We start from the raw sequence: 126,727 nt of genomic DNA on the forward strand, positions 1-126,727 counted from the left end.
GCTTACATCCTATATAAGATTTATTAGTAACACAAGTATTATAGTAAATCCCCAACTCATCAGCAATATTATATAAAAAATGATGCCGTCTCAGTCAAACAAGTATTTAAAGTATTTCTTCTTTAGACTAGGCTTGTGAAGTAATGAGCCTAAGCTGAGTAAGCTCAGGTAGCTGCAAGATATACCGTTTCGGTCCGAGCTCTCTTATTGAGAATGCTCATTCAATGAGCATTCTCAATATTATGTCTTGAAGAGGACTCAAACCTCCATGCTATTAGCATGAGATTTTGAGTCTCGCGTGTCTAATATTTCACCGCCAAGGCATCTTAAAAGTGAATCATATTTCATGAATATGATATCTATCTAGTGTGGTGTGTGGAATATATGACAAAGGTGGATCTATTGATCAATCATGTCATACATGCCGGAGTTGACATCCAATTGCTTCAATTTGAGTTGTCTGGATAATGCAATGCCTGATGTATCTCAAAAAGATGCACAATTTCTGGCTTGTCTTCTTAACGTCCTTAGAATGGAACTTTTGGACAAGCCTGTTGATATTCTGCACATACAAAACTGACAAAGCTCAATAGCTAAAATTAGTGTCATAAATTGATCCAATGAAGCTGACACGGACTTTTCGAATGCCGCGATTTGTGGAAGTGTGTGGGCATGTCATCTAAAAGCTTAAGCTATTAGAGATAACACATTTTTATTCATTTAGTTATATCTTCAACACACTCCTCTCATGGTAGCCTGTCTTTTTCATGGGCCAAACATGTGGATATTCTTTTTAATTATGGGTGGCGGTGATATTTGAACCCAGGATTTGTGTCTGCTCTGACACCATGTAGAAATGTGTGACAGTTATTCTTTTAGTTATATTTTCAACACAGTCAAAATCAAAACTACGGACTCGTTCGCATTAATTTAAATATGTGCTTTTAAAAGTAAGACAATTTTATTAACAACAATTATTTACCTTATAAAAAATATACAAAAGTCAGCACCAAAGAGGTAGTGAAAGTACAAAATTACACAAAAAGCTGGGAATTACTTCACGTAGTGCTGAGACTATCTATGAATTCCAGCATTGACTCTTTATCATTTAAAATGTATCTTTTCGCCAACACTTTAAATTATATAAGCATCTATACTTTACAAGAGAAAATCTTTTCTATTTTCCTTTCAGAATGTCTATGATTAATGCAAGGCACACTGGCACACTGTCCAAAAATGTGTAACGAATAGCATTCCATAGCTTTCTGATTTCTTCTCTCATCTTGCAGCCCTGCTGAGAAGCTAACGCTCGTTTCACAGTCCCTGGCATCACCCAATTGATGCCATATATGTTCAAAAACCTACTCCTGATGTCTGTCCTGTGAATCTGCAATGTAAAAAAGGATGTCTTACAGTTTCTATGTCCTTTTCACATAAAAGGTCTTGTGTGAGAACATGCCTCATGTGAAGCAATCCACCCACAGATATCCAGCTTTTGTTTCCATAGCTTCTTCCAAGGCTCCTCCTCCAGTTCCCCTTCTTTAGCAAAAATTAGTATAATTTGGTTCTGAACTTGTAATAACTGTGCAACCCTTTCTATTTCCCAGTCCTTAAAATATCTTCTAATTTATAACTTTTAACCATCACTGGTCCAGCTTTGCGCAATACTGATTTCCTTATCAATCAGCAGATTGAAAGCATGCCTTTTGACTCGAACCATTCTCTTTATTTTACTTTGTGACCTGTTAATTGCTTGTTGCCTTTATAATTTTCTGCTTTAAAGTTTTTTTTATAAGGAAAACCGCAGGCTAATGCTGTTTTTAAGTTCGCAATAAGGAAAACTAGCTAGTAGCAAATGCTATAAGGTGAGACTTATATTGAAGGTGAGGAATCAAATCCTCGTCGCTTGTTGCTCGTCATTGTGGCATTGGGACAGTCTTAAATTCTGTCTTATATTTCACCCTTCTTTTTTCTTAAGATGTAATTCTAATTTCTAAGTCATCACAATTATTGATGACATATTCTTTTACCTATCAAAATATTTAAAAAAATGATGACATCTTTTTTGCAGGTCCTGGAATTGGTGGGGAATATGGACCGTACAGGCAGTCTGAGAGGAATGCCCTTTACAAGCAATTTTCTGAAAAGCTTTTACAATCCGGTCATGTTTATCGATGTTTTTGCTCAAATGAGGTGATTGTATTGAATTTTCATTTCTTTCCTTGGGTATGCTGGCTGGTTTACAGTGTGAATTTTGAGAGTTAGAAATCTGTACATCTAGAATGTAAGTTCACAGAAGCAGATATTTGTGCTACAGAATCCTTTTGGATTCCATCTATTAGACTAGTTTCAGGAGCATGATGCTCACAAGTTTGATGCCTCTTAAACTGCTCCATTGTTTATCTGCTTGATGGGTCAATACGTTGTCCAATTTTGTGGTCTTAGTATATCGTATTGAATGACAGTGTAATAATAAAGCATTTTCTGTTGTGCAGGAATTAGAAAAGATGAAAGAGATTGCAAAGTTGAAGCAGTTGCCTCCAGTATACACTGGGAGGTGGGCAAGTGCTACAGAGGAGGAAGTGGTAGAAGAGCTGGCAAAAGGGACCCCATACACATACCGATTTCGAGTACCAAAAGAAGGGAGCTTAAAAATTGATGACCTCATTCGTGGTGAAGTTAGTGATATTTCTCAACTAATTTGTACCAGTAAAATTTATTCCCATCTAAGCTGGTGCTTCTTTCTTTTTTTATTGTCATAATTCGGGTCCAAACTTATTATGTTGAACCGCCAACTGGTGAATAAATTGAAATTTTTTTTTAGATATCGTCCAAGCTAACAATGGCAATTTTATTGCTAAAACGTTGTGTTATGATATTCTCCTCGTATCTTCTAGAAGATTAGAAACAAAAGAAGAAAGGGGGTACTTTTTCAAGGGGAAAAAGGGAAGAAAGGGGGTGGTTCTGACTTGTTTTTTTCGTAGGGAATAATTAAGTTGGGGGTGACTCTTGCTTAAAGTAAGAGCTATGGCTAGATGAGTCCAATGCCTTATTTGGATAGATGGGCTAATTTCTCTAGGGCATCAATTGGTGGTTTCAAACTCTGTAATTGTTGTGTGGTGATCTGGTGATTATGGGCTTGGGGTTCTAGGGTATTAGAACTTGGAGATTGTAGAAACTAGATAAAAGAGAACTATAGAATACCAATAGTCTAGATTGGGAAATAGGGAGTGGAACTTAGTGATATTAGAAACTAGATAAAAAAGGTACTGCAGGAAGCTAATACCATAATACATAAGTATCATTGCATATTTATTTCTTGTGAATTTTTCTTTCTTCTTTCTTTTTTGTTTCCCCCCTTTTTTCTCAATGATGCACGATAGGCGGAAGTGGTAATGATAAGAAGTTTTTTAAATTGAAATTTGCTATCTATATCAGCTGGCGCTGACAGTGCACAAAGAAGCTGAAGAAATTATGGAGAAATGTCCCTTTGTATATTTTCTGGACAGCATGAAAAGGAACCATAGATGTTTTAAGAATAATTTTTTGTCGTTACCTTTTGTAAAGTTTAAATGCTTACAGAATCTATATTTTTGGGTTAGGAAGAACTCAGTAGGACTAGAATATCTGTTGGAATCCATGTATTCCTTTAATTGAGAAGTCCTATAAATTCTGCAAACTTTTGTGTAATAATACCTGCTTGGTACTTGACAATGGAATAAAAGTTTATTTTCCCTATCAGAAAAAGAAGAGGAAATGGTTGAAATAACATAACTGTGAATTTCTTATCTTTGACAAGAAAGTAAAAAATGCTGGAAATTTTTCATGCAAGGCACGGGCAAAATGCTAGTGCATCTCAGTTATTATGGTGGACTAAGTTTGTTGCAATTTCATGAAGGTCAGTTGGAACTTGGACACACTTGGAGATTTTGTGATCATGAGAAGTAATGGACAACCTGTTTACAACTTTTGTGTCACAGTTGATGATGCTACTATGGCAATCTCCCATGTCATAAGGTATTAGAGAAATCTAATTTCAATACTGTATGACAGAACTGATGCTATACTCTATAGGACAAAGGCATTGTAAAATTTCCATTGAAAAGTTGAGTAACGACAAAGAGAGTAATATGATTGTAGTGATCTTTAGTTGTTAAAATGAAACATCAGTCATGATGTAAATATGTGTTTAAATTAGTTCTCAATATTATGGCGTTATGAAGTGATGATTAACAAAATTTATTCCACTTGAAGGTGGATTAAGATTGGTGGTAGTGAGGCCCATTGGCAGAGCCAGGATTTTCATTAAGAGGAGTCAAAGTATAAAGAAGTAACTATACGAAGAAGTAAATATATATATATATATATATCTGTGTGTCTGTGTGAAATTTATACATGGACTGATGAGGCCCTGAAATGTCAGGAACTGACTATTATACATGAACTTTCTTTTTATATAGAAACATATGCAAGAACAATTTTGTTTCCTTTTCAGTTGTGTGCTATCACTATACAAACTCATTCGTTTTCCTTGATACGCCATTGTCAAATGAGTATGACATGGTTACCTTGAGATTGTACAAAAACCTTGCTAAAAACCGAGCTTACCCATGCCATAATTTGTACCTGAGGCTATGACTCGCTGTAACATAGGTTGTACTATTTTGTTTTCTGCACAGGATACAGCCACTTTTCAATATGTAGCATGTATTTTTGAATTGTTTATTTGGCACTCGAGCACTAATGAAATCTTGATGCTTCAGAGCGGAGGAACATTTGCCGAATACTCTAAGGCAAGCATTAATATACAAGGTACTGCTTTTCTCGGTCTCCTCCCCTTTCTTCCCCCCCCCCCCCCCAAAAAAAAAAAAAAAAAGAAGAGAAGAAATAAAATGAAAAAAAAGCTAAAGGGAAAAAGAGAGTGAAGAAAATGGAAAAAGAAGAGAAGAATCCTTAGGCAGTTCTGGGTATATGATTTCACTTCTAGAAGCTCATGGAGAAATTTCCTTGTTACCTTGTTGTAGGCACTAGGTTTTCCGATGCCTCACTTTGCGCATGTTTCTTTAATTCTTGCACCTGATAGAAGCAAGCTCTCTAAACGGCATGGTGCAACTTCAGTTGGTCAGGTAAATGGCTGACATGTTATTGCATGCTTCCCTTTTGAAACAATTTTAGGGGTTTACATGTCGGGCAAAATATGTTCTTCCTTTGCTTTGGATTTTCTCTACCCTTTCCTTTTGAACTGGAAAAGGGAGAAATCTCAGTGTTTTCCTTTTCCCTGACAGTTCAGGGACATGGGCTATTTGCCTCAGGCAATGGTGAATTATCTAGCTCTTTTGGGATGGGGTGATGGTACAGAAAATGAGTTCTTCACTCTTGAACAACTTGGTCAGTTGGTTGCCTCTATGCTGATGTTCACATAGCTAATTTTAGCTTGCATTCATTTCTATTTATTTGCCTTTCAAGTGTGATAGCTTCTCATCTCATTTGCAGTTGAAAAGTTCACAATTGAACGTGTAAACAAAAGTGGTGCCATTTTTGATTCGACCAAGTTAAGGTATTATATTTTCTTCTGCTATATAGATAGGATTTCTTGGTTTTACATTTCTTGATTCTTGTTTAAAATCTGAATATGAACTTCAGGTGGATGAATGGTCAGCATTTGAGATCTCTACCATCTGAAGAGCTGAACCGAATTATTGGTGAAAGGTGGAAGGATGCAGGCATCACTACAGAATCACAAGGAATCTTTATACAGGTAGAACTTTTTCTCTTTTTTTCTCTTCTCCACCACATCTTCTAGCCTGTTCGATGAAGAGTTTAACTCTCATTCTTCCTATCCCTTCTAAGTTTTACCAATCCAAGAAGAATAAACTATGTTTGTGCAATGTGATGTGATCTGACAGTTCCGTGTTAATGGTTGGGAGCACCTTCTTATGTATTGTGACTGATAGCTTCTGATGGAGCTTATTCTTAATGCACTGTTGGTGCAAGTTGGGATAAAGTGGTTGCAGACCCTTGTATGAAATGCAACAAGCAGCAGTACCAATATAGGTAGTTGTTTTACCATGTGGTGGTCTGCTACGACTTGGCTGGCTGATTCTGGATAGACCTAGTGCAACACAGCCAGTTGAATTAAATCAGGGATTCTTTTTGCATGACTGAATGAATCAGGGATGTTTGGTGCCGGATATGACACTAAGTCATTAAACTCAAGATCCTACTTAGGATAACTTAAGATTCTCTGGGGTCGGATCTTCAAGTTATAAATTGTTGCAGATAGTGTCTCTATGCAAAGTTACCGGAAAAAGAAAAAAAGATACCCCAGTACCTTATAAAACATTATAAATTTATGACCTAAATGTCTCATAAAAGAGTTGGAACGAAAATTGTAATATGATATCAAAATGTACTATCCTTAGAGGCTATCAGGAAAGTCAAAACATCTTGGAACTTGACTTACAATTTAGGAGTGTGAAACACATTCTTTGTGCTGTTAACTAGCAAGCTAATTAAGAAATTTATTGTCACATAATGTAAAAGTGACTTGATGTTGGAAAGGTTGGTATATTTCTCTAAGTATATCACATTAAGGTGTTTTCATGGCAGGGTTGCTTCAGTATATTTCGATCCATAAAACTGTGGGGTTGTAGGAGTTGGATGGCAATTTTAACAACCTTCTATCAAAACTTGAAAATCTTAATTTGATGTTTGTTGATGTAAAAGAATCCTAAATTTCTAATTTTTTGATTTAAAACTCTGGTATCTGGGGGATATAAGGCTAGTGATGTTCCTGAAACTTAGTTGTAGCTATAACATTGCAAAACATTAATTTCACTTGTTTCAATGCTAGGCTGAGGACAATTAACAAATAGGGCTAAACTCTTGTCACGCCCCAATCCTCGGGGAGCGCGACCGGCGTGCAACCGAGTGAACCTGGTCGAGCAAGCCTATCCAGCCTTTCCTACCCGACTCATTCATAATCCGAAGAAGTAATGCATCACCAATTGTTAAACAAGGGAGAGATTAGTTATATAAATATATAAACGTTGCTAGTTCATTTTTACTTAAACACAATATGCCATAGTTAAGTTTCCAAAATTACATACAGTTGACAATCTAGTAGCGAAGAGTTTCAAAATACAACGTGATCCAATGACCACCTCGACACCCATACATGACCCGCATAACTGTCTACAGAGCCTCTAAGGATACAAAAGACCAATATGACAATGCCGGCAACAAGGCCCCGGCTATACCTTAAAATATGAAAATTTACATAAAAGGAGGATTGCATAACCCCTACGAGGAATGTGGGCTCACCAAGACTGCTGTGAGGAGAGAAAGAGAGCACCACTATCTGCAATCAGCGCTATTTGCGATAGACCCACCTACATCCTATCAAAGATGTAGCGCCCCGGGCAAAAGGGACGTTAGTACTGTCGAATAGTACTAGTATGTAAGGCAAACACAAATCTTAATAGGATGAACAAAGAACAAATAGAAGGCAACTATGAGATCAACAAGTACTTCACGGAATTACAAGGGAACACCAAATAAGATTTACATAGTTCCGGTTAAATCTTTCCATCTCTTTAGGTTAATGATCTTTAGTGTCAAGTACCACAACCCATAATGCCACCGTGTTTTTACACGGAGTCCGGTCTCGGCCCGACCGACTAAGCCATCCCAAGTGAGACATATCCAAATTCACAATGATAATCAGAAATCCAACGTAAATGCCACCATGCGTACAACATGGCGTCTGATCTCGGTCCGATTGGCTAAGCCATCTCACTTGGGACATAACCTCTTTCAATTATTCCTTAATTCACATTTCTTTCCATTTTTCCATTACATGGCACAAACACCCCCATTTATTAAGTAATTCTTGGCACTTGGACACATTTTTATAATTCAAGTCTTCCCCTTTTATTGTTCGTTCAAATAACTTCATAATCCATGACGACAAGTGCTATCATATAAGGCATGCGCACATAAGGAAAGAAAAAGAACACTTGGGGAACATAATCACATTTTCAACCGTCATCATTTCAGGGTAGACACTCGGAACAAATTTGGAACAAAATCTTTCAACCCAACACATTAAGGCAATCCATCTAGTATGGTCAACTCGGAACTCAAGCCAATTATTGGACACCAAGAGTTCAACACTAAGAAGAAAAGGGTTAGCCATACATACCTTAATTGAGTCTTTTCCTAATTCCTACGTCAAGTTCCGGAACCTTTAGCACCTTCAATCTATTTAACAATGTAGCACAATTGAACTCATTATTAGGAAATTGATCATAGCCCTAGCTCATTTCAGCATTATATCAAACATTATGAGTTAGGGTCTCATGGCCCCTTTTTAGTGGAAGATTCCCCCAACCCACTCCCCATTCTTTCCTATCTTTGTTTTAGCACTCCCCCACATACCTTATGATCACATGCATGCAAGGTAACCACCCTAATCCCATGAATTACCTCACTAATGGTCCCTTTTAGCTACAATATAGAATTGAGAGCTTGGGTGATAGAAGCTTACCTCTTGGGAGGGAGACCTAGGTGCCTTGATTGTTAATCTTCAAGATGTTTAGGCCAAGATTTGATGAACCATTGATGGAGACCCCTTCCCCTCTCTTTTACCCCTCCCTCTTACTCTAATTATCAGAGAAATGTGTTGAAAATGGCCCGGGGGGGGGGGGGTGGGGTTAATGGAATGAGGGTCGGGTTTTAAATTAAGAAAATGGGTCCCCCGACACAGATGCGACCGCATAATGGTTATGCGGCCCGCAAAGTCACCGCAGAAAGGGCCTTAGGAAGTTGAGTTTTCTGACTGTGTATGTGACCGGTATGCGGTCCGCACACCTGTTCTGCGGTCGCATAATGCACCGCAGAACTTCCCTTCGCAAAAGTTCAGGGCAGATATGCGATCAATATGCGGCCCGCATAGCGATTATGCGATCGCATAATTGGGCCGCATAACTGGCCTCAAAATTGGCCAACTTTCTGTTGCACTCTGCGGCCATTATGCGGTCCGCAGAGTGATTATGCGGCCGCATAATGGACCGCAGAAACGCGTCCTTTTGAGCAACATTTTCCTCCAAGTCTGAAGGGTACGGTTCAATCCAAAAGGTCCGAACCGCTAATAACGCCGAAATCCAACTCGGCACCACGAAAACCCGAGTTTTGGTTAAGAATTTTACGGGTCTTTACAACTCTAGCATGGAAAGTACAAAGAAAATTATCGATTAGCCACTTGGAGCATCCTTATGCAATGTGGAGTCCAAGTCACCATTTTTTTAAAAATATTTTATTTTTTACATTTATTAAATTAGAAAAATTAAAAAGAAATTGTCCCAAAAAAGAGAAACCCTTGGAAAAAATTCTCTACAATTTAACATATTTTTCTTCTACAAATTTCATCCTCAAAGCAAAGTACTATCAGAACCTTACAAAGAGCCATGTCAGGTGGCACAGTCGAAGAAGTTGAGGTCGAGAATAAGCTTTAGATAATTTCATTATCTTTGAATCGATCACATAGGATCACCTAAAATCGAGGTCTTCATTGATTGTTAAAAAGAAAAGGACTCAAGATCTGAAAGTTCTTGCTTGTTTTCTTGGCCAAGGTTAATTAGCAGTGTAGTATTATTCAAATCAATTATATCCAATTAAGAAATAAACCAGCAAAATAGTGGCAAAGAAAATGTCAGACACTGCTACTAACGGCGACAAATGCCGAAGCAACTTCCGGCAAGATACTGGTGGTGGAGCTGCTTTTCTTATTTTTGGACAGATCTATGTTTGTATTTCCCCGACTTGCCGTTTTTTAGGCCAGTGCTGTTCACTGTCGTTTCATTTTTTTCGACTAGGATCTGAATTTGGGTAAGCAAGAAAGGTAAATTGTGGTCGAAGAGTTTTTGGGTCTGGTGGCTTCCGGTGGTGTTCGGACAGATTTGGTTTCTGGTGCTGGTGGGTGTTTTCGTGTAGGTTGCAGGCGGATACAGTATATGAGAGAGAGAGAGAGATGAGGGTGGAAAAAAAGGGAGAGAGTTAAGTACAGAGAGATCTGATTTGCTGGTTAACTGGCCTGTTGATCTCGCCGTCGCCGATAACTGCTAAAGGAGAGAGGGAGTGAGTTATTAAACAAAACTAGGTTAAATGTGGGACAATTTCTCTTTAAATTTTCTAATTTGATAAATGTAAAAAATAAGATATTAGTAAAAAATGGTGACATGGACTCTACCTTAGCATTTTATTTACTGCGTCAGATGGCCACTGTGGATATCCGTTAGGTATAAGGGCAAATTTGTTTACTGTACTAACGGTAGGTGTAAATTTAGACGACAATTATAACGGAGGATATATGTAAACTATTTTCAATAGTACAGGGATAAATTCGGACCTTTTCCCTTAAATCAAACCAAACATGAAAAAAACGAAACCGTACGGAATTTATTACGGTTCCGTTTCAGTTATCAAAATTCACTAACTGAAAATCAGACCGAACTTTTGCAAAAGTTGAATTAGTCAAGGTAGAATACACAGCTGGCGGTTTTGTTTGCTGGTATGATTCTGGATGCATCAGGTACAGAATTAGCTAAATGTCAAACATGATCGAAACTTTTGAAATGCTGAAAATATTCCCCCCTTTCCCCAATGGCTGTTGCATAAGTGCTATTCGTTAAACATCAATTCAAAAGTTGATGTTTAGTGTACATTGGAGTTATGGTTCTTATACCTGTTAACTTTTCTATATGTACAGGATGCTGTTTTGCTCCTGAAGGATGGGATTGACTTGATAACAGATTCAGAGAAAGCGCTTTCAAGTTTGCTATCTTATCCTTTATATGAAACTTTGGCGAGGTGATTTATGAAATCCTCTTGAGAAACTGTACTATGTGATGCTTATAGATGAAAAGTCCTCTAGTTAAAGAGAATGAATAGTCTAGATAGAAAATGTCTTCAACACGCGCCCCTCACATGCGAACTTGATTCTTTTTGATGAGCCAAGCACGTGAAAATTCTTTTTGATATTGGGTGCGATGAGACTCGACCCCAAGACCTCAGTCTGCTCTGGTACATTGTTGAAGTGTGTAACCATCTCATCTAAAAGCTTAAGCTGTTAGAGAGAACACACTTTTATTTACTTAATTATGTCTTCAACAATTTCAACTTGGTCTATTCATTAAGGCGTTAATGAAAATATTTGTTGATTAATGAGCTTAATTTGTTCGAATAAGTAAAGGTATTAATTATAGCAAAAAGGATGGTTATCCCCATTTACAAGACGAACAGAAAAGATAATTTCCACAAAAATGATTCCCCATTTAGTCCTTTACAAATTGAATACAAAAGACAATTCAACAAAACATTGATTCTTTGTAAAGGGCAACCAATTATCTATTAGAAGGCCTGAAATGATGTTAAAGGAGAAAAGCTTATAGTATGTGACTGACTTATTATGATATACGCTATGCCATTTGCAGCGCTGAAGGAAAACCAATCTTAGAAGATGGGGTTTCTGAAGTTGCTAAGAGCTTGTTAGCTGCCTACGACAGTGGCGAGCTCTCTGGTGCACTTGCAGAAGGCCAACCTGGATGGCAAAAGTGGGTGAAGAATTTTGGTAAATTGCTGAAGCGCAAGGTTAGATCTGAGTATTTTCTTTTTCCCTTAAGATTCTTTTTCAGTATTTAATAAGGTTGCTTTATGTACCAGGGAAAATCTCTCTTCATGCCCCTTCGGGTGTTACTAACAGGAAAGCTTCATGGACCTGATATTGGGGCCACCACAGTTTTGCTCTATAAAGCTGGAACATCTGGCTCTGTAGTACCTCAAGCTGGGTTTGTGACATTTGATGAAAGATTTAAAATATTAAGAGAAGTTCAATGGGAGTCGTTCAGCACAGATGTGCCTCTGTCTGCTGGTGCTGTAACTCATTGATATTGAGGCAATTTTTGGTTTGATTTTCGATCTTATGCCTTCTGTCTCTCCCCTCCCTTGTAGAAACAAAGAGGGCTGCTAACGAGTGGGGTTCTTTTGTATTTGCACCTCCTCTCTTCCGAATACGAAGAGGGCTGCCGTAGCTAGTGGTATTCCTTTTTGTATCTTCCCCCCTCCCCCTCCACGGGGTAAGGGCGTGTTGAGTGCGTAAGTACTTTTAATTTTTGAATGGTGTGACCGTGACCGGCTTGATATCTTACTGCCACTTGCTGGTTGGGGCAAGTCATAGAACAATGGTAGAAGAGATAGCAGGGCATATTTGCAGCTCCAAACTGGGTTTCGTTGAATACTCACAATGGCTATGTATTTAATTTATTGTTCTACATGTATAACTTTCTGTGACTGACAAGGATATCTTTTTTGGGTTAAGTGCTAAACCGTGCATTCACTTTCTTGGTAGAGTTAAACAGTGGAATTAGGTGTGATACTGTCGGTTGCAGTTCCATCATTTGATGAGTTAGTTTCTCTAGATACTTAAGTTTCTTTTCTTGCGTTCTCATTATTACACTATCATGCGTAAATGTGTCGGAAAGGCCGTCATGAGATAATTGGAATAAAATATAAGAGAATATTCGATATAGGACGATCCAATATGATATATAAAGTTATGCATGTGATATACAGGTCTATAAGGCCGACAGAGACGGATCCAGAAGTTTATGAGTTCCTACAGAAATCTCAAGTTAATAAACAATAATAACTGGATTAATGAATTAGTTTTCAAGTTAAATATGCTTATATATTTAATGAAATTTTCAATACAAATATCGGATCTAGGCAAAAGTTATCGGATTTAGTTTTCAATACAAATGTCATAAACCCTCTACGCGTTTTCTTTGTTAATCAAATCCATTCTTGAGTTGCTGCTGCTACTATTCTTGAGTTGAAAAATGAAAACCCCAAAAAAGGATAAAAGAAAAAGTTGGCAAATTAGCCACAAAAGTCGTAGTTACGACCTATGAAATTTACAGAAAGGAGCAGTATATATATTTGGTCTGCTATTAGTAAACCAAATGTAAAAGTGTTTTACTAAAAAATATGAGGGGTGCGTAAACAAATAAATGAAAGGAAAAGAAAAAGAAAAAAAAGGGGAAAATAATGAATGAAGTGTAAAGAAAGAAATGAAAGGAAAAGAGAGGGAAGTTATGGAAGAAGAGGAAGAAGAAAGCAGAGTACGTTGTAACAATAATGGAGAAAAGAATGGAGAAGAAGGTTGCTGCAGCAAGAATGGAGAAAAAAAAAAGTTAGTATGGCTGTCAAAACAATACTTGGTCAAAAAAAAAAATGACTTTTAAGCCAATTTCGAAAAGTTGGGTTTTCCAACTTATTGGTTTTGACTTTTTTTAAATTAGATTTTAACTTTTTTAAGCCTTTTTTATGGCTGTCAAACACTTTCACAAGTTAAAAAGTAAATAGCACGGTATAACCAGTTTTCGGATTGGTCATTCAAAAATAGTCAGCGTTTACGAAGTCAATGAAAAATAGCCACTATTTTGCTGTAGTAGGGATCGGTCCAGCATAATATATTGGAGTTCGGTGCACTTGTGTATGAACTCCAGCATATTATGCTGGACCAGTATACTTTGCTGGCTCCAGTATAATATACTGGAGACTGGAGCACCGGTGCTCCAAACTCCAGTATATTATGCTGGACCGGTATACTTACTGGAACTCCAGTATATTATGCTGGAATTCTAGTGTACTTATGTTGGAACTCCATCATATTATGCTGGAGTTTCAACATACTTATCTTGGAACTCCAGTATAATATGTTGGAGTTCAAGTATACTTATGCTGGAACTCCAGCATAATATACTGGCGTATTTTCCGGGTTTGAACAGTGTTTTCGCTCAGATTTATCTTTACATGAAAATTGGCTAAATTTCGATTACTTTTGAAACTGAGCTATTTTTGAACGACCAGTTGTAAATCTGGCTATTTTTGAATTTCACCAGCTGGTCAAACCATCTTTTAAGCCCATCCAAACAGGCTCCTACTTCTCTATTTACTCTCTCTCCCCCTATATTTTCTTCTATTGCTTCTCTCTCACATGGTCTAGGGAATATTATTGCAAATCATGCAAATATTAGTGAGATCTGATTACACATCCGCGAAAATTTGAATTGTCGATTGCAGGTTAAGCCATGTTGATTGGACCTAAACAAACATATATAGGACCAAACTACCATCAGTAAAAAATAGCACGATATAGCCAGTTTTCGGATTGGTCATTCAAAAATAGCCAGCGTTTACGAAGTCAATGAAAAATAGCCACTATTTTGCTGCAACAAAGACCGGTCCAGCATAATATACTGGAGTTCGGTGCACCTGTGTATGAACTCCAGTATATTATGTTGGACCGGTATACTTTGCTGACTCCAGTATAATATACTATAGACTGGAGCACCGGTGCTCCAAACTCTAATATATTATACTGGACAACTATACTTGCTGGAACAATATCATATTATGCTGGAGTTCCAACATACTTATCCTGGAACTCCAGTATAATATGCTGGAGTTCAAGCATACTTATGCTGGAACTCCAGTATAATATACTGGTGTATTTTCCGGGTTTTGAACAGTATTTTCGCTCAAATTTATCTTTACATGAAAAATGACTAAATTTCGATTACTTTTGAAACTAGACTATTTGAACTACCAGTTATAAATCTGGCTATTTTTGAATTTCTCCCCCATAAACGCCGGCTGCACTTGGCATATGGCAGAGCCTATAGAGAAGCCTAGCCCATTTATGTCGGAACAAGTTCATTGAAAAAGAAAAAGAAAACTACAGTGTGTCTACTTGATGCGTTATGCAGTATGAACATGATAACTGTATTCGTTTTTCTTCTCTCTTAATAAATCAAATTCCCATCTTGTATATCAATGTGTGTGTCTATATATTTATTTATACTATATTAAAAGCAAGAACCTCTTAATTAAAAAGTTAAAATACCTTTTTACCCTTATTATTTTAATAACCTATTAAACTAAAAAAATACAAAGAGACACCTACAATACATAAAGACGCCTACAAAAAGAAAACAACGAGGAAAAGAACCGATGCTTGGAAAGAGGGAAAAAACGTTTGCAAAGAGACACCAAGTTTTGGGTTACTTTAATTCTCTCATTATCATTTTAAGAATTTACTTCGAGATGAAAGCAGGACAATTGCAAAAACGAGATACATTCAAGCACTTGGGCTTTAAAGTTGCAAAGACTCCAATTGACGTGAATCTTGCACTAGCAAAGAACAAAGGCCAAAGCATATCACAATTGGATTATGCTCGTGTGTTGGGATGCTTAATGTACATCATGAATTGTACACGACCAGATATAGCTTGTGCTATAAGTAAACTAAGTCGATACACGAGCAATCCAGGTCAATCTCACTGGATGGCAATGAAACGAGTTTTGGGATACTTAGAACATACCCAAAACTTTGATTTGCACTACAGTAAATATCCTGCGGTGATTGAAGGATATTGTGATGCAAATTGGATCACCGGTTCAACTGATTCGAAGTCCACAAGTGGATATGTATTCACTATTGGTGGAGGAGCGGTATCTTGGAAGTCGTCCAAACAAACATGTATTGCCCGCTCTACAATGGAGGCTGAGTTCATAGCCTTAGATAAAGCCGGTGAAGAAGCTGAATGGCTCTGGAATTTCTTGGAAGACATTCCATTTTGGCCCAAACCGTTGGCACCAATATGCATACACTGTGATAGCCAAGCGACAATTGGAAGGGCTGGGAGCGTTATGTATAACGGTAAATCTCGTCATATACGACGAAGACATAAAACCGTTAGGCAACTTCTCTCTAGAGGAATTATCACGATTGACTATGTAAAGTCAAGTGATAATGTGTCGGATCCACTTACAAAAGGCCTAACTAGAGAGGTAGTTGAGAAATCATCAAGGGGAATGGGACTATGGCCGAGAATAAGTCATTGTGGCGGTAACTCTACCTAGAAGACTAGAGATCCCAAGATCTAGGTTCAAGGAGATCAAACAAAGTCATTAATGACGGTTCAACATTGTCAACAAATTTTTTTAGTCCATTCTCGTGATGAGACAATGTTCAGTACCAAGGATAAAGCATTAAGGCTTTTTAATGATTTCTAAATTTGATACAGGGTATATCAAATAGTGTATCTACGGGATGACACGTTTAGGAATCACCTATGTAAGTGTGAAGTGTTAGCCGCTTCAAGGAGAATTTTGCAAGGCCAATTCTCTACGCACTTATGAAACCAGGCAGTGTTCATGGCTGAAACGAACACAACAATGAGAACCAAAGACGGTTAAGGGATTGATTGTGTGACTTATGGTTGTCTAGGTATACACTAAAGTTCGACGGTTCAAAGATATCAAATCTACCGATTGACCGAGTATATCCGACATAAGTTCACTACGGAAAGTTCAAAGGGAAACCTACTTATCCAGATGCAATTAATTCTTGTTTGCAAATCACACAAGTTTTTCATGCATACTTCCATGATATAGCCATTCCCCATTCATGTGGGGGATTGTTGAGTTTTTGTTTAAGATGAAATAGTCTTAAAATTAGAGTGAATGGGAAATGGGATTTGGATTCGGATTTGGTCAAATGATCGATCGATTGATTAATTTTTTGGACCAAATTTATTTGTTAATAGTGAATATTAACGTGATATAATCCGTGTTTGTAACGGATGTTTTCCAATCCGTGTATTGTGTTGCAACACTAAGCAACAATGCAGCCTAGTGCACCTCCCACAATGGTGCAAGTGTTCCTCCCACCAAGCAAGTGTATATACCACCATGTAAGTGCTTTCTCCATGATCTAGTGGTTAATAGTGAATATTAACGTAATATTATCCGTGTTTGTAACGGATGTTTTCCAATCCGTGAATATTAATGAGCAAGTGCCAAGTGCTCATTCCACCATGAGTAGTGCTCCAGCCACCATTGCCATATTGATTGCTCCATTAGTTAGCAGCCGGGTGCTCCATCCACCATGGCCAAGTGCTCCACTAAATGAGTGGCAGCAGGTCCGTATTTAGCAGCTAACTGCACTATAAATAGATGATACAAGCAGCTTGTTGAAGACACACCGAAACAGAATTGAGAGCTATTGATCTTCTCTTCACTGAAAACTCAACGTTGGCTATAATTTGCATTTCTTCCTCTCAGAATTTCCATTCGACTTCTGAGTTTTCCTCCCTTGTTCTGCATTGTTTTAAACTACTAAGAAAGCATCCGTAAGTGTGATTTGCTGCCGAACTTTGTATTCGCTGAAACATTGGGGTTTGAAGTACCGCTACACCAGTGTGTAATTCGTTCTATCCTGGGAGGAAATAATCCATAACCTTGGGTACTAGGAGGGGATTAAATTCCTTAAGGAAACACTGTGAATTCAGTGGGCTCGAATTAATTTCTGTTTTATTTATATTTACGTTTATAAGCTAACGTTCTAATTTCCATAATCATTATTTACAAGTACAGAAGGAACAACAATATTAAGGAATTTATAATTTTAATTTCTATATTTGTGTTACTTTTATTATTCTGGAAACTATAACCTTTGTGGTTTTTGTGTACTCCCGTTTGGAGAGTAAAGCCTTCGTGGCGGTTTGTTGGAGATTAAAATCTACGTGATTTTTACTCTAGTTTTAAAGCCTTCGTGGCGTTTTGTTGGAGATTAAAATCTACGTGATTTTTCACTCCAATTTTAAACATTTGTTTGTGTCATTTTTACAGTAAAAATGGCGAATGATGGAAATCAAGCTGTTCCGATGATGACTGCCAACGCATCGACAAGTCGAACTCCGGCGTTGGCACCGACAGAGAAACCCGAAAAATTTTCCGGGATGAATTTCAAGTGCTGACAGCAAAAGATGTTCTTCTACTTGACTACGTTATGTCTACAGAAGTTCATCAAGGAAGATGTTCCTGATCTTCCAGATGAAACTCTAGAGAATGATAGCTTTCTCGTGATTGAGGCGAGGAAGGATTCTGACTTCTTGTGCAGGAATTATATTCTTAGCGGACTGGAGGATAATCTGTATAATGTATACAGTAGCGTGGAAACGTCAAAAGAATTGTGGAATGTACTTGAAAAGAAATACAAAACTGAAGATGCCGGGATGAAGAAATTTGTCGCTGCAAAATTTTTGGACTACAAAATGGTAGATAGCAAGTCTGTTATTACCCAAGTCCAGGAGTTACAAGTGATTATTCATGATCTACTTGCTGAAGGTATATTTAAAATAAATGCTAATGTTGAAAGTAAAATTTTTAGTAATTTTACTAACGGAATTTTCATTGAAGGTCTTGTCATCAATGAGGCATTCCAAGTAGCAACAATAATTGAGAAGTTGCCTCCATTGTGGAAGGACTTTAAAAATTATTTGAAACACAAACGAAAGGAGATGTCCCTTGAAGATCTCATTGTTCGATTGAGAATCGAAGAGGACAATAAAGCTGCTGAAAGGAGAGGCCGTGGAAATTCAACAATAATGGGAGCAAATATTGTTGAAGATAACAAAAAGAGAAAGAAGGCTTCTGGTCCGAAATACAACCCAAGCAAGAAGCGGTTCAGTGGAAACTGCTACAACTGTGGGAAAACCGGACACAAATCTACGGAGTGTCGTGCTCGGAAGAAAGACAAGCAAAGGGGTCAAGCAAACATGGTAGAAAAGCATGATGATGTTGATGACTTGTGCGCCATGCTTTCTGAATGCAACCTGGTAGGAAACCCAAAGGAGTGGTGGATTGATTCTGGAGCCACTCGCCATGTTTGTGCTGTGAGGGAAGCATTTCTACATATGCTTCTGCTGGACCCGAAGAGACACTCTCTATGGGAAATGCTGCTACAACAAAAATTGAAGGATACGGTAAGATATTTCTCAAGATGACTTCTGGCAAGGTCATGACTTTGAACAACGTCCTTCATGTTCCCGAGATTAGGAAGAACTTAGTCTCTACTGGACTTCTTGTAAAGCACGGTTTCAAGTGCGTTTTTGTATCTGACAAGGTAGTGATTAGTAAGAATGAAATGTTTGTAGGAAAAGGTTACCTTACTGAGGGCCTTTTCAAGCTGAATGTAATAGTTGTTGAAACTAATAATAAAACTTCAGCTTCTTCTTACTTACTTGAGTCAAATGATTTATGGCATGTACGTTTGGGTCATGTCAATTATAAAACCTTGCGAAAAATGATTAACTTGGAAGTATTGCCTAAGTTTGAATGCGAAAAATCAAAATGTCAAATATGTGTGGAATCTAAGTATGTTAAACATCCTTATAAGTCGGTTGAAAGGAATTCAAATCTTTTAGACTTAATTCACACATATATTTGTGACATGAAGTCAATACCATCTCGCGGTCGAAAGAAATATTTCATAACTTTTATTGACGATATTACTCGATATTGCTATGTTTACTTACTTAATAGTAAAGATGAAGTAATAGACACATTCAAGCAATACAAAAATGAAGTTGAAACGCAACTTAACAAGAAAATCAAAATGATAAGAAGTGATAGGGGTGGTTAATATGAATATCCTTTTGAACAAATATGTTTAGAATATGGAATTATTCATCAAACAACAGCCCCTTACACGCCCTAATCCAATGGGATTGCGGAAAGAAAAAATCGTTTGTTAAAGGAGATGATGAACGCATTGTTGATAAGTTCTGGTTTGCCACATAACTTGTGGGGGGAAGCCGTTCTTACGGCTAACCGAATACTAAATCGAGTACCCCATAGCAAAACACAATCCATTCCATATGAAAAATGGAAAGGAAGGAAGCCCAACTTAAATTATTTTAAAGTGTGGGGGTGTTTAGCAAAAGTGCAAGTTCCTAAACCCAAAAGGGTAAAAATAGGACCGAAAATAGTTGATTGTGTTTTCATAGGATATGCGACTAATAGTAAAGCATATTGATTTCTAGTTCATAAATCAGAAAATCCCGACATTCGTAATAATACGGTTATAGAATCAGATAATGCTGAGTTCTTTAAAATTATATATCCGTATAAAAAGGAATGTGAGTCGATTGGTGAAGGATCTAAACGACCTCAGGAAGAAACAAAAGAAAGTACATTTAATCAGGGGGATCCAAGACGTAGTAAACGTCAAAGAACGTCTACTTCGTTTGGACCAGATTTTGTGACTTTCTTATTGGAAAATGAGCCTCGAACATTTAAAGAAGCTATGTCTTCTTCGGAATCATTGTTCTGGAAAGAGGCAGTCAATAGTGAAATAGAATCCATATTGAACAACCATACATGGGAATTGGTTGATCTTCCTCCTGGAAATAAACCTTTGGGTTCTAAATGGATTTTTAAGAGAAAAATGAAAGATGATGGCACTATTGATAAATTCAAGGCAAGACTTGTTGTCAAAGGGTATAGACAACGAGAAGGTCTTGACTACTTTGATACATACTCCCCAGTTACAAGGATTACGTCCATACGGATGTTAGTAGCATTAGCTGCAGTGTATGGTCTTGAAATTCATCAAATGGATGTTAAAACGGCCTTCTTAAATGGAGAGTTGGAGGAAGAAATTTACATGGAACAACCTGAAGGGTTTGTGGTTCCAGGTAAAGAAAATAAGGTATGTAGACTTGTTAAGTCCCTTTACGGACTAAAACAAGCACCCAAACAATGGCATGCGAAATTTGACCAAACAATGTTGTCAAATGGTTTTAAGATAAATGAATGTGATAAATGTGTGTACATTAAAAATGTTCCAAATCACATAGTCATTGTTTGCCTATATGTGGATGATATGCTGATAATGAGTAATAACATTGCCAACATAAATGCTACTAAGCGTATGCTAACTAGCAAGTTTGATATGAAGGACTTGGGAATTGCGGATTTAATTCTGGGGATTAAGATCCAAAAGACTCCTCAAGGTCTGGCATTGTCACAATCTCATTATATTAAGACAGTACTTGAAAAATTCAAGCACTTGGGCTTTAAAGTTGCAAAGACTCCAATTGACGTGAATCTTGCACTAGCAAAGAACAAAGGCCAAAGCATATCACAATTGGATTATGCTCGTGTGTTGGGATGCTTAATGTACATCATGAATTGTACACGACCAGATATAGCTTGTGCTATAAGTAAACTAAGTCGATACACGAGCAATCCAGGTCAATCTCACTGGATGGCAATGAAACGAGTTTTGGGATACTTAGAACATACCCAAAACTTTGATTTGCACTACAGTAAATATCCTGCGGTGATTGAAGGATATTGTGATGCAAATTGGATCACCGGTTCAACTGATTCGAAGTCCACAAGTGGATATGTATTCACTATTGGTGGAGGAGCGGTATCTTGGAAGTCGTCCAAACAAACATGTATTGCCCGCTCTACAATGGAGGCTGAGTTCATAGCCTTAGATAAAGCCGGTGAAGAAGCTGAATGGCTCCGGAATTTCTTGGAAGATATTCCATTTTGGCCCAAACCGTTGGCACCAATATGCATACACTGTGATAGCCAAGCGACAATTGGAAGGGCTGGGAGCGTTATGTATAACGGTAAATCTCGTCATATACGACGAAGACATAAAACCATTAGGCAACTTCTCTCTAGAGGAATTATCACGATTGACTATGTAAAGTCAAGTGATAATGTGTCGAATCCACTTACAAAAGGCCTAACTAGAGAGGTAGTTGAGAAATCATCAAGGGGAACGAGACTATGGCCGAGAACAAGTCATTGTGGCGGTAACTCTACCTAGAAGACTGGAGATCCCAAGATCTAGGTTCAAGGAGATCAAACAAAGTCATTAATGACGGTTCAACATTGTCAACAAAATTTTATTAGTCCAATCTCGTGATGAGACAATGTTCAGTACCAAGGATAAAGCATTAAGGCTTTTTAATGATTTCTAAATTTTATACAGGGTATATCAAATAGTGTATCTACAGGATGACACATTTAGGAATCACCTATGTAAGTGTGAAGTGTTAGCCGCTTCAAGGAGAATTTTGCAAGGCCAATTCTCTACGCACTTATGAAACCAGGCAGTGTTCATGGCTGAAACGAACACAACAATGAGAACCAAAGACGGTTAAGGGATTGATTGTGTGACTTATGGTTGTCTAGGTATACACTAAAGTTCGACGGTTCAAAGATATCAAATCTACCGATTGACCGAGTATATCCGACATAAGTTCACTACGGAAAGTTCAAAGGGAAACCTACTTATCCAGATGCAATTAATTCTTGTTTGCAAATCACACAAGTTTTTCATGCATACTTCCGTGATATAGCCATTCCCCATTCATGTGGGGGATTGTTGAGTTTCTTTTTAATATAGAAAGGTATTAAAAAGAGGGTGAATGGGAAATGGAGGGAAACGAAAATTTTGAGTAAAATTTTAAGTTCCCCTCTCCTTTTAATGAGACATTGTCCCTCATTGGTAGAGGAAAAAGAGTTTGGTGGGTTTGTATACAAATGCACTTCATGTAACTCTTAAAGAGTTAAGAAGAAGGCAAACCTCGCGCCGTCGTCGTCGCTCGCTCGGCTCGGCTTAGGCTACGGCTACGGTTTTGGCTTCGGCTTCGGATTTGGATTTGGATTTGGATTTGGATTTGGATTTGGATTTGGATTTGGATTTGGTCAAATGATCGATTGATTGATTAATTTTTTGGAACAAATTTATTTGTTAATAGTGAATATTAACGTAATATTATCCGTGTTTGTAACAGATGTTTTCCAATCCGTGAATATTAATGAGCAAGTGCCAAGTGCTCATTCCACAATGAGTAGTGCTCCAGCCACCATTGCCATATTGATTGCTCCATTAGTTAGCAGCCGGGTGCTCCATCCACCATGGCCAAGTGCTCCACTAAATGAGTGGCAGCAGGTCCGTATTTAGCAGCTAACTGCACTATAAATAGATGGTGCAAGCAGCTTGTTGAAGACACACCGAAACAGAATTGAGAGCTATTGATCTTCTCTTCACCGAAAACTCAACGTTGGCTATAATTTGCATTCCTTCCTCTCAGAATTTCCATTCGACTTCTGAGTTTTCCTCCCTTGTTCTGCATTGTTTTAAACTACAAACAAAGCATCCGTAAGTGTGATTTGCTGCCGAACTTTGTATTCGCTGAAACACTGGGGTTTGAAGTACCGCTACACCAGTGTGTAATTCGTTCTATCCTGGGAGGAAATAATCCATAACCTTGGGTACTAGGAGGGGATTAAATTCCTTAAGGAAACACTGTGAATTCAGTGGGCTCGAATTAATTTCTGTTTTATTTATATTTACGTTTATAAGCTAACGTTCTAATTTCAAGAATCATTATTTACAAGTACAGAAGGAACAACAATACTTTGTGTAACGAATGTTTAGAATTCAAAGATGCACCTGAAGTCATGAGGGGTTCAAGTAACTTTGCGAGGAGACTGGTTTCGGAATAGATTAAAAAAATCCATTAATCTTTGCACATAAACTCTTTGGTATTATCTTATCTCTGTGAAAATTATCTTCTAATCATAAGGATACCAATTTCAGCCTATCTATAGAAGAAGCGGAGCAATATTGATTAATTATATGTTCACATTCTTATACCTGCATGTTCTGAGCGTCGAAATTGAAAAAGTTCTTTATTCTTAGCAAGTTCAGAATTCCATTGGCGAACCAATAAGACTAAGGAAACAATCGCTAACCATGAGCTTAAATCATTTTTCATAGAGAAGCTTGGAATAATGGTCTTTGGGTTTGACGTTGGTGCATGGAGAGACATATGGGAACAAAAAGAGTACAGGGATAATTAAGCCACATATAAAGTTACGGAAAAAAGTGGTTATTGTTATTCCCTTTAAAGAAAGAAGGGTTACAGAACATTGATTCTTGAAATATTCTTTGATGTTCCTTTTAGAGATGGAGGTGTTATCAAACCCTGGATCTTGAAGTAATACTTAAGTATACTATTTAGTTTTCTTATTTACTTCACGATTTTCCACGATTAACTATTGAAAATAGACGAATACCATGATCGGTTAATATTGACTTAAAAATGTCTTCATAGATGTATGGGTCAAAATCGCATCAAGGAGACCTCGTCTGAAAGAGGGCAATCAAGAATCAATTAGGCTGCGGTCATGCTTAAGAAGTAACATTGGCGAGCCGAGCAGCTAAGGTCGAGGTCGAGCATTTAGATCGGCCAAAATGGCTAGTTTAGCAATAAGATATTTTAAAGAATTATTCTGCAGAATATTATCTGCATTTGTACTTTTAGGTAAGGGATATGTCCCATATAAGTAGGACGAGAGAGAAAAAGAAAGGTTTATGTAATATTCTATATGATAAGCTCTCTCTAGAAAAGTTAACTCTCAAGTAACTACAAACATTATCTTTACCCAAGATTCGATTTGTTGTTTGTCCCAAGCCTTCTCACATCAGATCCGATAAAGTTCTTTATATTCTCATGTTTGGTCACCTTACATCACTGTCAGAGGGAGAATCGTCCACCTCATTTAATATTTGGGTGATTCATTCTCTCTATTTACATTTATTGCCATTTATCTTATTTATTGCTTGTCACTATCCCCTCATTCATTCATTCATTCATTCATTCATTCATTCATTCATTCATTCATAACAATATCATTAAACACCCCTTGATATTTAATAGCCTTGAATGCGATTTTTATGTTATTGATATCCATCAAACTTGGATCTATGACTTATTATATTTAACTAGAATTTTTCCATTATCATTTATATAATTAGTTTAGCTAAAAGGCTTAACACTTTTTGGTCAAACAATTTGGCATCATCTGTTGGGATTTTCTAGTTAAAATTTTAGTTTCTTCTAGATCTAAAAAAAAAAGAATGCACAAAACTTTGCAAAATCTCGTATTTCCTTGTTTGCACAAATCTGACATGGCAGGCAATGGAGAGTAAAAGAGAAAAGCGGTAGCCGATCTCACCGCCAATCTCCTCAGGACCATTAACGAAGTAGACAAAATGGTGGGTGAAGACGTAACACCAAACACCTCTCCCAGGCAAAACAGCTCATCTCCATCTCCCGACAATGTCACGACCTCGCATGGAAAGGGTGCGTCTACGTCCACGATAGAAGAAGCACCACCAACAGTAAAATATTTACTTGAGGCATGGTTGGAAAATACGCTAACCAGCTTCCTCGACAAGCCCACTCGGAGGTCGAATAGGGAATAAACAAGAGCTGGTGCCGCAACAACAGCTGACGAACAACACGCTCCCCCTCACATTAGGTATTACTCACAATATTAGTGATGTAGGTAATGACACCCTCACAGCCATTTTGAGGAAAATAGAGGAAATGGATAACAAGAAAAAAATGCTCCGTAGCCAAATGAAGGAGCACCAAGAAAGGGTAGACAAAATACCAGGTGTCCCAAAACTTCTGCCAAAAAGAGACGCCGGTCGTTTTGTCGAGCAACCATATAGTGACGAGGATGCACCACACACCATACCAAAAATCTTCAAAATGCCACCGTACTTGAAAATATATAACGTCACGACAGACCCAGAGGATCATGTGACCCACTATGTTACTGCGATGAAAGGCAACGACCTTGCAAAGGAACAAGTATCATCCATATTGCTAAAGAAGTTTGAAGAGACCCTAACTAGTGGAGCCCTAACTTGGTACTCATAGCTACCTGCATGCTCCATAGAAACGTTAGAGGAAATGGCAGACAATTTCGTCACTTCCCATGTCGGAGCCAAAAAGGCAGAGGCGAGGGTAAATGACATATTCGCCATTAAGCAATCGCCTGGCGAAGGGCTCAGGGACTTCCTCGCTTGATTCAACCTTGTAAGAATGACCCTTCCGAATGTATCTGAAGGAATGGCAGTAGCCGCTTTTCAGAATGGGCTGAGCAGAAATGGGTCGCGGGCGACCAAAAAGTTGCTGAGCCGCCTTATGAAATACCCTCCAACCACTTGGGATGAGATACATAACGCCTACTGTGCCAAGGTAAGAGCCGATAAGGATGATCTCAACGGACCTACCCAACGTCTGACCTCATTCCAAATGGTGTCTAGGAAAGACCGAAGAAACGACAGCAGGAGAGAACTAGCAGGATCCTGACCTAATTGAGAAAGACATCAACCTTATGTTAGGGGCACCCTCATGCCGCTTCCATGCCACGATGAAGGCCCTTCTAGGTCGTGAACGGGAATCCACTGAAACGAAAGAGGTATGCCCCCTTATTATCAGCTCACAATTTTTGTGTTTTCCCCTCAGAAATAGTCTACGCACTAGAAAAACTCAGCTCAAAGGTAAAATGGCCACAAAAGATGAAGTCCGACCCGAGCACCAGAAAGTCAAATGCCCTCTGCGAATTCCACTAGGAACGCAGTCATAAGACCGAGGATTGCATCGCCCTTAGATAGGAGGTCGTGAACATGCTTCACAAGGGCACCTGAAAGAGCTGATGAGCGATCGTGGGAGGGCCAACTTCGCCCAAGGGTGAGAACAACACCAGGGACCGCCCAAACCACATACCCTAGTTCACACCATTCAAATGATCAGCGGAGGATGCGACAATGCATCTATCAACAACGTGAAGTTCATCACCACCCAAAAACTCAAGCGGTCAATCACCTACAGATGGTATGATGAACTCGAAGAAAGTATCATCTTCGATAAGTCAAATACCCACGGTTTGGATTTTCCTCACTATGACGCCCTTGTCATTACTTTACGTGTTTTTGATTTTGATGTAAGACGTATTATGGTCGATGATGGAAGTGGCGCGTACATCATCCATCCTCGATAGTGCTACATTGCATCACGCTAACAAGTTCTAACAAAGCAATTGAGCGGACATCTGTAGAGATCACACTGCCCGTCCTGGCCGGCGGCATCACCTTGGAGACCACATTCTACATCATGGACCAGGATACGACATACAACGCCATCATAGGCCGACAGTGGATACACGCAATGAAAGTCGTTCCCTCTAAAATGTACCAAGTCATTAAATTTCCCACCCCCTGGGGAGTATTATGCATCCGGGGAGAGCAACGAACGGCCTGAGAATGCTACTGCATCACCCAAGACTGCACATACACCCAACAGTTGAAAGAAAAGGCCGATGAAGCATAACAATTAACAAAGTCGGGGTCAAATGGCGATGAAAGGAAAGACGTTATCAACGACGCTGAAATCATAGAAGCCACGGGGTCAACCGTAGAAGACCTCAACCCCGTCCAATTAGACGACAACGACCACAACAAGAAAGCTTTTATTGACCATAAACTCCAAGATCTAGGTAAATTTCACCAATTCTTAAAAAGTAACGTAGACCTATTTGCTTTTTCCCATGCAGACATGCCAAGTATCCCAAAGGAGATAGCAACTCACAAGTTGAACGTTGACCCATTTTACCTCCCCCCCTAGTAAGGCAAATTAGACGAAAGTTAAACTCTATAATAAACTACGTCGTTCATGAAGAGGTCGAGAAATTACTAGTGAAAGGTTCTATCAGAGAATCGAAGTACCCTCAGTGGGTCGCCAATGTGGTCATGGTGAAAAAGAAGAACGGTAAGTGGAGGATGTGCGTAGACTTCACAAATCTGAACAAAGCTTGCCTAAAAGACTCGTTCCCACTGCCCCCACCAACTCATCGACGCCACAGTCGGGCACGAACAGTTGAGCTTCTTGGATGCCTACTCGGGCTACAACCAAATCCTCATGGAGGAGGAGGACCAGGAAAAAACCACCTTCATCACCCACTAGGGGACGTACTGCTACAAGGTGATGTCGTTCGTGTTAAAAAATGCAGGGGCAACATACTAGAGGCTAGTGACCAAAATGTTCAAAGATCAACTCGGCAAGACCATGGAAATATATATAGACAACATGTTGGTCAAGTCAAAAAGTAAGGAAGACCATATCGACCACTTGAGGGAGGCCTTCGACATACTCAAAAGGTACGACATGAAACTAAACCCCGAGAAATGTGCTTTCGGCATGATATCTGGAAAGTTCCTCGGCTTTTTGGTATGATAACGAGGCATCAAGGTCAATCCCGACCAAATCAAGGCCCTGGTCATAGCTTCACAAAAGCTTAAACCTTATTTCCAGTGCCACCCTATCTCGGTGGTCACGACTTTCCCTTTAAAGAGTATCCTGCACAAACCCTAGTTGTCGGGCAGATTGGCCAAGTGGTCCATAGAGCTGAGCAAGCATGATATAACCTATTAGCTGCGAACAACGATAAAGTAACAAGTTCTTGCCAACTTCGTTGCCAACTTCAGTACGAAGATAATGTCCGAAGTAGAAAGGGAAACCGCCAGTACTTCTGCCAAAATACATGACCAATGGGTTTTGTATACCGATGGCTCTTCTAACGCATCAGGATCTGGACTGGTACTTGTGCTCGAGGTCCTAACAGGCGAAATTGTCCGCCAGTCCATACGATGCCTGATATGACTAACAATGAGAACGAGTATGAGGCCGTGATTGCAGGGTTAAAGTTGGCACTCAAGTACGGAGCACGGTGAGTCATCCTTCGATGCGACTCACAACTCGTTGTCAACCAAGTCACAGAGACTTTTCAAATTAAGGAGCAACGACTATAGAAATACCAGGCCAAAATTTGCAAACTATTACCCGAGTTCAGCGAATGCCAGCTCGACCAAATACCCCGAGCATAGAACATCAAGAAAAACTGCCTCGCCAAACTGGTAGCGGCCACCAAAATCATAATCGGAGAGGGGACGTGGTCACTCTCCTCCATTCATCAATATATCAAATCGAGGTATGATCTATAAACCTGACTTGGCACTGGCGCAATCGTATTCTCTCATACTTGCAGGACAGAGTGCTACCACCCGATAAAAAAGAAGCCAAGAAGATTCGAATGCAAGCGTCCAGGTACAACATTTTCAATAACAATTTGTACAAAAGAACATTTGGTGATCCTCTAGCAAAGTGCCTAAGACCCAATCAAATGCGGCGCGTCCTCGAAGAAGTGCTCGAAGGCCACTACGGAGCTCACACCGGCAACCGAGCCCTCGTTATATGCCTCATACGAGCATACTACTATTGGCCCATGATGAAACAGGAGGTTGCCGACTTCGTCAAAAGGTGCGAGCAATGCCAAAAATACGCCCCAATGATTCACCAAGTGGGCGAGCACCTTCATTCAGTCACCTCGGCCAGGCCTTTCATCAAATAGTGAATGGACATCGTCAGACCCTGATCGGAGCCAACCCTACACCACTACAAAGTGGCGAGAGCGGTCGAAGCAGCTTTTACCCGAGATGGTCGGGATCAAATCTACAGGGAGCTAGAAGTGAGAATTGGATTCCTATCTAAACTAGAGATGCGTAGTGCTCTTAGTTACGCTTCCAATCATCTTTTGGTTGGTTATTACTTCTAATATTTATGCTAATAATAAGCTAAATTAAACTAAGAATGATTGCTTGTAAGGTTTTCTAAATAGTTAAAGAGGCACTAGGGAAGTGACTTTCTCCTAGGTGAATACTTGACGGGATCTAAACCCTAAGGCAAAGACGTTATGTTAGGGATTGTGATATAGCTAATGCACAAAATTTCTCACTCTATACCTCTCGGTAGCTTGAGTGACTTTTCCCTAATTGACTTTCTCAAGACCGATTGGGTGTCAAAATTATGCAAGCAATATAGGCTCAAGTCGGGTATTACTATCTCTAGATTTAAACCTTTAATTGGGGCTATCAATCTCTTGATTACACCTTAATTCCTTGTTGGACTGATTTTTCTAGACTCAAGCTCTCTTTCTCAAGAAGATCCCAAGTCAAATAGGCACAAATTAGTGTTTGCAACCACTAATTCAACATGGAAAACACAAATCAATCCAAATATCAACTACCCATAAACATCTAAGCCTTAAATCAAAAGACCCATCAAATACCCACACTAGGGTTGAGCTACAACCCTAGCTAATGGTTCTAGCTACTCATAATAATGGAAGAAAACAGAGAAATAGATGAAGAATAACCCATATGATTTAATTACAAACTAAGATAAAGAAGATTCAGTGTTAATCTAGCTACAAATTACTCAAAATGGACATAAAACGCCATTCACACGCTCTGGTCTTTTACAGATTACAAAAAGATGCCATAAAAATGTGAAAAGAAAGTATTTATACTAGGCCGAATTTTCTGGACAAAAATACCCCTGACGAGGTACTGCGGTCCGCATAAAATGCACCGCGGACCGCAATGAGGCTTCTTGGCTTGATTAATCATCCTTTGAATTTGGCCACCGCGGGCCGCATAAAATGCACTGCGGCCGCAGTGGCTTCAACAGCAGTCCGCACAAAAAGGACTGCGGACCGCATTGGCCTTTATCTTAAAACTCCCAACTCTCTGAACCCCCATCTTCGCGGACCGCATAAAATGGATTGCGGCCACGAAGAGGCTACTGCAACCGTACAAAATTCTCTGCGGACCGCATTGCCTTGGGCTCCCAAAAGTGCACCTCTTTTAATCTCCTTACTGCGGATCACACTAAATGGCTTGCGGCCGCAGTGGGTCTGTTGCAGTTGTGCTTTGACCTATTCTTGGTACTTGTGCATGTTTTACTACTCTTTGAGCTTGTTTTGACTAATTGTCACCTTTTTGACCAAATCCTACAAACAAGTACAACATGTAAGCCTTTGAGACTATTTTGTATACATTTTTAATCAAAACTCAAGTAAAAAGGAGTGTAAAATGAACTAGAATCCCTAGTTATCAGCTCCCCCAAACTTAAGCTTTTGCTTGTTCTCAAGCAAACAAAATAAGACCCACCTCCTTAAGAGTAAATCCAAGAAAATTCAATTGACCTAAGGACCTCATCTAGCATCAATTGGGACTAACAATTGCCCTCAATTCAAATGAATCATTAACAACATTCGACCTTCTAAGCACCATGGATTTAGTACGACACAAGAGCATCAAGAGACTCAACCCATCAAAGAAACTCTTTCTACTACTTTGGTCATTGTGGAACCCAAACTTATACTCCTCAAATCTCCCTAAGCAAACCTCACTTTTAGGTTGTAGCACTCAGAACAAGGATTGTGGAAAACACACTCATCTCTCTCAAAGAAAGGTCACAAGTCCGGCTCTAAGTACCATAAGCTTGCCCCTTATGTAAGTCACCACTAATGTAAGATTCACTCAACTCAAGATCATATAGGGCTTTTGTGGAGATATAGTTAAGGCTTTTGGTTTAGGGTAGGAAATATTTGGTCTAAGTAGGTTCCATCTTCCTTTAAGCACTTCATTTGCTTCTTTTTGGCACACATTCTCTTGACTTTTTTGAGTCATTAACTTCTTTCTTAGGGGTTAGAGAGACACACTGTCACTCTTTCTTGTTCATTTCAAACCTTTTTCTCCTTTCTCAACTTTCCACACCTTTTATCTCTTTACTTTTATTGAATCCCTTCATTTTTTTCTGCATTGATCATTCTTTTTGACTTTTTGATTTTCTTTCTTTTTCATTGCCTTTACTTTTCTTCATTTTGTATATTTTACCACTTTGTTGCATTCCTCGTCTCTCCCCCAAACTTATGCTTTTGCCTTGTGCTAAGGAAAGATCGGGTGCCAAGAGAGGGTATTTTTTGAATGGGTAAAGGCTTGTATTGTGGTTTTTGAAAGAAAAAGGTCTATGGCTCAAAAGAGTTGACTATGGATATTATCATTGGTAGGCTATGAAAGTTTTCAACACATCATTCGTATCAAGGAGAGCCTATAATCACATCTCAAGTCAAACTACACTTAAAATTTCGCTTAGACAAACATTAAGGGCAAGTTCTAGATTAATGGCTCGGGACTTGGACTTGCAATTCAAATGCTTACCACACAAGCTATAGGATTGCTAAAGAGACAGAGTCAATGGCCCATAACAACCTTAGCTAAGATTTGAGCGACACGAATGGTCCCGAAAAATCACTTGATGATTATCGGCCAACACAAGAGTCTCAAGGTCACAACTTTCACTATCCTATACACAACAATTTATTTTTGACCATAGGATCAAAGACAAATGTGTTAGGCCCAAGTGAAGCTTTGTTTGAGGCACCCTTGCTTACTAGCTACTATTTACACAAAAAACAAAAGAAAACAGACTCAAACTCTTAAGAAGGTTGTCATGCCATCTATCATCGGAAGAGCCACTCGGTTCACCCAAATTCCACCTTTGGAAAGAACCGTAACATTAAGAAAATCAAAGGCTTATTGAACGCAAAACTCAAAATAAGAAGCTATCAAAATGAAATAAGAAGCTATGAAAGAGAAAATGCGGAAAGTAGAATGAATACGTACAAGAGAAGATTTAGATAAATATACATAAGGGGGAATGAATATATACATCAGAAAGTAACTTTATATACAGACCAAAGTTGCAAAGTACAAAAAGTGAACTAAAATGGTAAAATTATGTACATACCAAAAGTAAAAAGAAAGCATAATAAAAAGAAAGTAATGTCATATATACAACCCAATGTCATCAAAATAGGGCCTACCCTCTCAAATGAGAGCTAGCATTGTCCTCAATGCTAACTAACCAAATAAGATCAATAAAAGATAGAGAGTAAAGAGCAACTCCCTATTGGCCCTCTGTCTACATGGGATCATGAGCCTGGGTCCTTGGACTGCTCGGGAACCTGTGACTGGAACCTTGTAACCTGTGTCTCCACTGGGACTTGGGCCTGCACTAGGTCCTGGGCCTGCACTAGGGCCTGCGGCTGGCTAGAGGAACCTCCCTGCGGGTCCTCCAGCTCTATCACTGCATCATCAACTTGGGGGATCACCCTCTTCCTCTTTGCTGGCCTCTCTATCTCCTGCTCTGGCTCAGGTTGTGCTGCTGGAACCGGGTCATGCAATAAAAGGTCCAAAGGTAAGTGATCAGCCTTCAATTTCTCTACCTCCACCCTCAACTCTTTCACCAACTCCTTAGAAGCTCGAGTCTTTCTCAGCTTCTTTGTCTCTTTTGCAAGCTGCTTCAGTGCCTTTCCATGAGAATCTTCAACATCCAATATCAATTTCTGGTTCTCCATGAGCTTCTTCTAGTTGTCCGGAAGCTCCTTGAGAGTCTCCTCCACTGAGGCTGGGACCTGTGGATGTGGGGGTATGACTGGGCCTCCACCGAGCTCGAAAGCACAAATAGCTTAGAAGTCGCTGCCTGCATCCAGTTGTTAATATTGGCAAGGGTTTGGCTCAACTAGTGGGCAGTCAATGGATAGGCTGAAGATGAGGGGATATTTGGGGCAGTGGTAGTAGAGGGTCCTAGGGCCATATCTGGGGTAGCTGAAGGAGGCTGAGTAGGAGCTACTACTACTACTACTACTAGCTCTTCAGATTGGCCGGTAGAAGCAGTGAATTTGCCTTTAGGAGCTTTGCCTTTGGGGTTGTCATCACCCTGTCGGTTGTACCAGGAAAAGGGTTCTTTTGCTTTCACCTTCACATCAAATCTCCTTTTGTCTACATCCTGATCCTCAAAGTACATAGTAAGGAAATTTGGGAAGGGGTAGGATCTATCACCTTCATTCACCACCCGTGTAATTACCCTGGACATAACATTCCTGATGTTGATCAGGTACCCCGCTATGATAGATGCCACCAATATAGCCCGAGAGATAGGAAGAGAGTTCTCGTGAGTGGTGGGGTCTATCTTGCTGCACACAAATGTCTCCCACCCTTTCGCCTCGAAGTTCATTGTTCTCCTCAAAATTTTGACCCCTGCTGTCAACCATGCTGGGGTGGTACCTGGGATTGCCATGTATTCAGCTAACCACAGATGGGCATCCTCCCCCAATACTACCTTTTCTAAGTATAAAGTCTCATCCTCCTCCGGGAAGCCCAGGTAGTCATTGATTGTTTTTCCATCATAGTTAACTTTCAAATTTCGCTCCTTGGTCATTGTAGTACCCTTTTTGATGTGGGAAACATTAGTGTAAAACTCCTTCACCAAGTTCTCATTTGCATCCTCAACATTGCCTATTAAATAATCCCAGCCCGACCTCTCTCCGAATTGCCTCTACACATTTGGGTTGTGAGGCAGAAAATCCTTGTCAATGAACCTCCGTTCAAGTATCAACTTTCTCTCGGGCCACCATTCTCTGAACTTGTGGTATGCAAATTCACTAACAAATACTATCTTGCCAAGCTTCCGATTTTCTGGTTCTAGCCGTCCCTCCTACTTGAGGCTCACCCCCTCCTTCTTATTCTTCTATGGGATCCTCACCGGGTGTTGAAGCTGTAGGTGAGGTAGAAGAAACATCATCACCGCTCTCAGCTAAGCCCTCAGATGACTCAGAAGAAATTGCCACTGAAGCTTGAGTAGTGGGAGTGTCCGGAGTTGTATCTCTCAATATTCGCCCTTTCGTCCAGTCAGGAACATACTCCGGCACTGACTCGGAGTCGAACACCTTCCAGGAGGGAACATACTTACTTCTCAAATGGGAAGCAGCTCTATCCGCAACCCTTATTGACTTTCTGGTATCTTTGATTGCCTGCCGGACTTGTGGGGTCAATCTGATCATGCCTCATCCCCTACCCCGGGAGGACCCTCCTTTGCCTTTCTGTTTATCACCACCACCTCGTGATTTAACCATTTTCTGCAAGTGGAATTCAGTTGAAGCTTGTTAGCATCACAATATCAGAAGAATCAGTGAATGAGATAGTCGCAGAAAACAGAAAACAATAGCTGTAGACAACGGATTGCGGTCCACACAAAATGCAGTGCGATGCAAAGGGACAACCGCGGACCGCACAAAAGGCACGACGGTCCGCATTAAGGTGGGGCTCAGACTACTCGCTCTCTAATAAAGGCCACTGCGGGCCGTATTAAGGCACCGCGGACCGCACAAAATCCATCGCGGCCGCGGTTCTCAAGTCTCAACTTTCTGAAGTTTCACCACCGCGGTCCGCACAAAATGGAATTGCAGATCGCAGAGAAGCACCGCGGACCACAATAAATCCACCGCGGACTGCGGTAAGCCCCAAGCAGTAACACCAACCTAGGGTTTTAGATTTTGCTCATTTTAAGCCTAAATGCATATATTATGAACCCACCAGGTAGTTAATCATTGTATTTAACTAATTAACACTAATCTAAGCACATTATGCAACCCTAACTAAAAATTTAAAGATAAAGGGAAGAAGACTAAGTATAACTAATTATCGACGCCCCTTTTTTCTAACGTGAGTCGAAATCGAGTATACGACATTGGGAGGACAACTATATTCCCTTTCGATAATTGGGTTTAGAAGTTTGAAGAGTCGCCACCTAATGATTATAGTGCATTAGGACACTTTAAGAAAGCTTTGAGTTGGAAAACTAGAGTTCGGGTAAGGGCTAGAAATTATTCCGAAGGGAAGGTGTTAGGCACCCCTCATGATCCACTAGTGTGGTTTCCGGTCATGCTACAATTGTGACTTTACAAGTAAACAATCATGGCTCAAATAAGGACTTGCATATAACATTGCAATTAGGTTGAAAACTTTTGAAGGTAAGTAGAGAGGGCAGAAATTTATGAAAAAGATTTGAATAGTTTTACAAGAAGAGATGAAAGCAAATAAAGGGAGAGGGGTCCTAGGTTTATGATTAATATGGATCACTTCAATGTAATATCCAGCAATCACTCCTCAGAAGAGGGGTCGCACGTGATATTAGCGTACCGGTCATTATATCCATATTCTACCCTTCCCACCCCGTTAAGGTAGTAAAGCGCAGAATGGTATCGTTACTTATTGCATGTTATTACCCATCCCAATCCTATCAATCTCGGAGGCATTGAGACTACTAATCCTAAAGAGGAGGGAGTTGAGGGCTTTTTCAGAGTTTTCAAAAGGATAAAAATCTAGGTGACAAGAAATAACAAATAGCAGTTAAAAGGGAACAAATAACAGTTAAGGCTCAAGTAGGCCTCCTCATTCAAGGCAGCAAATTATTTAGCATGACTTACAAGTACTAGTTTGGTCTGAATTAAATTAAGGCGTATGATAGGCTGATTCATCACATATTTCTCAGATGAGGAGTCCGAATTAGCCTTGTCTAGATATAGTATCAAAGACTGACACCGTTAATTAATCACCTAATAGTTTGCCTAGGTGAGGCCTAAAGGCAAGACATCTAGTAGAATTGTATTGATTTTAAGGAAAATGTTCCTGACTTTATGAACAAAGATCTGCAGACTTTAAGACTAGTTTTAGATTCAAAAACGAAACTGATTCAATTAATTTGATCCTATAGGCATGATCTCTAAGCGCCATTGGTTTAAACAGTTGCAAGAATCCTATATACATGATATCTAGAATGAATTGGTTATTATTAAGCCTAAGATCGTTTGCCTAACGGCGTGTATATGCAGAAGAACCTAAGACATGGTTTTATATGCAGAACCTATAGGCATAATCTCTAAAATGCAGAAATGTAGAAGTGCAGAAAAAACTTATAGGCATGTTTTCTAAATGCGGAAATGCAGAAGTGCAGAAAGACTATAGGCATGTTTTCTAAGTGCAGAAATGCAGAAGTGCAGAAAGGCTATAGGCATGTTTTTTAAGTGCAGAAATGCAGAAGTGCAGAAAGGCTATAGGCATGTTTTCTAAATGCAAAAGTGCAGGAATTGTAAATAACCTATAGGCAGGTTTTCTACCCTTTGCATGCATTCATTTCCCTCCCTTTCCACTAACCATCCCCAATAGTTTTTACAAATTATTACAGGCCTGAATGAATCAAAAAAAAGAAAGAAAGTAAAATTACATCAGAAGTTCCAGCTACATCTAAACAGCCTAATTCAGACTCAAAGTCCAACAATATGAGATAAACCAACTTCCAAGATCAGATTCTAAAGCCTTTCTCTTATTTGAGATGTGTCAAAATTCCCAAGAGTCTCAAAGGGCTCCGGGCAATGCTTACACCCCAAATATATTGCTGAATTAGATTATAGTGCAGTGTGGAAGGGCCAACTCTCAGATGTCCAAGTGCAGAGGGAACTCAAGGTCCCAAAGCAAGGCTCAAAGAGAGGGGCGAAACTTAAGGTTCTAGGAATAAGTGCAAGTGCAATAGAGGGGAATTAGGGGAATCAGAGAGAGACAGGGCAAGCTAGTGGTCATGCCCAGCAATTGGGATGCTGGCACACCCCTGACCAACCTGCTAGTCAAGCATTGAGAGCTAGGATCCATTGTGGATCAGGTTATGGCCTAGGCAGTAATTAGGATACTGTCAGGCCAAGACCTTAACTCAGGAATATAGAAGGGAATATGGGTAGGGATTCATAACAGAAATAGAAGCAAGGAAGAAAAATATTTAACACAAATTACTGAACATGAGCAGTAAAGTAAACAAAAGTCTGAAGCTGTAGAGTGAACACATAAGGGTGAGGCAAAAAATTAAATGAAAGACATACCAGTTTCACGGAAACAAGAAAAAAAAAAGCAGTAGTCTTGTAAAGCCAAATTGCAAGCAAATAGTCAGAAGATCTTAGAAGAGAGCTGTGAGATTATGTGTGTAAAGTGCTGAATTGAGAGTGTGTGCATAAGAGTATACAATTCGAAGTGCGTTGTAAATGTATTAAATTGTCAGTGTCTAAAAAAATGCGGAAGGGTAGTCCCTTTTATAGTGCAGAGAAGCAAGTAAGAAAGGTAAGAAAATAGTTTACAATCAATCACATAAAGTCTCCCTTTGGTTAGGGGATTTGATTTCGAACGGGTAGAAGATAATTAAGGAAAGAATTTTGATTAAAACCTTTTCAAAGTAACATAAAAGGGGTAAATACATAAAGGCTATTTAAGGACAGGGTCTTGACAGTACATGGTTGTAACATTTAAGGAAAGAAAATCAATTAACAGCCAAGAATCAGAAGTCGAAGATTTTGTATGAATGAACCAAGTCAAAAAGAGGGGAAAGATTTTAACTTAAGGAAAATCAGCAGACAATCAATTAAACCTTTTTAACAGGAATTCTGAATCAATCACTAGCTTGAAAACCCTTTTGAAGAAAGATTCGTCACATATAAAAGCATACAAACACGGGAAAGAAAGATTGTCATGCTCTTGTGAAATTAGTAGAAAGAATCTAGTGTAGAAGAATTTAAAAGTTCAAAATTGTATGAAAACAAAGGGGTCCCAACTCACTTCAAAGACTCAAAAATTAGTCTGAAAGAGTCAAGGGTTCTCAAATAGAACCCTAGTTCAATCACACGATCAAACCTCGGCAAAACCCCCCAAATTCTAGGGTTTCCACCTCGAGTCAAATACATAGATGAGGAGGCAAGTAGTCGAAGCATGCTTAGAGATTTCTTTCAGAAACTCATGAGAAAACAAGTAAAAATAGTAGAAAGTTCAAAGCAAACAGAGTGAAGATACTAATTCGAAGTATAATGAGAGTAGAAGAAACAGTAGAGGAAAACATGCTTAAGCAGGTCTTTTCAGAAGAAATTTTAAACAAGGTAAAGTAGAAGAGAAAACAGTAAGCACTTAAGAATATGTTAGAAGGGTACAGTAGGCGAAGCATATCAGAATATAGCAGAACATATCGGAAAGAAAAGCGTGTGAGACCATAGCATAGAAAACAAAGTAGAAGAAAGGACAGAAAACATAAGAACACAGTAGGAAAACATGCATGATAAAAGGGAAACATAAGAACACAGTAGAAGAACATGCGTGATAATAAAGAAAACCTAAAAACATAGTAGAGACAACTACACACAAAGAAAACGAAAAGAAAAGCCAGAGAAACATTTTAAGCATTTTCAGAAAACCCTAAATCGAGAAGAAGTGATTTTGAAAGTAATTTTTTGAAAGAAAAGTTGGGGAAATCGTTTGAACACTCAAGTAGAGCATAGATACACAACGGATCTAAAAGAAAATCGGAGAAAACCTCGAAGGGTTAGGGTTTTAGAAGAACCCTAGAAAAGCTTTGAAAAGGTCACTGATCTGAGTCGGAGAGGTCAGAACCAGGCTCAAAACACCATGATATGCCGGAGCAAGGCCGGCGATGACTCTGGAACCTTGAATCGGCAGAGGTCTGGGTGCAAACCTTCGAGGTCTGGCCTCGATTCCTCAGGTATCAGGCGTGTAAGAGCGATGAGAGGTGAGTATAGGTCGTCCATGGCCTGAGAGGCCATGGATTCCGATATGTTCTTCTGCATTTTGAGACTCTAAGTTCGAGGATGAGAGTGAGCGATTGAACTCGTGCAGTTACGGCTTGGATGAACAGTATTTTTTTTACTATTGAGAGCAAAGGATCGAAAAGTTTTAAATAAGGGCCTGAGGTCCTATTTATAGAAAAAGAACCTGAGACCCACTGTACCTACCCACCACGGACCGCACAAAATGGCACCGCGGTCCACAGTACTCAAAAACATAAAGCACTGGGGATACGTCCACTACGGACTGCAAGAAATGCTCTGCGGTGGTAGTGGTCCACCGCGGACCGCACAAATTGCATTGCGGCCGCGGTGGCAAACTTCAGAGAACCCCATTTTTGACCAATCAACTATGCGGACTGCATTGAAATGTTTCCCCTACACTAAGGCCTTTGCGGCCACAAGAAATGCAATGCGGCCGCAGTGCAAACTTTAATGAGTGCACATTTTTCCCAATATGGTCTTGCACTGCATCAAAACAATCCTACACACATCTCACAACCAGTTAGTCCAAAAGCAACTCCTATACTACAAAGAAAATCAAAGAAAAACAAAAAGAATGACACATGGGTTGCCTCCCAAGAAGCGCTTGATTTAACATCGCGGCACGACGCAGGTTACCATCAAATCACTTTAGATGGAGCAGTGCCACCAAGTGGCTATCATCGATTTTTCCCAGGTAGTGCTTGACCATGTGCCCATTAACTCTGAAAATCTCCCCATTTTTGTTCTTCAAGTCAAATGCACCAAAAGGAGTCACAAACACCACTTCAAAAGGTCTACTCTATTTTGACTTAAGCTTTCCCGGAAACAGACGTAACCGAGAATTGAACAAGAGAACCAAATCACCCACTTTAAACTCCTTGCCACAAGCATATTTATCATGAAGGTACTTCATCTTGTCCTTATACAAGGACGGACTGGAGTAGGCATGGAATTGGTCATTAAGCTGTTCCACACGAAGATTTGCTACCACATCCCATTCAAGATTCAGCTTCCTCAAAGCCCATATGGCCTTGTGGTCTAACTCAACCGGTAGATGACAAGCTTTCCCAAACACCAACCGATACAGAGACATACCAATCGGAGTCTTGTAAGCAGTCCTATAAGCCCATAGAGCATCATCCAACTTCTTTGACCAATCGGTCCTATTTGCATTGACCGTCTTTGACAATATACTCTTGATTTCCCTATTTGAGACTTCAACTTGGCCGCTCGCCTGAGGATGATAAGGAGTAGAAACTTTGTGATTTACACCATACTTTGCAAGCAAAGTGTCAAAAGCTCTATTACAAAAGTGATACCCCCCATCACTTATGATTGCACGGGAGTGCCAAACCTAGTAAAAATGCTCTTCTTGAGAAACGCAACAACACTTCGGGCCTCATTGTTGGGTAAAGCCACGGCTTTAACCCACTTTGAAACATAGTCAACCGCCACAAAAATATATGTGTTCCCACACGAGCTAACAAACGGGCCCATTAAATCAATTCCCCATACATCAAAAATATCAACTTCAAGAATGATATTGAGAGGCATCTCATCTTTCTTCGAAATTTCACCCGCTCTTTGACATTTGTTGCACCTCTTCACAAGTTCACTTGCATCTTTGTACAAAGTTGGACAATAAAACCCACAACTAAGAACTTTTGAAGCTGTCCTCTCCCTGCCATGATGGCCACCATAGAGAGAGGAATGACAAGCCTCTAAGATACTCAATTGCTCCTCCTCCGGGACATACCTTTGGATCACACCATCCATGCAGATCTTGAACAAGTACGGCTCATCCTAATAGAAATCCAAACTATCCCGTTTGACCTTCTTCCTTTGGTTAGAAGAGAGCTCACACAGGATTATACCAGTCACAAGGAAATTAGCAACGTCCGCAAACCATGGCATACCATTCATCAACACAGAAAGGAGTTTCTTATCGGGAAATGAATCATTGATCTCTAGGCCATCACGAGGCCTCCCCTCCTCCTCCAAGCGGGACAAGTGGTCTGACACTTGGTTTTCACTACCCTTTCGGTCCACAATCTCTAAATCAAACTCTTGAAGTAATAAGACCCATCATATCAGTCTAGATTTAGAATCCTTCATCATCATCAAGTACCAGAGTGCGGCATGATCAGTATGAACTATGACCTTGGCACCCATTAGATATGGCCAAAATTTCTCCATTGCGAACGCAATAGCCAAAAGCTCTTTCTCAGTCACCGTGTAGTTCACTTGAGCATCATTCATTGTCTTGCTCGCATAGTACACCAGATGAAATATTTTGTTCACTCTTTGACCCAAGACCGCCCCAACCGCAACATCACTCGCATCACATATGAGCTTAAAAGGCAAGCTCCAATTGGGTGCGATAATAATAGGAGTGGTGGTCAACTTGTGCTTGAGAAGTTCAAAATCTTGCATACATCTCTCATCGAACACGAACTTGGTATCTTTTTCCAATAACTTGCATAAGGGATTCACTACCTTCGAAAAGTCTTTGATAAATCTCTGGTAGAACCCAGCATGCCCAAGAAAACTTCTAACTCCCTTGACAGAAGTAGGGAGAGAGAGCCTTGAAATCACATCAATTTTTGTTTTGTCCACCTCTATACCATGCTATGAAATTTTATGCCCAAGAATTATGCCCTCCTCAACCATGAAGTGGCATTTCTCCCAATTAATAACAAGATTGGTTTCTTCATAACGGGCCAATACTCTATCAAGATTTTTCAAACATTCATCAAACGAGTCACCCACAACACTAAAGTTGTCCATGAACACCTCCAAAATATCTTCCACCATATCGGTGAAAATGGCCATCATATACCGCTGAAATGTAGCCAGTGCAATACATAACCCAAACGACATCCTAAAAAAGGCAAAAGTGCCATATGGATAAGTGAAGGTGGTCTTCTCCTGATCTTCCGGAGTAATCAAAATTTGGTTGTACCCAGAATACCCATCCAAGAAATAGTAGAAGGCACGCCCAGCAAGTCTGTCCAACATCTGATCAAGAAAAGGCAATGGAAAGTGATCCTTGCAGGTCACTTTATTCAACTTGTGGTAGTCCATGCACACCCTCCACTCGGTGACAATCCTTGTTGGAATCAACTCATTCTGCGAATTTGTAACCACAGTCATACTACCCTTCTTCGGCACACATTGCACCGGCAAAGTCTAAGAGCTATCACAGATGGGGTACACAACCCCAACATCCAACCACTTGATCACCTCCTTTTTCACAACTTCTTGCATTGCCTCATTCACTCCTTTGATGTTCTAAGGATGGATTTGCATCATCTTCCAGAATAATCTTGTGCATACAGAATGCAGGGCTTATCTCCTGAATATCAGCTAAGGTCCATCCAATTGCCTTCTTCTGCTTTTGGAGCATCGCCAATGTGGCATCAACCTGCAGGTTAGTAAGACAAGAGGAAAGAATAATTGGCAAAGTTGAACTAGGGCCTAAGAACTCATACCTGAGGTGTGGAGGCAACGACTTCAACTCCAACACCGGAGGTTCCTCAATTGAAGGTTTTGTTGGTGGAGTCTTCCTATTCTCAAGATCCAAAGAGAGTCTCCTAGGCTCATAAGAGTAAGAGACCATTCTATGCAAAGCATTCATACACTCCACTCGGCCTTCATCCCCATTTACATCAACATTCAACAATACTGCCTCTAGAGGATCCTCCACATTGATCTTTGCACTGGTATCATCAACTATCACTGTCGTGACAAGGTCCACAAAAGAGCACACTTCAGAACTGTTGGGCTGCTTTATTGACTTGCACACATGAAAGACCATTTTCTCGTCACCCACCCAGAAGGTGAGTTCCCCTGCTTCCACATCAACTAAGGCCTTCCTAGTAGCAAGGAAATGTCTTCCCAATATAATTGGAACCTCATAATCTACCTCACAATCCAAGATCACAAAATTAGCAGGAAAGATAAATTTGTCCACCCGGATAAGAACATCATCAATAATACCCAATTGTCTCTTCATAATTTATCCGCCATTTGCAATCTTATGGAAGTCGGCCTTGGTTACCCAATACCCAAGGTCTTGAAAACTGAGTAGGGCATCAAGTTGACACTTGCCCCCAAATCACATAAAGATTTTGCAAAGTCCGCACTCCTAATGATACAAGGAATGGTGAAAACACCGGGATCTTCTAGCTTTGGGGCCATTGAGTGCACTATTGCACTAACTTAGTGGGTCATCTTGATAGTTTCACAATCCATGGATCTTTTCTTTGTCACCAAGTCCTTCATGAATTTAGCATAATCTGGCATTTGCTCTAGAGCCTCCACCAAAGGCACATTAATGGATAAGCTCTTCATCATGTCAATAAACTTCTTAAACTAATTCTCATTTTTCTGCTTCGCGAGCCTTTGAGGATAAGGTGGAGGTGGCCTTGGCAAAGGAGCCTTGTCTTTAGGCACAACCGTTTCCGGCATGTCTATTATGTGTTCCCTAGACGGGTTCACGTCATTCTGAGTTTCCACATCGGCATTTTGGATATCAATCCTCACTTCCTCATTCACGTTCTCATCAATCACATTTTCAACCACCAAAGGAATCTCATCTTCTTGAAACTCAACTTCATCACTCAAAATTTCTTTTTGTTTGGAGGCATTCACATCACTGCCTCTTCCACTTCTTGTAGTTACCGCCATTACATGCCCGGAATTGTTCCCACCCTTTGGGTTTACTACCGTATCACTTGGTAGAGCCCTCTTAGGGAAATTATTCAAGGATTGTGAGATTTGGCCTAATTGAACCTCAAAGTTTCTGATTGAAGTATTGTGGGAAGCCAACTGAGCATCAGAGTCCGCATTCTTTTTTATCATCTGTTCAAACATCATTTCAATTCTCCCCATTTCATTGTTGGAAGAACTAGGACCTTGGGATGGAAATGGGGGTGGATTGTTTGGTTGTTGATACATTGGGGGCCTTTGAAAGCCTTGCCCCCAATTTCCTTGATAGCCATTATTCCAACCACCTTGATTGTTATTACCACCCCAGTTTTTGTTGTTGCCATTCCAATTACCCTGATTGTTCTAATTATTGTTCTGATTTCCCCAATTGGAATTTTGGTTGTTGTTCCCCCAATACTATTCTCTTGTTGTTGTTGATTGCCCCAATTTCCTTGGGGTCTCCGTTGTTGTTGGTTGGAAGAATTGCCCCTTTGGCCCTGATAATTGTTCACATATTGCACTTCTTCATTCTTCCCATCATAACCATCATCTTGGAATCCACCACTATCATTATCATATTGATCCCAACTCCCTTGGTTTTGTTGACCTCTTTATATTCTTTTGTTCACTAGCATGTTGATACCCTCCATAGCATTTACTTGGCGTGGATTTTGAACCTGCTGTAACTGTGACTTTGCTAGCTGGTTCATTGTTGTTGTTAGCTATGCTATTGCCTGCCATGATCATGTAGCTCTTTGTGCAGGTGAGTGACCGTCTCATCAAGAATGTCACAAGCCTCATCATAAGACAGCTTCGTGAAATTGCCCTATTTATTATGTTAATGTCCCAGTAGAATGTCTGTTGTATCATTGCCTCAGTCATATCATTGTTGGGACATTCCTTTACCATGGTTCTGTATCTCTCCCATATCTCATGTAATGGTTCGGTGGCTCCTGCTTGAAGTTAAGATCTCATCCGTCAATGCTGCCATGTGCCCCGGCGAGAAAAACTTTGCAATGAATTTATCCGCCAACTCATCCCAAGTAGTGATGGAATGGTTGGGAAGTCGTTTAAGCCAATCCAATGCCTTCCCTCTAAGTGAGAAAGGGAATAATCTCAACCGAAGTGCATCTTCTGACACATTAGTTTGCTTGCTCCCCCAACAGGTATCCATGAAACCCTTGAGATGTTTGTAAGCATTCTGATAGGGAGCACTCGTGAAATACCCTCGTTGCTCCAACAATGTCAGCATCACATTTGTAATTTGAAAATTTCCCGCCCGGAACCGGGTGGGAAAATTGCACTAGCATATCCTTGGTTGGGAAGCACTCGAGGAGCCACTCTTGGAGGTGGTGAGGGAGGGTCTGGAATATTATCATTGACCTAGCGGCCTCTCCTTTGTCCTTGAGGTACAATAGGAACCTCATCATCGATATTGTCATCTACCTCCTCCCCCGACAGAAGATCTCCAAGAGGTGCGTTGTTTGCAGCCATTTTGTACTTGAATTTGCAACACAGACAAATTAGTAATGCAGAAGGAAAGAAGAACAATGCATAAAACTATTTAGATAGATAGCCAAAACCGTTAGCTCCCCGAAAATGGCGCCAAAAAGTGATCGAAGCCAACCCTACACCAATACAAAGTGGCGAGAGCGGTCAAAATAGCCTTTACCCGAAATGGTCGGGATCAAATCCATAGGGAGCTAGAAGTGGGAATTGGATTCCTATCTAAACTAGAGATGCGTAGGGCTCTTAATTATGCTTTCAATCATCTTTTGGTTGGTTATTACTTCTAATATTTATGCTAATGATAAGCTAAATTAAACTAAGAATGATTGCTTGTAAGGTTTTCTAAATAGTTAAACAGGCACTAAGGAAGTGACTTTCTCCTAGGTGAATACTTGACAGGATCTAAAGCCTAAGTCAAAGACATTATGTTGGGGATTGTGATATAGCCAATGCACGGAATTACTCACTCTATACCTCTCGGTAGCTTGAGTGGCTTTGCCCTAATTGACTTTCTCAAGACCAATTGGGTGTCAAAATTGTGGGTATTACTATCTCTAGGTTTAACCCTTTAATTGGGGCTATCAATCTCTTGATTACACCCCAATTCTTTGTTGGGCTGATTTTCCTAGACTCAAGCTCTCTTTATCAAGAAGAACTCAAGTCAAATAGGCACAAATTAGTGTTTGCAACCACTAATTCAACATGGAAAACACAAATCAGTCCAAATATCATCTACCCATAAACATCTAAGCATTAAATCAAAAGACCCATCAAATACCCACACTAGGGTTGAGCCACAACCCTAACTAATGGGTCTAGCTACTCATAATAATGGAAGAAAACAGAGAAATAGATGAAGAATAACCCATATGATTTAATTACAAGCTAAGATAAAGAAGATTCAGTGTTAATCTAGCTAAAAATTACTCAAAATGGATATAAAACGCCGTTCACATGCTCTGGTCTTTTATAAATTACAAAAAGATGCCCTAAAATTGTGAAAAGAATGTATTTATAATAGGCTGAATTTTCTGGACAAAAATACCCCTGACGAGATACTGCCGGTCCGCATAAAATGCACCGCAGACCGCATTGAGGCTTCTCGGCTTGATTAATCATCCTCTGAATTTGGCCACCGCGGGCCGCATAAAATGCACCGCGACCGCGGTGGCTTCAACTGCGGTCCGCACAAAAAGGACCGCGGACCGCATTGTCCTTTATATTAAAACTCCCAACTCTCTGAACCCCTATCTTCGCGGACCGCACAAAATGGATTGCGGCCGCGAAGAGGCTACTGCGACCGCACAAAATCCTCCGCGGACCGCATTGCCTTGGGCTCCCAAAAGTGCACCTCTATGAATCTCCCCAATGCGGATCGCACTAAATGGCTTGCGGCCACAGTGGGTCTATTGTAGCTGTGCTTTGACTTGTTCTTGGTTCTTGTGCATGTTTCACTCCTTTTTGAGCTGGTTTTGACTAATTGTCACCTTTTTTCCAAACCCTGCAAACAAGTACAACATGTAAGCCTTTGGGACTATTTTGTATACATTTTTAATCAAAACTCAAGTAAAAATGAGTGTAAAATGAACTAGAATCCCTAGTTATCATACCCCTCCCAGCAAGACGAGGTAATGTACGATTTCTTTTAGTTTTAACTGACTATTTTTCCAAGTGGGTAGAAGCAGGTGCATTCGCCAAATACACGAGCAAGAAATAATCACATTCATATGGAGAAACATCACATGCCGCTTCGGCATCCCCAAAGAAATCAGTTGCAATAACGGGCCCTAGTTCACTAGAAAAAAGACTACCGAGTTTTTCAAAAAATGGCACATCAAAAGAATACTCTCCACTCCATATCATCCCACAGGCAACGGTCAGGCATAGTCCTCCAACAAAATAATATTGAACATCATGAAAAAGAAGCTCAAGAACGCCAAGGGGCTGTGGCCAGAACTACTATCAGAAGTGCTATGGGCATATCGCACTACGCCGAAAACAAGCACAGAAGAAACACCATATTCGCTAGTCTATGAGACCGATACAGTAATACTGGTAGAAGTCGGTGAACCAAGCGTAAGGTATTCAAACGAGAGCAGGCCAAGCAACGACGAAAGTAGAAGGCAAGATATCGACGAAGCCGAAGAGCGGAGAGACATGGCTTACATAAGAATGATAGCTCAAAAACAACAGGTAGAGTCGTACTACAACAAAAAAGACAAGATTAGGCCACTCAAGGTCGGGGACTATGTACTCAAAGCCAAAACACAAGCAAGCAAAGACCCACGAGAAGGAAAACTGGGAACCAATTAGGATGGCCCATACAAAATCATGGCGGCGGTAGCAAAGGGTCATTCCAGCTAGAAACAATGGAGGGGAAATTGCTACCAAACAACTGGAACGTCGCCCACCTCAAATACTTCAACTTCTAAGGATAAACGTATCCCGAGTCGTACTCTTTATTCCCTTACCCGAGTTTTGTCCCAATTGGGTTTTCTCGGGGAGGTTTTTAACGAGGCGACGAAGAAAGTGTCTCGAAGTTAAGTATAAGTTCATCGCTCAACCTCTCAACTATTTTTCCAGGTCGACCAATGAAAGAACTAGATAGACTGGGACTTCTCCAATGAATGTATAAACAAAGTGAAATATGCAAACACACAAGTTATCTCTACCAAGTTCATATATTATGCCAAACTAAGAGTCAACATTCGACCTCGCTCGAATCGACTAACATTCGACCTCGTTTGAATCATTTAAGAGTCAACATTCAACCTCGCTCGAATCGACTCACATTCGACCTCGCTCGAATCAACTCACATTCGACCTCGTTCGAATCACTTAAGAGTCAACATTCAACCTCGCTCGAATAGACTCACATTGGACCTCGTTCAAATCACTTAAGAGTCAACATTGGACCTCGTTCAAATCGACTCACATTCGACCTTGTTCGAATCACTTAAGAGTCAACATTTGACCTCGCTCGAATCGACCCACATTCGACCTCATTTGAATCTCTTAAGAGTCAAAATTCGACCTCGCTTGAATTGACTCACATTCGACCTCGTTCGAATCACTTAAGAGTCAACATTCGATCTCGCTCGAATTGACTCACATTCGACCTAGTCTAAATCACTTAAGAGTCAACATTCAACCCCGCTCGAATTGACTCACATTCGACCTCGTTCGAATCACTTAAGAGTCAACATTCGACCTCACTCGAATCGGCTCACATTCGACCTCACTCGAATTACTTGAAGTCAACGTTCAACCTCGCTCGTATCGACTCATTCGACTTCACTCCAATCGACTCACGATCTACTTTGTTCGAATTTATCAACATTCGACCTCGCTCGAATCAATTCACATTCTTTGCTCGAATTATTTAACATTCGACTTCATTCGAATTTATCAAAATTCAACCTTGCTCGAATCAATTCACATTCTTCACTGGGATTATTTAACATTCAATTTTGTTTGAATTTATTAACATTCGACCTCGTTCGAATCAACTAAGAGTTGAGAACTCTTACAAAGGAAAAACATTCGGAGAAAAGTAAAAAGAGCCAAGAACATACAGCAAAAAGTCGGTCATTCCATTACAAAAAATAAAGTATCTTACAAAGGGCCAGAAAGACCCCCCACCTACCCCAAAAAAAAGAGAAGAAGAAAAAATAAAGAAAAGTAATAAAAACTAAGTACACAAGTATCACACAACATCATCTCCGCCCGCGCCATCGCCACCTTCATCGCCCGGCCCAGCAGCACCATTTCCACTATCACCCGCGCCATTAGCATACTCATTGTCATACCAAGCATCAGATGCAAACCCGTTGAAGTCCCCTTCATCATCGTTGTTCCTCGGTGTGGTGGGGTCATAACTACTGGCAAGCCTGGCATCACGTGCTTTAATACGAGCATCTTTGAAGTCGGCCTCAGGAACCTTCCCCGCCGCCATCAAGTTCCTATATATGTCTAGTTTTTCCTCAACATGGATCCACATCTTGTATAAATCACGAGGAACATTGGTGAAAGCGGAAGCATGAGAGTAAGAAGGTCGAGCCAACAATAGTGCCTTCTTAGCCTCAAGAGCGGCAACTTGCTCACTTAGGCTCAAAACTTCTTTCTCAAGCCCACCAATTCACTCATCAAGCCACATCTCCCTTAGCGCGACCGTTTTCGCATCAGTTGCACGTTCAGACCCAAGGACGTATATAGAGCTCTCTAATGCCGTCGCCTTTGCCAAAGTCGCTACCCTAGACTCCTTGGCCCTCACCAATAACTCTTCCACTTTCTCAATCAACTCATCACTCAGGCCAAAAACTCTAATCGAGCTTTGCTCAAGCTCAACCCACAAGGTCGCCACTTGCACTTGAAGGTCAACGCATTCGGAGACGACCCCTTGCTCACCTCATGCTCGTCGTCCTTGGCCTTAAGCAACCCCTCGAGCTCACTGCATCTACCTGTAGTTTGCGCAAGCTCCTCATCCTTCTGACCCAATTCATCTCTAAGGGACTCGAGGTTACCTCTTGCTCTAAACCGTGCACGCATCTCACGGTACTTGTCACGATAACGAACGTACTTCAAAACCATCTTCTAAAAAACAACCTTTCGCCTCTCTTCTCGGCAAGCACTCTCAATCTCTAAAATGAAAGTCTAAAAAAAAGAGAATAAGAAGAAAATTAGTAAAGATAAAAAGAGGAAAAAGACGCAAATTGCAGAAATGATGAAAGAAACTCACCCTCAGAGCTATCCCAGATATACCCAGTGACAGGTCGGAATCTCGGAGCGTCTGAAGGGTCCTATTTTCGGCGGTAGAGCAAAGAGGGGCAAAGGAGGGAATCATGCTCACCGTATCCTCCAACAAATCGCAGTCCAAAGGGATTACGATCGAGTGAGAGGATCCATCCGTTCTCACCTCCACCTGAGTTAGCCCTTCATCGAATATCCTCGCTTCCTCGGGGTCGACTTCAGAGCCGGATTTGTAATCATCTATGATCACACTCTTTGCCCTCTCCTCTAGGGGTGTTCATCGGTCGGTACGGTACAGTATTTAGATAATTCGGTACGGTATTTTCGGTATTCGATTTCCTAAAATGCTATACCAATACCGTACCTAATTAAATTCGGTATGGTTTGGCTCTAAAGCAACTTTTTGAACATAATATTTAGGGGAGAAAAATGCCTTAACTAGCCAGCAAAATTAAAATTATAATTAGCCAATAAAATCAACCTTATGAATACAGCAACACTACACATCATATATGAGACTTCTATAAAAAGGAGCATAGGATTAGAATAATATTTACAAACTTCATCAATGTTTAAATATGTTTGCTCTAAAGATCTAACTTGCATCATCATAAAGAATGCACCAGACACCAGTAAGCTTCTCAAAATGTGACCAAAATAAGTATACAAATATTGTTTACAGAAACCATTCTGTGTAACATCCATTAACCACATAGACAAAAATAGGTGGTGCACAGGCTTTAACAAAAGAACATGGAACTAGAAACATTCTCATGAAGCTCTCTGGTAACTTCATGCTGCAAGGATGACCGGATAAAAATTAATCCAATATCTAACAACATAAGTTGATAACATTTATCAACCAAATAAAAGCTAGACTTACCATATGTGTTGCAACTAACAACTATACATCAACGATGCAAGGCTCTGTTCCATTGGGCAAGCCTACAGAGAATTCAAGGTAATTTGATATGCAATGTGAACAATAAACTAATTGCAATTTGCAAATATCAATATAGAGTGCATACAAATAAAATATTCTTACCAAGTTCAAATTGCACGAGATAATCTATATCTTCCTCAACTCTAACAAGAAGTAATTCGTTTCGAAGCCAATCTTGACAACACACAAGAGCTTGTACTAATTTGGGAGTCAATGAGCTCCTAAAACAATCAAGAATACGGCCTCCCATACTAAAAGCACTCTTTGATGCCACACTAGACACAGGAATTGCCAAAACATCACGAGCAATCTCGGCAACAATTGGAAATCTAGATTTGTTCACTTTCCACCAAAGCAAGATATCAAAACCATCACCTCCATCATCACATTCTTAATCTAAATACTTCTCTAACTCTGTTTTAGCATCTGAATTTTCATTTTCAGCTTTGTGCCTCTTATATTGTTGTGAAAATGTTGCCTTTGAAGTTTTAGATTGAGTTCCATGACTACTTGCACTTGATGTCTCTGATGAGCTACTTGATATAGAAGATGAAGCATGATCATTTTTTGAGTGTTTCTTTGCATACTCATCAAACAAAGAAGTCATGTAGCTTTTCACTTCTCCTACTATATTTTTTCCTGTTTCTTCCCCGAACATGCTCACAAGTGCATAAGTAACATACTCAAACTTATGGCGCGGATCCAAAATACATGCAATAAAGATCATCTTGTTCATCTTTTCTGGAGTACCCCAATGCTTGTCAAATTTTTTTTCATCTTTCCTGCCATTGAACTCAAGTCAACGTTATCTTCTACTATCAAACTTTTCAAATTATAATGAAGTTCATATATTTCAACAAAATGAACATTTAATGCAACATAAAGTGAACCAGAGATCTTCAAGGTAAGTACAAAAACAGTTTCAAGAAATCTCACCATGAGCCTCACACTTTCCCAATCAGAACATACAAGTGAACCTACTGATGTTCCATCTTCACACACATGAGTAAGAAGATAATGCAACAATCCATGATAAAGAGAACCATAACTTGCAAATGCATGCTTGAATTCTTTTGCCACATTTAACATCAAGTAGGTGGAGTTCCACCTAGTAGGAACATCCAAACATAGTGATTTCTTACATGCAATCTTTTCAATTTCACAACATTCTTTAAACTTTTTCCACCTCGCAGGAGATTGTCTAATATATCTTACCACTTGTCTAACGCGTTTCACAGAATCACCCACTTCTTTCAAACCATCCTGAACAACAAGATTGAGGATGTGAGCCATACATCTCATATGGAGGTGTTTACCCTCCATAAAATTAGTTCCCCATTTGGTAAGTTGCTTAAACAACTCTTTCACTATGACATCATTTGAACTTGCGTTATCAACTGTAACACTAAAGATCTTATCTAAACCCCAATCAAGAAAACACTTAGCAATAACATTTGTCATATCATCACCTTTATGACTAATTGGACAAAAGTTTATTATTTTTTTGTGCATCTTCCAATCCTTATCGATAAAGTGAGCCGTAATGCATATATAATTGATCTTTTGTAATGAGGTCCATGTATTTGTAGTAAGACAAACTCTTTGTTTTGTTTCTTTGAAAAGTTTCTTGAGTTTTTGTTTGTCTTCAGCATAAAGCTCAAAACAATCCCTAGTCACTATATGACGGGAAAGAACCCGAAATTGAGGACATAAAGCACTCACAAAGTTCTTAAAACCTTCTTTTTCAATATGGCTAAAAGGTTGCTCATCAAGAATTATCATTTTAGCTAAAGCCCTTCTACAAAAATTTTGATCAAATTTCCAAGAGACGGGCATTCCCATATCCTTTTTACCACTTGGAATTGGTTGAAAGCCTATCAATCTTTGATTTGTTTCAACATTATAGGGAAATTTCACACACCTGCTCATATGACCTTTCAATCCCGACGTTCCATTTTTGATATTACAATCTACCTTCGTAAAATCACAGTATTTACATTTTACAATTGTTATCTCATTAGGACCATCAACCAGCTTTTGAAAGTGTTCCTACACAACAGATCTTTCTTGAATGCCTTTCCTTTTATTGCTTAAAACTGAATCAACTTCACTTGTAGCTGTGGTTTCATTTGAACCCACATTTTCACCTATTTTACCTTGAATCTCTGCCATCTGTGAAGATAAAAAGTAAAACATGAAGGAATGATATACCAAAAAGTAAAACATGAAGCATATGACATATATATAAGGGCAAAGAAACGATAATCTACAACCAAAAGAGCATAAAAAATAATGTATCAGAACTTACTTTTACTACAATATTGCAATCACCTTTGTCTTCTTTCAGGAATTTTGATTGTACCAAAAACCCTAACCCACTTGTGCACATTTCTTTTAATAATAAGTTACCAAACATATAAAAAGCAAGAGATGAACACACAGAGAAAAGGAGCAGAAGATTGAGAGAGACAGAGAGATGGAATAGAGAAGAGGAGAAAAATATAGATAGCTAGATAGAGAGAGGGGAGAGATCGAGATCCTACCTACTGCAAACCGCGAGAGAAGGCAAAAGCTAGAAACCAGGCGCAACTTACAGCGAGAGAGCTGGAGAGAATTGTCTATGGTCTGTCTAAGTTGAAGTAAGGTTTGAAAATAGTGGATTTTAGATTTCTAAACCTAAAACTAAAGGGGAAACGACTGGGTGTAAGCAGGTAACCAAAAAAATGGGGGGAAAGGTATGTATAGTGAAAATAAAAGGTGGGAAATATTAAAAAAAATAACTAAGAATAAAGAGAAGTAAAATTTTACAACTTTTATATTTATGTTATAAATAATCTCTCTCTCTCTCTCTCTATATATATATATATATATATATATATATATTATGTAATTTAGTCGGTATTTCAGTACGGTATCGGTATTTCGGTATTTAAAAAAAATACCACATACCATACCTAATACCAAATATTTTTAAAATTTAAACCAAATATCATACCAAATACCAAATACCAAAAATTTCGGTTTTGGTATGGTAATTCGGTATTTACCAAATTATGCACAACCCTACTCTCCTCAGTTGAAGAAGGAATGTTGGCCTGCTCTGACGTTGACGGATCACTTCTTGAAATGATCACAGCCACTTCTGGTCGCTCCCCTTCTTTTATTGAGGTGATCTCTACATCCGAAGGAGGCACGATCTCTACATCCAAGGCCGTACCTCCCCTCAGCTCGGCCATGGTCAACTCAGGTTCACCCCCGCCGGCTCATCTTCGTCCACTCTTCCATCAATCTCTATCCTTCGCCTTTTTAGCGGAGCCTCTTTGTCTTCGCCTTAGTCCGACTCATCGGCCAAGTGAAACACTGTAGAAGCCGGAATCTCTACTAGCGGGGCAGTATCAACAGTCTGAGCATGCTCACTTGTAGCCACAGCGAGTACGGGCCCAACCGAAATACCTGACTGGCGAAAAACAAGCGTAGGAGCCCTTGCCCTCCTTGAAGCTCTCCGACCTACCAACGAAGAAAGACAAATAAGAAATAGAAGGAAAGAAAGGACGATACAAAGATCAAAATTATTAAGATCAAAGCAAGGTGACTCACTGGCCGCAGGCCTGCGCCCAAACCTCTCATTAAACTGCAACCACTCATGAATCCCCACCGTGTAAGGAAAGATCTGACTTACTCGGTCGCGAATGTCGACGACTAGCGAAGGAGGGTCCCTCTTGGCTGCAAAAAGAGTAAAGGAGAACGATCATATCGCCAAAAAGAAACAACAAAGTTATTTGGGAGAAAACACTTACGAGCAAAGTTACAGTTCTCGGGGAATCCGCTGGGGTTCGATACCACGTGCTCCATTATCACGTAGAAGAAATTAGCCCAAACACGGCGATTGGTTTTATCGTCCATCTTCACTACTAATCCCTTAGTCCCACGGTGGCACTAGTGTATTATCGTGCCCCTATGAAAACTTGGGGCGAAGAGGTGACGCAGATGGCAGAGAGAAACACCACGGTGGCCAGCTCCGCGTACTTGATAAGCATAAGGTTAAGCTTGTATATGTACGGGGAGAGCTAAGCCGGGCACATACCGTAATAACGGCAAAAATCCTCCGCTAAGGAAGGAAGAAGAAGTGTATAGCCGACAACGAATGGGTACGCGTAAAATGTATAATACCCTGGGTGATGTACTTGCACTACATCGCTACCAGCAGGGATAAGTTCAACGTAGGTCGAGATTTGCCATTTAGCCCTAAATGCAACGAGCGCCTCCGCATCCATCTCATATACGATGGGTTCAGTATCACCCTCAGGTGGGTTCTTGAAGTCTGACCTGGCCTTCCTCAAATGTGGAATTATCTCATCCATAGTGGGAAAATTCTTGTCTTCTACCATGGCCGCTCCTTCAAGAAGAAGGAAAAGCTTGGGGTTTAAAAGCTTCAGAAATGCAACAGCTCAAGTCAGAAATGTCCATCTCTATTTATAAGAATATGGGCACCCTGAATGAGAAAGTCCAAACGCCGCCTCATTAATTTCGAAACGAAAGAGGCACGGGAAACTACGTAGCATATTAGGAACATGCGCCGTAATGACACATGATGAAATGACGTTATTTCAAACTGACGTAACAGTTAGATGTGGCTCTTGAAACGCCACATCATCATCTCGCCATAAAAGGGTCACTCCTCGGCCAACGTGCTCAGATTTCTCAAAATTACAACTAGCGAAGTCCGCTCATCGAGCTCGTCCAAAGACAACCCCGACGGGCGGAGGGACTAACTGTATGGGTCAAAAATTTGATCAAAGGGACCTCGCCTAAAAGAGGGCAATCAAGAATCAATTAGGCCAAGGTCATGCTTAAGAAGTAACATTGGCAAGCCGAGCAGCTAAGGTCGAGGTCGAGCATTCATATTTGCCAAAACGGCTAGTTTAGCAATAAGATATTTTAAAGGAATATTCTGCAGAATATTCTCTGCATTTGTACTTTAGTAGGTAAGGGATATGTCCTATATAAGTAGGAAGAGAGAGAGAAAGAAAGGGGTATGTAATATTTTATATAATAAGCCCTCTCTAGAAAAGTTGTTTCTCAAGTAACTACAAACATTATGTTTACACAAGATTCGATTTGTTGTTTGTCTCAAGTTTTCTCACATTAGATCCGATAAAGTTCTCTATATTCCCACATTTGGTTATCTTACATCACTGTCAGAGGGAGAATCATCCACCCCATTGAATATTTGGGTGAGTCATTCTCTCTATTGACATTTATTGTCACTTATCATATTTATTGCTTGTCACTATCCCCTCATTCATTCATAACAATATCATTAAACATCCCCTTGATATTTAATAGCTTGAATGCGGTTTTTATATTATTGATATCAATCAATCTTGGATCTAGGACTTATTATATTTAATTAGAATTTACCCATTATCATTTTATATAATTAGTTTAGCTAAAAGACTAAACACTTTTTGGTCAAACAATAAAATTTCATCTTTATTTTCTCAAAAAGATTTTTATCTTTTTTTTTCTCATTATAGGTAGTCATTTATAGGTGGAAGATTAGCAGGAAGAAATAATAATGAAATATAGAATTTATGGAATTCCCATAGAACAAGAAAGCTTTTGAGTTGGGGTATTTGATTGAACGAAGATTATGCTCTTTCTTTTATCTAGTGTAGTTTATGAATATGTAAATTATTTTTTTATTTGTCAATTGAATTTTAAAATGCATTACAAAGGTTATGAATGTTTTCTTTCTTGTTTGGTTAATTAGGTTTACACGCATGCTTCGTGTGGGTTTGAGGTCTGTCAAATACGGGATATGTAATGAATGATTATCGATTCAATAAAATGTTTGCAAGGTCTTGAAGAATTTTATGTTTTTACCAAAAGTGAAGTGTCTTAGTCAAGAGATTAATGCTGTGATTTTCACGCCATAATATTGTTTCATAGTAAATGTTACAATACTGAAATTGTAAGAAAGAGATATTAATCAATTGAACGATTATGTATATTCTTTATGCAATTTATACTTTTAGATTAATCAAACACTAATTATGTAAATGATTATATATGTATCATAAGGCTCAAGCAATGTAAAACAACGCTATTCATTATTATGAAAATAGAAGGACTATCAAGAATGACGATTAATGATATCAAAAATGACTAATTCAATTGGCAATGTTCATGATAGTTGTAAAAAGGATTATGCCACTGCAAGAAGGATCATGTATTGTGAATAATATTTATAAGTATTAAGTGAGAAACGATTGATTATGTAATTGTACCTCATAAAATTACAACAAAATAAAATAAATAGTTATGTCTGATTAAACTTTAATTGTTCATCTTCATAGTTTCAAATGATATCTAATCATCTTTACCTCGACAAACAAATCATTATACGACGATCCACATTGATAATTCATAGAAACTTGTATTTTTTCATGTATAATTATTTATTCAAATTTTATTTAATAATATTATATTATTTTATAATATTATATATTACATAATTTGGTATACACATTCCATCGAAAAACTAGTAAATATAAAAGCCAACCCACAAACAAAAAAAAGAAGAAAAAGGAAATGAAAGTCCTCATTAAAAAAGCGATTTTTTTTCTTAACGGCATTAGTAGACGGTTAAAATCCAAAAAAAATTGTGATAACATTATATTGTAGAATAAAATATGTTGACATTTTTATTATTGGTCTGACGAAGTTGTACGCTTCAGACAGCTATGATTAGCGGCCAAAACACTGTGCTGCACAATCCTCCTAATTCGCTCTTCAATTCCTTATCTCCTCGCCATATCTGTATATCTTTCTGTAACGACAAAGCTTTAAAAAAGTCAGTCACGCACTCCGCCCCTCGGTTTGCTCGTCTGTTAAACAATGAATCACGGAAGTTGTTGGGTCGTCATCCAAATTGCTGGCCTTGGGCTCGACGACCATCTCTTCCTCCGGGGCGTTCCTCTGACGGAAACATTGAAAAAGAACAAGATATGTGCGACAGCAGCAAAGTCGATAGTGATAGTGGCATCCAGATAGGATCTCTGCTCGAGGAAGTTATCCCACAAGGCAATAATACCGCTATAATCTCGGCTTGCTTTGTTGGCCTCTTCACCGGTATCAGTGTCGTTCTTTTCAACGCTGCGGTACGTGCGCTATAGGTCTTTCATTTCTCTTTTCATGTACTATTCCTCCTTACTTACTTGGCCTCAGTCAATCAGCCCCCTGCCTACTTTAAATTATTGTACATTTTATCAGAGGAGTGTCCTATACATCAAATTCACATAAATTAGTAAAATATGCTGATATTCTGAATTTTAAACTTACCAGCTTAGAACATCCAGGTTAGTTCAGAAACAGATAATCTAAATTGGTCTCATTTATAAGTCATTTTGTTATTCAAGACGTACAATTTGGCTCTTGATAAAAGATTATGCAGCGCCCGATGATTACCTAATATTTATCAGCAACCCATGTAATTTAACAATATTGTCACCATATAAAAGAGAACTGAAGAGAATGTTCAATTTGTGGTCATATAACGGATATCTCCCTTGGTTAGGTTCATGAAATACGTGATCTTTGTTGGGATGGAATTCCATATCGAGCTGCTTCAGAGGAGCCCATTGGAGTACATTGGCAACGTGTAATCTTAGTACCAGCTTGTGGCGGTTTGGTAGTCAGCTTTTTGAATGCCTTCCGAGCCACTCTGGAGGTTTCAACTGAAGGAAGTTGGACATCATCTGTTAAATCTGTATTGGGACCAGTTTTGAAGACAATGGCCGCTTGTGTCACATTAGGAACTGGGAATTCCTTAGGACCAGAAGGCCCTAGTGTTGAAATTGGCACATCTGTTGCCAAGGGAGTTGGAGCTCTGCTTGATAAAGGTGGTCGTAGAAAGCTGTCACTCAAGGCTGCTGGATCAGCTGCTGGAATCGCTTCTGGTTTGTTCCCCATATTATTCTTGGTTCTGAACCATACATGGTACATTTTCCTTATAATTACATGTAGCCTGTTGTATGCTGTCCTCTTTCCTGGGAAGCCTTTTTGTAAATGCAAGTGTGTTTGCACTCAAACCAATAAACTGTAAAAAAGGTGAACTCCTTAAGCAAGCAAAAGCATTAGAAATGTAAACTAGACATATTTCTCAGATTGAGAGTCTGAGAGATTAGAACACGAGTGTTTCCATTAGAGAGAGAAAAGAGACTTCTAGATATTTCTATTATCTCTGTAAGAGTGAATCTGTTCCTATACAAAAAATAGGCCTTCATTAAATACAAGCTTGGGCTGGGTACTACTGGCCCAAAGTAAAAAATAAAAAGAATCACCCACTATCAAATGGGCCTAGTCTAACAACCCCCTTCAAGCTGGAGGATGACACAACCCCTAGCTTGCGAATATGAAAATGATGAGCAGGCCCAGGTAACACTTTGGTAAGAACATCAACCACTTGAGAAGCACTGGAGTTGTGAAGTAGACTGATCAGGCCATCCCCAAGCTTGCCACGAACAAAATGACAGTCCAGCTTAATGTGTTTAGTGCGTTCAGGGAAAACTTGGTTTCTTGCAATGTGGACTTCTTGATTATCACAAAATAAAGGAACAGGTAAAGAAGGAGAAACTCCAATATCAGACAATAATTTGGTGAGCCAAGACACCTCTGTAACAGCCTTACTCATGGACCTATACTCAGCTTCAACTGATGATAGTGAGACAACAGGTTGCTTCTTTGATTTCCAGCTCACCAAGCTGCCCCCAAGAAAAATACAAAAACCAGTGACAGACCTGCGGCTGTCTGGGCAAGAAGCCCAATCACTGCACAATAAAGCTGCAAAGACAAGTCTGGAGAGTTATTGCGGAAGATTCCAAAGTCAAAAGTGCCCTTGAGGTATCTTAGCAAGTGCAGGGCAGCCTGCATGTGAGGAACACAGGGAGACTGCATAAACTGACTCAGATGCTGAACAACAAAACTAAGGTCAGGCCTTGTGCGTATCAGAAAATTCAGCTTGCTCATTAGACTCTTGTACTCTTCAGGCCTGGGCAAAGGAGTGTCAATCTTAGCTTTTAACTTCACATTCAATTCAAGGGGGCAAGTGACAGAAGAGCAATTCGAGGAATGAAAATCAGCCAGCAAATCATGAATGAACTTTTTCTGATGAAGAAGAACCCCAGAATCAATGTATAAAACCTCAATGCCAAGGAAGTAATTAAGAGAGCCCAAGTCCTTAATCTTGAACTGGTCACTGAGAAAGGACTTCAAAGCAGCCAATTCAGCTAGATCACACCTAGTCAATATGATATCATTCACATAGACAACCAAGATGACCAAGGAATCCCTAGAACCCTTGGTAAAAACAGAGTAATCATTCAAGGAACGAGAGAAGCCATTAGAGCACAAGGCTTGAGATAATTTAGCATACTATTGTCTTGAAGCCAGTCTTAAACCATAAAGAGACTTCTGGAGTATGCATACTAAAGGAGCAGAAGAAGAGTGAGGAACAGTTAGGCTAGGTGGCAGCTTCATGAATACCTCCTCATCAAGGTCCCCATGTAAGAAGACATTATTCACATCTAGTTGAAAGAGGGGCCAGTGTTGTTTAACAGCTACAACAATCAGAGTTTTGACAATAGACATATTGACCACAGGAGAAAAAGTTTCATTAAAGTCAATACCCTCAACTTGAGTGACCTAGCTTTATATCTCTCAATACTTTCATTAGCCCTATATTTAACCTTGTATACCCACTTACAACTAGTAGGTTTCTTGCCAGGAGGCAATTCAACAATGTCCCAAGTTCTGTTGGCATCCAAGGCCTCAAATTCACATCTCATGGCTGCCTGCCATTCAGGAACAGCTGCAGCCTGAGAGTAAGAATAAGGCTCAGGAACATGAAGTTGACTAAGAGAAGGAGCATTAGAAATAGACCTGGAGGGAGGAGGAGAAGAAGTGGAGGTGCAGACATAACTCTTGAGATAGTTGGCTGGATTGTGTGGCACGGAAGATCTTCTCAAAGCAGGAGGAGGTACAAGAGAGTTAGAATCATGAGAAGGAGAAGAGATGGAAGTGGGAACAGAGAAGATTGAGAAGCAGTAGAAGGAGAAGGTGAAGGAGAAGAAGGAGAGGAAGAAGACGGAAAGGAACATTCATCAAAACAAGCAGAAAAGGGAAAGGGGAAGACTTGAGGTACAACATGAGAGGATTGAAAGAAAGGAAAAATGGTGTTCATAAAAAATGACATCTTTTGATACAAAACAGGTGTTATTCTGAAGATTAAGGCGCTTGTAGCCCTTTTTGGCAAAAGGGTAGCCAATGAAAACACAAGGAAGGGACCTGGGATGAAATTTGTCTTTGTGAGGGGTGGTGACAGTTGAGTAACAGAGGCACCCAAAAGCTCTAAGGTGGTGATAAGTAGGGTGGAAGAATGAAACAATTCATAGGGACTTTTGTGATTAAGAAGAGGAAAAGGAAATCTGTTAATCAAATATGTGGCAGTTAAAAAGCAGTCACCCCAAAATTTAAGTGGTAGATGAGACTGAAACAGAAGTGACCTAGCAGTCTCTAGTAAATTTCTGTGTTCTCTTTCCACAATACCATTTTATTGGGGGGTGTGAGGACAGGAGGTTTGGTGTACTATCCCTTTTTCTGAAAAGAAAAGGCAACCAGAAGAACTAGATCCCAGTTCCAAAGCATTATCACTCATAACAGTTTGAACTTTAGATTGGAATTGGGTTTCAACCATAGCAATGAAAGCCTTAAGCAAATCAAAGGCATTGCGGCACCCATTAAATGTGTCCAAGTAGCCCTAGAGTAGTCATCTACAATGGTTAAAAAATACCTAGAACCATTATAGGTAGGAGTAGAATAGGGTCACTAAGTATTTATGTGTATTAGCTGAAAAGGCTGGGTGGAGTGAATAGAACTATCAGGGAAGGACAACCTGGTCTGCCTCACTAAAGGACAAACCGGACTAGTGAATGACCGTTTGGAAGACAGTTTGCAATTAAGACCAGAAATGCATTTCATTTTATAGAAGGGAATATGGCCAAGTTTGTAATGCCAAACAACATCATCTTTATTCACATTATGCAAAGCAGTACTAGTATTTACAATTGGAGTATCATCAGGTACAGAAATAGGAGCAGAAACTGAATTAAGCAAACAAGAAATAAGGAAATTAGAAAGAGGTAAAGGAGATGATGTTGGAGGCCTGGCATTCTGAAATAGTTTGTAGAGTCCATTGTCCAATCTACCAAGAACCACTGGCTTCCTCACTGAAGGGCCCTGTAGGGTACAAGTAGCCTTGGTAAATTGTACAATATCATCATCATGGGAAAGTAATTTGTACACAAAGATGAGATTATATTGAAAACTAGGAATATAGAGCACATTATAAAGAATCAAGTCAGGGAACAAGGCTAAGGAACCAATATTAGTGACCTTAACCTTATACCCATTAGGAAGGGAGACAAGGTATGGTACAGGAAGTGTTTGAACATTAAAAAAACAAATGTTTAAGGGAGGTCATGTGGTCAGATGCCCAGGGTCTATTACCCAAACTACACTATCTATCTTAGTCAGCATAAATGCACCATAAGACAACCCTTGTGAGGTAATAACTCACCAGCAAAGTTGGTAGAAGCAAGATAGTTGGTTGAAGAAGTAGATGATGCTGATGAAGACAGTTGAGATTGTTGAAGTAACATTAGCTGAGAATATTGGTTCTTGGTAAGACCAGGAACTGGATAGGACTGTTCAGGAGCAGAGGCACCTTCAGGACCAGCTGACATTGCAGAACCACCAGAGGTATCCACCTCAACATGGGCAACAGACCTTCTGGGAGGAGGAGATCTATTTGATTTGAAATTTGGAGGAAAGCCATTGAGCTTATAGCACTTATCAATGCTATGTCCGGGTTTCTTACAATAGTAGACATGTGAAGCTCAAAAGATCCCTTAGAGGTAGTACCGGACCTTTGAGGTTCAAAATTTATTTTGGGAGAGGGAGGAGGCCTGGATACAGAAGCAGAATTTGAGGCATATTGAGTTCTAGCAGAAATTTGTCTTTGTTTCTCATCAGATAGCAAAATCCCATATACATTACCAATGGAAGGTAAGGGCTTCATCATGATGATGTTGCTTCTTGTTTGGACATAAGTATCATTCAGTCCCATAAAGAACTGGTAGACCTTTTGTTCCCTGTCTTCAGCATATTTACCCCCACAAGTACACATTCAAACTCTCCCGGCAGACAAAGATGCAATATCATCCCATAGTCGTTTAATTTTGTTGAAATATGATGCTATGTCCATGGACCCTTGGGAAATATGAGCCAGTTCCTTCTTTAGCTCAAAGATCCTAGTACCTCTCTTCTAACTCAGTCCAAATATTCTTAGCAAACTCAGAGTATTCAACACTCTTGGATATTTCCTTGGACATAGAGTTAGTCAACCAAGAGACCACAAGGTCATTGCAACGTTACCACTGTCTGGCTAGAGGAGAACCTTCAGGAGGTCTGTGAGAAGTACCATTAATGAAATCTAGCTTGTTACGAATAGACAAGGCAACTAGGACATTACGTCTCCAATTGCCATAACAGCTTCCATCAAAAGGACTGGAAACTAAGGAAGTTCCCAGCACGTCTGATGGATGGACATATAAGGGGCGACAGGGATGGGTATAATCATCTTCATGGAAAATTAGGCGTAAAGGAGTAGAAGAAGTCGCATCAGCACTAGTGTTATTATCATTTGCCATTTTTTTCAACAGATTGTCAATCAACCAACACAATACAGATACACACATATAGATTGTGAGAAAGCACGAGAGAAAAATCTATATTATTGATATTCTATTTAATTATAATACAATGAGCCCTATTTATACAATACATATCATACTCCTATTCTATGTGGGACTAGGACTAATTCATATTATGTACATAACTATCTGACACTCCCCCTCAAACCGGTGCATACAAATCATATGTACCGAACTTGTTACATATGTAACTAATATAAGGACCAGTAAGGGACTTGGTGAAAATATCTGCAAACTGATCATTCGACTTCACAAACTTTGTAGCAATATCTCATGAGAGTATCTTTTCTCTGACGAAATGATAATCAATCTCAATGTGTTTAGTTCTCTCATGAAACACCGGATTTGATGCAATATGAATGGCAGCTTGGTTATCACACACCAGTTCCATCTTGCTGACCTCACCAAATTTCAACTAATTAAGCAAATGTTTGATCCAAACTAGCTCACAAGTTGCCACAGCCATTGCTCGGTATTAGCAGGATCAGGTGCAGGACGTGAATCAGCTGGGCCTGATGCTGGGCACGGACGACGATGATAAGTCAGGAGTGGTAGAGCTGTAGAAGGTTGAACTGGACTAGGCAGTGGAACTGAAGCTATATGTGGTGGAACTGGAGCTATAGGTGGTGGAGCTGGAGCTGGAGCTGTAGGTGGTGAAGCTGGAGCTAGAGCTGTAGGTGAAGATGAATGGGAGATAGTGACTGAATCTCCAAAAGATGGAACTGGTAGCACCTCAGATATATCTAAGTGATTACCTGGACTGGTGAAGTATGATTGGGTTTCAAAGAAGGTAACATTAGCAGACATAAGGTACCACCTGAGGTCAGGAGAATAGCATCGATATCCTTTTTGTGTTCTCGAGTAACCCAAAAATACGCACTTAAGAGCACGAAGAGCTAATTTATCTTTTCTTGGAGTAAGGTTATGAACAAAACACGTGCTCCCAAAGACACGGGGTGGAAGAGAGAACAAAGGTAAGTGGGGAAACAAGACAGAGAATGGAACTTGATTCTGGATAGCTGAAGATGGCATACGATTAATAAGATAGCAAGATGTAAGAACTGCATCCCCCCAAAAACGCAACGGAACGTGAGATTGTATGAGTAAGGTACGAGCAGTTTCAATAAGATGTCTATTCTTTCTTTCAGCTACCCGATTTTGTTGGGATGTGTATGGACAAGATGTTTAATGAATAATCCCATGAGAGTTCATAAACTGTTGAAATGGGAAAGACAAATACTCTAAGGCATTATCACTACGAAATGTGCGGATAGAAACCCCAAATTGATTTTGAATTTCAGCGTGGAAGGTCTGGAAAGTAGAAAACAACTCAGATCGATTTTTCATCAAAAATATCCAAGTGCACCTGTAATAATCATCAATGAAACTGACAAAGTAGCGGAATCCCAAGGTAGAACTGACCTGACTAGGACCCCAAACATCTGAATGGACTAAAGTAAAAAGGTGACTCTGCTCGATTATCAAGACGGCGAGGGAAATGGGAGCAGGTATGCTTACCGAGCTGACATGACTCACACTCTAGAGTGGACAAGTGAGATAAACCAGATACCATTTTTTGAAGTTTTGACAAACTGGGATGTCCCAACCGTTTATGTAATAGATCTGGTGAATCAGTAACAGGACAAGTTGTTGAAGAAAGACAAGATGTGAGTCCATGTGATTTTGCAAGAATAAGGTAGTAAAATCCATTTAATTCACGTCCGGTACCAATGATCCGCCCTATACTGCGTTCCTGTATAAAAACAAGGTCATCAAGAAATAAAACAGAGCATTTAAGTGATTTGGCTAAGCGACTAACGGCTATGAAATTAAAAGGACTAACGAGAACATAAAAAACTGAATCTAAAGGTAAGGAAGGAAGTGGACTTACTTGGCCTATTCCAGTTGCCATGGTTTGAGACTCGTTAGCCATTGTGACTGTTGGGAGTGATTGAGAATATGAAATAGTAGTGAAAAGAGATTTGTTACCAAAAATATGATCAGATGCACCTGAATCAATGACCCAAGACTCAGAGGTTGAAGATTGGGAGACACAAGTCACACTACTATCTGTTTGAGCAACGGAAGCTATCCCTGAAGATGTTTGTTTACATGTTTTGAACTGAAGGAACTCAATATAATCCGGTAGAGAAACCATCCAACTCTTCGTAGTATTGGATTCCATTTTGCTACAACCAATTTCTCAAATTCTTGATTACAACTTGTGTGGTTAACCTTTGAATGCCAAATCAGAACACCCTTTTTTTTTTTTGGAAAACACTGTTCACTCGCTGGAAAATAAAAAAGGTTGCCGGAATTTGATGAAACTTGAATAGACCGACTCGGAATAATGTCCTAAGAAGGTTGTCCAAAAGGAGTTTTTCAGAAACTGACCGGAAGGAGGTCCACGCGCCGGCGCGTGGGCAGATCTCGCCGAAAAAAAATCACTTTGGTTGGCGCGTGATGGCGCGTGGGTGGGGTTTTTCCGGTGGGGTTTGGTCCCCCGGAGATGGAGAACACTGTGGTGGTGTTGGTTTATGCACAAGACTGGTAAAAAGTGGTTTTGATGCGAACAACTACTCATGTCACCGGAAAATTGCACGGTGACGACTGATTTCTTCCCGGATGTCGTTGGAATGACGCACAACGATAATTATCTCACCAATGCTCTGATACCATGTGAGAAAGTACGGGAGAAAAATCTATATTATTGATATTCTATTTAATTATAATACAATGAGCCCTATTTATAAGACTAGGATTAATTCATATTATGTACATAACTATCTAACATAGATCAAATAGGCATGCAATTCACAATAATGGTGAATAAAATGATACGAAGTTACCCAGCTCTTTTCGCGATAGGAAAGGAGAAAATAGCCTTCAATCACAAACGAGAAAGAAGAATCTCCGGCTTGACAGTAGACGACTTCGAAACCCTAGCTCGAGATGAAAACCACGAAATCCCCAAATCACATGACCAACCAAACAATTTGAGATCACAAATGTTGAATATGTGAGAATCCGACTAAGAAATCAACAAAAAATCAGTAGAAATGGTTGAAGAATACTGACTTGAACCCTAAATGAGTCAGACATCACCTAGAATGAAATACACCTTCGAAATTGATGAAAACAGGACCGGTTGAAAGCGGAGAACGTGCCATAGAAGGATCTACGCTCTGATACCATGTAAACTTGACATATTTCTCAGATTGAGAGTCTGAGAGATTAGAACACGAGTGTTTCCATTAGAAAGAGAGAAAAGAGACTTCTAGATATTTCGATTATCTGTGTAAAAATGAATCCGTTCCTATACAAAAAATAGGCCTTCATTAAATACAAGATTCGGCCGGGTATTACTGGCCCAAAGTAAAATATAAAAAGAATCACCCACTATCAAATGGGCCTAGTCTAACAAGAAAACCAACAAATAGTCCCCCCCCCCCCAAAAGATACCACTGAAATGACACCGGGTGCCCAAAAATAAAGCAGCTTACTTCTTGACTTTGAGAGGAACTGCAATCAGCTATAAGTAGCTTATTAATTTCCAGTGCCTGCATTCTGCCAAGTACTATGATATATTTCTGAAGCTTTGTTTCCCCAGTTCCTTTTTCAGACGTTTGCTGTCAATAAAGTTGAGCCAGCCAACTTGGCTCCCACAAGCTACTAATTTTGTCCAAGCTTACTCTATAGGAGAAGTTAAATTTCCCAAATTCCTTGAGCGGAAAATGAAAAATGGACTCAAAGTGTCATATTATGCAACTATCTAAAGAAAAATACTCAATTGAAGTTTAGATAAGAAAAGTGAATGTATATTGATGTAGTCTCCGTTAGGTGAGAAGCGTATCACTTACCCAGCAACATATGGACCTAACATTTTACTAGTGAAGTTTTCACATTGTATCAAAAGCTCAACAAACGGAAAGGTGACTAGTCCTAAAATGTTATTTCACATATATGGGCACACGGTTTGTCAACCTTCTCATACGTGCATTATTTGTTCTCTATCTTTCTATTTCATCCGATATAACCAATCGTTATTGTAAATTCTATAATGCCTGTGGTTACTTTTGTCTTTAGTGACAATTGACATTTAGGATAACCATGTAGTTATTGACTTATTTCACTTGAGGTCTCTTCCAATTATGTAGTAGTAGAGTGTTGAGATATGGATATGTTACCTTCTAAAAAAAAGAGTGTAGAGATGCGGATGGTTTGCTAGCTGGCTTTTGTCTCCCTTCAAGTTGAATTAGCAAAAGCTTGTCTCATAAGTTGGATAGCTAGACAAGAAAAACTCCAAATTACTTTATGTAGAGTATTCTTAAGCTTGAGTCGCGAGTTGGAAACTGGAATTATGTTAAAAAAACCTGGAATTATTTGGTTGAGCCTGCTTTTTAGTTTTGTCAATATTTCCAGTATCTAACCCAACATGTTTAGAGTGATTCCCGGAGAGCCTCAGTACAAGGCATTTGCAGAGTCTTTATGAGAGTCCAGGAAGGGGCACACATTCTGTAGAGGTATAGTCTTGTCCTTATTTTCAGGGTTGAACTAGTTCTTTAGAAGTTACCTAGGCTTCCTAATTTCCAAATTTCTGCCAGGTCCTTTTTTGGTGAAGTACTTGAAGTTTAATAAATCAAATTTTAATTTCTAACATATCCTGAGAAATTTATTCACAAATTCAACTGGTGACTTCTGATGCAGAAACATAAGCAACTGCTTATGGGTTCATATGTTCCTGCAATTTTATTGTTGACATGGATTGGCTTCGTATGGTTTTGTTCCTGCAATTTTATCGCTGACACTAATCCTTTCATATGGTTTTATGTGGAGTGTTAAATAGAGGTTAAGAGACAAGAAGAGGCTGAAAAAGGTGGGCAGTTCATTTGTTAGTAGACTACTCTATTTACTAAGAGATATGATGTCCCATACATTACTCGAATTGGCTCCGAATCCAGATTCCACTTCTTTGTCGAGTTTCCTTATTGTACATAGTTCGACTCGTCAAGGGAAATTCACTTCCTTTGACTGAATAATGCTAGTTTGAGTAGTACCTTACATTAAATGGACCATTTAGTTCTATCTACTTGATAGAATAGACTGGTCATCAACTAGTTGCAAATACAATGACAACTTTGCCATGTTTGCAGAGTCACCTGATGAAGAAGTACCTCAATTAGTAGAACATTTCTTGAATGTTCTACAGTATTCTCTATGCCTTCATGACCACATCACTTTTCCTTTTGCGTTGTGAGAACTTGAACTTGGTGAGCGGAGGTTCCCCAGGAATGGCATCTTGATGGCAGATGACCATTCTGTCCTTGTCTTAGCTAATGCTTCTTGCATTGCCTCACTAGATTTATTATACCTTTAATAAATGTTTGCCATTGTTCTGCCATAATAGAAGGATGTACCCAGCTGGTGCTTCAAAACTAATGAAATGCTTTACAATTGTCGAGTCCTAAAGGATGATTTGTGGAATCAGATCTCAAACAATTCTTTTTGAGGAAGAAAAATACCAAAGGTTTTTTCTGTTTGTTGGAAGATTAAAAATCCTTTAAATGGTCAAGATTTATGAACTTAATTCAGCGTTTTTGTGGCCATTGCTGGAAAAGAGAAAAAACAATGGCACTTATTCGAGTTTGCTTATCCAAAAAAAAGAAGAAGAGAATGTCACGTAATGCAATTTCATCTTAGGAAACTTTGCAGGAGAAAAGCAAGAGTGATAAAACAGAACTATTTGTTTTTTTTTTTAATAAGTTGTTGTGACCTATTTCTTGTCATTCTTATTTGCTAATAAGCTAATGTACTATAGTTCCTGTACTATGGTTTGTTTTGACTTAATACGGGGATGTTCAATGAGCATTTTCTTGTTTTTTCTGCTTTCAGCATCTGCTGCCTTAGAGGAATTCATTTTCTGGCAATTTATTCTTGTTCTGCTAACATTTTCCTGTTATATCTTGTCAGTCATTTTCTCTCCATGGTTATACTGTTTGTGTCACTTTAAACTCTCCTTGTTTTCTACTTTAAAGGATTTAATGCTGCTGTCGGGGGCTGTTTCTTTGCTGTGGAATCTGTGTTATGGCCATCACCTGCAGAGTCCTCCTTGTCCTTAACAAATACGACTTCAATGGTTATTCTCAGTGCTGTTATAGCTTCTGTAGTCTCAGAAATTGGTCTTGGCTCTGAACCTGCATTTGCGGTCCCAGGATATGATTTCCGTACACCTACTGGTAATTTTGGACTTCTTTCTCGAGTTTGATTCTTAAATACAATTGTACCCGTCACTTACAGCAACAACAACTACATTTCAACAGCTAGTTGGGGTTGGCTACACAGATCATCACTATCCATTTCAATTCATTTAGTCCCATTTCTTTTGAATATTGAGTACTTTGGGATTCTATAATATCAAGGTTCTTTATATGTTCTACTTTGACGTACAAATCTCTAAATAGATTAAAGAAGACTCCTAGAGACACTGGCCTAATGCAAATGTACCACCATGAATAAACCTTAATCTGAAATAGCTGGTATCTTATATAAGGACCCTTAGCTTTAATTGTGTTCTATATTGATCTTTTGGGACAACTTCCTTCCAATATTATGTCTTACTTGTACAGTTATACTTATCCTTAAGCCTTACTCTTTAGAGTGGTTATCCCTAGTTCAAGCTTTTGTTGGCACCATAGCTAGTTTGGTTCTAAGTAAAAAGTTACTCTTTAGAGTGGTAACGTTTTGTCAATTTTCTTAGTGAAAATATAACCTCTGTGACAAATCTACCAAGTATAAATCCAATTTGGTTCTATGTCATCCTTGTAGTTTATCCAAGTCAATGCTCCATCACTCTTACAAAGGTTCATCGTATGACTAATCTTTTTTGGAGAAAGGTAACAGTTTGTATTGATAATAAGATCAGCGCCAGGTTGGTCATTAGTGCTAATAGCTGTACGTACAACTCCAAAAGAGCAAAAGACAAGCACCTGATGTAAGGTAAATTACAAGCTGCCTATAAAATCTATCAGGTGTCCTATCTCACTAAACATTTCTTGTTTACACCAAAAAAATAAAACAAGGAAAGACAATCCATCTTAATCTTCTGAATGGAGTTTCTTTTTCCTTCAAAACATCTGGAGTTCCTTTCGTTCCATGCAATCCACCATATACAAGCTGGGATGATTTTCCATTTGTCTTTATCCATTTCTTCTACCAATTCCCTTCCAATTGATTAGAAGTTCCAATGTGGTTCTAGATATGACCCAATTAACTCCCAACAGATAAAAGAACATGTGCCACGGATTTGTAGTGATTCTGCAATGTAGGAACAAGTGAGCATTACTTTCTACTTCCTGTCCACAAAGAAAACATCTTGAGCAAATCTGGAAACCTCTTCTTTGTAAGTTATCATGTGTTAAACATGCCTTTTTCACCACTAACCAGACAAAACATGATACTTTGGGAGGAGTTTTAACCCTCCAAATGTGTTTCCAAGGCCACACCTCAGTTGTTGAAACATTAGGATGTAGAGTCCAGTATGCTCTTTTACTGAAAATGCACCTTTTCTATTCAGCTTTTAAACTACTTTATCTATGGTCTGTGATGTACCCTTGAAAGGTTCAAGAGTTTGGAGGAAGATAGAAACCCTGTTTATCTCCCAATCATCCAAAGATCTTCTAAAGTTCCAGCTCCATCCTTGTGAGCTCCAGACTGACTTACCAATGCTTGGCTTTGAAGACTTACAGGGAATAAGTCAGGAAAATATCTTTCAACCTTCCTTGCCCTATCCGGTGATCTTCCCAAAAAGATGTCTGCAACCCATTGCCAATATTGATCTTGATATTGCTACTGAAAGATTTCTTTTGGTGGCAGGATTACTCTCATTAACAATGTACTTGACAATCTCCATACATACGAATGTCTCTTTACCCTCTTGCCATTAAGGTTGTAAAGAGACTTGTCAAATTAAGAAAAGGTTTCCTATGGAACTGTTTCAAGGAAGGAACCTCCTTTCCTTTGGTCAAGTGGAGTTAAGTCATATAATCTAGGAAGTGGAGGCTTGGGTATAAAATAGCTGCAAATACAGAAAAGGAGCATCTTATTTAAATGATCACGGAAATGTGCCCAAAACTTTAAATATCTGCACAGCATATGGTTGTAGCAAAATTTGAATCTTCCTGTCAATGGTGCTCATGTCCAGTGAATACCCCTGATGGTGAAAGTGTCCTGAAGGGAAGCAGGAACTTATTGGAGGAATTGGCATCTAACACTCAGCTTTTCGGTGGGTCATAGCCCATTGAAAATTGAGTGCCCAGATTTATATAGTTTTGCTCTAAACTGACGATGCAGTTGCACAACATACGACAAACTAAGGTGGGACATCATCTTCTTCGGAAGGAATTTTGAGGATTAAGAGATAGAGTGGTTGATTCAGTTGCAAATGAAGCTTCAAGGGTTCAATATCATCCAGGAGACACCGGATTCTGATAGATAAAACAACAGAAAGATGAACACTACTTCGTTAGGCTTGTTACAAGTTGCTATCGTCTTTCTTATCTCGGTACACAATTTAGATTTGGGAACTTAGTTGGAAAAGCAGAGTGGTTGTTTTTGTGAATAGCATCAGACAAAGCTTCTGAGCTGGTACGACAGAAAACTCAACAGGGAGAATAGAAGACTGTGGTTCACAATTTCTGCATGCATCTTGTAGGTTATTTGGTGGGTAAATTATTTAATGTTTTGAAGGGAAGGTAGAACATGTTCATAGGCTTAGATTCAAATGTTTGTATTTTTTTGGCTCTTTGGTGAGAGATGCTGAACGTAAATGACATAGGCAGCTGACTATAATTTCTCAGCTCCTTGCTTTTTAAATTGACAGGCACTGATATGTACATGTGAACATCCAACACTTTTGTGGTGCCGTTCCGATGAATAAAGAACATTAATCACTTACTGATCAGGAGTAATAGTTTAGGAGTTCTAGAATTTTTGTACATAAAATGAACCAAAAAGAAGATCGGAATGAGAACATGTTTCTTTTTTTGTTTTTTCTTTTTCGTGAAAACTTCAATAACACTTCTGATAGAATAGCTAGGTCCATTTGAATTCCTTTGGAGACCCTTACACAACCAATGAATGACAAGTATAGCATTTCTAACTCCCTCCCACACGTATAACCCAGATTTTAGGGTTTAGATGTGGATTTGATTTGACCTAATTGCCTTTTTTTGTTTTTGTTCTTTTTGAAGTAGAGAGTGAGGAGGCTCAACAATGACGGGCTACGTAGAGCGAGATTAATTCGGCTCAACGGGCTAATGATTGGACTTACATGCTACGACAATGTTAGGAGAGAGAGAGAAGCCCAGAGCAGTTACATGAGTTAAGAAAGAGAAGTCCAAAGTGATAGAATATGAAGAGAGAAAGCGGTTGTGCTAACAGGCTCCCTGAAGTTTGGCTCTGAGCATCCAACTCAAAACCTTAAGGCAATGAGTAGAGTAGCCCAGGACCATTTAAATTCCTGTTGAAAACCTTACACAACCAATAAGGGAACAAGTGTAACATTCTCTTACAACCCTACCGTCTTATAAGTCAGTGCTCTAATTTAGCATAAAATCAAAGTGAGGCGATCTACAATGAAATGAAGTAAATAACTGATAAATACAAAGAATGTTAATTCTCCAATATAGCCTGAATGTTCCCAGAACAAAATAAACTAGTCTCAGGATTTATCATTAACATGATGTTCCTCTTATTTTGAGTGATTAGGAAGGTTAATCAAGGTATAAATTCTTTCTAATTTGTATCGTCTAGAATTATTTATCTAACAAATTTTCAGATTACCGGTTCAAAAGAGGAATATATTTTGCATACAACGTTACCATACCTTACAAAAGGGAGATGAACATTTTTTTATTTTATTATTGTCCTTTTTTTCAATTAGGGATTATGCAGTCTTCCTCCACGTGATATTACTCTTAGAATCACGTTTTTGTCATTGCTATTACTTAGTGTGGTAAGTACAAATGTGTTTTGAACTCTTTTTGGTATGTAATATTGAGTTAATTTTTGGTTTCCATTTCAGAGCTGCCGCTTTATCTTCTGCTGGGCATCTTTTGTGGCTTAGTTTCAGTGGCATTATCAAGTTGTACATCATTTATGCTGCAAATAGTGGAAAATATTCAAACGACCAGCGGCATGCCAAAAGCAGCTTTTCCTGTCCTGGGTGGTCTTCTGGTTGGGCTGGTAGCTTTAGCATATCCTGAAATCCTTTACCAGGGTTTTGAGAATGTTAATATTTTGCTAGAATCTCGCCCACTAGTGAAAGGCCTCTCCGCTGATCTGTTGCTCCAGCTTGTAGCTGTCAAAATAGTAACAACTTCATTATGTCGAGCCTCTGGATTGGTTGGAGGCTACTATGCACCATCTCTATTCATCGGTGCTGCTACTGGAACTGCATATGGGAAAATTGTTAGCTACATTATCTCTCATGCTGATCCAATCTTTCATCTTTCCATCTTGGAAGTTGCATCCCCACAAGCATATGGCCTGGTATGAATTTGTCTTTTGTTAGAAGTAGCATTACATATCTGGATAAGTGAGTTTTTTATTATTGAAAAGTAATAACAGGAGAGCAAGAGAATATAGCACCCAAATCTACTTCTTTCCTCTCTTCTATTCTTCTGAAATTCAAGGTCCTTTAACTCCTCCACAGCCTGTCTAGTTATTGATCCTGTAGACTTAATTCACATAGGTTTAGGACATTCAAGTTTATCCAAACTTCGTGAAAAGGTTTCTAATTTTTTTACATTACAGTATGAGTCGTGTCTACTTGAGAAACATATCACTCCATGTTTCTATAGAGTCTGTTTTCTCCTCAGTTTATTTTGATATATGGGGTCCTATTAAGACAGTTCAACCTTGGATTTTCATTATTTTTGTTGTTTCATTGATAATTATTCAAGATGTACTTGGATTTTCTTAACAAGAGATAGTTCTCCGTTGTTTTTTGTGTTCCTAAGTTTTTGTGCTGCAATACAAAATTAGTTTGATGTCTCTATTTGCATTTTTCCCAATGATAATGCCTTAGAATGTTTTCTTCTCGGTTTCAGTAGCTTATGATTTCTTTAGAAACTCTCTATCAGAAATCTCAACTGAGATAGATGAGAGGAAGAATAAGCATATCATTGAGACGGCTCGTACCCTTCTCATTCAGTCCCCTGTCAAGCTTAGTTTCTTGGGCGATGCAGTTTCACGTCCTTTGATTAGATTAATTGGATGCCTCATCTGCTATCCAAAATCAGATTCAACTTTCGATATTGTTTCCTCGCTTACCTTTATACTCTCTTTCCCTCGAGTCTTTGGGAGCACATGTTTTGTTCAATAACATAGCTCCTGGAAAGTGACCAGCGCAACCGACAAACAAGGCCTTCTTAATATAGAAGGCGGGCATATGCTATTCTAGCCACGGGGGAGAAAGTAATATTGTAATCAAACCCAAATATCTGAGTATAACCTTTGGCAATGGCGATCAATTTGATTATATGGACCAACTTTGCCTACATATACCCACCGATAGATTTACGGGGAGGTAGAGAAATAAGCTCCCAAGTACCACTAATATGTAAAGCAGACATCTCTTTGATCATAGCCTGTCCTTGTGGACATAGGGATAGAAATTGAGGACTAAGATGACACAAAAGCATAATGTTGTGATGATAAATGATGATAACTCAAATCAATATGATGGGGATGGGAATTAAGAGTGGATTGAATATCTTTGCGGAATGTGATTGGTAGACTAGGAGGAGACAAGTCCGCAATAGGTAAAAGATCCAGTACATGGCATGAATCTTCTAGACATGATGTTGGACTGACGTCAATGATAAATCAAGAATGGTGGAGTTGCAGAACATGGAACTGGAGCTGTAGGTGACATAATCGGAGTTGTAGGGGGTGGAGCTATAGAGGAAGGTGAAGGAGAGATAGTGACTGAATCTCCAAAATATGAAACCGGTAATACCTCAAAAAATGTCTAAGAGATCATTTGGACCTATGAAGTATGGTTGCGTTTTAAAGAAGGTAACATCAACAGACATAAGGTACCGCGGAAAGTCAGGTGAATAACATTGATATCCTTGTTGCGTCCTTGAGTAACTTAGAAATACATATTTGAGAGCACGGGGAGCTAACTTATCTTTTCTGGAGTAAGGTTATAAAAAAACACATGCTCCCATAGACACGAGGTGGAAGAGAGAAAGGTGAGTGGGGAAACAAGACAGAGTATGAAACTTGATTCTTGATAGTTGAAGATGGCATACAATTAATAAGACAATAGGATGTGAGAACTGTATCCCCACGTAAACACAACAGAACATGAGATTGTACGAGTTGGGTATGAGCAGTCTCAATGAGATACCTATTCTTCCTTTCAGCTATCCCATTTTATTGAGATGTGTATGGACAAAATATTTGATGTATGATCCTATGAGAGTTCATGAACTGCTGAAATGGAGAAGACAAATACTCTGGGGCATTATCACTATGAAATGTGCGGTTAGAAACCCCAAATTGATTTGGATTTCAGAGTGAAAGGTCTGAAAAATAGAGACCAACTCAGATTGATTTTTCATCAGAAATATCCAAGTGGACTTGGAATAATCATCAATGAAACTGACAAAGTAGCAGAATCCCAAGGTAGAACTAACTCGACAAGGACCTCAAACATCTGAATGGACTAAAGTGAAAGGTGACTCTATTCGATTATCAAGACACCGAGGGAAATGAGAGCGAGTATGCCTTCTGAGCGGATATGACTGACGCTCTAGAGTGGACAAGTGAGACAAACCAGGTACCATTTTCTGAAGTTCTGATAAATTGGGATGTCCTAACCGTTTATGTAATAAATCTGGTGGATCAGTAAAAGGACAAGCTGTAAGGGGACAAAAATACCAAATATTTCCGAAAGATGGCAAACTACAACAGAAGAAGCAACTACATTAACAGGCTCAGGATATGTGATGAAATGAGGACAAAGAGTTGATCAAGAAGGAGATTCTGGAATTCTACCAGAACTTATATAGTGAAAATGAACCGTGGAGGCCCAGTGCAAATTTTGAAGGCATCTCCTCACTAAGCATAGAAGAGAAGAACTAGTTGGAAGCTCCATTTGAAGAAATAGAGGTGCTTGAAGCTTTGAAATCATGTGCCCCTGATAAAGCACCAGGTCCAGACGGCTTCACCATGGCTTTCTTTCGGAAAAATTGGGATACTCTTAAAATGGACATCATGGCCGCACTTAAATCACTTTCACCAGAGCTGTCACATGGTTAGGGCTTGCAATGCCACCTTCATCGCCTTAATTCCAAAGAAAAAGGGTGCTATGGAGCTCAGAGACTACAGATCTATTGACAAACTAGTCTCGGGGGAACAAAATGCTTTCATCAAGAACAGGCACATCACTGATGCTTCCTTGATTGCCAGTGAAGTGCTGGATTGGAGAATGAAAAGTGGAAAACCAGGCGTGTTGTGCAAACTGGACATTGAAAAGGCTTTTGATCAATTAAGATGGTCTTACCTCATGAGTATCTTGAGGCAGATGGCTTTGGGGAGAAATGGATAAGATGGATAAACTATTGCATTTCAACTGTCAAGAACTCTGTTTTGGTGAATAGTGGCCCGACCGGTTTTTTCTCCTGCCAAAAGGGCCTAAGGCAGGGGATCCCCTCTCCCCTTTCCTATTCATTTTGGCGATGGAAGGACTCACTAAAATGTTGGAGAAGGCTAAGCAACTACAATGGATACAAGGCTTTCAGGTGGGAAGGAATCCTGCCAGCTCAGTTACAGTATCTCATCTACTCTTTGCGGATGATACTCTTATTTTTTGTGGTACTGAGAGATCACAAGCACGAACCTCAACCTGACGCTGATGATCTTCGAGGCACTATCAGGACTCCACAACAATATGATAAAGAGCATCATATACCCCGTGAATGCAGTCCCCAACATACAGGAGCTAGCAGACATCCTATGCTGCAAAACAGATACTTTCCCAACATATCTTGGACTTCCCTTGGGAGCTAAATTCAAATCAAAAGAAGTTTGGAATGGAGTCCTAGAGAAGTTTGAAAAGAGGCTTGCGACTTGGCGAATGCAATACCTCTCCATCGGTGGCAAGTTAACTTTAATCAATAGTGTACTGGACAGTCTTCCCACATACCACATGTCTTTGTTCCCAATTCCAATCTCAGTCCTAAAGCAGATGGACAAACTCAGAAGGAAGTTCTTACGGGAAGGATGCAGCAAAACACAAATTTCCACTAGTGAAATGACTCAAGGTAACTCAACCAAAATTCAAAGGAGGCTTGAGCATCAGGGATCTACAAGCACACAACAAAGCTATGCTCTTAAAATGGCTCTGGAGATATGGACAGGAGGAATCTAGGCTATGGAAGGACATCATAGTTGCTAAATATGGAGCACAGAATCACTGGTGTTCCAAGAAAACAAACACTCCTTATGGAGTTGGTCTGTGGAAGAACATCAGCAACCACTGGGATGAATTCTTCCAAAATGTAACTTTCAAAGTTGGGAATGGAACTCGTATTAAGTTTTGGAAGGATAGATGGCTCGGAAATACACCTTTGAAAGACATGTTTCCCGGTATGTATCAGATTGCCTTGACCAAAGACTCCACTGTTGCTCAAAATAGAGACAATGGCACTTGGTGCCCATTTTCAGAAGAAATTTGCAGGATTGGGAGGTCAACAGCCTACTCACAATGTTAAGCTCCCTAGAAGGTCATAATATCGAAGATCAACAGCCTGACAAACTTATTTGGGGAAATTCTGAGAGAGGCAAGTACACAGTCAAAGAATGATACATTCACCTCTGTGACCAGAATCCAATAATAGATAACTAGCCATGGAAACACATCTGGAGAACTAAAGTGCCTACCAAGGTGACTTGCTTCACATGGTTGACTCTAAATGGGGCATGTCTCACTCAAGACAACTTAATCAAGAGGAATATCATACTATTAATAGATGCTACATGTGCCAACAACAGTCAGAAAGTGTAAACCACCTATTCCTCCACTGCTCAGTTGCAAAAGAAATTTGGAACTTCTTCTACACTACCTTTGGTCTGAAATGGGTTATGCCACAATCAACAAAGCAAGCTTTTGAAAGTTGGTATTTTTGGAGAGTTGACAAATCCATCAAAAAAATCTGGAAAACGGTGCCGGCTGCATTTTTTTGGTGTATTTGGAAAGAAAGGAACCGAAGATGTTTTGATGACATATTAACTCCACTCTACTCCCTCAAGGCTGCGTGTTTAGTTAACTTATTTAGTTTTGTGGATTTTATTAGCTCCCTGATAGTAGCATAGGCTTTTGTAAATGGAGCTAATTATCCTATCTCTTTTGTACTCTTTGCATCTTCTTGATGCCTTTTAATGAATCTAATTTACTTCATAAAAAATAAAAGGACAAGTTGTTGAAGGAGGAAAAGATGTGAGTCCATGTGATTTAGCAAGGATAAGGTACTAAAGTCCATTTGATTCACGCCCGGTACCAATGATCCATCCCGTATTGCATTCCTGTATTAAAACAGAGTCATCAAGAAATAAAATAGAGCAAATAAGTGATTGGCCAAGCGACTAGTGGATATGAGATTAAAAGGACTATCGGGAACATAAAGAACTGAATTCAAAGGTAAGGAAGGAAGTGGACTAGCTTAACCTATTCCAGTTGCCATGGTTTGAGAATAGTTGGTCATTGTGACTGTTGGAAGTGATTGAGAGTAAGAAATAGTAGTGAAAAGAGATTTGTTACCAGAATATAATCAGATGCAACTGAATCAATAACCTAAGAGTCGGAAGAAGAAACACAAGTCATGTTATTACCTGTTTGAACAATAGAAGTTATCTCCGAAGAGGATTATTTACATGCTTTGTACTGAAGGAACTCAATATAAGCCGATAAAGAAACCATCCGGATATTCAAAGTATTGGATCAACAGCTTATAAGCCAAAAGCATCCGATACGAGTGCCATTATAATGGATCAAGAGAGATCAAACAACAAATCACCAAATATCATAAACAACCAAGAATCTCGCTGGAATGTGAACAAAGATTGAAAAACAACAATGTAGCTCGCCAAAAATGTGCAAAGTGATCGAAAAATATTGAATCGTGAGTGGAGAGAAATAGGAGCTTCAATCGACCCACACAGTACCAAAAAATCCAAAAACGGTTGTCGGAGCTCAAGAAAGTTGTCAAAAAAGTATATTGTATGCTTCGAAAGTAGCCGAAAAAGGTTGGAAGTGGGATGTGTCAACTCCGAATTATGATGCGAGCACCACAGAAGATCAATTTGTGTCAAAACTACCGAAAAAAATACTTCACACCCCGACGCGTGGAGTTACTCGCTCGCTGGAACCCTTGCTGCCAACGTTGCGTGCAGGATCAGTTTTCGAAGAATCTTATTGGGGTTTGGTCGCCAGACGATGTCGGATCTTGTGGTGCCGTTGGTTTTCGCACAACCCTGAAGGAAAAGAAGGTTACACAAATCAGATCTGAAAGTCACCGAAAAGACACATGGCGATTGACTTTTTTGTCTCAGATGTTTCTCACCGTCGCTCTGATACCAGTTGTTGGGCTCAACTAGTTTGAAGATACTCTTAACATAGTGTGATATTGTCCCTTTTGGAATGTGAGTCATCTTAGCTCGGTAAGCATACTCGCTCTTCCAACTAGCCCGAAAATACTTTTAACAGAGTGTAATATTATCTGCTTTGAGCCAAGCTGGCGCGTTTTTCATCAAAAGACCTCATACTATTAAAAGATCCATACACCTTATATGTAGGCTCCTAAGTTGCTCGGGCACGGGTGCGGGTACCCGACACAGGTGCAAATCTAGAGGTCAGAACCTTTAAAATGTAAATTCTAAGATTTGGGGATACGGATCATAGTACGGATACGGGTGCGAGGATCCGACTAAAAATAATTCAAAAAAATAAGAAAATAAAAAAGTCTCTAAATTATGTGAAATTTTGTGGAATAATTACGTATAGCTTGTAAAGTGTGGATTTATTTTTTATTCTCAAGTTGTAGATAAGTAAATGATTGATTTCCTAGATAAGGTATGTTATTTTCTTCAAATTTACCCTAGTTTGGTTCGAATTTCGGGAAATTGTATCTTGTCTCGAATTTTTCCTTCTGTCCTGATTAAACTACCCAAAATCGTCTGACCAGATCCGATACGGATCCAATACCCACATCCACACTAGTGTCGTGTGGACAAGGGTGCGGCACCTAAACTGCCGTGTCGGAGCAATTTAGGTAGGCTCCTAATCTTTTCAGCTATTAATGTGGGACTTTTACGCACCTCCATCAAGTTCCCCAATAAACTAAGTTTCATGTGGTCCATCATCGCAATCCACGGGTCTCTTCCTCGAGTTAAGTCCCACATGGCCCATTACCATGATCCACAGGTCAATTTTCGAGATTCATCGTGTGCCACCCACATCGTTAGTATTTATGGTAACTAAAGTACGCAACTAGCTTTTGCTTGTGAGCGTGTCTCCAAGCTCGTAAAGGTAAGAAAACCGAGCCGCATATTCCATCACTCTATCATCACCATACTCGTCCCGCGAAACTTGTAAGATAAAGGTGGCTGGTTGGTCAGTTGAACTACCTCAGAGTGACTTAGTATAGTATTTCCTTTCTTGTGAATATTTAACTCAATTCATGGACTCTCTGTGTGATAGTCATTGAGAGCCATTTTCTATATAGCCGGTGCACACAAATCATATGTACCAAGCTTGTTATATATGTAACTAATACGAGGACCAGTAAAGGACTCGGTGAAAATATCTGCAATCTGGTCATTCGACATACAAGGCCAATAGACTCCCAGCAATAAAATCAGGTGGTTGCTGATAAACAGAATTGGCCGAAAAGTTGCCGGAAAAATTTGAAAATAGTGAGGCTAAGCCGAATTCTACACTACAAAATAGGTTTTAAAACACAACCAGAAAACAAAAACTTTTTTGGAAATTACTGTTCACATCGAAAAAATAAAAGTTGTCAGAATTTGATGTAATTTATATGGATAGGCTCGTAATCACTGGACGAGTAAGTTGTCCTGAAGAAGTTTTGTCAAAAGGTGGCCGGAATGGCTCACACGCGCCGGAAAACTTATTGTAGCTCGCCGGAACCCTAGTTCTGGCAGTGCGTGGAGGCGTGTGACTTTCTGCCAGACTGATTGACTGTGGTTTGTCGCCTGACTTTTCCGAACAAGATGGTAGTATTGGTTTTCGCACAACAATTACCGATGAGGAGATAACGCAAATCAATCTTGAGTCGTCAATCGGTAAGACGCACGGTGGCTGACTTTCTATTTAGATGGGACTGGAATTTCTGGAGTTTAATCGCACAAGGGTTTCGGATCTGATGGTAATACTGGTATATGCACAGTACCACTGTAGCAGTGATGAACCCTCAGAATAAGACAAAGTTGCCGGAAAATTGCACGGCGATGAGATCTTTCTTCCGGATGTCACCGGAATGACGCACAACGATAATTTCTCACTGAAGCTCTGACACCATGTGAGAATACACGGGAGAAAAATCTATTTTTATTAACAATGATACAATGAGCCCTATATATAATACATATTCTACTCTACTACATATGGGAATAGGGCATATTTTACTCCTACTACATATGAGACTAGGACTATTTACACATAACTATCTAACAAGGGCTATATCTCAGATTTATGAGAATATCTACCCAACGACCCAGAGAGACGAGCCTAATCATTTTGCAGTGGCACAGACTATAACAACAAAAAACCTACTCATAATGGTTAAACCAACTGATTAAGATGCTTACAGGACTATCTTGAGAAATGTACATATTATATAGACGCTTGAGTTGCGTCCCAATCCTAAATAGAAGCTTTTATTCGTAAGCAAGAAGGGAAGCAGCTTTACTTGAGCCAATAGCTTTCAAGGTGCATGTTGTCACACCAAGGACATCCAGAATTTGATTTTATAGGGGGAATATCGTTTAAAGATAAAAAAGATAGCGTGCAGAAGATTGCATACATTAGAGATGCAAAATACGGAATACCCATACTCCCAGATAATGCAGTATGCCTTTTGCATGACCCACTGGTTGAATGGAAGCACCTGGTGAATTTACTAGGTGTGTTAGTGATTTCTGCTGCTTCCTTCCCCTTTCTAAACTGCATACTATCTAAAATGTTAGGGGGGCAGAAGCCCAGTCAATCTGACTAGGTGATGTTAGTGGTTTCCGCTTCTTCCTCCCACTTCTAAATGCGTACTTTCTCAAATTTAGGAGCATAGAAACTTAAGCAGCTGCCTACCTGAGGAGTTGCATGGGAACATAAGAGAATAGACTTTACCTATCATATTTTCCATACCTTAGTTAATTACAGTGTTATCCTGATAATGATCTGTTTTCTGGATCTAGGCTGAATCGAGATTCAATCGCTTTTGGTTGAAAGGATGCTGCTACAGATCCTTAGTTTACATCATTTTGGTTCTTATTCTATAAGTACTTCCCCTATCAACTACTTCCTTCTTTTTTCTTAGGTTATTTGCCTCTTTAGGTTGTTTGGAAGGAAAGGAACAGTAGATGTTTTGATGGAATAGCAACTCCAAACCACTTCCTTAAGGCTAATATCCTGATTGGCCAAGTTTCTTCAAAGTCCAAAGCACTTTTTTTTTCCTTCAAAAAAGTACCTTTTTTTTTTCAAAGTTGAGGTGTTTGGCCAAGCTTTTGGAAGGAAAAAAAGTGTTTTTGAGTAGAAGCAGATGCTCTTGAGAAGCAGAAAAAGTAGCTTCTTCCCGGAAGCACTTTTGAGAAAAATAAATTTAGAAACACTTTTTAAAAGCTTGGCTAAACACTAATTGCTGCTTAAAAGTATTTTTCAGATTTATTAGACAAACACAAACTGCTTCTCCCCAAAAATACTTTTTTGAAAAGTACTTTTCAAACAAAGCACTTTTCAAAATAAGTTTTTTAGAAGCTTGGCTAAACAGGCTATAAATGTCTTTTATTTTTACAGCTGGAGTACCCTAACACCTGTAAATTCCCCTAGACATTTTTTTCGACTATGGTAGCTCATTAACCCTAGTATAGGACTCTTTGTTTTGGAGCTAGCAAACTCTTTTGTTTTCCTATTTTTGCATCTTCTTGGTGCCATTTATAATATCTCTTACTTCACCAAAAAAAAAAAGTTCCCAAAATATGACTACCTTGAGTTGATCAAAGCATAACCAAAGCATGGGCACACCAGTGCTTGCGTGAATTTTATGGATGTTCCTTACCTTTATCCTTCTGTGCTTATGTAGCATCTGTCTTGGTCAATCTTTTCTGAAGTCTATAGTGTATTTCTGTGTTGCAACATGAGTTTACTGTTAATCTTACTGTTTGACCTCAATTTTGGGTTCTTTTTGATTTTGGAAGACATCGTTTAACAGGTTGGCATGGCTGCTACTCTTGCTGGTGTCTGTCAGGTGCCTCTCACTGCGGTTTTGCTTCTCTTTGAACTGACACAGGATTATCGGATAGTTCTGCCCCTCTTGGGAGCTGTGGGGTTGTCTTCTTGGGTTACATCTGGACAAACAAGGAAAAGTGTAGTGAAGGATAGAGAAAAACTAAAAGATGCAAGAGCCCACATGATGCAGCGACAAGGAACTTCTTTCTCCAACATTTCTAGTTTAACTTATTCTTCAGGTGTGAAACCTTCACAGAAAGAGAGTAACCTCTGCAAACTTGAGAGTTCCCTCTGTCTTTATGAATCTGATGATGAAGAAAATGATTTGGCAAGGACAATTCTAGTTTCACAGGCAATGAGAACACGATATGTGACAGTTCTAATGAGCACCTTGCTAATGGAGACCATATCCCTCATGCTAGCTGAGAAGCAATCTTGTGCAATAATAGTTGATGAAAATAATTTTCTCATTGGTCTGCTGACACTTGGTGATATCCAGAATTACAGCAAGTTGCCAAGAACAGAGGGCAATTTCCAGGAGGTAGCTTCTTGGTACATTTCAATATTCTTAACTGATGAAAAAATAAGGGAAATTGATCTAGCATGAAATGAAGCTAATTATAAGTTTTACACAGTAGAACTGGTAAAACAGGGTTGGCTGGATATTTCTTTGTTGAATTTTTAGGATTATATATATTGTTTTAGTTTTGTAGGTTGTTTTCTGATGTGCTTTTTGACTTGGCAGAATCTTAAGATGAAATGGAAGGTTGTATCATCAAATGTTAAATAAGGGAATATGTGACTTTCAAAGTTAAGCAGGGAGTATTTTGGAGTCAATAGTTACTTCCTGAATCTTTTAGGATGGAGGAGACAGTTTCTATAGGAATAGGAAATGGGGACCTGATTTCATTATTTGTGTGTATATACATTTGTTATCTGAATTCGCATTACTTTCTAACAACCAACAAAAGGAAAGTGGACATTCAATTTGAGTCGAAGGGAGAAAATTTAACTAGAAAATGACCTGGCCGTGAAATAAAATTATTGATCCGTCCTTTAACTAGTTTTCATGGATTGCCTCCTTGCGGATGATTTTTCCAACCGGTAGAACTACTGTTAGTCGTCCAAATTCTGACCCCCTACTATGAATAAAAATGTATTAGTAAGTTTAGTGGGTAATCTCCTTGAGAAATAAAGGAACAGGAGAAATATTTTATTGATATATGCTAAGTGTTTTACAATAGCCCTATTTATATACAATGTTTACATAAACCTAAAGCCTTCTATATAAATGTGGGACACTATACATGAACTAACTCTAACACTATCCCTCAAGCTAGTGCATATAAATTATATATATGCTTGTTACATATATAATTAATTTCTCTACTTTTTGGTATACTTCTTGTATACGGGAGTTATCTCCCTTTTGATTAATACAATTTACCTTATCAAAAAAAAATTAATACGAGGACCAGTGAGGGACTTGGTGAAAATATCTGCAAGTTGATCATTTAACTTCTCAAACTTTGTAACAATATCTCCTGAGAATCTTCTCTCATGAAGTAACAGTCAATCTCAATGTGTTTGGTCCTCTCATGGAACACTGGATTTGATGCAATATGAAGGACAACTTGATTATCACACACAAGTTCCATCTGACTGATTGCTCCAAATTTTAATTATTTGAGCAATTGTTTGATCCAAACTAGCTCACATGGTGCAAGAGCCATGACTCGATATTCGGCTTCTGCGCTAGATCGAGCAACTACATTCTGTTTTTTGCTTTTCCGAGAGACAAATTACCTCCTATTAAAACACAATATCCAGATACGTAACGTCTATCAGAAGGTGACCCTGCCCAATTAGCATCTGTGCGTCCAACAATATGCTCATGGCATCGATCTTCGAATATTAGTCATTTGTCTGGAGCTGATTTTATATAACGAAGAATGCGAACAACTGCATCCCAATGACTATCGCAAGGAAATTCCATAAACTGACTTACAACACTCACAGGAAATGAAATATCAGGTCTAGTAACTATGAGGTAATTCAATTTTCCAACCAGCTGCCTATATCTTGCAGGATTGCTAAGAGGCTCCCCCCTATCCTGGCAGAAGCTTAGCATTCGGATTCATAAGAGTATCAATAGTTCTGCAACCCATTATTCATGTCTCCTCAAGAATGTCTAAAGCATACTTCCTTTGCGAAATAACAACCTGAACTACACTGAGCGACCTCAATACCTACAAAGTACTTCAATCTGCTAAGGTCGGTAGTCTGGAAGTGTTGAAAGTGATGTTGTTTCAAATTAGTAATACCATCCTGATCATTGCGAGTAATAACAATATCATCAACATAAACCACCAGATAAATACAGAGATTAGGAGCAGAATGCCGATAAAATACAGAGTGATCAGCTTCACTATTAGTCATGCCAAATTCCCGAATAATTGTCCTGAACTTACGAAACTAGGCTCGACGAGATTGTTTCAAACCATAGAGACTTGCATAAGCGACATACAATACCTCTAGACTCCCCTTGAGCAACAAAACCAAGTGGTTGCTCCATATTAACTTTATCCTCAAGATCACCATGGAGAAAGACATTCTTTATGTCCAACTGATAAAGAGGTCAATGATGAACAATAGCCATGGACAGGAAAAGGCGAACAGATACGACTTTAGCCACGGGAGAAAAGTGTCATTATTATCAAACCCAAATAGCTGAGTATATCCTTTTGCAATCAGACGAGCCTTGAGCCAATCAACCTGGCCATCCAGGCAGACTTTGACTGCATAAACCCAACGACAACCAACAGTAGACTTACTTGAAGGAAGAGAACAAACTCCCAAGTACCACTCACTCACATGTAAAGCAAACATCTCGTCAATCATAGCCTGTCGCCATCCTGGATGAGATAGTGCCTTACCTGTAGACTTAGGAATGGAAACAGTGGACAAAGATGATACAAAATCATAATAGGGTGATGAGATGCGGTGATAACTTAAACCAACATAATGGGGATTAGGATTAAGTTTGGATCATACACCCTTTCGAAGTGCAATCAGTGGACTAGGAGGAACCAAGTCCGCACTAGATGTGGATGACAATGATAAGTCAAGAGTGGTGGCCTCGTGGTTGGAGATGTAGGATGAGCAACTGTAGACTCCTCAGAAATCGGTATAGGTAGGAGTACCTGTGATGTTGATGTGGATTTAAGAGGAGGAACAATAGATTCCTCACAAGTAGATACAGGTAAGACCTCAGATATATCAAGATGATTAGATAAAGTAAAGTAAGGTTGAGACTCAAAAAATGTGACATCGACTGACATAAGATATCTACGAAGATCAGGTGAGTAGCAGCGATACCCCTTTTGAACCCGAGAATAGCCAAGAAAGACACACCTGAGAACACAAGGAGCTATTTTATCTTTTTCAGGAGCTAAGTTATGAACAAAACATGTACTCCTTAAAACACTAGGAGGAAAGAGTATAAAGATGACCTAGGGAACAATACTGAGTGTGGAAACTGATTCTAGATGGAAGATGAAGGCATCCGATTAATTAAGTAACAGGTTGTAAGAACTGCATCGTCCCAAAAACGTAGTGGAACATAGGAGTGAATGAGAAGTGTGCGAGCAGTTTTAATGAGATACCTATTTTTTCTCTCTACTACCCTATAATGTTGAGGAGTATACAGACAGGATGTCTGATGGATAATATCTTGAGAAGTCATAAACTATTGAAACTAAGAGAATACATATTTTAAGGCATTATCACTACGAAAAGCGAATAAAAACACCAAACGGAGTTTTAATTTCAGCATAAAAACTCTAGAATATTGAAAACAACTCAGAACGATCTTTCATTGGAAAATCCAAGTACATCTTGAGTAATCATTAATGAAACTAACAAAATCCAAATCATAAGGTTGTGACTCTACTAAGACCCCATATATCATAATGAACTAAAGACAAAACAGACTCTACACGACTCTTAGCACGACGTGAAAATGTAGCTCGAATATATTTCCCAAATTGACACGAATCACAATCTAATGTGGACAAACTAGGCACCATCTTCTGAAGCTTGGATAAACTCGGATGTCCTAAACGTTTGTGAATTAGGTCTAGAGGATCTGTAGTTGGACATGTTGTAGAGGGATTGAGTGAGTTAAGATAGTAAAGGTCTTGTGATTCACGCCATGTGCCAATCGTCTGTCCCGTACTGCGGTCCTGCATAGTAAAAGAATCATCAATAAAATATATATCACAATGGAATTCACGAGTCAAATGACTAACAGATGCGAGATTAAAGGACAACCGGGGACATAAAGAATAGAATCTAAAGTGACAGAGGACATGTGATTAGCTTGTCCAACTCCTTTTGCTTTTGTTTAGATTTCATTTGCTAAAGTATCATTGGGAAGAGATTGTGAATAAACAATTATTTGACAAAAGTGACCTATTACCACTGGGGTATCAAGTTGCTTAGTCATACTAAGAAAGTTTGGGAGAGGGTGGTGGAAGTGAGGGTAAGGAGGACAGTGTCTATCCGAGAACCAGTTCGGATTCATGCATGATCGTTCAACTGCGGAAGCTATCCGTTTTGTTAGGAGGTTGGTGGAACAGTACAAGGATAGGAAGAAGGATTTGCACATGATGTTTATTGACCTAGAGTAAGCGTATGACAAGGTCCCTAAGGAGGTTCCTTGGAGATGTCAGAAGGTTAAAGGTGTTCCGGTAGCATATACTAGGGTGATTAAGGACATGTATGATGGAGCGAAGACTCGGGTTAGGACAATGGAAAGAGACTCTAAGCATTGTTTGGTTGTTATGGGGTTACAGTAAGGATCTACGCTCAAATCGTTCTTATTTGCCTTGGCGATGGACGCATTAACGTACCATATTCAGGGAGATGTGCCATGGTGTATGTTATTCGCGGATGATATAGTTCTGATTAATGAGACACGAGGCGGTGTTAACGAGAGGTTGGGGGTTTGGAGACAGACCCTTGAATTTAAAGGTTTCAAGTTGAGCAGGACTAAGACAGAATACTTGGAATGTAAGTTCAGCGACGTGACGGAGGAAGCTGACATGGACGTGAGGCTTGATTCATAAGTCATCCCCAAAAGAGGAAGTTTCAAGTATCTTGCGTCAGTTATACAGGGAGAAGATGGGGAGATTGACGAGGATGTCACGCACCGTATTAGGGGCGGGGTGGATGAAATGGAGGTTAGCATTCGGTATCTTTTGTCACAAGAATGTGCTACCAAAACTTAAAGGTAAGTTCTATAGAGCGGTGGTTAGACCAACCATGTTGTATGGGGCAGAGTGTTGGCCAGTCAAGAATTCTCATATCTAGAAGATGAAAGTAGCAGAAATGAGAATGTTGAGACGGATATGCGGGCATACTACGTTGAAAGATTAAGAATGAAAATATTCGGGTGAAAGTGGGCGTGGCCCCCATGGAAGTTGTGCCCACCATTAAAGACTGCTATCTGAAAACTAATTCTTTGGGCCCAAACATTCTGGCCCAAAGTACCTCATGAATAATAATATTGAGCTCATGTCTGACATGTTGGAAGAGGAGTTAGTAGAAAACACTTATACACCTATGTTGGTAACACAATTGAAGAACTACGAAAAATACTCTTCTGCAAAGGAAAATGAGAAGAAGAAGAAGAAGAAGAAGAAGAAGAGAAAGAGGAAGAAGTATGATGCAATGATCATTGAAGAAAAAGGAGAGCAGGAGGACCCATCTAAACTTACAAAGTCTAGAGGAAGAGGAGGACCCAGAGTTTGATGCTTCCCTCTGGGTACACCAAAACATCGTCAAACTTAGGCAAGGAGTTTGGGGTAAACATTCAGGGGTGTGAGAAGGAAGCTTTGGAGCTTTTCATAAAATTACAACTAGAGGCATAAAAAATAAAAAAAAAGGCAATCCAGGCATGGAGGTGATAACCTTCGAAAAGAAAGGGATTCAAAGAACTGAAAGGGCTGGATTTTTGGAGTAACTTAAAGAGTAATAGAACAAGAAGTAGGGGGTTGCATTATTATCAAAGATCAATGAAGATTAACATTGAAGAAGTGGGAAATCCAAAAAGACTCCACCGAGAAGGATGATGCAATGATCATTGAAGAAAAAGGAGAGCATGAGAAAAAACCCGTAGAAATTGACAGCACTCACACACAATAAGACGAGATAATAAAGTAGTGAGTTGGCCAATTGAAGAAGCTTTACCTCTTAACTTACAAAGTCTAGAGGAAGAGGAGGACCCAGAGTTTGATGCTTCCCTCTGGGTACACCAAAACATCGTCAAACTTAGGCAAGGAGTTTGGGTAAACTTTCAGGGGTGTGAGAAGGATGTTTTGGAGCTTTTCATAAAATTATAACAAGAGGCATGGGAAAAAAAAGGAAATCCAGGCATGCAGGTGACAAAACCTTCCAAAAGAAAGGGACTGGAAGAACTGAAAGGGCTGGATTTTTGGCGTAACTTCAAGAGTAATAGGACAAGAAGTACGGGATTGCATTATTATCAAAGATCAATGAAGATTAACATTGTATCATGGAATATCAGGGGGTTAAATCGATATAGAAAAAGAATGTTGATTAGGAGTTTAATTCATAGGTGGAAAACAAATGTTTTCTGTTTTCAAGATTCAAAATTAAAAGGGGACATTAGGGAGTTTATAAGAGAACTATGGGCAAATAGGTGGTTTAAATATGCACAGTTGGAGGCTAGTGGGCCTAGAGGGGGTATTATTGTCTTATGGGATAGTAAAATTGGGGAGGGGGAGATCAGCAGCCTGAGCTACTTTCTGTCAATAGCATGGATTGAACCTTCCCTCCGCAGTAACGCCATCATCTGGATCTTCCAGATATTGAAGTTGTTGCGTCCATTGAATCTATCAATTTCAAACTTCATGGAACTCATATTTGCTTGTTCTTTCTCCTTGGATCGTTAAAGAATCCTGTCGCTCTGATACCAATTGTTAGCGGAAACGTAAAAGAAAGAACACAAGATTTAACGTGGTTCGGATCAAAATAATCCTACGTCCACCAGAGAACAATTGCCCTTTTAATATTAACAAAGGAAGGGGAGATTTCCCAATTACACTTAAGAGAATTTCTCTCTTAACTCTCTACTCACTACAATGTATTGTATTATTTTGGGATGATTTCTACAAGTGAAGGAGTGCATCTATTTATAGAGGTAAAGACCTCCTCTTGATGTCATTGGTGACATCAAACTACCTCCTCTTGATGTCATGGGTGACATCAAAGGAGGAAGCTTCCTCCTAGCATCCACACCAACTCTTTCCACCAACTCTTCCAATTGGCATGCCATTGTTGACTAAACATAAACCAACATTTTCAGCATGCCATTGTTAACTAAACATAAACCAACATTTTCAATCTCCACCTTGGTTTGCGTTTCGAGCGTGTGAACAACTCTGGCCAAAACTTCTAAGCTTACTGGGCAACCCCGTTGTAAGAAACAAGAAGAATCAAACCATTGTTGAACATACCACCTCCACCTAGCAACTGTTCTCTTCGGAGTTGCATCAGTTGATGCACACCCCCGCCAAGTCCTTGCAGTGTGCAAACTTAGCGAGCGGGACTATCTTGGTCAACATGTCTGCAGCATTATCGTCTGTGATAACCTTCACGACCTTGATAGTTCCCTCATCAATAACATCTCGAATAAAATGAAATCTGACATCAATGTGTTTAGTGCGCTCATGAAATCTCTGATTTTTCATTAGATGAATAGCACTCTGACTATCACATCTAAGAGTTGATTCCAGCTGAACCAAACTCAATTCCGCTACTAAACTTTTCAACCAGATAGCTTCCTTTACCGCCTCCGCTGCTGCCATGTATTCTGCTTCTGTCGTAGACAAAGCGACAATCGACTGCAAAGTCGACTTCCAACTGACGGCACTGCCAACGAGGGTAAAGATGTATCCAGTTGTGGACCTTCTTCTGTCAAGATCTCCTGCATAGTCAGAATCCACATAACCGAGAATTGAAATACCTGTACCACTTTTTCGAAAGGTAAGACCAACACCAGAAGCTCCTTTGAGATATCTCAATATCCACTTGACAGCTTCCCAATGCCTCTTTCCTGGGTTGGACATGTATCTACTTACCACACTTACAGATTGAGCAATATCTGGACGTGTGCATACCATAGCATACATAATACTACCAACTGCACTGGCATAAGGAATCTTTGACATATGCTCCACCTCATCCTCGGACTGAGGCATTTGTGACTCTGAAAGTTTAAAATGAGGAGCTAATGGTGTACTTACAGGCTTGCACGTTTGCATATTGAATCTCTCGAGAACCCTTTCAATATACCTCTTCTGAGAAAGATGTACAACATCGTCTTCTCTTGAAATCTCCATACCAAGGATTTTCTTTGCAGCTCCTAAATCCTTCATGTCAAATTCCTTACTCAATAGTTTCTTCAAAGCATTTATCTCTGTAATGTTGTTAGCAGCAATAAGCATATCATCAACATACAACAGTAAATAAATCATTGAGTTACCAGACATCTTCTTGTGATACACACAACTATCAAATGCACTCCTTGAGAATTCATGTGTAGTCATGAATGCATCAAACCTCTTGTACCACTGTCTAGGGGATTGCTTCAAACCATACAAAGACTTCTTTAGTTGGCATACGTGATCTTCTTTTCCCTCAGCTAGGAAACCTTCAGGTTGATCCATATAGATTGTCTCTTCTAGATCACCGTGTAAGAAAGCAGTTTTGACATCAAGCTGTTGAAGCTCCAAGTCAAATTGTGCAACCAATGCTAGTAGCACGCGAATTGAGCTATGCTTCACGACCGGAGAGAAAATCTCATTGTAGTCAATTCCCTCCTTTTGGCTGAAACCTTTTGCAACCAATCTCGCCTTGAACCTAGCATCTTCCACTTCAGGAATTCCCTCTTTCTTTCGGTAGACCCACTTGCATCCAACTGTCCTCTTCCCCTTTTGTCTTTTCACTAAGACCCATGTCTGATTCTTGTGAAGAGACTCCATCTCTTCAGTCATGGCTAACCGCCATTGTGCGGCATCCTTGCAAGAAGTTGCTTCAATATACGAGGAGGGCTCCAGATCTTTAATCTCTTCTTGTGCAGCTACGAACGCATATGCAATCAAGTTTGCTTGATTTATAAGGCGTTCCGGTTCTCGTGTCTGCCTCTTCTCCCTCCCCTTCGCAATTGTGTATGGTTCATTGACAGCAAGTTCTTCAACGCCTACATCTTCTGACTCATCTTTAACCTGAGTCTCTTGATCCTTTTCCTTGGCAAGCTCCACCGGAAGCTCCACCTGCTCGTTGTTCTTGTTTCCTGAAAACTCCACGGAAACTTTACGGGGATCAAGTATAGAGGATTCATCGAAGGTGACATCTCTACTAACTATAAATTTGAGTAAAGACAAACACCAAAGTTTGTACCCTTTTACTCCATCCACATACCCTACGAATATGGCCTTCTTAGCCCTTGGTTCAAGCTTTCCTTCATTAACGTGATAATAAGCTGGACACCCAAATACTCGTAAGTATGAATAGTTAGAGGGTTCACCTGACCATACCTCATTCGGAGTCTTAAAGTCAATTGTCGATGCTGGAGATCGATTGACAATATGAGCAGCAGTGTGAACTGCTTCAGCCCAAAATACTTTGGACATTTTGGCTTGTAGGAGCATACAACGAGCCTTTTCAAGAAGAGTTCTGTTCATTCTCTCGGCAACTCCATTCTGCTGTGGGGTATGCCTGACAGTCCTATGTCTTGAGATCCCATGAACCTTGCAGAATTCATTAAACTCTTCATTGCAAAACTCCAAGCCATTGTCTGTGCGAAGATACTTGATTTTCCGCTCCATTTGATTTTCAACCAAAATCTTCCACTCTTTAAATGCTTCAAAAGCATCACTTTTTGCCTTCAAAAAATACACCCAAACCTTTCGTGAGAAATCATCAATAAAAATGAGAAGATACCTCTTTCCGCCCTTCGATGGAAGTTTAGAAGGACCCCATAAATCTGAATGGATGTAGTCTAGCACTCCTCTTGTCTTGTGTTTGCCAGTGCTGAAGCTGACCTTCTTCTGCTTCCCTAGAACGCAGTGCTCACAGAAGTCAAGCGTGCTGATCTTCTCACCTTCCAAAAGTTTACGATTGCTCAACATCTCCAGTCCACGTGCGCTCATATGACCCAGTCTCATGTGCCATAGTCTTGCCTTGTCATCATTAGATAACTGCACTGTAGATGCATTTGCAGAGCCAACAATGGTGCTTCCGGCCAATGTGTAAAGGCCGTTCTCCAGCTTGCCTTTCAGCATGACTAAAGAACCTTTAGTCACCTTCATAGTTCCTGCTTCGCTCATGTACCTGTAGCCTTGTTCATCCAGAGTACCCAAGGAGATCAAATTCTTCTTCAGATCAGGAACATGACGGACTTGTGTAATAGTCCTCACGATTCCATCATGGCAGCGAACCCGAACTGAGCCAATGCCAACTATTGCACAAGTTGCATTATTGCCCATTACTACGGTTCCTCCACTTTTCTCGTAGCTGCTAAACCAGTCTTTTCGGAACGTCATATGCAGAGTACAAGCAGAGTCTAACACCCATTTGTTTTCATAACTACTATTATTATTACACGATGTTGTTAGTACATAATCATTATCAAAATTATGTACCTGTTCAACTGTAGATGCACTCGCCTTTTCCTTGGACTTTGACATTGGGCAATCTCGTTCAAAGTGCCCCTTCTTGCCACAACCCCAACACTCTGTATTCTTCTTGTTCACACGAGACTTTGATCTGTGCTTTGATTTGGTCTTTCCCTGTTGGCTAGTCCGGCCTCGGCCACTTGCCTGGTCATCTCTATCTCCTTCAATGTGCCTCCGCACATCACTAGAGTTAAGTGTCTGCCGCACTTGCTCAAGCTTGATAGGCTCCTTGCTATACATCATTGAATTCTCAATATCACGATATCCTGAAGTCAATGAAAATAGCAAAGCACATGAAAGCGTCTCCTCCTCCCTTTTAATTCCTGCAATCTGTAAGTCCATGACAAGTTTATTAAACGCATCTAAATGATCTTGTAACGAAGTACCTGACCCCATCTTAAATGTGTGAAGACGCCGTTGTAACAACATTCTTGTTGTCACTGATCGGTCTTGGTATAGCCCTTCTAGCTTTTCCCACAACTGTTTGGCCGTCTCTTCGGTACCCGTACTCACTTCACAAAGCACGTTAGGTGCAAGGGATAGTTGGATTGCACTCAATGCATCCCCTTCAATCTTCTCCTTGTCGGGAGCTGATATATCCGTAGGATACTTTCCGTCAATAGCATGGATTGAACCTTCCCTCCGCAGTAACGCCATCATCTGGATCTTCCAGATATTGAAGTTGTTGCGTCCATTGAATCTATCAATTTCAAACTTCATGGAACTCATATTTGCTTGTTCTTTCTCCTTGGATCGTTAAAGAATCCTGTCGCTCTGATACCAATTGTTAGCGGAAACGTAAAAGAAAGAACACAAGATTTAACGTGGTTCGGATCAAAATAATCCTACGTCCACCAGAGAACAATTGCCCTTTTAATATTAACAAAGGAAGGGGAGATTTCCCAATTACACTTAAGAGAATTTCTCTCTTAACTCTCTACTCACTACAATGTATTGTATTATTTTGGGATGATTTCTACAAGTGAAGGAGTGCATCTATTTATAGAGGTAAAGACCTCCTCTTGATGTCATTGGTGACATCAAACTACCTCCTCTTGATGTCATGGGTGACATCAAAGGAGGAAGCTTCCTCCTAGCATCCACACCAACTCTTTCCACCAACTCTTCCAATTGGCATGCCATTGTTGACTAAACATAAACCAACATTTTCAGCATGCCATTGTTAACTAAACATAAACCAACATTTTCAGCAATAAATGAATTCTCATAATTTATTGAAGATATGGAAGGAGGAAGTTACACTTGGAGGACAGGAGATAGACATGTGATAACAGCTAGACTGGATAGGTTCTTGGTTTTTATGGATTGGAATGAGCATCAGAAACACCAAGCAATCAGTTCTCCATTGAATTACCTCTGACCATTCCCCTGTGATGCTTCAATGTGGTAACCGGTACCCTGTCAAATCCTATTACAAGTTTGAGAATTGGTGGCTGGAAACAGAGGGCTTCAAAGAAAGGATTAAAGTCTGGTGGAGCTCTTTTGCTTGTGAAGGAAGACGTGACTTTATTCTGGCTTTCAAACTTAAAGCATCGAAGGAAAAAATTGAAGAAATGGAGTAAATCTATTCAAGGAAACTTGGAGATGCAGAAATTGAGTATTCTTAGTCAACTTGCAGAACTAGAAGAGGCACATGATCAAAGGAGCCTTACTGAAGAAGAAATACACACTAAATATGCAGTCTATGGAGTTTGGGGAGATTGCAAAACATGAGGAGGTGGCTTGGAGACAAAGATCTAGGGCTCTTTGGTTGAAAGAAGGGACAAAAACATCAATTTTTTCCTCAAAATTGCAAGTGCACATAGGAAATACAATAACATAGACCAACTGTTACTTGAAGGAAAATTTGTGGCGAATCCAACATGCATAACAAATAATATTGGTACATTTTATCAAAAACTATATATAAAGATTGCTAGAGGACAATCTTATGTTGCAAAGTCTTTTCGAAGCTTAGGAAATTTGGGATAGTGTCAGGCATGTGAAAGGGATAAAGCACCTGGACCTGAGAACTGGGAGGTGATAAACACGGATATGATAGCTGCAGTTCTTTGTTCATAGAATGTTTGAGGAAAGCTTTAATGTTACCTTTGTGGCATTGATTCCTAAGAAGATGGAAGCTAAGGAATAGAAGGACTTTAGGCCTATTATGATAGGCAATGTGTACAAGATCTTGATAGAAAGACTTAAGAAATTGGTGAACAAGTTGGTGAAGGGTCAACGGATGACTTTTATTAAAGGTAGACAGATAATGGATGTTGTTCTAATTGCCAAATGAATGTGTAGATGCAAGGACAAAGGCGAGAAACCTACAATACTATGCAAACTAGATATTGAGAAGGCATATGACCATCTAAATTGGAACTTTCTATTGGAATCGCTGATGAGGATGGGCTTTGGTGTAAGATGGGTCAGCTGGATCAAATTCTGCATCAGCACAATGAAATTCTCAATTTTGATAAATGTTTCACCAGTAGGTTTCTTCCCTTCTCAGAGGGATTTGAGACAGGGTGATCCACTATCTCCTTTTATTATTCATTAGTGCTATGGGAGGCCTAAATGATATGTTAAAGACTACTCAAGATAACAACTGCATACAGGGTTTTAAGGTGAAGTCCAGGGCAGACAGTACTATTGAGATTTTTCATCTTCGATATGCAGATGACGCACTTATGTTCTGTGAGGTTGACAATGAACAATTGAAAGTGCTGAGGGTGATCTTCATTCTGTTTGAAGCCACATCTGTATTACAAATTAACTGGAATGAAAGCTTTATCTATCTAGTTAATGAGGTAACTAAGATCCACTTTTTGGTTGGAATCCTAGAAGGTAAAATTGGGGAATTGCCTACAGTTATTTGGGGATGCCATGGGGGCCAAGAGCAATTTTAAGGGGATTTGGACTAGGGTCGTAGAGATATGTGAAAAAATTTTAACAAACTGGAAGAGTTAGTATTTATCCTTAAGGGACAAACTAATACTAATCAATTCTATACTTGATGATTTTCCTACTTGCATGATGTTCCTCTTCTCAATCCATGTGAATGTTGTGAAGAGAATAGATACCCTTAGAAGGAACTTCCAATGGGGAGGAAACTATGACAAGTAAAGATCTATTTGGTCAAATGGAAGTCTCTCACAGTCAGCAAGAAGTAAGAGTGTTTTGGAATCAAGAATTGGAGAATTCAGAACCAAAGTTTGATGATGAAGTGGCTATGGAGATTTACTACAGAAGAACATTGTTTGTGGAAAGAGGTGATCATGGAGAAGTATGGCATAGAAGATAAATGGATAACAAAGTCTGTAAATAGATCTTATGGAGTTAGTCGATGGAAATCCATCAGGGACCTATAGCTTCAGCTCTTGAATAAGTCCAAATTCTGAATAGGAAATGGATTGAAAATATCTTTTTGGAAGGATAATTGGCTAACCAAGGAACTTTGAAACAACTCTTTCTTGACATTTACATTCCAAATCAACAGCATAAAGCAATAATAGTAGAATTATGGGCTAATCAAGGTTGGAATCTCACATACAGAAGACTATCAAAAGACCCGGAGATTGGCAGGTCAACAGAGTTCAAAGGCACTTTGGAACAATTTAAAGGGGTCTATACTTCTATAGACTATTTGACTTGGCAAGGGAAGTTTATTGTTAATTCAGCCTATAAGGAATTCAACTTCTCAGCTAACCGGATTGGTTGTTGGCCATAGAAGTTGATTTGGAAAGTTAAAATTCCTTTTAGAGTTGCTTGTTTCTCTTGGCTTTTGGCTAAAGAGGCAGTTCTGACGCATGATAATCTAACCAAGAGAGATTACCATTTATGTTCAAGATGTTATTTATGTGAAGAGCAGGCAGAGACAACCAATCCACTTTTTTTTGCATTGTAAGTTCACTGCAGTTATGGAGGATTTTCATTAGTTTAAAGGGTATCATGTGGGCTATGCGTAGAAGTATACCTGAAGTTCTAGCATACTGGAAAAAAGAAAGAAATCTTTCCAATTATAAAAAGAGATGGAGGATTATCCTAGCTTGCATCTGGTGGACCATTTGGGAAGAAAGAAATCAAAGATGCTTCAAAGATAAATCCAGTCATATTCAGATAATTAAAATGAAGTGGCTAGTCTTGTTATATTTTTGGTGTTAAGTGTTAGATAGTTATGTATTATGTATAAGTTGTCTAGTCCCACATTGGAACGGGAGTAATATGTACTATGTAGAGTATAGCTATAAATAGGACTTCTTGTACTTTATTGTAGAGAATATATTAATAATATATTTTTCCCGTGTTGTCTCACATGGTATCAGAGAAACCGTGAGATATCAGTCGTTGTGAAAAATACCAGCGGCTTCGGGAAGAAAGAAATCAATCAACTGCGAGGTAGATCAGTCTCCGGTGACTCTAGGGTTGCCGACTCCAAAGTTTATTTTGTCGATGGTGTACAAAAATCAACACCAACACGAGGTATATTAGTCTTCGGCGACCGATCCATTAAATTTCTCTGGCAAAGAACCACTCATGGGCCCTCACGCGCCCACCGAAAGAAATATTTCCGGCGAGGTTCCAATTTCATGCGCCGGCGCGTGAGGCAGTTTCCGGTCAAATTTTGACAAAGGTCCTTTTTGACAGTTTGTTCACCCTGTAATTCCCGGCCTATCCATCATTTTTTTATTCCGATCACTTCGCAATTTCTCGGGCAGCTACAGTGATTTTTCCGGCAAAAGCGGTGTTTCCTTTGCCTGCTTCAGCGAGATACAGTTGATTATTTCTATTATTTATTTCTAGACCTCTCTCCAATCCAACGATGTCTTTGGAATTTGATGTATTTGGTTCTGAAAACACGAGTTCTAGAAAGTCAAGCTTCATGATTACTTTAGAGCCATTAATGGGGAGTTCAAACTATTTAGCTTGGGTTTCCTCTATTGAATTGTGGTGTAAAGGTCAAGGTGTTCGAGATCACTTAATCAAAAAGGCTAGTGAGGGCTGTGAAAAGGTCAATTTAAGCAGTTTATGGCTTCTCAGGGAATTATTCATCAGACGTCTTGTCTGTATACCACTCAGCAGAATAGGATGGCAAAGAAAGAATAGGCACATCATTGAGACTGCTCGCACACTTCTCATTGAGTCTCACGTTCCGCTACATTTTCTGAGCGATGCAGTTCTAACGGCTTGTTATTTGATTAATCGGATGCCTTTATCTTCCATCCAGAATCAGATTCTGCAGTTAGTATTGTTTTCTCAGTCACCCTTATACTTTTTTCGTCCTCGTGCTTTTGGGAGCATGTGTTTTGTTCATAACTTAGCTCCCGAAAAAAATAAGTTAGCTCCTCGTGCTCTCAAGTGTGTCTTCCTTGGATATTCCCGAGTTTAAAAGTGATATTGTTGCTACTCACCTGATCGTAGGTACCTTATGTCAGTTGATATTGCATTTTTTGAGTCTAGACCTTACTTTACCTCTTCTGACCACCTTGATATATATAAGGTCTTACCTATACCGACTCTTGAGGGGTTTACTATAGCTCCTCCTCTACATACTGAGCCACAGAAATCTTACTCATACCTACCATTGAGGAATCTAGTGTTGCTCCTCCTAGATCCCCAGCTACAGGAACACTTTTAACTTATCGTCGTCGTCCGTGCCCAGCATCATGCCCAGCTGATTCACGTCCTGCACCTGCTCCTACTGCGGACTAGTCTCATCCTAATCTACCAATTGCACTTCGGAAAGGTATATGGTCCACACTTAATCCTAATCCATATTATGTCGGTTTGAGTTATCATCGTGTCATCACCTCATTATGCTTTTATAACTTCTTTGTCCACTATTTCAATTCATAAGTCTACAGGTGAAGCATTGTCACATCCAGGATGGCAACATGCTATGATTGACGAGATGTCTGCTTTACATACGAGTAGTACTTGTGAACTTGTTCCTCTTCCTTCAGGCAAATCTACTGTTGGTTATCATTGGGTTTATGCCGTCAAAGTTGGTCCAGATGACCAGATTGCCAAAGGGTATAGTCAAATATTTGGGGCTTGGTTACAGTGATATTTTCTCTCCCGTGGCTAAAATACCATCAGTCCATCTCTTTCTATCCGTGGTTGTTGTTCGTCATTGGCATCTCTATCAGTTTGACATTAAGAATGTTTTTCTTCACAGTGAGATTGAGGATGAAGTTTATATGAATTAACCACCTAATTTTGTTGCTTAGGGGGAGTCTAGTGGCTTTGTATGTTGGTTGCCTCAGACGCTCTATGGTCTAAAGTAGTCTCCTCGAGCCTGGTTTAGTAAGTTGAGCACAGTTATTTGGGAATTTGGCCAACTCGTAGTGAAGCTTATCACTTTGTGCTTTATTGGCATTTTACTTCAAATCTCTGTATTTATTTGGTGGTTTATGTTGACGATATTGTTATTACCGGCAATGAACAGGATGGTATTACTGAGTTGAAGCAACATCTCTTTCAACACTTTTAGACTAAGGATCTGAGTAGATTGAAGTATTTTTTAGGTATTGTGATTGCTCAGTCTAGCTTAGGTTTTGTTATTTCACATTGGAAGTAGAAAAACTTCAATCATTTTTCTTTATTTGAAAGGAGAAAAAAAAAGGTAATATCTAGACCTAAATATTAATCTGAAGACAAGTGAGGCTTGCTCAGTTGGTAAAAGCACCTCCACCTACGATCGTTAGGTCCTGGGTTCGAGTCACCATGGAGGGGAAGTGTGGAAACACTATAGATCCTCCTAATTTGGGAGGGGAAAAAAAATATTAATCTGAATTAACATGAATCTCAATGACAATGACCAACGATTTCCTGCAATTCTTTTCAGTATGGAATGAATAAAAAATCAAGCTACAAGTCTCTATCAAACGAAATGCACTAACAGGGATCACTCTCAAGAAAGGAAGTGGTTTTGGTTGTTGTTATTCCAGGTTGGATAAATCACTTTCTTTATAAATATCATAAAAGACAAGGGCTTTCTTGCTTCAGCACATGTGGGAAATGCCGGGGGGCTTGGCTGGTACCAAGCTCGAGCGGTCTTTCTATCTTTTTGGATTGCATGCCCAAGGCAATGCTTTTTGTAGATTGGGATGGATTGATCTTCGCAGAAGTATGCTTTAGACATTCTTGAGGAGACAGGAATGACGGATTGTAGACCCATTGACACACCTATGGATCCAAATGCCACACTTCTACCAGGATAGGGGGAGCCTCTTAGTGATCCTGCAAGATATAGGCGGCTGGTTGGCAAGTTGAATTACCTCACAGTAACTAGACCTTATATATCCTTTCCTGTGAGTGTTGTAAGAGTTTATGGACTCTCCTTGTGATAGTCATTGGGATGTGGTTTTCCGAATTCTTCGATATAAAATCAGCTCCAAGCAAAGAACTATTGTTCGAGGATCGAGGCCCATGAGCAGATGTTGATTGGGCACGATCACCTTCTAATAGACATTCTATATCTGGATATTGTATGTTAATAGGAGGTAATTTGGTGTCTTGGAAGATCAAGATGTAAAATGTAGTTGATCGGTCTAGTGCGGAAGCAAATAATCGAGCAATTGTTATGGCAACACGTGAGCTAGTTTGGATCAAACAACTGCTCAAAGAATTGAAATTTGGAGAAATTGATGGAACCAGTGTGTAATAATCAAGCAGCTCTTCATATTGCGTCAAATCCGGTGTTCCATGACAGAATTAAACACATTGAGATTGACTCTCACTTTGCCAGAGAAAAGATACTCTCAGGAGATACCGTTACAAAGATTGTGAAGTCGAATGATCAGCTTAGAGATATTTTTACCAAGTCCCTTGTTGGTCCTCGTATTAGTTATATTTGTAGCAAACTCGGTATATATGATTTATATGCACCAACTTAAGGGAGAGTGTGAGATAGTTATGTACAACAAAATACCCGGTATAATCCCACAAGTGGGGTATGGGGGGTAGTGTATACGCAGAGCTTACCCCTACCCTGTGAAGGTAGAGAAGCTGTTTCCAAATACCCTCGACTCCAGTACAAATGAAAAGGAGCAGTAGCAACAAGCAGTAACAACAATGATATAGTAAAATAACTGAAGAAAGAAATAACATGTAGACATACAACTCCACTAACAAACATGCAAGGTTAATACTATTGCCACGAGAATGGCAAAGGAATGTTAGATAGTTATGTATTATATGTATATAAATAGTCTAGTCTCACGTTGGAATAGGAGTAATATGTACTATGTAGAGTATAGCTATAACTAGGACTTCTTGTAATATATTGCATAGAGATATCAATAATATATTTTTCCTATGCTTTCTCACATAAAGGAATGTAATGTACTTAGAAGATCATGAATCTATCTTTGATGTTTTAGACACCTCGTGAGAACACAAAGGTTTAGGAACTTTATTGTTTTCTTTGTAATTATGGGTGACTGCAAATATGTTACCTTTTCATAAAAATGATTATTTGGCCATTGGATTAGTTTCAACATCCTCTCTGCCCCTCGGGGTAAGGGTAAGGTCTGCGTACATATTACCCTCTCCAGACCCCACTTGTGGGATTATACTGGGTTGTTGTTGTTGTTGTTGTGAATTAGTTTCAACAATTTTGATAGTTCTTTTATTTGAATCAAACCACTCATTCACATGGATTTTGTATCGTATCATTAAGTTAAAAAAATTGGTTCTGCTAATTTATCCTCATGTATAACAACTACCTATTTTTCAATATATTGGATTCAGGAGCTTGTAGTAGCTGGAGTTTGCTCTTCAAAGGGCAATAAGTGCCGGGTATCATGCACAGTGACTCCAAATACAGATCTCCTTTCTGCTCTAACTCTTATGGAGAAACATGATCTAAGTCAGCTACCTGTTATACTAGGGGACGTGGAGGATGAAGGCATCCATCCTGTGGGCATTTTGGACAGAGAATGCATCAATGTAGCTTGCAGGTTTTTGACATTCAACTTTTACTTCAAAGATATAATACTTTCTGGAACCATTGATGATAAAATATGCAAGAAACTTGTGCAGAAGTCGCACTTTACTATCGATTACCAGATAAAGTTACTTATCAAGAAGTCAAATATATTGAACATATTTCTCTAAAACACTTTGACTGGACTGTAAGCAGAAACTTACTAAAGTAGGTCGTAAGAAATGGTTTGATAGGGAAATCACCATCTACACTTAAAAGAGTTGTGTGAATTTGAATTCTTAAAGCATGTGAAAGTTATAAAAACTTGTTATTATCTAAGCATCTGAAGCATTTTGGCCATCCAAAGGATCAAAAATAGGAAATAATTTCATTTGTACAATGAACTCCCTGCACAAATTCTCACACTAGGGGTATTCTCTATTCATCACTAGCACTACATGTGTCACTACGAATCATATACAATAAATCTTTGTAACATAAAAGACGACACATAATATGGAAGTAAGGCGAGTATACAAGGGAAGTTTCATCATTATGGTGAGCTTTTTATAAGATAATCAAGTTTTACTGGAAAAGGGCAAAACCTCTCCCGTATAGAAGTATACCAAAAAGTAGAATACCTTACAAAAATATGATTTTCTATGAACAACACCCTATCTTCTATACTTGTAGGGATCTCATCGGGGCACCAAAAAGAGATAAAGGGATAAGAGGCTTTTCCTCAAATGTACAAAATCCTTCTCTATTCCTTCAAAAGCTCTCCTATTTCTCTCTCTGCACACTGTCCACATAAGTTCAATGGAGCAACATCCACGCCCTGTGTCTTCTTTTCCGTCTTCTATAGGTCCAGCTGAACATGGCTTCTTTGACTGAGTGTGGCATCAACGTTGAAGACCAAACCATCCCAGTACTTCCAACCACAAACGAGACACTATATGACAATTTAGAAGAAGATGATTCACATCTTCTCCCGAACATTTACGCATAAAACACCAGCTGATACATGTAATCTTCCTCTTCCTCAAATTATCAGCCGTCAGGATCACCCGTCTCGTAGCTAACTAGGTGAAGAAGCACACTTTTCTCGAAAACCTCAGGATCCATACAGAGAGATATGGAAAAGCTGATTCCTCCATGCCCAGAAGCTTCTCATAATAAGACTTAACAAAGAAACACCACTATCCCCCCCCCCCCACCCCCAAAAAAAAATCTCCATACATCGACTTTCATGTGTAATTCTTGTTCGTGAAACGACCCAATCAACCTTTGGCACAAATCTCCCAGTCTTGCGAGTTCCTCCTAAACTTCAAATCACAATGAACTTCTCCACCTTGTAGCCTCCGTGTCCCTTGGACTGGCAACTCCTTTTGGCATGAAACTTTGTACATATTAGGAGATGTGATACTCAAAGTGTTGTTCCTGCACCAATTGTACCCCCAAAAAACTTACCATGCTCCCATCACCTAACATTGAATGATACGTTCCAAAATCTTCGCACTCCTTCAAGAAACTTTTCCGTAGGCCCCACCCATAAGGGAGTGTGATTTTTTTTGCTCTCCATCCCCTCTCCAAGAATCCATTCCCTAAACCACTGCAGGACACTTTAACAATCACTATGTCACTTTTTCTACTAGTTCTACATTGAGTGATATCTTGATGTCATTGAAATGCCTCTGGAAAATCTTCTTCTCATCTAAAAGAACACTTGTTTACCTTTTGAATCCCCCTCTAACATTTTCTATGTTTCATTCATCTTTGGTGGAACAGAGCATTAGCAACTAGAGAACAGCTTTGCTAGTTCTCCACGAAGGAAAGGCTTTCTGAAGGCTGCATAACCTGTCTGCAATAAGTTCTTCCTTGTTAAAGCATGTGAGGGTTATTATCTCTGAAAAATTCTTCGTTACCCCGTCGTACAACAGGGTTGGAGGTACCAACTACTTAATTACTGTCTACTTGCTAGGCCATGAGGAATAATGCAAGTTTCATTGAACAAGTAAGATGAACAATTAGAACGATAGTGATTTATCCATTAATTAGTGCTATACTGACTTGTACTTCATATAATACGATATGCTGTAAAGGTCTTTTTACCTCAGCAAATCCAAACAACTGTTTCGGTCTTCCTGAGATTTTGGACTACCATCTTCAGTTCAATTTTAAATGATGAGAATGACACTGGCATAGGCAGAGAAGATCATACTACCAGGAAGCTGGATTCACAGCTAAAGCTGAAGGTTGTCCAAGCTGCTTCTCAAATTAGGGACTGGACGACCACACTTCCTAACTAAACTGACTCGTTACCAATTCCAAAGATTGACTTCCGTACTAAGGAACTTGAACAAGATTGAGTTACATGCCTTCTGTCAAAACTAAATTTTACTCTTTTTGGCTTTGCCTGAATTATATTTCTTCTTGCTACTTCAGTCAGCTGTTAATGACTTTTCAGACAAACCACCCAGTCAGAGGCGGATCTACCATGTGAAACATGGTTCACGTGAACCCGTGGTCCTCGGGTTAAAGTATGGATATGATGTACATAATTTGGAAAAAATAGATATATATACTTGATGGAACCCATGGTCAAAAGAGACTAAGTGGTGCACTGGTTTTGGTTTCTTATTTCCAATAGCCTAAGGTCAGGGGATCAAATCCCTTACCAATTTTTTAGTTTAATTTTTTTTTTAAAAAGTAATAGTGAACCCATCCTTCAAACATCCTGGATCCGCCTCTGCACCCAGTCCCCCTCCGCCCCTTTTTCCCAAACTGCCATTTCCTGACGTTGTCTTTGCTGCAATTTGCTTGTTCGTTATTAAGGTGTTATACCCTTTCTCTGGCCCATTTTACATGATGTGATTTGAGCAGGTAAAATTTAACAAGGTAATCCGGCTTGTATTATATTGATAAAAAGGTAAATAATAAAGTAGCAGTTGATGAGTTAAGAGGTATGTCAGTATTTTCATGTTCTTGAAGTAAAAACTGAAGATACTATTGCTGTATATAGTAATGCTAAACATTGTGGAATAACAAAACAAAAAATGTCATACAAATTGAGATGAAGTCTATTCATGATGTTGCACATGCCACTTACCTTTATAGACTTCGGGACTACTGTTTTCTGAAACTTATAGAGCTAGTGGTAATTGTTTTGCGTAAACAGTAAAAGGAAAAAGTAACTTGCTCCTGAATGGTTTAGATGAAATCAGTTAAAATCGAAGAAGAAATCTGTTGATAAATGAATTTCAATTTGTTGACTATTAGATCTTGCTCTATAATTTGGTTATAATCACTGATGCAACCCATTTTCGGCTACTACTCAGCGGAATATGGAGGTAGTTATGGCAGAATGGACCAATTTGGTCTACACAATAAAATGATAAACGGAATTGCCATGAACAACTTATTAGTAGATTAGCAGATCACCTCGGAATGGCATATACATTTCATATAGGGGTTCCGAACAAGTTATAGTTACACCCATTTCATTAGGAATTGATAATCTTTTAACGGTACCTTTTAAGATATGGATACTTCAAGTTCAAGATGCTGAAGAAGAAAGTTTGATTTTGGAAAAAACACCATCATTATGAAAATGTACACGTGGTAAAAAAAAATAGTCAATCCATTGAAATATAGTATGCTACAAGTGAATATTTACAACGGAAAAGAATTCTCTCTTGGTTGTGCCTGCACCCATACCTCCTTTATCATTGAGCGGTCATTTAGGGGCCTTAGCTGATAATTCGGGCTTTTTCTCTCTCGAAGATGAAGCTTATTCCCCATCGCCTCACTAGCCAACCTTGACCCAGTTATTTTGAAGTCATATGTATTATTCAGAATTTGCCTTGATTTGGTACCACTCTCATCGATCAAGAAAAAACGTTGATCTACTACTTTTTGCATTCTCTTTCTGACTAGCGAAGAGATATTTCTAACATCTTAGTAACTAATGATTGGGCAAGAATTACACCTACCAAACAAGGGTCCATAACCTCTATTCGAGTAGTTTATACCCGAAAACTATTTGATCAGCTCTACTCCTGCTACGACATGTGCATATTAAGATGATACTACTGCTGTGACATTCGCATATTTAGATGATACTACTGTACTATCAAGAGGATTGACTGCCAAATGTATTTATCCAAAAGTAGATCCTTTAGATTCATCAAGTTTTATAATAAGATAAGCTGAATGAAGAGGTTTTAATTAATTAATAAAATTTCCTCTATTTTTTTTTTTTTTTTGTCTACCACTAAGTATATTTTATGTTTAAAAAAAAGGGTTCTTAATATTCCGGAATGGAGAATTACTAATATTCTCCACTATTATAGGTTTAATACTCCCCGTAAATGCAGTAATACATACTATTAAGGCGTGCACTTCATATTTTTGTTTCTGCACTCCACTAAAGCTTGTACTCCGAAAGCCCATGAAGATTTTGTTAGCAAGCAGATCCTACCACCCAACATTTTCCTTTCTAGACTTCCATACTCTTCTTGAGACCCTCCAGCTTGTAATCAGTATGCGAACGCCAACTATAGCAGTATGTTGAGTCACTACTCTTTTCACTTTTCTTCATCGACTATAGCATCCACCCTACCATACTCTACTTTTCGACTATGTTGAGCCAACTATAGCTTCCACCCTACCATACTCTACTTTGAAAGAAAATAAAAATAGTTAAAAGTTGCAGGAAGCTGCCAATGTAGAGCCCATCCTAATGTTGACAACTCACACTAGTTAAGAGAACTCTTGTCAATGATTATCTGCAGCTGATTTTTCTATATGGGTGCGAAAGCTAATTCCAGCAAAGGACACGCCCGAAAGGCAAGTTGCCATGAATTGGCTAGATAAAATTAAAATGTCCACTCAATCAATGGGTAACCAAGACAATCATCACGTGATGCTTTATGGCTCATCTCAAGTAAAGTATGATGCCCTGCAGACTATATTCTCAGCAATCAAACTGCATCCAACTATCTTGGTGTGTTGAATCTTACAATAAAACCGTTGTTTATGTCAAATGATGTTGATCAAGTGTTACTAAGTTAGAGATGAAGTGCTGCCAACTTTAAAGATATTGGACAGCAGAGGCGAACCCAGGATTCGAGCACGACGGGGCACCATTGTATACTAATTACTAGCGATAAAATTTGGCGGGCAACTCTTTGAAAACTCAATGATTATGATAACTTATCATCCAAATATAAATAAATAAAAGTTCTAAAGAAATAGAAATCATCGAATAAAAAGAGATTTATTCGCAAAAAAGGTGCTACGGAAAGGAATGTATTTGATTTAAGATTGTTTCTAACTTTAAAATTTCTAACTTTTTCTCAGTTAAATAAGGGGTCTATGATCAAAAAGGTGTTCAAACTTCAAAAATTATCAAAAAAACTTACTAAACAAATCTAGATTAAGCGTGTGTCAATAGTTACAGAATTGAAGAAAAGTCTCAAACTCTTAATTAATTGTCATTGATGAGCCAGAGTTGACGGATATCCGCTACTTTGTCAAAGTGATTTTTGAAGAAAGTTGTGGCAAAAAGATTTGTATTTTTTCTACTTCTGAAGCGCGATAAATTATAATTTGAGGCTTTTAATTTTAAGGGAGGGATTTGAAAAAGAAAAAAAGTGAAGTAAGTTGACTATTATGTGTACAGATTAGTTGAATTAAAAGAAGTAAACTAAAAAGGAGGGGAGAAAGAGATAATGGGTTTTGAACCCACGACAGCAAAAGCAAAAACTTAAGTTTCCCACAAAACCGCTCCTCTAGTTCGCCTCTTTGAGTTTGGGGGCACACGAAAAATATTTAAGGGGTCACAGCTGTAGGCAAAGAGATATACAAGAGATATATATACATAGTTTTTGCCGAGGCTAACGGGGTCTCGTGACCCCTCAAGCCTCAACGTAGGTCCGCCTCTGTTGGACAGAACACTACATGCTACACCTGCCAAATGAGCACACGGTGATTTCCTTAGAAAAGAATTCCAGGAAGATTCTTGTGTACAATAAAAATTGAAGGACCAACTATGTACAGGATTACAGAACATATACCACAACAGGTGAAATTCAGAGACTAAGTTAGAGATGAAGTGCTGCCAACTTTAAAGATATTGGACAGAACACTACATGCTACACCTGCCAAATGAGCACACGGTGATTTCCTTAGAAAAGAATTCCAGGAAGATTCTTGTGTACAATAAAAATTGAAGGACCAACTATGTACAGGATTACAGAACATATACCACAACAGGAGAAATTCAGAGACCGTCCTTCAAGCTAAGCTTTATGTTTTGGACTTTAATTGATAGTTGTTGCTTATGGTCCTCTATATCCTTCAAAACTGAATAAAGGTTTGCACGGTAAATTTCACATTTCCGATTGGCACAATCCAGTTGATAAGAAAGTTCTTGGATCTTCGCATCCATGTCATCCTACAACAATATGCATATAATTTATCAGTCAAATAACCTAAGACCATAGAAAATGACCAAACCTCCAGTCAACCTTATCAGTTAGAAAAACAGTTTCACCACATTTTTTAAAAAACTTTAATTATACATAGGGGGAAGGGGAAGGGAAAATGTGGGAGGAGATTACAAGGTAGGGAATCAAACTCCCACCAACAAGATGGAAGTTCAGGTAGCCAACCAACTAACAGGGCTACCATGATTCCCCAGTTGACCAAATTCAACACCTATAACTGGGGAGAGTGCAAGGTTTTGATTCAGCATTCTTCAACCAAAATAGAACAATCAATAGATGTCACTGCTAAATTAGAGATATGAAGAAAGATCCCTTAATACCAATTAGAATATACAAAACCATGTTTCTAATCCAATAACTTATGACCTCTCTGTTGTTGAGGAACCCAATCATCTAAACTTCTTCACCTCGTTTAAGGTTCTCTTAAAGTGTTTAGGAAACTTGGAGCTGCCAACTTTTTTCCCCAAATAAGTTTAGAACCAGCAATTGCATGTTTAGAATTTTCCCAAATAATAAATGTGATATGAAAGAAAATACAAACACAGATTTTGATTCATGCTAACCACGAACCTATATCAAGCAAGAACATTATTCTTTAAGTATTCACAAGTTATGAATAACAAGTCAAGTTGTGAATGCAGAGATATGGATTGAAAGATTAGACAGAGATTTCTTGTGCAGCTTCATTTAATATAGATTGAATCCTAGTTCCTCCATAAAAATACTTTTGGCAACTTTTTTCTTTCCTAGATGTTAAACAATTAACCTTCTAGAAATTAGAAAGTCTCTGTCCCATTTTACTCCTTTAACAAAATTATGACCATGTTTATGTAAGTAAAAAGATCTCGCGATGTACTATCAAAGTGATGTAAGGATACCAAGCGAAAAGGCAAAAGAGGCACACGATTTGCAGTAGAAAGAGCAAAAAAAGGTCTGAGGTCCTTTTATGTTTGGAAAAAATTGGACGTAGAAATTATATGTTAGCTAGTGCTTCATGTGGTAGAATGAGGGGACAATATTACTCATTTGCAACGCTATGAATTAACCTCGCTTGTTGGCGTTGTGTAGAAGTTGCCCATGATTGAACAGTAGATGCCTGGCAGTGACGAGGACAAGCTGAGTCAGAAGATTGGAAGGAATAGAGAGGAAAGACATAAAGCCCAGGTTTCATGGACTGTTTGGAAGGAAGCAGCAGAAGGGTTTTCAGAAGGCAACTGATTTCTATAGGTGCGATATTTTTCTGTGGGACTTCCTCCATTTTGAACACACCTGGTATACAAGGGTTTAAACCTCTTCCTACATATATTTAAGCCAAAAAATTGATTGACTTGTCAAAAAAGGTGCAGCTGTTGTCCCGTCATGATTAGCTTTTTTGGGATTGAATAATAGAAATATCCTAGATTGGGGCCTAGTTTCTAAATTATCATTCAATCTAATTCTCCATAGCCTCCGACTCTCTCTTTGTCCACCATGACAGCAGCTAACAGTCTAGTGGTTTTTTCTCACTTTCCAATCTTGTCCCCCTTCTACATGCCCGTTCCTTCTGTATTTATTCCTTATTTATGACATCTATGTGTTGATTTCAATTTTAAACCAATGAATAAAGCATATGAAGTCAAGCTTCTCCACTGGCCTCTGATACGAGTGTGTGGTAACTGTTAAAAGTATCCAGTATGGGATGCCCAGTTTTTTGCTAATCTAAGTGTATTAGAGAAATCCTTATAAATACTTATACTAATGCAACACCTGTTAAGAGTTCTGCACCAAATACTCTTACGCTTCATAATCTTCTGGTCCCTCAAGTAACTAGATTCTAGGCCTACAACCTTTCTTCTCATGTTATCCTTTGAACGAAATCTTTTCCACGATATTGCAGGGAAATCTCAACTAAATAAAAGATAGTCACTATCTTAAATCTAGAGACAAAGTGGAGGTATAGTTACCCAACATAATCCACTTATGTTTGCTCTTAACCTGGTCTTGCTTTTATATGATCTCCTGAAAGTGGTCATGCTTTAGCTCTTCATTGAAAAGAATTAGTACGCACAGTAAGGATCAGTAGATAAGTCAACACAACAAAAGACGGGAAATTTTTGGAATTTCTAGAATTTCTGAAAAGCAAAACGTTTTCTCCATAACCATCAGATAACTTAGTTAACTGGCAGCATCATAGCCACAACGAAAAGATGAAAGAAGAAGACCAAACCAATTACGATTAAAAACACATGTCGACATGATTTACAACACGTGTGACTTATAATTACTACCTCTCAAAAATCTATTCAATATTTAACTTATGACCTAGATATCAGAACTGTACCTTCAAATGAAATGAATTCCACATATCAAAAAGGGGAAAAGAGAAGAAGGGAAGACTATACATAGAAGTTGGTCACAGTACATGGAGACCAACAAATTTTCAACAAAGCGAATAAGATATTTATTTAGGTGCAGTTTGGTACATAAAATTAAGGTCTGCATAAATTATAAAACATAATCCTGCATTTGGTGCAAGGCCAGATTAGATAAGCCGAAGTAAAAAAAGTTCTTTTGGTTAAGTTATACCTCGAAATAATTTATCGATATTATTTTATCCATAGGAGGGCCACGATACTTATTCCGGATATAACCCATGATCCATCACGCTAGTTATGTGAAAGCACCATTTTGCCCCCAATATACATAAGCTCTAAGATGTATCGTCCATTGTCATCATCCTGGCATCTCTTCTCCAATTCCCCTTCCCATCACACAAACCCCCTCTACTTCCCATCATCCCCTTCATCTTCGAGCTTGATGTCCTCAATGCCCCCCTCCACGAAACTTCTTTCTTTCCTTTCATCCGGTATTTCTTCTTTTTCATTTCACCGCGCATTTTCTTTTTCTTTTTTTTTAGAAGGTAACATATTTGTATATTAATATATATACTTCACTAAATTTGTGAAGTCACCCATAATTACAAAGGTCGTGCCCAAAAAGAAAATTAAAACACTTATAATCCTTGGTCTTCTCACAAGGAATCTAGCACATAAAAAAATGGATTCATGATCCTCCAAAAACTTTTCTTTACACCAAAAATAGAACAAAGCTAGACATTTCATCTTCGTCTTCAGGATGTTACTGGACTTGTCTTCAAAACATCTCTGATTTCTCTCTTCCCAAATTGTCCATCATATGCAGGCTTGGACAATTCTCCATCTCTCTTTATGACTAGAAAGATTGCCCTTTTTATTCCAGCAAGCTAGAACATCAAGTAATCTTCCTGGCATTGCCCATAAAATTCCCCTTAAGCTGATGAAAATTCTCCATATTTGTCCAATGAATTTGCAATGCAAAAAGAGATGATTAATTATCTCTGCCTCCTCTCCACATAAGTAACACCTAGAGCACAAGTGGAAACCTCTCTTGATTAAATTATCTTGTGTTAGAATCGCTTCTTTTGCTAGTAACCATGTAAAGCAAGCAACTATGTAAGAGATTTTTACTTTCCATATCATCTCCCATGGCCAACATCCAACCTGATTATTAGAAAGGTTGAATTCCTTATAAGCAGACTTAACAGAAAACTTCTCCTGCCTATTCCCTTGCCATATCATGAGATCTTGAGTAGAGTTGATTCCACTGAATAGCTCCAAAGTATCGTAAAACTCTATTACTCTGTCAATCTCCCAATCATTTAGAAGTCTTCTAAAGGTAAGATTCCAACCTTGATTAGTCCATGCCTCATCTAGTGTTGCTTGTGTTGTTGATTCAAAGTATATATGTCAAGGAAAAAGTAGCTTCAAGGGTTCCTTGGCCTAGCCAATTGTTATCCGACAAGGAAATTTTCGTACCATTTCCTACTTTGAATTTGGACTTGTTAATAACTTTTGGCCACAAATTCCTAATTGACTTCCACAAACTGACACCACATGGACTTCTCACAGGTTTGGTTGTCCATTTTCCTTCCACTCCATACTTCTCCCTAACGACCTCTCTCCATAGTGATTGCAAATTTGCCGCAAATTTCCATAGCCACTTCATCATCAGACTATGATTCTGAACTCTCAGGCTTTTAATTCTCAATCCCCCTGTCTTCTTGCTAGTAGTAAGAGAATTCCATTTAACCAGATGGAAATTCTTCTTCTCACTGTTGCCTTTCCATAAAAAATTTCTTCTTAATACATCAATTCTCTTCACTACATTGGCAGGAATTGGAAATAGAGACATCATATAAGTAGGCATGGCATCAAGTACAGAGTTGATCAAGATTAGTCTACATCCCATAGATAGATATTGATTCTTCCAATTTGCTAGCTTCTTTTCACATTCTCCAGCACACCATTCCAAATTCCTTTTGACTTGCTCTTGACTCCCAATGGCATCCCCAAATATACAGTAGGCAGTTCACCTACATTCCCACCAAGAATATCAGCAAGACTTTGTAACTCCATTACCTCATTGACAGGATAAATGAAGCTTTTGTGCCAGTTTATGTGTAGTCCAGATGTGACTTCAAAAAGAATGAAGATCACCCTTAATACTTTCAGTTGTTCTCTATCAGCTTCACAAAACACCGGAGTGTCATCAGCATACTACAAGTGAGAAATCATCATGTTGATATCAACCCGGCAATTCACCTTGAAGCCCCTTATCCAATTATTTGTCTGAGCTCTTTTCAACATATCATTCAATCCCTCCATGGCAATAATGAATATGAAGGAAAAAGGGGATCCCCTTGTCTCAGATCCATCTGAGAAGGAAAAAAACCAGCTGGTGCTCCATTTATGAGGACTGAAAAGTTCACAGTAGAGATGCAGAATTTTATCCAGTTAATCCATCTTCCCCCAAAACCCATTTTCCTGAGGGTTTCCAGAAGAAATCCAGTTCAGATGATCATATGCTTTCTCTATGTCTAGCTTGCATAGTATCCCAGGTTCCTTGCTTATTTTCCTTGTATCAATGCATTCATTGGCAATTAGGGCAGCATCCATAATTTGTTTGCCTCTTATGAATGTCATCCGTTGAGAATCCACCAATTTGTTGACCTCCATCTTGAGCCTCTCGATCAATAACTTGGATATAATTTTGTATATGTTGCCTATAAAACTGATAGGCCTGGAGTCTCTCAGTTCTTTGGCCCCCACCTTCTTAGGAATCAAAGCCACAAAAGTAGCATTAAGGCTCTTTTCAAATATTCCTTGGTCATAAAAGTTCTGGACAGCAGCTACCACTTCCCTTTTAACCACTTCCCAGCATTTAATGAAGGCCATTGAGAATCCATTTGGGCCAGGTGCTTTGTCTCCAGCACATGTCTTTACACTATCCCATATCTGCTGCTCTCCAAAGGGGCTCTGTAGCATTAAGTTATCTTCTGGTGTAATCATCTGATTGTTTCTGATATTACCTAGTGGTCTCCACTCCTCTTCTTCTACTATCAACTGATCAATATTGTTATATCTTCTATGAGCATTCTGTGGAAGATCTTAGTGTTCTTGTCTCCCTCTTTCAACCAAAGGGCCGTGGACCTCTGCCTCCATGCTATTTCTTCATGGTTTGCAATCTCCTCAAATTCCATGGACAAGGTAGTTTTTATAAATATTTCCTGCTCTATCAAGCTCCTTTGATCATGTAACTCTTCCAGCTTTACAAGTTGGCTGAGGATACTTGCTTTCTGCAGTGCTAAGTTACCTTGGAGAGTTTTGCTCCATTCTTTAAGCTTTGCCTTCAAGGCTTTAAGTTTAAAAACTAGAATGAAATCAGGCCTTCCTTCACAAGTAAAAGAGTTCCACCATTCTTATATTCTGCCTTTGAAGCCTTCAGTTTGCAACCACCAGTTCTCAAACTTAAAGTATGATTTGACTGGATCCCAATTACCACATTGAAGCATCAGTGGAGAATGGATCCCAATCTAGCTGCTATTACATGCATGTCACCTTTTCTCCATGTGTATTCACCTCCTGACAATTGGATGTCTATCGGTTCCATGTCTTCAATAAAATTAGAGAACTCAGTCATAGCTCTTGTGATTCTGGAGCAATTCTTCTTCTCTGATGGGAACCTCACAGTATTGAAGTCCCCACATACCACCCAAGGCCCACTAAAGAGACCTTTTGCACCTGCCAGCTCCCACCAAACTTCCTCCCTTTCTATCCTGTCATTAGGAGCATACACAGCTGAAAGATGCCATGTGTATTCCTGAGTCTTACCGGAAAATTTACAAGTAATTGTATGTGCTCCCAAGCAACAAACTTCCCCCTTCCATATTCTACCATCCCACATAACTACAATACCCCTCTAGTACCATTAGCTTCTAGTTGTGCAAATTTCACCCATCTATTACCCTATAATTCTTTTACTATCTCCCTGATATCTCCTTCTATTTTAGATTCTTGGAAGCAAAATATCTCTGCCTTCCAACTGGGTATCAAACTTTTAATCAATCTCCTTTTCAAGTAGTGACTTCCCTCGCTTTTCTCCGCCTCTCAACACTGAGAAACTCTACCTTCCGCAGTTCCTTTGATTTTCCGCTTCCTTTCCCCATTCAATCTTTCTCCTTCTCCTCCGGACCTTCTCTTTCTCTGAATTTTTTTCTGGGATTCCTTTTGTTTTTTCACATCATTTTCCCTCTACCCTAGTGTCCATCTTTTGGGGCAACTTGTAGTAACCGAATGAAAGGGCTTTTTAGTCTATTAGTGATTTCAAATGAAGAATAGAAAAATTTGCTAAGTAAGCATCAAGGCTAATAAATTATTCAGAAACACTGAAATGATAGTGCACTGAAAGTCCAGTCAAGTAAACCCTTTTAACCCAGATAAAATAAAGTAAGAAGGCCTGAAGAACAAGTGAACAATTGGGGATCATATTCTGTCAAAACAAACACCACACAACAAATAGGCCTCGGTGTCAACAAGCTTTGCCGCACCATCTGGATCAGTTTCTTTACAAGTAAGAGACAACTTTATCTTTTCTTTCTTTCAATTCTCTTTCTTTTTTTTTTTTGGAGAAGGTAAGGCAATTTTATAGATAAAATAGCACTAAGGATGTAGAGTTAAAATGTTGAGGTTAAGCCAAAAAAAAGACATTCAGCGAAAAGATACAACAACAACAACAACAACCCAGTAGAATCTCACTAGTGGGGTCCGGGGAGGTTAGAATGTACGCAGACCTTACCCCTACGTCGAAGGGATAGAGAGGCTATTTCTGTAAGGAACAAACATCTCTAGAAAACAAAGCTATACAATTAGATTTCCTTCTGAATAAAGTTAAAGCATCCTCATTAAAGTTTTTTAATAATTAAGAAAAAGAGAACATAGAAGATGGATGAGAAATGCAACCAAAAAGAGAACTATGTGACAAGTAAGCTTGACAAAAATTAAGAAATGACTAACCTCAGAGAGTGGACATGCAAGACTTCTCTGTTCATCTTCAATGTTGTAATTTGCATGGACCCCATTTCTAGTCAAGTATTCTCTACAATGCCCATTTACTAAAGAGATCCTCCCATCATGCTTTGCTGCTCGGGCAACTTTGTTTAAAGCCACTTCTAGAGCCGCCATTGCCACAGCATAAGAGTCAACAGACTCAGCCCCTTCCTCTACAAATTTAAATGCTTCATGTCTCAGTATGTTATATCGAACAGTATGTGATTCCAAATAATAATTGATTACATCAGAAACACGATCTTCCAATGCAACACTGCTCTTTGCGCTCCGGCTCCATCGTTTGAGGATGTAATGAGAAGGAAGAGTCAGAACATTTGTCACTCTGAACACTGCTAAAATGTGTCGGCAAAGAAGACCAGAGAACTGGAACATCTGGCAGCTACAAGTAGCTTTCATTTCCAAAACATTAAATCTTACATAGTAAGCTCTGTTGTCGTCCCCAAATTTTGCAACTTGATAAGTGGTAACCAGTCCATCGTCCTCGACTTTGTTGGCCATGAAAGTTAGAGTGCCAACCAACTCCTCCTGAAATCTCATAAATAACTTTCTTGTATAGACCTCGGATGCTTGTTTCTCCATTGGAGATGGAGTCTTCAAAACTGGGAACGTATTCATTGTATCGTAATCAGCTTTGACTTCTTTCTCTGCACGGCTCTCCACGGCTTTTTCATACAATTTGAAGAACTGATTTAGATTAGTCGACGCATTCACATAACCATCAAAATATGAGTTCATGCTATCGCTACGTTGAGTTATGGACATTTCTGCAAAAAATGCATCATGGAGATATACAGGGACCCACTGTCTGCGATCTAAATAAATCGCTTGAAGCCAGTCGTGATCCCTGAGCTCGTACTTGTCAACAAGAGACAGCCAGCAGGATTCAAATTCCTCAGTAGACTCCGACAAATTAACACACTTGTGGAAGTCTGCTTCAAAATTTGGGTGCTCAAGGAAGACATGTGACAATTTTTCCTGGCATTTCTTGAAGATGTGCCATTTGCAGAAACGGTGACGGGTCTCAGGGAAAACCTGCATGAGGGCAGACCGAATTACAGCATCATGGTCTGTTGTCATTGACAAAGGTGGTTGACCAGTCATAGCTGCAAACCATGTCTTAAAAAGCCATATAAATGAGGCTTCCGATTCATTTATTAGGAAAGCACAGCCAAACAGAACAGGTTGTCCGTGATGATTTACTCCAGTAAAGGGTGCAAAGGGTAACCGGTACCTATTTGACCTATAAGTTGTGTCAAATGTAACAGTATCACCAAAATAGCTATAATTTGCTCTTGCCTTAGAGTCGGCCCAGAAGACATTCCCTGTGCACTGATCCTCATCACCCTGAACTGCATAGAAGAATCCAGGGTTCTGGGAATGCATTTGTTTCAGGTAATCTAAGAGGAGTTGTATGTCTCCTTCTAGGCTCCTCTGGCGATTGTTGCGCATGTAGTTGCGACAATCTACCTCTGTGAAACCAACTTTGCTAATACCACCATACTCTTTAATGAGGGCAGACATGATCCTGCGGGGACCCATGCCAGCAGCCTGCAAGGTATCAATTAGGGTTTTGGCAGGACCAGAGATTTGACGATGGGAGCGGAGACAGTGTACCTGATCAGGGGGGACCAGCTCGTGATTGTGCTCCTTGACAAAGCTAGAGACAACCCACTTGCCAGAGTCCTGTATCTTGACAGAGAGGGCGGCCTTGCAGCCAACCCGAGTGATAGTACGTGGTCGCTTAATTTCTCTATCCTTGGTACGCTTCTCGTTCAAATTGCGGAATCCTTCTTTGGCACAGACAAAAGACCTCTGTATGATGGCTCCATCCTTCCTGGAGCGGCGGGAGGAGCTGACACGGGTGCTGAAGCCAACACGGCGTGCATATGAGTTGTAAAACGCCTTGGCAGCCTCCTCAGATTCAAATTCCATGCCCTCATAAGGTTCAAGATCGAGGTCCCCTTGGGGAGAGTAACTTCGGACTGCTGCAAAGCAGCTGGCTACATTCTCCTCGTCAAGAACATCATCTCCATCCCCATCTTCACTCCCACCCCCACCTCCTAAGCCTATATCAAACTCGATCACCTCATTCTCCATGTTCCTTCGGATGATGTGACGAGACGGAAGGGCGGGTCTAGGGTAAGTCCCCAAATAATTAAGGCCCCACAAACAAATAAGAAGCACTACTATATCATTATATAATATATATACTCCATAATTTATATTTATATAATTATTAATAAAAGATTTCAAATTTTAATAACTTTTAATATTTGATGGATCTAAGATTGAGTGAGTTAATTAGATAAAAAAATTCACTAAATTAAATAATACATTTACCTTCTCATCAATTTTATTTTCCTTCCTTTATGTATAGTCTTTTTTCATGGTTCTCACGATTTTACTTTCTAATTTCAAATCAAATTCTCTAAATTAACTATTTCTTTTTGTCACATTTAATTGATCCACACACCAGAAAGCAAGTTCTTTTGTGTCTTATCTTTTTTAACTAAAAAATCCCCAAGACAAATATCGCAAGATTCAAAACACGATGGATAATGGGCTCGCCCTTTACCATTTTCACTTAAAGGAAGAATTCAATATCATATGACGTGCGCCTAACCATAGAACAGGTTGCGCTCTCACCACTATATCAAAGTCATGTAAGTTTTTTTTGTATCTCAAAATAATATGGATTTCGTAAAAGATGTTTCATGGTCTTTTTAATATATTTTGGTTTTAGGCCACCAGTTCTGTTGAGTCGCCCCTCATTAACGATCAAACAATTGTTTACAGACTACCGCCCCACCATGAATGTATTGTTCAACCAGCTTCATTCACATTTAGTAACAGAATGACACACTCACTTCATTTAATGTTCTTGTTATTGTTACCTTTTCTTAAGTGAGACTCTATAAATTTGATTGAGAATATCAGGTATGGGCAAATGACTCTAGTAGGAGACTAGTAAAGCCTTGATTTAGGTCCTCCAAAATTTTTAATAATGAATTTTATAATTTTATTTCAAATTAGAAAATAGTAATGTTTGTAGAAAAAATAAAAAAGTTCAAAAAGATTGTAAAAAGGAAAGAAAGGTGTCTACTCTTTAATAATAAAAATATTTTTAAAACTTTGAATTAAACTGCTTAAATCTTCATATTAGTAAATACATTTTTTTTTACAACAATATAAAAGATAACATATTGCAAATACATGTCTAACATCTCATTTATTTAAATTATTCTTTTCTAATATAAATAATAATATTACTATGTGAAGTCAAAGATTTTATATCATTTAGGAATATATACTATAAACAACAATAATGAAAAAAATGGCAAGATTTTTTTTTTTTACACATATGTGTGCATACTTACTAATAAAATAAGTATAACGTCTGTTATTAAAATTTGGCTTTATGCCACTAATTTTATGGAGCCGTTGTTAAGACGAGAAGTTTGCTTTCAGGTTCCACCTTTTATCTAAGTTTAATATCCTTACATATTTATCCGTAGAATCTGAATCGATTTCATAATGGTAAAAAACGATAGCTGAAAATAGGTAAAACCAATCCACGAGTGGGTATTGAAGTGTGCGTGTATGTGAATCAACGACAGATGAAAGAGAGAGTTGATAATTTACAACTTTAGGGTTTTGCGAAAATAGTTAGCCGAAGATAATGAATCGCCAGAAAACCAAAGGCCGGAGCATAGAGTAATCCCTCTACTTTCAAAGGAAGCAGAGAAGACAGTTGCTCGGAGAACGGGGAACGGACCAAATTGGCTTTGCGGGTGGGTAAGGATCTTCTGTTCCACTTACTTTCCTTACAACTTGTTTGGAAGGTTGTAACCTGATTTTACTGTATGATATTGTTGGTGTAAATACAATAAAATATCCCTTGTCACTAACAATGAAAAATTCCATTTTATATAACTACCTATATGGTGTGATCACACCGTTATTTTTTTGTTTGTTCTTATTTCGTACTTAATTTATTATTTCCTTTATCTTACTCTTTTTGATAATAAGTCTTAGTAATATTGTAAGTTTACTTTTTAAATTGCTAGTGTATGATATTATGAAACTACGTAAAACAATAAAATGTATTCAAACGATCATATTCGTTAAAAAATTACAGTACAGTATAATGTTATATGATATATTATAAAACGATGCGTAACAACCAGAGGCGAACCCAAGATGTTAAGGTCGAGGGTGCACTTTTGGATTCAACTAAAATTTGCTTTGTATAAAGGGTGCACACTACTAATATATCACTATTTTCTAAGGATATATACATGTATACATGAAATTTTTGCCGAACTTTACGGGTGTTGGTGACCCCTCTCGGTATAGCATAGGTCTGCCTCTGGTAACAACCATCCATACAAGCTTTTACAATTTGTTTGGACAGCTGTTACATGTTGTATTATATAGTATTATTACTTTAAATATGATATTTATTTTGATTATTACTTAAATTTTATAATATTGTATTGTTAATCTATCATTATGTAACGATGAAAAGTGCCACTTTATGTAATGACTGGTCTGATGTGGTCGCGTCGTTATCATATTTTTTCCTCTTGTTTTGCCTTTGCTTATTATTAAATAATCCTATTTTATCCTTTTTCCTACTTTTTATATAATAATTTAATATCGTGCTTTACTCTTTCTTTGCAATATTGCAAGTTTATTCTTCATATTGTTAGAGCATGACATCATAAAACGATAACAAACAATACAATTTATTCAAATATTGAATACATCAAAACGATACAATACAATACATTATGAAATGAGTGTAACAACCATCCAAGCAAGTTGTGTATATTGTATCCAAATTAATACACTTAAAATTAGCATAAAAAAATTGGTGTCAATTCTCATGTAGACACCTTAACTATTTTTATGATCACATATATACCTTCGCCTTATGCACTTCATCCAATATAATTATCACGTTTCACTATTTCATTCTATTAGAAAATGTGAAAATCCCTCCTCTTCTATTAGTGCAACCGTTTTGTCTCTTCAATAAAAAATTAAAAAAAAAAAAGCTTTTAGCATCAATATCATTTCCAAGCTACGAGCAAAAATGGTAATCCGATGAAGGAAAGAAAGAAAAAAAATATTATGCTTGATTTTTTTAATTAAATAAATAAATATATAATTTGTTTATTTCAGTTAAAACTCAAAATTCCTTAACACAATATATGTACTATTTTTTTCCTCAGATAATATGAAGTATAAGAGAAAATCCTATGCCTCATAATTTCATAATAGCAAGATAGAAACTAGGTTCATCTACAAATTTGACATTTTGCATTATCATCCTTTTTATTAAGTTTTACAATCACATCAGAGTATTTTTGTTGTTTGTTAACTACTTATTTACCTTTTGGATATTGGCTAACCGTATTTCTTGCACTTAACAAATAATTTTTTCTTGTGCTTTCTAAAATTTGACCAAATTCAAAATGCATTGCACGAAGTAGAGCAACACAACATTAAAAAAAATGTCCACATTCTCAAGGGACATATATACAAATGAAGATTCATATATAGCTTACAGGTTCATCGGAAAGAATATAAGAACACAAATTGAACTGAGCAACAAGGAGGGGTTTGATTTGTTTCCATCATCTTTTTTCTCTTCAGCTGGCAGTTGATGACATATTTGATGGCGCTTGATGAAATCCATTAACACCGTAAGTCAAGAAGTATACTTTTTTAAGCTTGTGAAACATGTTATATTATGTACATTTGATGCCACAATTTTTTCTTGTTATCCATTGTTCGGAATTATTTCACTAATTAACTTAGTGATTGAAAATGAGTAATAAGGAGGGTGAAAATAGAAGGCCTACAATAAAATTTATAAAAAAAAAAAAAGTTTAAAGAGCTTGAGGCGCACAAACTTGAGTTCAAAACAGACATCTTGCCATATTGGCATGAGACGTTTATAAGACACGCTTTTACCAACAAGAAATGTCCATATGGTCGCAAGAATAATTAAAGTGTCTATATGGTAGTCTTTTTTTTATGCCTATGCTAATAAAATTAGAACACAAGCAGAAATAATACCCGATAAGTAGTGGTCACAACAAGTATCAAAGAAAAAAATAACATAAATAAGCAAAAAATGAATCACAAATTAAAAATATATGAAATATCTCTAACATAAATTAATACTTCTAGCTCAAACTTTGTACCAATGTGATAACTCGATAGGTCAATTTCAGTTTCAACCTTTATTTTTGTGTTTCTTGAATAGCTCTGGTTAAGCTTCCTCGCTTTGCATGTGCAATCCGTATTCTTTTTACAAAAAGTTAGAAAATTGAGGAAAATATGAAATTGTGCCTTAAAAACTCATTTGAGTTGACTTCAGTCAACGTTTTGAACAAACGAACGCGAATGAGTATATTGATGGTTTCGGTGGGTCCATATCACAATTTGGCTTGGTCAAATGCCCAAAATCGAATTTGGAAGTCCCTAACTTGATTTACCGTAATTTGTTGAAAACTAGCAATTTAAAGGTTCAAAGAATTCTTAAGTTTAACCGTAGGTTGACTTTGTTGCTATCGGGTTCGGATTTCGGCTCTGGAACCTGTCACAAGTTCATTTCGCTATTTATGACTTGTCGACAAAATTTGGTGCAAAACAGAGTTGATTTAACGTGATTCGGACGTCCAGTTGAAAAATTGAAAGTTCTTAAGTTTCTTTGAAAATTTCATTTGTTTTGGTGTCTGATTCATGGCTTTAGGTTATTTTGATGTTTTGATCACATGAACAATTCGTATAATGTTATTAAACTCGTGTGCATGTTTGGTTTGGAGCCCGAAGGGCTCGGGTGAGCTTCGGATAGGCTACGGACTATTTCAGACTTAGAAGATTGCTGGTTTTGGGCTACTGTTGTCATCTAGTGTATATTTCTTCGCGATCGTGAAGATACTCCCGCAATCGCGTAGAGTAAATTAGGACTGGGGATGAATTGTTCTCCGCGAATGCGAAGAGATTGTCGTGAACGCGGAGTAGTGGGGATCTGCCCTTCGCGAACGCGTAGGGTTAGGAAAGGGAACTAGGGTGTAACCTTTACTCTATGCGAAAGCGAGCCCGGGCTTGCGAACGCGAAGGCGAGGTGGGATAAACCTATGCATGTAGAGTATGTCGCAATCGCGATGGCCATCTGGGCAGTGCTCTTCGTGAACGCGTCAGGTGTCTCGCGAACACGATGAACACCTGATGCCCAGTCATTTAAACTTCCAAAAATTGGGATTTCACCCATTTCTCACCATATTTTCATTAGAGCTCGGCCTAGAGGCGATTTTGAAGAGAAAATTCATCATCTTTTCCTATGTTATTATATTTTAACATGTTTCTTCCATTTTTCATCAACATCTATTAATTTATAACCTTAATCTATGTTCTTTCAAGGTAGAAAACTAGGAATTTTGGAAGAATTTAGGGGTTTATAAAATTGAGATTTAGACCTCAAATTGAGGTCGTATTTCAAAACTAATTACATTACCGGGCTCATGGGTGAATGGGTGATTGAATTTTGGTCTGAATCTCGAGTTTTGATCAAGCGGGCCCAATGTTAACTTTTGTTGACTTTTTTCGAAATCATTAAAGATTGTATCATTTTCACTCATCGGTACTTTCTAAAGCTTATTTTGAATTGTTTGAACGATATTTGGTTAGATTCGAGTGGTTTGGAGGCGAATTCTAGAGGAAAGGTCCCGGGTGAGCTTTGAATTGATTGCGGAGCAAGATAAGTATCGTGGTTAACCTTAACTTGAGGGATTAGTACTTGTTGCCTATTTGCTACGTGACTAAATGCGTGGGTACAATGTATATGTGAGGTGACGAGTACTTACGCGTTGTTGTTGGGCTAAAGTATGCGGGTAGAACTTGTTTCCTTGTGTTTTATTGCCTCTTTAATTACGATATCTACGCTTAGGATAGGATATTACTTATTTGATCATTATTTTCATATTTATTGATTATTTGATAATTGTTGAGTATTTTGAAAGTTGAAGTTGGTACCTTGGCATCATATTTGATGTTAAATACAAATCTTAGCATTATTTACTCTCCGAAGTTATATTATTTTCATTTCATGGTAAGGAAGAGTGTAAAAGCATGAAGGGTAATGTCGTGCCATTGCATTTACCTCATTTATTGATTTATACATAGTGAGGAAGAGAGTTAAAACTCGAAGGGTGATATCGTACCATTTATATCATTTATTCACTATATTGTGGTAAGGAAGAGAGTAAAAGCACGAAGGGTGATACCATGTCATTTCATGTTACTTATGTCATCATTGTATGGTAAGTACGAGATTAAAAACACGAAGGGTTATGCCGTGCTATTTTTATATCATCGGTTCATCTGTCTTCATTGTTGATGATTTAGTTAGTTGTTACGTGATTTACTCCTGTTGTAGTTATCGTATCCTTCCTCTTTCGCATGTCCCCTCCTAGTTTGTACATTGTTAATCTCTCTGTTTGTTACTGTTTTGTATATATACTTGCACAGGTTTATTTACGTAGGTGTCCTGTCATAGCCTCGTCACTACCTCGTCAAGGTTAGGCTCGACACTTATGGAGTACATTGGGTCGATTACACTCATACTACACTCCTGCACTTCTTGTGCAGATTTTGGTAATGGTCCAACTAGTGCGTGA

General features: G+C 39.0%; 4 protein-coding genes across 7 annotated transcripts in view; 3 read left to right on the forward strand and 1 right to left on the reverse strand.

Moving 5' to 3' along the window:
- LOC104242918 (glutamate--tRNA ligase, chloroplastic/mitochondrial) overlaps window positions 1-12,383 on the forward strand; it is a 13,098-nt gene extending 715 nt beyond the window's left edge. Inside the window, exons 3-13 of the mRNA XM_009798033.2 lie at window positions 2,072-2,193; window positions 2,496-2,678; window positions 3,899-4,017; window positions 4,764-4,812; window positions 5,025-5,126; window positions 5,286-5,388; window positions 5,494-5,557; window positions 5,644-5,758; window positions 10,769-10,869; window positions 11,493-11,649; window positions 11,722-12,383. Of these exons, the coding sequence (XP_009796335.2) occupies window positions 2,072-2,193; window positions 2,496-2,678; window positions 3,899-4,017; window positions 4,764-4,812; window positions 5,025-5,126; window positions 5,286-5,388; window positions 5,494-5,557; window positions 5,644-5,758; window positions 10,769-10,869; window positions 11,493-11,649; window positions 11,722-11,946 (1,340 nt within the window). The 3' untranslated portion in view covers window positions 11,947-12,383. The remainder of the gene's footprint in view (window positions 1-2,071; window positions 2,194-2,495; window positions 2,679-3,898; window positions 4,018-4,763; window positions 4,813-5,024; window positions 5,127-5,285; window positions 5,389-5,493; window positions 5,558-5,643; window positions 5,759-10,768; window positions 10,870-11,492; window positions 11,650-11,721) is intronic.
- Window positions 12,384-47,265: 34,882 nt separating this feature from the next.
- On the forward strand, window positions 47,266-47,664 carry LOC138878415 (uncharacterized). The gene has a single exon (XM_070158094.1). It carries the CDS (start codon window positions 47,266-47,268, stop codon window positions 47,662-47,664), a length of 399 nt encoding a protein of 132 aa, XP_070014195.1.
- Window positions 47,665-57,768: 10,104 nt separating this feature from the next.
- LOC104211273 (chloride channel protein CLC-e) lies at window positions 57,769-106,545 on the forward strand. Of its 3 annotated transcripts, XR_707093.2 has the most exons (8): window positions 57,769-58,206; window positions 58,623-59,004; window positions 69,912-70,112; window positions 73,958-74,424; window positions 84,390-84,947; window positions 103,927-104,135; window positions 105,890-106,115; window positions 106,204-106,545. XR_707093.2 is itself a non-coding variant. In XM_009760304.2 (7 exons), the coding sequence occupies exons 1-7, from the start codon at window positions 57,790-57,792 to the stop codon at window positions 105,918-105,920; spliced, it is 2,265 nt and encodes a 754-aa protein (XP_009758606.1). In that variant the 5' UTR covers window positions 57,769-57,789; the 3' UTR covers window positions 105,921-106,545. The 3 variants fall into 3 exon arrangements, 2 of the variants coding, with proteins under 2 accessions (XP_009758606.1, XP_009758607.1); XM_009760304.2 differs by having other exon boundaries at window positions 105,890-106,545; XM_009760305.2 differs by lacking the exons at window positions 105,890-106,115; window positions 106,204-106,545 and having other exon boundaries at window positions 84,390-84,958; window positions 103,927-104,062.
- A 3,548-nt stretch (window positions 106,546-110,093) lies between these two features.
- LOC104211272 (protein FAR1-RELATED SEQUENCE 5) lies at window positions 110,094-120,187 on the reverse strand. Of its 2 annotated transcripts, none has more exons than XM_009760303.2 (2): window positions 117,981-120,187; window positions 110,094-110,558 (listed from the first exon to the last, which is right to left on the reverse strand). In XM_009760303.2, the coding sequence occupies exons 1-2, from the start codon at window positions 120,129-120,131 to the stop codon at window positions 110,385-110,387; spliced, it is 2,325 nt and encodes a 774-aa protein (XP_009758605.1). In that variant the 5' UTR covers window positions 120,132-120,187; the 3' UTR covers window positions 110,094-110,384. The 2 variants fall into 2 exon arrangements, with proteins under 2 accessions (XP_009758605.1, XP_070028764.1); XM_070172663.1 differs by lacking the exon at window positions 110,094-110,558 and having other exon boundaries at window positions 118,011-118,186; window positions 118,260-120,187.
- Between the last annotated feature and the right edge of the window lie 6,540 nt (window positions 120,188-126,727).

This window comes from Nicotiana sylvestris, chromosome 1 (genome assembly GCF_000393655.2).
Source record: "Nicotiana sylvestris chromosome 1, ASM39365v2, whole genome shotgun sequence".
NCBI lineage: Eukaryota > Viridiplantae > Streptophyta > Magnoliopsida > Solanales > Solanaceae > Nicotiana > Nicotiana sylvestris.

Bases quoted from the DNA above. Each gene is read 5' to 3' on its own strand.
- LOC138878415 (XM_070158094.1), top strand. From the start codon at position 47,266: ATGAAAAAGAAGCTCAAGAACGCCAAGGGGCTGTGGCCAGAACTACTA.
- LOC104211273 (XM_009760304.2), top strand. From the start codon at position 57,790: ATGATTAGCGGCCAAAACACTGTGCTGCACAATCCTCCTAATTCGCTC. The intron at 59,005-69,911 runs GTTTGTTCCCCA...TCTACTTTAAAG, and splicing joins AGCTGCTGGAATCGCTTCTG to GATTTAATGCTGCTGTCGGG. The intron at 70,113-73,957 runs GTAATTTTGGAC...TTTCCATTTCAG, and splicing joins TGATTTCCGTACACCTACTG to AGCTGCCGCTTTATCTTCTG.
- LOC104211272 (XM_009760303.2), bottom strand. From the start codon at position 120,131: ATGGAGAATGAGGTGATCGAGTTTGATATAGGCTTAGGAGGTGGGGGT. The intron at 110,559-117,980 runs GTTAGTCATTTC...ATATTGTTGTAG, and splicing joins TTGCATGTCCACTCTCTGAG to GATGACATGGATGCGAAGAT.